Source organism: Cupressus sempervirens, chromosome 11 (genome assembly GCF_028749045.1).
Source record: "Cupressus sempervirens isolate cs-2001-9-10 chromosome 11, ASM2874904v1, whole genome shotgun sequence".
Taxonomy (NCBI): Eukaryota; Viridiplantae; Streptophyta; class Pinopsida; order Cupressales; family Cupressaceae; genus Cupressus; species Cupressus sempervirens.
In genome coordinates, this window is record NC_143128.1 from 430,897,536 (window position 1) to 431,041,714 (window position 144,179).

Below are 144,179 nucleotides of genomic sequence, written 5' to 3' on the forward strand. Positions count from 1 at the left end.
GTTAATGTGAAGTTGTGAGAAGTCATGAGATATTGTAATTGTGATGCAAACTATTATGCAAGCCTTATGTGATGTGAGATCTAATGGTTGATCAAAGCAAGTGCAAATTACAATAGTAAAGCAAGTATTGTATGTATACCAATCTTGTGAAGAACTTAATTGTATTATTGCATGTTAGGGGAGTGGACTTTTCTTGCATACATAGTATTTGTTCTACCAACTCCTAATAGGGTTAAGGCTTCTAATGAGGCCTAGTCTCCTAACAAGGACTCGAGACACTATATGTATTTCATAGACTCCTAACAATATCCTTAACAAGATCCTATTGTTTAGTGAATCATCTAGTGGGTATCATCCCCATCGGGGTTTTTCCTTGGCCAGGGTTTCCCTAGTTAACAAATAATGGTGTTATGAGTTATCTTTATGCATGGTTATATTTACTATTCAGCATTGTTGGTTTACTTTCATATATGAGTTATAAAGTAATTAACAATATATAGTTGTGGGAAAATGTTTGTAGAATACTGATTCACACGCCCCACCCCCCCTCCCAACCCCTCCTCAGTATTATCTATTTCTAACAACAATAGGGATTACATGTAGCAAAATTTTCATTTTTTTAAGTGAAAAGGAAATTAATGCATTAATACTCTAGTTTGTGACATGAGATTTGTACTACAACTACTAAAAATTTTGGCTTTGTTTTCAATTTTGACCATTATTGGTGGCTTATATGAATTCAATAATAATAATAATAATAATAATAGTACTCTAGTGGAAGAGAATATGGAAAGGGCTTGTAATGTCATCAAGTAAAAAATCATAAGGTCGCCCTTGCTCACACTTTGATTTCCAACCTAGTAGGTCAACTTCATTTTCAACAAATTAAAATGTAAAGAAATAAAAGATAGAAAAATATTTTTTAAAATAAATAACTCATTATCACTCAAGTGGTACGGGTAACTCTATTAGGGCTATGGAAACTTAACCAGTAGTAGAGTTAAGATCAACAAAAAAACAAAGAGATATCCTTGTCGAGGCTATTAATGCATATTTTGCAGAAAGGCTCTATCTAGGTTAGCTACAAGGTATGAACCCAACCACATTGCCTAATGAAAATGTGAGTTGTACTCTATTTATCCTAGGAAAAATTGGAGAATGAGTCATAGTGCCACTAGAATGATTAGAATTTGTGTCTTCTAATCCATGAGGTCTAGCTCATACGGGTTCCTAGTAAAAGGAAATGTTTATCATTGAGAGGATTTTATGAAATCTCTTCTCATAAGTCTACGTAATGGATGTGTAAGTTCCCCCTTCCCTTCTCAAGTAGCAATTTGTTGTTATTTATCCTTAAAAGGCCTCATGTAAGTCATGCTAAAATATGGATCTTGTTTTCTTCTTTATTAGTCTATCAAGACCTCAAAATAGCTCATAGTCCACACCGTATTTTTGCAATTGTCTAAGCTCATTCACTCTTGAAAAGGGTGTGTAGTTATGATAAGAGAATATCTTGCACCTAAACAAGTCATTTTAAGACACAACCCCTTCAACCTTTAAGTTGTATCTCTATTTATATCATTCATTGCTTGTGCCCACATTCTAAAGGAAACAATAGATCACGCATTAGAACCACAAGTCATGTCCTAGAAACTTTCTATTTACCTAGATCCTCTCAATGTATTAAGGTTGTGTTAATACTAATCTTTTTCTAATTGCAAAAAAATATGTCAGACCCATTGAATGTTATCCTACGACAAAATGATAGTTTTTTTGGATAGTCAAAAAAATTATCTATAAGTAGAGGTTGTGTGTAGATTGCCATGTTTTCAATATGGATTTCTAATTTGCAAACTATAAATTTTAGGTTCTCTCTCTGCAAGAAGAGGTCCCCATAAAGCTTCCAAAGTTGTAGTTTTGATCTACTGCACAAAGCATTAAGGATAAATAACTATTAATTTTAAAGCTTCACTATACTTCCAAGCCATTTTTTTCTTTTGAGGCCTTGTGCCTTAGGCCAACAAGCATTTCTCATGATTCATTGTAGTAGATGTAAGGCTTAATGCAAAGGACAACACATGTCACATTGGTGTAGTTTCTCTATCGTCTACAATTTGTTCCTTGACTGCATTGTGTGAGTACGGCAAGTGGTAATCTTTGAAATTGGCCAAGAAAATAATTGTGGGTCCAAGCCTTTTCCTCTGAAGGAATCTCGTATGTGTCAATCTAGTGTAATTTTAAGCCCATCTTGACAGAAAATATCCATCATATCGCATCGACCCTCCACATGTCAATTATCTCTCAAATAATAAGTAGGTTCTTCCTAGAATTTACAAGGGAGAAAAAATTGTAGATATCACTGCATGGCTCCTCCGCGAATGTCAAAATTATAATCTAGTTCAAAAAAACTACGGTGATGTACATTGGCCTCTTTTCCAAAATAAAGATGATCACATGTGTTACGTGCCCTTTTCTAAGGCTCTAATGTCATAGACAACTACAATTTTATGCTCAAGCAATGAGTGGATGACACAAGTTTGTGAACATGGTAAAGTAATGAAGATACAAAGAGCAACATATGGTAGGTGATTGTACCATAACATCATGATGGTAGGTGATTACAAGACACCATATGTTATGCCTTTTCTCTCATTCTAAGTTGCGTATTTTATAAAAGAAAAGTTATGGCTCTATCTTAAGGGTGGCACTCTTCCACTAGCAAAATAGGTTTAGTAATACTTCATCTAAAAATATGTAAATAACTATTAGTGGAAACAACTCCATTGAAATATCTTTGCATTTACCTTAATAGAAATCAATATATCAAATTGTGGTCTTCGAGGCTTTATTATGTGTTGGTTTTTATGATTCTATGTCAATTTACTTTGTATCAGTGGGTGAACTTATTAGCTTTTTTGATGATTGGTATAAATAAATAGGTAACCTAATCACGTTGTATATTTTTTTCATCCTTTTTATGTTACAAATTTTGAGTAATACTTTACATTTTGGCACATTGCCTCAGTGTAAGTTCATTTTGTATTTATTCTCTTTTCTCTTTCCATCCCTTCAATCTTTCAAGAGTTGACTTGTAAAATCCCAAAGTTAGTTTCACATACTGCAATCAAGTCACACATTTGTGAAAGTTGTACACTTCCCTCTCTAAGCACAAGCTTTGGTGGTCAACACATATTAGCGATTCAATGTCCAATCATGTAAATCAACTTGATAATCTACCATTAAACACTTCTTCCTCACCAAATGTGTAATCTTTGTGATTTGATTCATATCAACAATACAATTATCATTTGCCAAACTCTCCAAGGTTTTAGGAGAGAGTGCTCAATTCAACTTCCTATTGCTTGAATTGATTCTACCATGAGAACAAGAGTAGTTGGATTTTGGCCATTAACCAAGGGTGCAGTGAAATGTATTTTTTTTAAACCATGTTATCAATTTTGTGGTGAGGTGGAAATAGAATATCACAGCTACATAGAAACTAAAGAAAACTTGTTCATTTGGAATTTGATAAATGAAAATGATTATCTTTATTATTTCTAATTGAATATTAGATGCATGAATATGATATTTGAGAATGTGATAATCTTACTTATTCTTATGTATATCTACCTTATCTCTCATCTTCCTCAAAAAAAATTAACTAATCAAATACCATGTTATTTGTTAGATTAACATAAACAAAATAATGAGAAATGAAATTAGATATCCTTTACATTTTCTTTCTCATTCACTTGTTTTGTACTCTTTTCAAAAGTTTATAACCTTATGTTGTTGTTATGTTGATAAAACAAAAGAAAAAAAGATGACTTAGGGAAAGAGACTAAGTAATCGACAACCATGATAGCTTTGTCATAGATAGCTCCCAATTATCGCTCATAAAAGAGTCCCAAAATATAAAAACATGTGTGCTAAGAGTCAATTACACATGTACTTATAATCAATCATTTTTTACCTTTTTTTAGCTTATTTTTGTTGGTGATTGACCAATTTGTGTACCATTTTTGGGACATTTCTTAACCACAAGTATTGGTGTTTTTTGAGTGAGGACTATAGGTGCATTAACATAGTGAGTATTAGGCGAGCATTTTGAAATGGCACTTTTTGACCACTTTGCACTCCATGATCCCTACAAAGAGATCCATGAATACCCAAAACTTGAAACCTTAGCTTTTAGCTCTTCACTTACCTACATAAATACACCTAAAAATCAGCAACATCCAACTTACAATTTAGAAGTTCTAAGTGCGATAAGTTAGCCTCAACAACTACTAGATCTTTTCTCATACTAGAAAAAGAATGCAAATGTTCCCTCTCTACAATCACATGTTCAAGAAGAAACTTTGTAATTAGAGACTACAATTGTATTCTCTCTTGTGCCCTTTGCATTCTTCTTAAATATTAATTTAAGAAAATGAGCATATGTTATTTATTGAGTTTAGTTAGCTTTAAAAGGAACATAGATTTCAATTGCACTAAATTTGATGATTCCTCTTTTTTTTTAGATCAAAATTTTTGGTAGCACGATATCTTCTCCCTTACATTTAGTACCCTTGCTTGACTATGAGGAAACTACCAACCCTTTTAGGACCATTTTTGTTGGCATCTTCTCTTGTCTTGGATTTTCCTTTCCCAATATTTGTTACTCATGTGTCTATTTTTTTATCTCTTACTATTCTTGTAGCCAACCTAATATATATCTTTTTCATGTTGTCAATATCACGTGGATTTGTACATGGAAAAATCTGCTATGTGCATGTTGCATTAGCATCTGTGTAGTGCTCTAATTCAAAAAAAAATGTTTATACATGACTTCATGTTCTAAATATTCCTTATTAATTTATAAACATTATACTTGAATTAATACATGTTAGCAATTACTCTATCTCCCTTATACTACTATTAAACATGTTTGCATGTTGTCAGTATTATTTAGTACTTTTTGGAATTATACTACTATTAAACATGGTTGCAACATTGAAAACTTATGCAGATTATCTGAGTATTATCTTCTAATGTACATATACTACGTACCCTAGGGATGCATCCTCAGCAAAAAAACCCAAATTTTCAAAAATGGGGATGTCCCCAAGATGGGGGGCGTGTATGGGACATCCCCCCAACATCCCCAAAATTGTAAAAATGATAGGAGATGTTTTAGGTACTCAGGGATGCCTAGTTAAAAAAAGCGAGATGGCTTGTCGTCCTCAGTATGGAAAGGGGATGTTAAAACATCCCTCGACCATACCAGGGACGATCGGTCGTTCCCTATTTTTTCCATGCAAAAAAGAAAGTAACCAAAAAAAATAAAAACTTTGCTTCCTTCTTGGTTGCCCAAATGGAACCCACCCCTCCAAATCCCTATAAGGTTAAAAGAGACCATAATATGGTTATTTTGTCATTTGTTTGGATTTGGTAGTGAAGTTGGAGTGTGTTGCAATTGGCTGGGGTTTTCATTTTGCAAGAAGAGGAGGTGATTTTTTTTGCTTCCAACAGCTTAAGTAGGGGTTTGAGCTTCCATTTTATGCACCAAGTACGAAACTATTTATGCTTCTATTTACCATATTTTAAATAGATTTGCATCTTGAAAAGTCTGATTCTTTTATTAAAAAATTCATTGTTTCAGCTCATATTTTCATTGTGCATTTAAATCTCAAAACAAAGAACAATGAGCAATAGTGGAAGTACTAGTAGTAGTAATGATGAGAAAGAAAATGTGGTTAGGGTTGATGTTGCTATTAGCAGAACTAGGAAAATAGTTTATCCTAAATCTGATTTGTTTAAATGTCCTTCCACTATCATGAAGGATTTTGCAAATGGTCATCTCAATAGGAAAAATCCTCTTCTCCAATATGTCACACCTAGGCCAAAAGATAAAAAGAATTCAGGAGCAACTAGGGTGTGGGATTGTCATGTTTTTCTTGGTGATTTTAGGGGCATCTATACAAGGGTGAAGTCACACTTTTTATGTGTTGCATGTCATGGAGTCAAAGCTTGTCCTAACTTAACTGATGAATGGAGATTAAAATGTCAAAGCTTGTCTTTGGAGGCTGAAATGGAGGGGAAATTTTTGATAATGACATCACCATCTATTCAGCCACAGTCATCTAGGCATATGTCATTTTCCATTAGTACTAGTAGCAACCCTACTGAGTCTAGAGGGAAGAGAAAGATGAGTAGTGGTGAGAAGGGCTCAGTAGAAAGTACATTTAATATAGAGGCAAAGGATAAGTGTGAGGCATCCATTGGTAGATTCTTTTTTGGTAATGGTATACCATATCATATATCCTATTCCACTTATTTTAATCAAGTGGTGAAAGACATTTTGAATATGAATCCCTCATTTGTATGCCATGGTGAGCATTAGTTACAAACCACCATCCTAGATGAAGAGTACTCAAGGGTTGCTTTGTTGTTTGAGGATATGAAACATTAGGATAGGTTGCATTATTGTGATGGATGGGTGGACTGATGTGAGACATCGGTCACTCATCGATATCATTGTCACGTCCCTTACTGGCTCTTTTTTTTAAAAGTCATAGATTGCTCGGGAGAGAAGAAGGATGGTTCACCATTTTGAGAAATGCTATATAGGAGGTTGGGTCAGCTAGTGTAGTACAGGTTATCACATATTCTACACCTATGTGCAAATCAGTCAGTTTGATGATAGAGAGTGCTTATAAGCACATCTTTTGGACCCTTTGTTGTGTTCATGCCTTGAACAATGCATTAAAGGACATAGGGAAGATTGAATGTATCAAATAGGTGGTGTTAGAAGCAAGAGAAGTACAAATGTGTATATGCACCAACCACACTTCACTTGCTCTATTAAGGTCCTTCTCTAAGGAGTTCCTCAATCCAGTTGAGACAAGGTATGTCAATTTTAATTATAGTTTACTTTTAGTTTGTTTTAAGTTTAGTTTTATTTATAATTGTTACAAATTTACATCTGATGTTTTTAATCATTAATGTTTAACTTTATTTTAATCTATAATTGTCTCTATAGGTATTGTACATACTTCATCTTGATGGAGAGGGTGATTGAGGTGTATGATGCCCTTCAATTGATGGTGGTGAATCTAGACTAGGGACAATGGTCCAATTCTAAGTCCTCTGAAGGAAAAGCAATGAAACAAAAGGTCATTGATGAGAGTTGATGGTCCACAATGAGGTAAGTTGTTGATTTTTAAACTTAATGTTAATCCTTTGCTCGCTGATTTTCAAACTAACAGTCTTAAAAAATTTAAATTTCTAATTCTAATTTTAATTTTTGTTTGTATCTTGTAGATATATTTGTTTTGTCATAGCACCCATTGTAGATGTCATTAGATATGTTGATATTAACGCTCCTAGTTTGGGAGAGAGATATGAGACTATTAACAGCATGTTGGGGAAGATGAAGAGAATTGTTGCGGCAAAGGATCCTACATTGGGGTTTTATGAGGAGCATATTAGGCCTATTGTGACGCAGAGATGGAACATGATAAATACCTCGCTTCATATGGCAGTCTTTGCTCTGAATCCTAAATGGTATGCACAGTTGGGCGGAAGGGACCTCCCATGTGATGATCCTGAGGTATTGGATGGCTTCACAAGAGCCATTGATAAGATGTATTTAGCTCAAGAGGCCTCTACTCTTCGTGCAAAGTTCCTTGACTTCACCAACCTTCATGGCCCAAACTTGGGTAAGCCACAAGCGAGGTTGGATAGAGTGGTTTTGGCACAAAGAAATCCTATTGGATGGTAGACCTGGCATGGGAGAGATATACCTTAGTTAAAAGCAATTGCCACTCACCTTCTTGCACAAGTTGCTAGTTCCTCAGCTACAGACAGAAATTGGTCTACATATTCATTTATCCATTTCATCAAGAAGAACAGACTTACCTCTAAAAGAGCGGAGAAGCTAGTGACAGTGCATCATGCCCTGTGACTTGCGGATCGTCAAACTCCAGAGTATAGGTAAACACCAACTTTGCAATAGGATGTTGAGCCTAAGGATGTGGACCAGATAGATGAGGATGACACAACACTTGGATTGGTTGGGGTTCCATTATATGAGACTATGTGTCCTGTAGAGGATGATAGTGAGGACTCTTATTTTGATGTCATGGTGGCAGAGGTAGAATAGGAGCAGCAATTTGCTTCATTTTTCTATATTTTGTTTCTATGTTGAACTTGAACATGCATTGATATTTTATGATAGCCCTCTAGCCTTTGGGCATATTTAGATTTTCAGATTTTTGTGATATTGTTCACTACTAAACTTATATTTAAATATTTTTTTTCACATATTGATATGCATATTGACAATTGAGTACTCAAATCGATTATTATTTCCTAGATTGCATTCAAATGTTATATGTGAGTAAGTGCACAAAGTTGTGGACCAAAAAGATGCCACCTTTTTCTTCTAATCCGAATCAAGTGCGATCGAGCAATAGTGTGATCGTGATATTGCATGATCGCACTATGGTTTGGATAGTGCAAACCATAAGCTTGAGGAATTTTCAAAATATCGCAAGCGCACTTTGTAAATTTCCAACATAATATATTTCTATGTAAAAAAAATATTCTAAGTTTTCAAGTAATGTGTGTTATAAGGGATCTAAGGACCCTTAGCACACATATAATGGTTTGAATGGGCCAAAAGGGGTTATAGATTATCATATGATCCCTTTTGACCCGTTTGATTGCATAATGTGTCTTAAAGGGTCCTCAGATCCCTTAGCACACATATAATGGATCCAATGGGTAAAAAGTGAAATAGAGTACACTATAACCCCTTTTGACCCATCTGATCTCATAATGTGTGTTTTAAGGGGTGTAAGGAGCCCTTTGAACATATGTATAATGGTTTAAATCGGTCAAAATGGGTTATATGTTATTGTATGACCCATTTGATTGCAAATGTGTGCCTTAGGGGACCCCTAGCACACATAATATGATAAAATGGCTTAAAAGGGGTCATAGAGTACCCTATGAACCCTTTTAACACATTTGATCACATAATGTGTGCCTTAAGGGGTCTATGAACCCACTAGCACACATATAAAGGTTTGAATGGGTTAAAAGGGGACATAGGGTACCCTATAACCGATTTTTACACATCTATTCACGCAATGTATGTCATAAGGGGTCCTCAAGCCCCTTCAGACACATATAATGGATCCAATTGGTCAAAATAGGTCAAACGAAACCCTATGACCCCTTTTGACCCACTTTATTGAATAATATTGTCTAAAGGGGTATGTTGACCCCTTAGCACACATACAATGGTTTGATTGGATCATAGGGTACCAGACGACCCATTTTGACCCATTCAATCACATAGTATGTTTTAAGTAGTCTGAGGACTCTTTAGCACACATACAATGGTTTGAATTGGTCAAAAGGCGACATAGGACATCATAGGATCCCTTTTGACCCATTGGATCACATAATGTGTGTTGTAAAGGGTTTGAGGATCCCTTAGCACACATAATGTAATTGAATGGGTCACATAATGTAATTGAATGGGTCAAATGGTGTCGTGGGGTACCCTATCACAACTTTTGACCCATTTGATCATATAATGTGTGTCTTAAGGAGTTCTCAAACCTCTTAACACACATATAATGGATCTAATGGGTCAAAAGAGATCATACGGTGCCTTATGACCTATTTTGACACACTTGATAGTATAATGTGTTCCTTAAAGTGTCTAAGAATCACACATATAATGGTTTGAATGGGTAAAAATGAATCATAGGGTACCTTATGACCCTTTTTTACCCATTAGATCATATAATGTGTCTCTTAAGTGATCTAAGGACCCCATAGCACATATAATATGATTGAATAGGTCAAAAGGGGTCATAGTGTTTTCTATAGCCTCTTTTGACCCATTCAATCACTTAATGTGTGTCATAAGGGGTCTAAGGACCCCTTAACACACATAATACAATCAAAATATTTAAAAGGGGTCATAAGGTACCCTATGACCCATTTGATCGAATGATTTCTATCTTAAGGGGTCCAAGGTTCCCTTAGCATACATATAATGGTTTGAACAGGTCAAATGGTGTCTTTAGGTACCTAATTACCCCTTTTGACCCATTTGATCATATAATATGTACCTTAAGGAGTTTAAGGAGCCCTTAGCACACATATAATGGTTAAAGTTGGTCAAAAGGTCTCATAGGATACCTATTGACCCCTTTTGGCTTATTTGATCACATAATGTGCATCTTAAGGGATTTAAGGACCCCTTTTGACCCATTTGACTGCATAATGTGTGTGTTAAGGGCCTAAGGACCCCTAAGTACATATATAATGGTTCAAATAGGACAAAATGAATTATAGGGTACCCTATGATCCTTTTTGACACATTTGATTGTATAGTGTGTTTTTTAAGGGGTATAAGGACCCCCTTATAACACATATAATGGCTTGAATAGGTTAAAAGGAGTTATACGGTACCCTTTGACCCATATTGATCCATTTGATTGCATAATATGTGTCTTAAGGGGTCATCGAAGCCCTAAATAATCATTTAGTATTTCAAATCAGTCAAAAGGGGTCATAGGGTACCCTATGACCCATTGGATCACATAATGTGTGTCTAAAAGGGGTTTGAGGACTCATTAGCACATATATTATGATCGAATGGGTTAAAAGGGGGTATAAGGACCCATTAGCACACATATAATGGTTTGAATGGGTCAAAAGGGGTCCTAAGGTACTCTATCACCCCTTTGATCCATGTGATCATATAAAGTTTGCCTTAAGGGGTCTAAGAACCCTTATTACATATATAATTGTTCAAACATGTCAAAAGGCATCATAGGGTACCCTATGACCCTTTTTGACCCATTTGATCACATATTGTAAGCTTGGAAGGGTCTAAGGACCCCGTAACACATATCTTAATGTTACAATGGGTCAAAAATGGTCATACAAAACTCTATAACCTATTTTGGCCTATTCAATTGCATAACGTGTGTCTTGAGAGGCCAAGGGACCCCTTAAGAAACATACAATGGGTCAAATGGGTTAAAAGTGGTCATAGGTTACCCTATGTCCCCTTTTGACCCATTTAATTGAATAATATTTGTTTTAAGGGGTACAAGGACCCCTTAGCACATATATAATGCTCTAATGGGTCCAAAGGGGTCACAAGATATCTTATGATCCCTCTTGACCCATTTGGTCATATAATATGTCTACAGGAGAGAGAGAGAGAGAGAGAGAGAGAGAGAGAGAGAGAGAGAGAGAGAGAGAGAGAGAGAGAGCTCAAATTGGCATGAGTGTGCCCTAAATTTTATATTTTATGTATACTTAAATGTTATATTTTATTTATAAGATCCTACTGCTCAAATTGACATGAGTGCACCCTATTTGAAAGGGTTTTCTAGTCTTTATTTATTGCTACGAGAGTACGCACTATAGTGTATGCCCACTATATGTTATATTTTATTTATATGATCCTAGTGCTCAAACTGACATGAGTTTACCCTATTTGAAAGGGTTTTCTAGTCTTTATTTATCGCTACGAAAGTACACACTATAGTGTATGCCCACTATAGTGTGTGTGTGCTATTTAAACTACTATATTTTAATGGTGTGCTCGTGGTATGTCATGCTAGTACTATTTGAAAACCACTATATTTTCATAGCACCCCCACACAATTGCACACTACCGCTATTGTGCGAGCACGCTTTTTAATAATTCACCAAACCCAAGGCTTGGATTTGCCTTGGAGATCCAACTCAAAGGCTTGGTGGCTTCAAAACATGTCTGAGATGTGTTTTCCAGCAAGCATATCAAAAAATTGATAAATTTTCTCGTGTGCTCTCCATCAAGTTTATTTGTGATTAAATATCGATAAAATCAAGTTACATGACATTGTAGATCTCTATTAGCGATATAACCATATAATTTATTTTGCATTTAGACTATTTTAAGCCTTTCAACTATAATTTCTTTTGAATGTATGCCAACTTTTTTCTCAAAAACCAATGTGTTATATTTGAGAGTTGGATTTTGGCCCGTTCATTGGATTTTGCAACAAGTTAATTTTTTAGAAACTAGACCCCATTCTACACACTTCTTCTTTTTTAAGTTCTTACTTTTTATTAGTTTTCAATGATAAGAGCACACAAATAGTTCATGTTTTTGAAATGTGCTCACTTACAAAATTTGTATATATATATATATATATATATATATACAATAAAAAAATTACCCGAAAAATATGAGATAAGCTACACAATGTTAGCTAACTTCTTATTAGAGCGATTAAAGAATTTTATTTTTTTTTAAAAGGGTTTTAGGGGAACTACACTTCACATTGTGTTATGTTTTTACTTAAAAAGCAATACCACTTTCTGTGGCCACTTTTTTTAGGGTCTTAAACTCCGTTTTTTTTTTTTTTTAATTAGTAATTTAGAAACTAGACTCAAAGTACTACAACTTTTGTTTGAGTCATATTTTAAAATTTTTAGTGTAACTATCTTCAACTTCTAGTCGAAGTTCACAAATCGCTAATTTCAGAAGAAACGAAAAAAAAAGTGACATCTTACACTCCTTTCTGGTACCATAGCTTTTTGCACTTACCCATGTTTAGATTCTATAATGTGTAAATGACATACTTTGTGCTTAGTTTCGTATGAATGACATGTATATTTGCTGATTTCAATATATATATATATATATATATATATATATATATATATAGTTTAGACACTAGATTTGAAGGACTACAACTTTTGTTTTAGTTATATTTTGAAATTTTTAGTGTAACTATCTTCAAATTCTGGTCAAAGTTCACAAATCACTAATTTCAGAGAAAACGAAAAAAAAGTGACATCTTACACTCCTTTCTAGTACCACAACTTTTTGCACTTACCCATGTTTAGATTCTATAATGTTTAAATGACATGCTTTGTACTTAGTTTCGTATGAATGACATGTATATTTGCTGATTTCAATATATATATATATATATATATATATATATATATATATATATATGCCATCCCCCTTCCCCGTTCCCACAATCGTCAAAAAAATTGCATCCCAAAAACCCATCATGTCATCCCGTCCCCGTAACCCACGAGAACATAGTACATATACAACATAAATAATGACTGTTTATATTCTAGTGGATATATCTCGTTGGGTAGACTTCCACAACTAAATTGAACTCTAATTATGTTGTATTACTTCATTTTATGGTAGTATTCAGTTATAAAAGAGATACCAAAATCTAAGCGTTCTCTTGATGGAAGCTGGCATGTTTGATTCTCTGCCTCTTCTTTGATAAAAATGAAAGGATGAAGAACGTGAGATAACTATTGTGATGAAAAGCCGGGAATGGGAAATCTTAATGGTAGTTTGCAATTTCATCCCCGTGTTTGTTCGTGCCTATTCTATTTTCTTAATTAACTAATGCAATGCATAGTCTGCTTTTCAATTTAACTAACACGGTGCATATTCTGCTTCCTACATTAATTAATAATATGTTAAAGATGATCACGAGGACATAACCCCCACACCAAGGTTAAGTAGCACTGTTCTAACCCTCAATATATGCACGGCTGAAACGTGATAAATATGATAAAACAGGAATAGAGAAGTCCAGCTAACCAATAGAATGCAAACAATGTAGATGTCGGCCCATTGGAACCGGTACATGCCTCAGTAAGGTTGAGCTGCTCGCTAATATTATAATACATATTGAAAATAGCCTGTAGAATATTTATTCATCACGTAGATCCTGCATGACACCAAGAAAGGCCAAAATACAAGTTTAAATTGCTCCAACATATGGATTTTAACTGCTTACTGAGAAGTCTGAGTATATATTTTCTCACTTACAATTTTATACAAAGATGCAGTAATTCAAGAATCGTCAATTTGATTAGGCAACAAATAATGTTCTACTCCATCTTCGGCACTGGAATTGACTTGCAGGGAATTGGCTAGTACACAGTCAATCAAATAGAGCGGTTGAAGATATATAATCATACAACAAAACAAATTATAAAGGTTATGTCAGGACTACAAACACTGACGCCGTGTTGTCTCCATTTTTATCAGTAATTCTTTGATGTCTGATTCCATCCTTATTTTCATGGTATAATAGTTGCGATGAGCAATTTCTAGGTTGTGCAGCTCTTGAAGCTTTACTCTCCTCCTCTCCTCAGTTTCAGTCAGACATAGTTTTGCAATTTTGCCTGAATATTCTTCCTCTATCTTATTGCTTTTCACAAGTGCAATTCGTTGAAGTCCTTGTGCTTCTCTGCGGGCATCATCTGCACGACTTTGAAACATCTGTGCCTCAGCTTGTTTGATTCGAACAATGCTATCCAGATCATCTATTTCGGCTTTATTCCTCACCATGTCAAAGTGTGATCCTCCACTGTCAAGCTTCTTTCCTATATGATCTCGATCACTTGTTTCACAAGCTTCTAGAATCTTACTGGTTGCCTTTTCACTTGATCTAGGGTTTACGTTATATATGGCTTCTCGAACTGCAATAGTAAATTGATTGTGTGGACCACCTCTTTCACTTGGTAGAACAGGCTCCTTTGAAGTAACAAAAGCCGTTTCAGAGAACTTGGAATCACATTCTGCATGAATGAAAAGAAATTCAATATAAGATCTGCATTATGAATATGTGTGTGCTGTACACTCAGCATCAACAAAACTAAAGCTAATCAAGCTGAAAAATAAATGTAAGAACATTTACTTAATATAACATTGTATAATTCCAATTAATTTTGTTCCTCAAACTTTTTTGTTATTACACTTATCATGCGCTGAATTTTATGTTAGAAGATCACTTGACCCCTAGTTATATTTGTTGTCTTAGTAAGTCTTCAAACAGTCCGTTAACATGTGAAGAGTTGACTAGAATGCCATTGCATGAGTGTGCCAAGGAGTGCAATGATGATAATGGAAGGAGGATTGAAGTTGATCAAGATGAAAAATAAATGTATGAATATTTACTTAATATAATATGGTATTTTTCCAATTAATATAATGCCTACTGCTTTGTTCGTGCTAGACTTATGCACTGTATTTTATGTTACAAGATCACTTGATTCCTAGTCATATTTGTTGTCTTTGTAAGTCTTTAAACATTGAAAACATCTGAAGAGTTGGCTAGAATGGCATTGCATGAGAGTGTCAAGGAGGACAACGACGATAATGGAAGGAGTATTGAAGTTTCAATATTCTTGGACCACTGATGCACAAGCATCTATGTTAAGACAATTTGATTTTGCCTGCTGGAAATCATTCTTGTATTCTTGTGCAAACAACAGCAGATGGGAACCCATTTTACAGAATCGTAAGAAAAGAGAATGTTTTTGAGATATTTTTATGATGGCCATGTTAAAAGGATCACTTAATGGCTTTGCAGCTGTGATACATGAAAAAGCTACAACTCATGGAGGCAGTAAAACTGTCATTAGCGTTCAGATTTACAAGGAATATTTGTTATTTCATATCATTTTCAAGATGAATCCACAGGGTCTTTTAAATTCTTGCCAAAACATCAGGTTGAAAAGGAATGTGTACCCTTGCGCCATGAGATTACCTCACTAAGACTAAACTTAGACGTGCGAACTCTGACACATCATTTTTCACATGAAGAGTATCCAAGGATGCAATCTGATCTATATGATTGTGATGACACTCTGGCCAAATGCTGTTGAAGTCCACCTTGTGGACTAGAAAAGAAATACCAATGCAGAATCAGACTAAGATTCAGCCAGGAAGACTTCACATCATCAGCAACACTGTCTGGAGTTAATGCTAGGCAGAACATCAATAAAAAATGCAATGTTTAATGCCTAGCAGATCATTAATCAACACAAGTCATAGTAGTGATCATGTTATGTGTCATAGTAGCAGTCAGCTATGTCTCATCCATCACCAACCCTGCATATGGGCCAATTTGTGGAAATTTTGGACAAGTCAATTCCAGAGACGACCATGTGTTGCATTGTGCTTGGACACACTTAAATTTTTCAAATTCAACACGTAGCTTAGTTCATCTATCTGCAGTTCAATAGCTTGGTTTCAGCTCAAAACATGAGATATTGTTTTCAATGCATCTTCACACTAGAAGGCAAACCCACAAAGAGAAGTATTTATCTAAGAGATAGTGTATTTGACAGCCGTAGGAACTGGGATTCTCAGTAAAGGGCCTTTTTTGAGGCTTTACCTACTGAAATTGAAGGAGCAAAGTTGGTTAAAATAGGGGAACTTGTCAGAGAGTTAATGTGTACAGATTGCAAGAATGGACCAAAGTGTCCAATGGTCAAGCTAGATGTAGTGCAGTTGCATGTTGTAATTGGAATTTTAAACTAGGAAGTGGAAAATTTTACAGTTGACATCTTTCTACAAAAGATATTTAGATGTATTTTCTATTAAATGACCAAAATCGATTGCTGTTCTTTGCACTTGTTATTTAAATTTGAAATGTTTTGTTGTGCCCTTAAATGAGTTTAAACGAGTCAGTTGTACAGTCCAACCCAATCCAACTAATCATGCAGCTACCAGAATCCGTGCATAATTTAAACTTTCTCCCAGTTTTCCAGCTCAAGCTTTAAGAGAATTACAACACAATTACAACAGTTATCAGACTAGGATCAAAGCAGCAGCAATGACACTCTCTTGTCCTTGTGGATCAACACCATTGGTGACTCCTCCAGCCATTGCAAGGGGAAAAAATATAAACTCTGAAATAGCCTCTTGGTAGGGGAAGCAATTAAAAATCCCACTAGAAGAAATGAAAGAAATTACAGTAAAAGACAAGACTGCATTCCCTGCCAGAGCCCCATGCTTTCGAGACGGGGACATTTCCAAAACCATGTCAGAAATTTTATTCTTTCCCATACAAACACAAAATGATTCCCTTTATGAGAAAGCCATCAGCACGGCTCAGAAAATAATTCCTCTAGGATGCCAATACAAGTAAGCCAATAATACAGATGTGTTTCTTTCTTTAATTCACCATGATGCCAACTTGCAACCAACCAGGTCAAGTTATATATAGTTTGTATAAACCGCAACCTTACCCCTTTACTTCTGCATCGGTCATACTAACAGGATTAATCGCCTTTCACTAGATATAAAGTCGCATGTCAGAAGAAGAGCATTGTGTTCCATTTAATTTCAACCTAGCGTTCATAGTAATGTCTATTTGATTGTTCTTAGGGGAAAAATCATTAAGACTTTAGACGAGATGATTCTTCCTTAAACATGGATATCACCTGCATGGCAGGGCATGACAGTCTGCCGTTACTAAGTTTTCTTTTCCTTGACCGATAAGCTCATTTATAATCCATCTTGCACTGTGTTACTCCGATATCATCATAAATTGTAGATTTGATTTAGACCTATATGTTTCCACTTATAATTTGAATGTGAGTTATAACTAGTGTTTTTTCTTACTTCCCACAGACAAGGGTCAGGGCCACCTTGCAATAATGCCAATCGCATTTGCAGGAACTGTTCATGGACATATCCTTGTGTTATTTTAGCATACATTAAGATCAGATTTATCAATTATCAGCATGACAGAGATCTGAGGTCTTTAGTACCATTTTATTTTCTACAATGAATTTGAATCTTTTTGGTCCATCTTTGTTATTCTTTATTAGTTACACATCATTCATAGAATAACTTTGATGATATGAAATAGAGATATGCTCCATGAACCATAAGTGTTTGTGGGATAATTATGTGCAAGTCAATAAGAGATTTTATGATAATTGATGAGATGACTAAATCATTTAGAGAACATAAGAGATGTTTGGTCTAATTTCATGTCAATATTCTAGATGTAACTAAATTTGGAGACTGAGATGCCTAGCAATGAAGAAGAGTTCCACATTGAATTAGGAATCTTGTGATATGAGCACGGAAGTGCCCCATAACGTCTCGGTATGCATGATGCTCTATATAGCACAAATTTCAAACTATGTATTTGAAAGTCTTGCGCTGGAAATTTATCATGATATGTTACTGTTCCTCACATGACTTTATGGTTGTTGACCTATGGCTTTAGTGTCTTGCCATTGTATGACCAAAATTTATTGTATATGGTTCAATATGTTTACATTCCATTTTATAGGCAATGTTTATACTCATCGAGTTCATACTTCATCACTCTGTACAAATAATTCCTATCATACATCATCAGTGTGTTCGACAATCTTTATGTCACTTTTACTAATGTCTTTTCAATCATATTTCAGGATAGAATTGAATGATAGTCTAAAATATGCATCCTCCCCCTTTGAATGCAAGAATATAACTCTTCAAACACTTATAAGTACTCCAGTGAAATACAGGGATGTGTTTTCCCTAGCCTCGAGCCCTGCAATTCCAAGATGAAGACCACTCCAAGACTTGGCGATGAGGATGGGCCATCCACCTGCTGTCCCAGCACTGGGACATCCGGAGACAACAGAAATGACCAAAAGTCTCTAGGATGTCTCAGGGATGCCCAGGAGTCCCTCCGTGTCTTGAGGACTTCAAGAAGTCTCTTCTCCAAATGTGTGTTTTTTTATATTTGCAAGTAAATCATACATACATGGCTGATTGGAGAACAATTTCAAATCATTTGCAAACCTAATATGGGCAATTTATGAGGGTACATAGCTGCTATTGCATAGATTATGGCTGATTATGCTAGCCACCCTAAATAAGAATCAGAACTGAGGTTTCTATGTTGGTGTTTCCATGTTTGCAATTAATGTGGTGCTACTGTTATATTTATCCAGCAATTCATTATCCAATTCTATTTTCATAAATGGTTAGTTTCAATGTCTAAGGGTTTCATATAATCAGTAACAAATGGCAGTATCACAGTCCATAACATCAGTCATACTCAGCAGTAATATTTGACATATTTGCGCATACAATTCATATCCCAGTATTTAGTCTTTGCAATTTTGCTATTTTACTAGTTTTACGAAGTTTCATTTGAAATGTAACTCTTGTACATCTTTACATAACTAGTTTTTCTAGTACTATACGTATTTCAGCACCCCCTCTCCTCCACACCTTGCCATCCCTAAACTTGAGACCTTTGTCCCCCCATCCAGTCAATCCCCCGTCCCTAAGGGCCAATGGAACACTAAAGTACTCCTAAAGGCTAAAACACTCATGGAATAAAGTTGTTTAGAGACGTGCATCAAGCATGAAGCATATACATTAGGAAGCTGCACACACTTATGAAGTAACCATGTTGGAAACATATTAGACATGAATCAAATGCATAAAGCACAATATATTCACCAGAATATACATAAGGCATGAATCATACACAAAAATACACACAAAGCATGAAGTAAGCACGTGAATGCACATAAGGCATGAATCATGCACGCAAATGCATGTAAGGTTGGGATCGTACACTTGAGCATGAATCACACATCTGAATACATGTAAGGCGTGAATCGTACATATGAATCATAGACATGATACATATGAAGTGTACACACAAATACACTTGAGGCATGAACACACACATGGGTCCAAGCAGCGCATTAAACATCTATTGAGTCAGGAAATATACATCTAAATACACATAGCACATAAAGCGTGAAGCATACACATAAATTTCCTTAAGTTGTGGAGCACACATGTGAAAATATGCAGTGATGAGGCAAAGTGTTGCTTATTTTTTTAGAAGTTGCTAGCAAATTAGCCAGGTTTAGTCATATCTTAGGTCTCTAGTCAAGTATTCCATATTTTTGCACAACCTGTGATATTCATCTAAATGTCCATAAGACCGAGAAAATCAAGGAGGAAGTGGTCGCTTTATTTCTAGATCATGCTGATTGAGTCATTTATGCTTTGTAACAAGGGCTGCGTGCAGCACTAGTCCCTGCCTTTGGCGGGCTCGGTGAGAGGTTTGCTAGTCGGACAGTGTGAATGGGTGAAAGGAACATAGAGTATTACAAGTGGGCAAGACTAATAGCAGGTGTAACTGGTTCAATTACTGGATGTAGTGGATGTCAATGCAAGTGCAGTTTGTGAGCATAACCCATGCATATACAGTAGTGCAATTAATTCTATGCACCATATCTTAATGAATAAGATTGCTTCAGGCCAGACATCTAATAATTGCACAAAAGCATTGTAACTCTGCAGTCATATGCTTGGAACTATAAAACTTGATTGCTAAAGCCAAAATCAAATAAGCTGATCAAAAGTTAAACAGGCCACCTTCCCTTACGCATATAACAATCCTCACGAAGATTTACAAAAATCAAATCACAAATATAGACTAAAATCAAACAAAATTATAAGTCAGATGTTAAGATGTAATTCTAGAAAACAAGAATCAGTGCATTCTGGCTTGAAATTGCATATAAAGTACAAGAGTTTGATAGCTGTGGCTTCTTTCTAAAATCATCTTTGTATTAGGTTGAGCAATCCAGTTGGATAAAGTTATAATTTCTTTTTACAGAACTCCATCAGAAAATTCCTACTAGTCGTTCATGTTCTGCGATTCCAAACTTTGAACATGTTGAAGTTGCACCCACAAACAAAAGTTGTAGAGCCACCTCATGACAATTCATTAACGTCCTATTCCAGAAAGAACGAATGCATATCTAAGCATATTCCTGATCAAAACATGATTACTGCAATGTAAACCCTCCATGTTTATCAAATGTTGCTATTCCAATCTTTCTGCTCAGAGATGTAAAAATTACTGTCTAAGAAAGTAATCTCCCGTGCTTTTTTCATTCTTAGCCCATCCTCTGCGTCCAGAAGATACAACATCATAACAAAATCTGCCATCTCCAAGCCCCAGCCGTGGAATACCAGAGAAATCTGATTTGTCTGTGAGCTGTACATCTAATTCAGAGAAATCTGATTTGTCTGTGAGCTATACATCTAATTCGGAGAAATCTGATTTGTCTGTGAGCTATACATCTAATTCAGGGTTTATATGTCTGCATTTTGTTATGCTTCTTTTTATATCTATGGGATTCAGACTGTTTTGTTTCAGTGTTTCTGAAAATTTAAGCTATCAGAAACAGTTTCCAACTCTTATAGTATGAGCACCAGAATAAATTCTAATATGTTGTTTGGTTAATTTCAATTTATTTGTCAAATATCTTTAATATTTTTCGAGTAGGATTTTTCAAATCGATTCATTATGTTTTTTCTTCAACCATTATTAATTTTGCATTGTTTACATCAATTAATTTGAAGTGGATTTTTGGGGCAAGATTACACAAGCACCTTGACTGACCTGTAAAATTTTATGCTCTTCCATGGAAGATCATTGTTAAATGTTTCTCCTTTCAGCCAATCAGAATTCTTTTTTGGTTGTGCATATGTTTTATTATGGTTTCTTAAGACAAATTATGATTTTTGGTAAAGAACAGGTAATTTTTAGTGCCATGACTATTTGACACCATTGAAACCTTTAAGAAACCTAGAAGCCGAAATCTTTGCAAGCTCATTTTGTAGATCCAGACCTAAAATCCTTCTAGGCAATATTACAACACCATGTACAAGTACCGATCGATTTCTCAATGGGTATCAGATATGCATCTATATGGAGATCAGAAGAGAGAATGAAAATAACAAGGAGCAATGAAATAATTTAAACAAATGCCTACTCTGGAAAACATTCTGTTAGTGTTATGAGGTGAAATGGGCACAGATAGTTCGTTAGAAATGCATACCTGATGACTAGCCACTTGTAGGCGAAGAAATTTTGTGCAGGGTTAAAGTCAAGCCAACAATGATAAAGAAACCTCACTATGAAAATGTAATCCAAGAAAACAAGGAGAAGCCACGGTAGAAAGGTTGCCCGGGAATGTCAGTGACCCATGCAAGAGACACATGTACGCTGCAGAAGAACAGATGTAATGCATGCAGCTTTTATGTTGATTTCTAAGTCAAGAAAATTAAAAAACTACGGGGAAAATCGTCCCCAGCCAATAGAAATGGAGGGAAATTCAATGGAAGAATAATGAAAAATGGAAATGCACCTACACAGATGATTTTAATAGGATTGTTTTAAGATTTTCTACGACTCCTGAGGCAGCCATTAATTGAAAAGTGCAGTGAAAACATTAGTCCCCGCCTATAGGCGGCAGGGACTAATAACTATGCCCCTACCTCTTGGTGTATGTCCCCTATTGGGACCTCCATTAATTTATTTAGATTTCCCCAATGCAGATTAGTTCCCTGTATTTTCTTTCCTATTTTTCCATATTTCTGAATGAGACTTTCTCAACAATAATATTCTATATATATAGTTTTCTTCTATAAAGTCATGTATTTTCATAATTAATAATTATATTAATAATATATATTATATTATAACGTATATTAGTTTAATAATATATCAATCATATCAAATATATTTCTTATTATTAATAATATTATATATAAGGCATAATATATCCACTTATATATTATGATTATTAATTTAATTATTATGTTTTATCATTCAATATAATAATATTTAATTCTCAATATTTTGACATATTAACCATTATTAATATTATATTATTATTATTTTATTTACTTATTTATACTCTATTTTGACAGGGATAGCACAGTCCTCCCCTCAAATTTTGCTTGTCCTCAAGCAAGATCCTAAATTCTCTCATAGTGCCAATATACAAAGCATATAACCGAATGCATGAAAACACGAAGCATACACAAGGTAAACATGTACAGTATGAAAACACGAAGTAGACATATGAATGTATGAAGATACGATGTAGACACATAATACATGCATTCTTGATTAATGTCTTAATATTTACTTGAGTCATGATTTACAAAATTTCCTTCTTCGCCAAAATCCTGCAACCTCAAGTGATCATTAGCATATACATTTATGTAAAAGTTTTAAAGAAAATGTGAGTCATGATAAATTACTCCAAGCCAAAATCCCATACCAAGTCCAAGAGCAAAACTTTGGCCCCCTCGGCTTCGCTGGCAGTGTTTGCACATCCACACAAGGTAGCCTACTTATTGGAATGTTTGTTTGGTTTGGTTCTTGTTATCATTCTTAGTCAAGAAGAATATTTATGATGTCAACAGATTGCTTAGGCACCAAACTCAATGGTCTCTACAAGGTTTATATGGATCCAAACCCTTAATCCCATCTTGGACGTGTTCTCACGGCATCTTTGGAACATTGATCCTTACCCATCTTGAAACAACCGATTGGTTGGATTTACACTAACCTCTCCTGAATACACCTTTGTTCTCTCTCTCTTGAGGCTATCCTTATAAGTTAGTAATAAACTATATATGAGTTGAAAAATTCCATGCTATTTTGGTTATCTCTGGTCTAGAAGGAACGTTAAGATGCAATAAGTCACTTTGACACCAGACTCAATGGTCTCCCTCAAAATTTCTGTGGATCCAAACCCTTAATCCCATATTGGACATGTCCTCAAGGCATCTATAAGACGTTGATCTTTACCCATCTAGGAATAATCCGTTGGCTGGATTTATACAAGCCTTTCCCATACCCTTATTTATTTCTTCTAGTTCGAATTTTAATGATCTGAACATGGTGTTATTGAATTAAATTGATACGGTAGATACTTACCTCAGGGATATGTATAAGTCTATTCTATTTACAGAATATCTACTGTACTGGCGGGTTACCACTTGATGATGTTCTGTGTGATTTTGTGTGTTATGTCCCTAGACTCGATAGTGTGATATATCAAGATAATGCTCTTAATGTTGAATTGTAACCAGATAAATTGGCACTCAATGATTATCTAATTGAAATTGTAATGTCAGCATATGTATTCTTTTAGGGATTGAAAGAAATTTTCATGCTTGAGAGATTTCTTCCTTTCCACCCTTTATTTGATACTAATGTATATATTTAATGTGACTTGGAATATGTATAGTAACAAGTCTTGGTGTGATGAATATTAATGCAAATGTTGGGTAGTTATGCAAAAATAGTATTGTCAATAGTTCTAGTTTGATTCTTAAGTATATCTCTAGTGCAGCAAAGATCGATCTGAATATTCATATAGGGAGCTCAAATGTTTGCTACCAATCCGAATATGACAGTGGTTGATGGTACAACTATTGATTTTCTCTTATAATGATTGTACTGATATAGGGCCCCAGCCCAGATATAGGAGGTTGTATAGATATATGATAGCAGCCTATCTCTACTCTAGACAATCTTAAGGTTGGGTGACATAACTATAATATATTGATCCAAAATAGGATTTATATTATCTTTAAAATATATAAGAATCATTATTTCTCACATCTCTCCTTTATGTAACGATGTATTTGTTGTTGGCAGGTCTGGAAGACATTGAAGTATTTTATACTAACTTATTTGATAAGTACCTTGTTAAGTGTCAATGATCTCATGATAACTTGATACTGTAAGGTATATGGAGTAATATGATAAAAATGAGTTATTGATTTCCCTAAATCTGAAGGACTTATTGAGCAATGGTATAAATGTCGATATGATAATTTTCGATTGCGTATTGATTGACGACAATATACTACTTGCAGGACATATATCAAATGTGATTTGATGATTGTCCTTGTAAATTTTACTCGTTGGGGGCTTTGAGTCATTGATGTTAGAGTCTCTAGATGCCAAAATTGAAATAAAAGTTCCCTCCATGAGTGATACAGGTTTCCTCCATGTGTAATCATCTCAAAGAAACTACTATTGCAGCACCAGATTTATGATAGATGTTTCTGTGCTTTTTGCTATCGTGCTTGATAGAATTAAGGAATTATTTTTCAGACTGTTAGTAATTCCTGGATATTCCTCGATATCTGAATGTTTCACTTTTAATGTCCACCTGGACCACACAATTGAATTTGATTTTTCTCCATGGGATCACTTCTCCTTATTACTTGTGCTTGGACTTCTTATTTCATTCACTAAGATTGATTGTCGAAGACCCTTGTTTTCTGATGTCTTATTGCCTTAGTTACCCAGTTGTGCCCCTGGCCCTTCAAACCAGTCCTCGGTTCTGGTCCTTGTTCTCATTTGGTTTCCATTTAAGTTTGAACATAGGTAGGCTGATTCCTTCAGACCAAACCTAGGTTGAGCCATAGTCAAACCAAGCCAAATCCAGGCAAACCAAATCCAAACCAGGTACAATTCCACTGAGAAACATTCTATAATTTAATAGTGCAGAAAATTATTATTACAGAATTTGAATAAACATCTTTAATATTACAAAACAAAATTTGCTGAAGTTCAGATATTTGCTACATCAATTTAAACTAGCACTCAAGATATCTTTCAATGAAATTTTTATATCCAATTGCTGATAATGACCTGTCTGCTTAATTGGAAGCTCTGTATTGTGATAAATCATATTTTAAACATTAAACATCTTCAATAGGTGAAGGGATTTGCAAGCTACTTATACAACATTTTTCAAGTAGGATGTTAATTACAAACTAACAAGCTCTCTGTACAATGAAAAAGTAATAAGCATTTGACAACATAGAAAGCAGGAATGTCATTAGTGCAATTGATCTCATTGACATTGGTACTGTTTGTGAATTGACTAATGTCTTTGATGATGAGAAGTAGAAGATGATTTAGATAATCCATTAGATGATTAAAAATTTAAAACTTAGTATAAAGTTCTAATTGTTGAAAAGCAAAATAATGATACTTTGACTCAATATTATTTAATATTTTGGTGTTGTTAATTGATATGATGTTTTTGATTAGATAAACAGGTTTTGCAGGGAACCTGAAACCCAATAGTTAATACAAAGAAAGGCTGATAATAAGCGTGAAAGCCCAGCCAAAAAAGTTTAAGTTCAAAAGCTGATAATAAGCATTAAGCCCAACCAAAGGAAAGAGTTCTGAGAAAAGACCAAGAAAAAAAGACAAGCAAAGCCACGGCCTAAAGCCAGAACAAAAAGCCAAAAGACAACGATAAACAAAAGAACAGGCAAGAGTTATTCCTCGTTCTTTCGCTCCAGTTCTTGCATAACCTGAGCAGCCTCAAAGGCTAGTTGATTCTCCTCCGCTTCCATCTGTTGCGCCCTTTGGTTCCCCTCGTCCTGATCAAGAATGGTGTTGTCCTTTACAGAGTCATCCTCCATTCTAGCCTCATCCCTGTCTTTTCCATCCTCTTCTTCGTGCATTTCTCTGTCTCTGATCTAGCCCATAAGAGAGATGATATTGTTGTTAATGGAGTTTAACAAGGAGAACATCTGATTCGCAAGGTTGTGATTGTAGTTTTCCAGGTTGTGTATCCTTTTTTCTGCCAGACTGAGCCTGTCAGCCAAATCCGTCCTACTGTTGGCATCCATCCCTTTCCTTGTTGCCTCAATATGTTTCCCCTGATCTTTGACCTCCTCGAGGTCGTGGAAAAGCCATTTGATTGATCTAAAATTATCAATCATACTATTACGAGCATTATTCAAGAGGTTCATCCCTGTCTCCTTGGCTTTGTCCGAAATAGCCACAATCGCCGGATCAATGAGTTCTTCCAGCCGCTGTTCTTCTTGATTATCCACGAGGATTTGGGGATTCATGGCCTCGCTAAAGATGCCCATCTTGGAAGTCTTGACATTGAAGTTGATCCACGCTTTCCTCCTATCATTAGTCTGCACTTCCCCTTCCGCATACCCAGCTTTCTCCTCTTTCTGCTCCTCAGGATAGAGATGGACAGGATAGAGGGGCAGCACAGACGCCTCCTCAAATTGAGAACGCACTTCCTCCAAACTCTCCCTCTTGCGTTTCTTCCTTCCACTTTCCTCCTGCGTCTCCTTAACCACCTCCTCAGACTCTGGCTCCTCCTCATCATCGTTGTCTCCCTCCTCAACCTTCTCCAAAGGCTTCTGCCCGAGATCCCTAGGGCTTTTTCTGCTAGGGGTTAAGGGGGAGGGTGATTTTTTAGCAAGGTAATTCGCTGCTTTCCCCGAAGAAGAGATCCCTCCTTTCTCAAAGCTGAGGCTCTGAATTTCATCAAAGTTAGAGTAACTAGAACTACCAGACTCCACATTCTTTGACTGAGGGGGGGCGATGCTTATAGTCTGAGCTTTCAGGTGCTCGTGGATAAGCAGCAGCAACCCCTCTTGCAGAGCCGGGTTTGCGATGGGCTTCTTTTTGAAGCTCTCCACCGCCTTGCTCATTGAGGTTAACAGATAATAAGGAAAGGAAATTTTGGCATTATTTCGAAAATGATTCAAAATGACGAATTGGTGGGTTCAAGCTCTATCAAACCTAGGGTCCAAAGTAATGTACTCGATAACAGCTTTCAGAACATACCTCCACCGCTTCTTCATGGAGACGGGGACATAGTAAGTGTCAATCTTTTTCAACTCCTTCAATTCCTTCTCACTCTCCACAAAGTCCCTAACCGCATTGGCTGAGAACTTCTTATCCCTGAAGAATTTAAAACCCTCGATAGGGATTTCGATAACAGCCACAATCACCTCCTCCATTATCCGGAAGTAGATACCATTCACCTTCACCCTACCATCCTTCCAGGACCCCACCATGCTTTTGGTCACCTCCTGATCGAATCCATGCAGCTTCATGATATAATTAGTAACCCCACCCTCTTCAAGCTTTTCCCACACTTTCGGCCTACTTCTCCATTTCTCAAAATCCCCCACCGGCTCCTTTCTACATCTCTCGCCAACCATTTCCGCACACTGCACACCCACTTTACTCATGTGCTCTTTACTCTGTGACTGAAATGGACCTCCGAAAGTAAGCAAAGAATAGAGAAAAATAACCCTGCTGTTGCCCCAGTAGCGATTGCAATAAACAACCCACAAAGCTTGTCGATTAATCAATAAAGGATTATTGCATTTACGATTTCCCATGCTTCTATTATGAAAAGTACCCTTATTTCTTAACCCGTTCATATTCATAATTAAAGCTTGATTTTCTCCGTACTTCCTTGGATTTTATCCAAGTCGGTCAGATTTTTGACGTCTGCCAGCAAACAAGTTCCAAGAAGCCAAGTCATTTTTTGGTCTGTGCCGACCCCAATATTCGCAAACTTGTCAACAACCGGGTTTGCTTACCGAAAAGTATGGGTGACATGGATTCTATTAAATTTGGCAAGGGTCTCTCTAGTCTCATCAATAAGATTTGCAATCGTCCAAGATGGATACGAATTGCCATTGATGCACTTTATAATATTATTCGAGTCCCCTTCAAGCCATAAATTGGTGACCCCAATTTCAAAAGCCAGTTTTACAACATTGCACACTGCGTTGGCTTATGCAAAATGATTTGTTTGAAAACCCAAAGGGAGAGCAAAAGCCGCAATACTGTCTCCATTTTCATTCCTTATCAAACCTCTGCTACCCGAGGATCCAGGGTTGCCCTTGGAGGCTCCGTCGAAGTTGGCTTTGTGCCAGCCTTCAAGGGGGAGGAGTCACTTGGCTTCCTGTCTTTTTCTCACTCTGTCTTTTACCTTCTCCTTTTTCCTGCCTCCTATCTCAAAAACTCCCCCCTTCCTCACAGAAAAGTTATCCTTTATGTTACCGAAGATCTTCCTTCCAACAACTAAAGCCGACTCCTCCCTATCTCTGAAAATCCGATTGTTTCTCTCCTTCCATATGCTCCAACAAAAATGGGGCAAGAGCCAAGAGCTAATTTCTTGCAAGGCAGACCCATTGAACATGCCATGCCATTGACAGAAAAAGTCCAAAAGGTTGGAAGGAAAGCACCAGCTGTGGCCAAGGTCCTGGTTGAGGAAGCCCCAAACTATCTTGGAGTAAGAGCAGTGAACTAACAAATGATTACCCGTCTCCAACTCTTCTTTGCACAAAACACATCTGCTAGGCATGATATGACCTCTTTTGATGAGATTTTCCTAGGTGAGAGTTTTGTCCTGAAGAGCCAACCAAAAAAACATGTTGACTTTTGGCATGAGGCCCGGGAGCCAAGCCCTCGACCAAGGGGGAGACTCTTTGAAGCTCCATAAAGCAGAGTACCCAGAGGCTACCGAATAGAGCCCATTGGCAGTATCCCTCCAAACCAGTTCATCCTTATTACTACTAAGGGATAAGGAATTAACCATGATCATGATTGGTTTGAGGTCCTCTGAGATAATGGAAAGGTCCTTCCATCCCTGTTCGGCCCTATAATTGCTGACTTTGTGCCCAAAAAGGTTGATGCAATCATTAGCCCATGATCCATAGCTGGGGTTAATCATAAGGGGGTCCTAAGAAAGCCAACAGTCAGACTAGAACAGAATATTCTCCCCATTACCCAGCTTCCAGGAGACTTTAGAGTTTGCTAAGTCCCTGGCTTTTAAGAAACCATTCCAAACAACTGAGCCTCTTGGGATATCCTCACTGAATAGAGTGAACTGAATAGAGGACCTTTTTATATTATTATTTACCACAGTGTCTCTCCATTCCCTCATGCTACTAAAGATGCGCTAGATTTGCTTTGCCAAGAGGGCCTTATTGAGGTGAGTGAGCTTCCTGATTCCCAAACCTCCTTTCTTCTTAGGGAGGCAAACTTTATCCCAAGCGACAAGGGGGTACCTTTTATTCCTTTCAGTTCCCGTCCATAAAAAATCCCTTTGGATTTTCTCCATCCTCTCGGCATATTTCACCAGTATAGTAAAAAGGCTCAGAGCATATATCGGCAAGTTTTGGAGGATGGATTTAACTAGTTGACATTTTCCAGCTTGGCTAAGAATGGCTCCTTTCCAACCAGCCAGCTTCTTACTGAACCTTTCCATGATTCCATTCCAGAAGGATTCAGATGGGGTCATTCCCAAGGGGAGACCAAGGTAGGTAGAAGGAAGCTTCCCCACCTGACATCCCAAGATTTTGGAGATTCTCTTCTATCTTTCCTCCGAAGTATTGGTAAAGAAAACAGAGCTTTTGTCCCAATTGATGAGCTGCCCCGACCCTCTGGAATAGGTGTCCAAAGTGTCTTTCATAGCCTTGGCCTCCTTGACCGAGGCCTCTCCACCCATAATAGTATCATCAACAAATTGTTGATGCGAAAAGGGGGTGCATTTGGAAGAAGGTTTAAAACCTTTGATCCTCCCTTCTTTCGTTTTCTTCTCCATGAGTCTGCCAATACATTCCGCCAAGATAATAAAGAGTATAGGTGATAAAGGATCCCCCTGACGTAGGCCTCTAGTAGGTTTGAAGAAATCAGAGGGGGATCCATTCACTAGAATAGCTAGAGAGGGGGTGGTGACCAACTGGGAGATTAGCTTGCACAATTTGACATCAAAGCGAAAAGCCTTCAACACCAAATCCAAAAAAGAACAATCCACCTGATCGTAAGCTTTGGACATGTCTAGTTTGAGTAACATCCCTTCTCTCTTTCCAGCTTCCATAGAGTAAATCACTTCATGCACCATGATAATCGAATCTAAAATCTGTCTGCCCGGGACAAAACCAGATTGTTGCTGAGAAATAATCAGGGGGAGAATCTTAAGCAGCCTCGAAGTGAGCACCTTCGAGATGATCTTATAAAACGAGTTGCATAAGCTGATGGGTCTGAACTTATCAAGAGTGTCAGCTCCTGGCACTTTGGGAATAAGAACTAAGAATGTGGAGTTAATTTCCTTCAGAATACTTCTGGCTCCAAAGAACTCCTGAACCACCTTAACGACATCCTTCATAATGACAGGCCAGTACATTTGGAAAAAGAATGTGGGAAAACAATCAAGTCCGAGCGATTTATCCGCCGAAAGAGAAAAAAGAGCTTCTCTTACTTCAGAATCAGAAGGAATGGCCCGGATCAGATTATTATGGTGCGGTTGGAGGATCTGAGGGATACAAGAGATAATGTCGTCCTGGTCCACTTTAGAGAGTAAAGGATCCCAAGAAAGAAGGGAGGAGAAAAAAGAAACAGCTTCAAATGAAATTTCTTCTTCCTTAGTCAGCACACCCTGATCTTTCTTCAGGCCAGAAATCTTGTTATTAGCTCTATGCTTAAGAGTGGATAAATGAAAGAACTTTGTGTTCTGGTCTCCTTCCTTGAGCCAATTGATTCTAGATCTTTGCCTCCAGAACTTTTCCTTTTGCTAATAATGTCTGTAAATCAGACAGGATGGACAGCTCTTCTTCCCTATTTGAGGCATCATACCCATTTTCTTGAATGAAGGCTTGGATAGAAGAGAGATTAGCAGAGAGATCCTCTTTAAGAGAGAATAAATGACCGAAATCCGACTTATTCCAAGCTTTTACCATCCTTTTAACATTACTAAGTTTTCTAGCTACCCTGAACATTGCAGTGCCTTCCACATCTATGCTCCACCAGCCCTTAATTCTTTCTAAAAGGTCAGGGTGGGAGGTCCACATTTTCTCAAAACGGAAGGGAGGAGGTCTACAAGGATCAAAAAGAACAATCGAGAGGGAGATGGGGGAGTGGTCGGACCCAATTCTAAGCAAAAGAGCTAACTTGCAAGAGGAGGACTGTAGCCAATCGGGAGAAATGAGGGCTCTATCAAGTCTAACCTAAATACACTCCTTGCCTAAGCGTTTATTGGACCAAGTGAAGTCACCTCCCATTAGGTCCAAATCCAGAAAAGCCAATCCATTGATGAAGTTAGAAAGGTCATGCTTGCTATCCCATTCCTGAGGCAGACCACCCTTCTTCTCCTTGTCCAAAAGAGGGGTGTTGAAGTCTCCCATAATGATTCCTTTTTTTATGTTACTATTCTGAACCAGCCCTTTTGCTCTAGACCAATAGAACTTTCTATTTCTCTTATTATTGGGAGCATAAATATTGAGCAAGAACCAAAATTCATTGGAATGGATATGGAACACTTTACAAAAAAGAATATTACCTACATTGAATGTTGTTTCCACCCTGAAAAGTTTAGTCCTGTATAAAGTCAGCAGACCCCTAGAGGCTCCATTAGAGTCCGAAGCCTCCCCGCTCATCAGGTTACTGAACTTTATATTTCTCAAAGAATCCTTTTTCATTTTTGTTTCTTGGATGATCAAAATGTCTGGTCTCTGGTCTCTAATCAGATTCCTAATAATTTCCTGTTTATGGGCGCCATTTAGGCCCTTTATATTCCATGAGATGATCTTCATTTTTTACTCTTAGAAAAATCCTTCAAAGTGCTTTGGCACCCATTCGCCAAGCATCTTCTGGTCTCCTCTTCTCTGGACTCCCTCTCTGATTTTCTGCCTGCTTTGGTTGTAGAGCCCACATCTGGTTTGCAACTGCTCCTAGTCGCCGCAGGAGAAGCCTTGGACGGATCTCTGATTTGATTCTTCCTAGGTATCTCTCCTTTCTTTTCAAACTTCAAGGATCTAGAAGCCTTATTACCATTCCCTGGGGTGCTGAGAAGATCTACCCTTTGGTCCAAATCTTTCAACAAGTCCTCCTTTTTTCCTATTTTGGTCACTGCTTCTCTGGTGGAAACCAAGTTTTCCTCTAGGTCCTAAAAGACAATAATTTCTTTATTTTCTCTTTCCTTTGCCTCTTCTGTAGAACCCAGAACCGGCTCTTCCTCGCTAGGGAAAAGGTCCAAACCAGACTCTTGAAAACCTTTCTGCAAGACAACCTTATCTTCCCCTTTTCCAAGCATGAGGGTCCTTTCCTTGACCTGGTCATCCTCAATCTGTTAGGAAGCGTTTAAAGGTAGAGAGGAACTCGATCCTGACTTGAGTGACTCTCCTTCTTTGCTTGTCCTACCCTAAGGCTCTTGGTTTGTCATCTTAGGAGCATCTGCTGCATTCTGGGTCTCCGTAGAAAGGCTCTTCTAGCCTTGTTCAGTGGTCTTCTTTTTCCAAACTTTCTTCATCCTCGATTGAGGAGGAGGATTCTTCTTCTTAGCAGTTTCAGCTTTCGGGCACTGAAAAGCCTTGTGACCTGTTTTTAGACAGTGAAAGCACCCAAAAGGGACACTCTCAAAGTCCAACTGTTGGATATGAGTGCCAAGTTTGGACTGAAAACATACCACTTCAGGCATATGATCCCCTTCCCTCACACCTACGCAAATCCTCGCATAAGTCAGCCTACTGTTAGAAGCTGTCATAGGGTCGATGGAGAGAAGCTCTCCGAAAGAGCTGGCCACTCCCTTAAAGACATCCTCATTCCAGAACTCCAATGGCAGCTCAAGGAGTCTGACCCATACTGGAGCTTGCTAAAGGAATGATTCGTTTAAGTCCAGTTGAGACGACCATTTTTGAAGCATCAAGGTGGCCCTCCCAAAGCTCCAGGGGCTATCACACAGAATGTCAGCCATGTCCTCTTGACAGGTGAACTCAAAAGAGAGAAAACCCTTAGCCATTGTTGTGACACTGACCTGACCTTTCAAGCTCCATTTTTTCAAAGTGTAGGCCCAAACCACATCAATATTTGGTCTCGGGCCGATAAATTTCCTAACGAGCGTTGAGGCCATAGAGGCAATGCTGTGGTCAACGATCTCGTCTGGAATAGCAATCGTGCAAGATCCCTTTTCCAGTCCTGACACAACCTTAACCGAAGGAAAAGAGGACTTACTAGATGGCTTGACACCAAAGAGTGAGGCCCGTCTCTTTGGGAGATTCCCTGGAATGTCCTCACATGGGTCCCCATCTCCTGACTCCTCTCCGCTGCCTATCTGGATCTCCTCTTGCATGCCTGGTGATCAAGGTCCGCCTCCCTATGACTTCCCGCCCGTCTCTAGATTTGAATTTTGAACATGCGCTCCCATCCCGCCTTCAATGATTCTGTTAATTGATATGATGTTATGATTACAAGTTTATAGTGTTTTTGTTTTTTTTATGATACTATTGACATTCTAATCTTAATTCATTCTTCTTGACTGCATACATATGTATATGTATATGTATATGTATATGTATATGTATATGTATGTATATACATATTTTTGTACTAACAAACCTAAACTCCATTTCAAAATTTTATCATACCAACAAACTGGTTCCTAGAACCCGAACTCGAACCGGTAACATAGCTTATTACCATTTGTCAACTCATATAATTCTCGACATCATTGTCAGCAGATTGGTTGTTATTAGCTGGAATTGCTACGTCAAATATTTGAATCATATTATTGTTGATAAATCATTTATGCGGCTACCAGTCAAACCATTTTCATTGAATATATCGTGATATAATTCTCCAAAATGTCTTGTTCAATGATTTCTACATTACTATGTCTCACTGCAATATTGACACTAGTAGATATCTGTCATCTATCGAGATCCTTTCTTATAGTTCTTTCTCCTAACTCACTGATGTTAATGCTCGTACGCTCACTGTCAGAGGTTATTATCACAGTTGAGCCTTCTTTCATTGACAGTGCCTACTGTAACACTTCCTTGCACCTCCTGGGTTCTATTACTCCATCTGCAAAATAGATGCACTTCCAGCTCATGATTATAATTCTATTATTAAACTTTAGGATAGCCCCTAATCAGTTCTGCGATTTTCTCGGTCAATAGTAATATCAGTCGAGTAAAATATCGACAATCATATCACTAATCATGGAAGATTCACACTTATTCAACTGAGTTAGGTTCTCTGTTCTAGAATCTGAAATGATACTCTGATCGTTTAAACTTCTTTAACTTTGGAGATAGAAATACATATTGAACCCACTATGTCAAATATTTTCGAACCTATTTCCCCTTCATACCAAGGAAGTCATACTCCAATTCCCTTCACTTAGTTCTATTTGTAGCTTAGGAAATCCCAAAGAATATTTCTGAACATATAAAACAGAAGAGTTACGATTGTTCAATATTCATCCAGGTCATTTTAAAATACCGGATGATATAGAATATTCCCCTTTCTTTAGTTCTAAAATATATTAAGCTCATTCAATATTCATCCAGGTCATTTTAAAATACCAGATGATATAAAATGTTTCCCTTTCTTTAGTTCTAAAATATATTAAGCTCACGTTAAATATTTAAAGAGCCATCACATTCATAATACTAATCAAATTCCTTTTTGGCAAAGGCCGTAATTACAGAGCAATGACAAGGATATATTAAAGGCAAAAATTAATGTTGCTCCTTAGTGAGGCAAGACCTCTATCACAAATCTATATCCAATACACCACATTGTTGGAATTAAATAATCTTCATTTCGGACAATTATCAATATTTATATCTTTTTTGATAAATCTTTTACAAATTTATTTCTTATAAAATTTCGGAGGCTGACAGGAAAACCAGCTCTGATACCAACTGTAATGTCTTCTATTGGGACCTCCCTTTAATTATTTAGATTTTTCCATTACAGATTAGCTCCATGTATTTACTTTCCTATTTTTCTATATTTTTAAATGATACTTTCTCAATGTTAATATTCTATATATATAGTTTTCTTCTATAAAGTCATGTCTTTTCATAATTAATAATTGTATTAATAATATGATTATATTATTTATATATATTATATTAATAACATATATTATTTTAATAATATTATTTTTAATATAATATGATTATATATAAGACAATATATTCACTTATATATTTTGATTTTTAATTTAATTATTATGTTTTAACATTATATATAATATTATTTAATTCTCAATATTTTGATGTATTAACCATTATTAATATCATATTATTATATTATTATTTTAATTATTTATTTATACTCTATTTTGACGAGGATATCACACTTGGAAAGCAATAATGTCTTCCACCTTTCTTCATGGTGAAGGAAGTTAGATGGTTAAGTTTTCTCTTTTAAAAAAGGCACTCCTCTCCTTAGTGAGAAGGATGGTGAAATAGAGATTAAAATCAGTTACTATCTGTTGAGTTGTTTTGTGTATCATTGCAATGTATCTATCTATTTTTTAAATAGATAAAGCAACGTTTTGAGCATACGTTGTGTGTAACTGATTCCTGGATGCCTATCCAAGGGGGCCCACTTGGTGAGTAGTCCCTACTAGCTTGGTTTCCATTCTACAATAGACTAGTTTTTATTCCTCCAGTAATTTGCATTTTCAGCAGTAGTAGTCGCAGGTTCCTGCAGCCAAAGAAGGTTGAATAGTCTCAGTCCAATTTCAGCAAGGATCTCTTTTAGATTAATGATAGTTTCAGTATCTAGCTTTGCATTCAAATCAAGTTGTTTCCTTCTTGTAGCCATAGGATAGACTTTACTTTCAATGCATAAGTTTTCTGTAGTATGGCTAATGCTAGTTCTTAGTGCACATACAGTGCAGTCCCACTTCAAGTAAACGTCCCTGGATTTGACAGTTAATGAATTTTCATAAGGGAAAGAGGGCTAATCTGATAGGATATTGTATCTCTGAGTTGAACATTATGCTTAGTTATTGATTCAATAATGAGGGCACGCAGTACATAAAGCATAAAGCATCTTAGCATAAACATAAATTCACTTAAGTAATGGAGCATGTACATGAATACATGTAGCACGTAAAGCATAGAGCATACAAATGAATTCACTCAAGTCATGAAGCGTGCACATGAATACACATAGCACATTAAGCATAGAGCGTACACATGAATTCACTTAACTCATGGAGTGTATACTTGAAAACGTGTATTACATAAAGCATGAAGTATATATGTATGAACTATGAATCATATACGTAAGGCATAATTCATACATATGAATGCCTGCAAGCCCAAAGCATGAATCATACAAGAATACCTGAGTACATTTGTAAGGAATGAATCATCCATAAGACATGAAACCGTATAAATGCACTGAAGGCAAGAAGTATTCATGTCAAGATAGAGATACAAATACCCATCAGATACGTAAAGCACAAAGTAATACACTTAAATATATATTATACACCAAACATGTAAGGCATGAAGCAATACACAAGCATATATGCGGAATGTTCTCATAGAGTAAACATCTACGAAATTTAGCAGCCATAAAGCAAACACAAATATACGTGCATGTAAGATACGCGTAGAGTAAAAATGCTTATATTCAAAATGAGGTAATTCAAGGCACATACATATAGAACACCTTATGGGCCAATTTCATTATACTCTTCACCTACTTAGGAATAAGGGCTAAATAGTTAATCCTTATTAGATGGCAATTAAAGCAGATTTGTCCCCCTGGCAGGATTATGCTTAGATACCAATTGTAATATCCTTGTCCTAAGTTGCCCTAGAAAGTGCCCTAAATCACTATTACAATAAATTAGATTTACCAAATAAATGGTATGTGATGCATAGCTAGAATCCTATATTCACCAGAGATGCCATCATATATATATATATATATATATATATATATATATGCATAATTCATAAATAAATCAAGAGCTAGAGTAAAGAGAATATATCTTCACCACAGCACTTTAATTGAATGTGAATTACAATTATAGACTATGTTACCCCAAGTTTCCAGGACGAGGGGACGGAGGGACAAGGAAACGGGTTTCTGTGACCCTTTTTTTTTTTGCCGGAACAAGGGATGTGTGTGTGTGTGTGTGTGTGTGTGTGTGTGTGGTGTCTGAATTTTCAAATATATTCATCAATTCTACATTCATCACAGCAACATAGTTTAAAATTATCAACTCCATTCATCAAATAATGATTCAGCAATGATCATAGAGCATAGCAATCAGGATCTAATTGAGAAAATTCTAAATAGCATCATTTTCAATCATCATCTAAGTACTTAAAATACCATTAGTACATAATGAAATGAATCAAATAAGAGAATGAAAAACATCAACTCTCAATAAAATAGAAACATTAAAAAGATCAAGACTCAAACTTTAAATTTTTAAACTTTTAAAGTATCAACTATAGTCTATCAATGATCATATTGATATATCATCATTCCATCAATGTATCAACTATCAATGATCAGTGTCAAGACAAAACATTCCAAAGTCAAAATGAAAACAAAGATACCATGGCAGCTATCCCTAATCATCCATATCAAAGTCACTATCACTATTATCCTGAGCTTCAAAATGAAAACAAAGATACTATGACAGCTGCCCCTAATCATTCATTTTATAATATATTTTATAAAAAAATGACTTCCACAAGTCCAAGCCCGTAGATGACCAGAAAATCATTTTTTGTAATGGTTTTTTTAAGTTTAATAATTTTTTAATAGGAAACTTTTTATGCAGTCCTCAGGACATTAGGAAACAGAAATACAGTCCCCAAAACGGTCAACATGGTTCAGAAACTCGTTGACTGTTTCTGAAGTTTTGGGGACGCGTTTCCTATTTTCTTCTCTAGTTGGGGACGTCTGGGAAATGTCCCCTGCCATCCCCCCATCCCCGAAACCGTTCCCATTTCCGAAACTTTGGGTTGAGGGGTGGAAATGCGTCCCCAGGTAACATAGATTATAGAATATGTGGAGTAAAGAGGCATAGTAGAGTGCCCTAAGACATCAATTCTTCCTCATATGGTCCTCCCCCCTTCCTCTATGGTCGGAGTTATGTATGATTCACCGATAGTGTTACATCCCAAATTTTGCCCTAAGTTTTAAATTGATCGTAACCGTTGGTTTAACGAATTATTTCTTTCTTGATCATGTGAAACAAGTTAGTTAATTATAGACGTTGTATCAATTTATTTCTTTCTTGATCATGTGAAACAAATTAGTTAATTATAGACATTGTATCAATTTATTTCCTTCTTGATCATGGGAAACAAGTTAGTTAATTATAGACGTTGTATCAATTTATTCTTTCTTGATAATGTGAAGAGAGTCAGTTAAATATAAACGTCGTACCAACTAATAATGAGTTATTTCATTCACGATCATGTGAAATGAGTTAGTTATTATAGACATTGATGAAATCTATAATGTCATTAGTTGATCGATAATTGTTTGATTGGAATTTATGATTAATATATCTTTGAATTGGTGTTTTGGCGAGAATGTTTTGTTTGGGTGATTGCAGGAAGAAGACTGAAGAGAGGGGAAGCATTGCTAAACGAGATCATCGGAAGGAGATGGTCAATTGGTCCAATCATCAGGATCGACAAGTTTGACCTAAGACTATCTTGGAAAGGATACTGAGACTTGACAACATGTTGCATTATGGGACCGCATGAGCTATTAGAAAAACAATATAATAAAACTTAAATAACCTAAATTAAAAATATGAAATTCGTACCTTTGAAGATTTATTATTTGAATTTATTATTTAATCATTATTATACATCCTCAAATACGAACACATGTATATAAAAATGAGGTGACACCAATAAATTATAAGTTTTTAATCTAATGATGTCACTTCATCAATACATACACATGAACGTTTATAAAAATGCATAATAATAATAAAATAATAAATTAAAACTCTTCAACTTCTTATTCTTTCCCTCTTTATTTCTTTCTTTTAAAATTCAATTAGAGAGGCATTTGAATGGCTTTCTTTATAACTAAAAGTAGCCGAAGAGCCAAGCAATCCTTTTAATAGAGACTCCTTGATCGTATTTGATACAACATTTTTCCTCTACATTTTTTCCGTGACTCTATTCTCATCTGTATTTACGTTAAGGCAAGAGAAGAGAATCTGAGATTTTTATCGGCCTCAATAACTTGCCCTCCCGTTTCCTTTATATTCTCATCATTACCTATCCGCAAGGACAGAGCTAGGGAGTGCAGAGTCCAATTCTTTCCAGCCGCAGGAGTAGGAGCAGACTAGTATAAGTCACCCGAGGGAGTTGGAGTAGACTGTTAAAAGTCACATAAGGTATGTTGTGTTTAATTGAAAACGTCTTGAATCCATTACTTTCATTTAATCTTTTTGCCATGATAAGCAGAGTCCTGCTATAATCCTCTTTCTATGCTTAAGTAAATTCTAATGCCGAATTGTTACATCCCAAATTTTGACCTAGCTTGAAATATAGACGTTGAGGTTCACATGAAGTCAGTTGACAGTATAATTTGATGTAATCTTGCAAAATGGGAAACTGCCAGTGGAGTGGAAACATTGTCGGAAAAGAATTAGGCAAGAGCATCACCAACACTGGACAGATGGGTAGAAGACCTAGTGACTTAAAACAAAAAATACCTGTGGAACCGCATGAGTTATTTTAATAAATAGTTTAATTAAAATAATTGAGTTACTTGGTAAATAATTAAATTATTTATAAAATGTATTTATAAGGATTTTAATTGTAAATATTTAAATTTGTACATTTAAATATTAAAAATGAATTGGCATCATTTATTAGAATGATTATCAAATTATAAGAATTGATTATTATAATTTTACAATTCTCTTTTCAACTTCTTACTTTCTTACTTTATTCTTTTTCCTCGTCAAATTCAATTTGTTTTGGCTTTCCAATGGTTCTTGTAACGGTTGGAAGCTATAGAGTCTTACTTATTCTATATTAGGGAATTCTTTAACGTCTTTTGGCATTCAACTTTCTCAACCATTCTTTCACCACTCTTTTTCGGCTTCTCTAAACCCTTAGCCATGGAATTGCCTGTGAACCATTGCATAAGTGGCTAAGCCTTCTTTAGATCATTCCGGATTTAAATTCGAACCCTTATCATCTACCGTGGATTGCAGAGCAGGGTCGGGGGGGTTATTAAAATGCAGGCTCATCTCAGTTTTAGATGACAGAGAGCCACTCGTATGGCGTGCTATTTGTCATGATGCCCAGTGGATGGAATGATGTTCCCTGCCAATTCCGGGTAGGGAGGGCCTTTCTCGTTAGAGATCGTGTGGGGATATATTGAGGTCCGAGGTTGGGTGGTAAAGCCCCTAACAATGTTTCACCCTCTCAAGATGTCGATTGTGCGTCAAATAGAGATAAAGCCAAGTATTCAAATGCTTATCGGAAAAATAGGTAATATCATTTTTATTTATGAGGTAAGATTAAATTTAAGTATTTCATTGTTATCATCATTTTACTTTATTGAATATAAGTATTTATCTATATTTTGAGAAACTGTCACAGATAAGAAATCGGAAGGAAAAGAAATATGAAGCCCTAATTGATTGTGTGACAAGTGGAACCTTAATTGATATGGTGGTATTGGAAGCCCTAACTAAATCCGTGGTATCGAAAACCTTAGTTGAATCCGTGGTTGCAGAAGCCCTAAATTGAATCCGTCGTCGCGGAAACCCTAGATAAAATCTGTAGTCGCAGAAGCCCTAAATTGAATTCGTGGTTGTAGAAGCCCTAAGTGGTAAAGCAATACCAGAAGCCCTAAATAAACCGATGGTAATTGATGCCCTAATTGGTAAGATGATATGTGATGCCCTAATTTAAGTTATATTGGTATTTAGTGATATTCATCAAATGATTTTTGAGATAGCAGTCGATTTGAGAAATTGTTATAGTATATTTGTGGACTAACCTGGGTGGTTGCAGAAGCATACTTAGATGATTTTTTAGTCTCAGATTTTCCGAGGTATGTGATTTCAAATTTTGAAGTAATTTCATTAAAAGGTATTTCAAGTATTTAGTTAAGAAATCTTTTGTTTAACTTACTTTAACGGTAAATCTTCTTCACATGAGCATGAATGATGTAACTGTCTTCCTATGAAACGAAGTAATAACTGTATTCTATGCATATGTTAGATGTTAATTTAGACCTGAAAAATTTCGATGTTACATATGGTATCAGAGAGTTGGGTTCAACCCTGAAACCTTGGGTCCAGCACTGCTTCTAAGAATTGAAAACGTAAATGTTGAAAAAGATTTAGTTGCATATTCGGATATTGCAATCAAAAAATGGAAAAATACACTGGAAAATCATTCAGAATAGCCAAGAAGGCTGAAATGATATGAAATGGACAAATGTATAAACTATGATATCATAGAATTGAAACCTAATTAAAAAAATAAAAAGGATTGGCAAGCTAAGTGGTGGAGATCGGGTCCGACAACCCAAATTTTGAAATCCTTGGCCAGGGTGTAATTAGGCAGATTTTCCAAAACAATTGATCTTGTTGATTGTCCTGATGCTTCAATTATTTTGTCGAATAATTGTTGGGACTTCAACCCACCTGATTACTCAGTGGCAAGACCAGAATGTACATATGTATTATCCCTGGTGGGAGGGCCATTCTTTGTCGAGAATAAGAAGATTAAAAGGGTCCCGATGCCTAGACTTGCGCAATCCAAACACAGTTTAAAATCTTGATAAAATGATATCTAAATCCATCATGAGCGGGTTTGTCGACCCAAATTAACGAAAGAATTAAATTGTTACCAATTTGAACCTGAACTAAATGAAAAACAAAATTGCATGTGCTCTAGTAAGGAGTTGGAACTATCAATGTTTGTGAACTTTTGATGAAATGGGCATGGAAGCCTAAAATCATAGAAATGGGAAAGATGAATTTCCAAGTATTTAGAGAAGAATGATGAGAATACTCATGAGAATCTTATGAATTGTTTCTGATACTTGTGATCTTGATTTGATGATCTTGCTTAGTATATCATGTTTTTTTTATCCTTTGACACATTATTATGCATGTATAATACACATGCGATGTTGACTTTACTCATTGAGTCGTGATATATTGTTTTGGAGATATCCTACCATGAAATGATTATTCTAATGAAATATTGGGCTTGAAGGCCAAGATGGAAAAACATGGATTCACTAACCTATTACAGGTAATCTATTAGTTGCAAGGATGATCTATCCATTAATGAGGACTTTGTGTTAGATGGTATGTATGAGTGATTTAAATTATGATCAAGTTATGATCTAGATTTGCTGGTTGAAGAATTTCAATTTTGAATGCTTATCCTACTTTCAGTCATTGAACCCTGAAAAATTTTCTTAAATAAAGATATCAAAATGAAATTGAACTAATGATATGGTGAGTGCCTACATAAGTATGACAGGAATATGAAATAGAATCAACTCAACCGATGCTGAGATGACCATCATTACGGTAAAGAGAACTCAGGTGAGTGCGTGTTCAATTTTATGTTACCATACAAATATCTTTCTAGAAACTGTAAAGTAAAAATGGATCTTGAGTTTCGAGTATGATTTTCATTCTGACCCAAATGATATCACAATGTTATATATATATCTTGTATGTGGAATATTCTTTTAGTGTCTAAACTGCAGAGGTCATCGAGGACGATAAATCACAAGGGGAATGGTACATTACATGTCAATTTTAAAATTAAAAAATTCCTTTATAGTGTTCGTTGCAACTTCCAGTTCATCGAGGACGATGAACCTCAAGGGGAATGGTATGTTACATCCCAAATTTTGACCTAGCTTGAAATATAGACGTTGAGGTTCACATGAAGTCAATCGACAGTATAATTTGATGTAATCTTGCAAAATGGGAAACTGTCAGTGGGGTGGAAACATTGTCAGAAAAGAATTAGGCAGGAGCATCACCAACACTGGACAGATGGGTAGAAGACCTAGGTGACTTGGAACAGAAAATACCTGTGAACCGCATGAGTTATTTTAATAAATAGTTTAATTAAAATAATTGAGTTACTTGGTAAATAATTAAATTATTTATAAAACGTATTTAAAAGGATTTTAATTGTAAATATTTAAATTTGTACATTTAAATATTAAAAATGAATTGGCATCATTTATTAGAATAATTATCAAATTATAAGAATTGATTATTACAATTTTACAATTCTCTTTTCAACTTCTTATTTTCTTCCTTTATTCTTTTTCCTCATCAAATTCGATTTGTTTTGGCTTTCCAATGGTTCTTGTAACGGTTGGAAGCTATAGAGTCTTACTTATTCTATATTAGGGAATTCTTTAACGTCTTTTGGCATTCAACTTTCTCAAACATTCTTTCACCACTCTTTTTCGGCTTCTCTAAACCCTTAGCCATGGAGTTGCTTGTGACCGAACCTTCTTTAGATCGTTCCGGATTTAAATTCGAACCCTTATCATCTACCGTGGATTGCAGAGTAGGGTCGGGGGGGGTGTTATTAAAATGCAGGCTCATCTCAGTTTTAGATGACAGAGAGCCACTCCTATGGCGTGTTATTTGTCATGATGCCCAGTGGATGGAATGATGTTCCTTGCCAATTCCGAGTAGGGAGGGCCTTTCTCATTAGAGATCGTGTGGGGATACATTGAGGTCCGAGGTTGGGTGGTAAAGCCCCTGACGATGTTTCACCCTCTCAAGATGTCGATTGTGCGTTAGATAGAGATAAGCCAAGTATTCAAATGCTTATCGGAAAAATAGGTAATATCATTTTTTATATATGAGGAGGTAAAGATTAAATTTAAGTATTTCATTGTTATCATCATTTTACTTTATTGAATATAAGTATTTATCTAAATTTTGAGAAACTGTCACAGATAAGAAATCGGAAGGAAAAGAAATCTGAAGCCCAAATTGATTGTGTGACAGTTGGAACCTTAATTGATATGGTGGTATTGGAAGCCCTAACTAAATCCGTGGTATCGAAAATCCTAGTTGAATCCATGGTTGCGGAAACCCTAAATTGAATCCGTCGTCGCGGAAACCCTAGATAAAATTCGTAGTCGTGGAAGCCCTAAATTGAATCCGTGGTCGCAAAAGCCCTAAGTGGTAAAGCAGTACCAGAAGCCCTAAATAAACCGATGGTAATTGATGCCCTAATTGGTAAGATGATATGTGATGCCCTAATTTAAATTATATTGGTATTTAGTGTTATTCATCAAATGATTTTTGAGATAGCAGTCGATTTGAGAAATTGTTATAGTATATTTGTGGACTAACCCGGGTGGTTGCAGAAGCATACTTAAATGATTTTTTAGTCTCAGATTTTTCGAGGTATGTAATTTCAAATTCTGAAGTAATTTCATTAAAAGGTATTTCAAGTATTTAGTTAAGAAATTTTTTGTTTAACTTACTTTAACGGTAAATCTTCTTCACATGAGCATGAATGATGTAACTGTCTTCCTATGAAACGAAGTAATAACTGTATTCTATGCATATGTTAGATGTTAATTTAGACCTGGAAAATCTGGATGTTACACGAATCATATACAGTCTATATGGTGAATGCATGTATACATAATCATAGCTTCCTAGACGGAATTCATTGGGTCATATATCATGTCATATGCTGTTCATTTTAGATTGTCTCAGACATAGATATGAAAGAAAATTATAATGATAACCATGAACTAATGAACACGTTCTTTTAATCAAATAATGAACTTAGGATAGCATAGTCAAACTATAGGTTATAATCAAATAAATTGATTATTAGCAATTTGGCTTAGGTAAGTGATTAAATTAATTTAGCCAAAATGTTGAAAAGGGGGCTAATAGTCTAGATGACCATTTTTAGGTGATTACACTTTTTAATCTTAAGATTCTAATTTCTAATTTCTTGTTGGTAAATATTCAAAACTCTAATTTCTAGTTTATTGTTAGTAAAACTGCAAATTTTAGTAGGTTGCTAGTTCATTACCATCTGAGAGGAATTGGAGCACATACTTCTTCATCCACTCAATAAAACGCAACCGACTAAACTCCTAGAAAGCAGATAACTTAATGTTTGTATATTCACACTTGAGGCTCACAACTCACAAAGAGAATACATACAAAAAGGGGGAGGCAAAACAATAAGATGTCGAACCAGAGGCCACCGAGTTGGAAGTCCACTTTGTTGCACTTGCAATCGAAGATGGTGATCTTGAGATACATAGTACTGATGGAGCTGATCTTGAGGCTATAGCTGAGACTAAGGTTGAGACTGTTGATGCTAGTGGCACTAATTGTGCTTCTAATCAGCAACTGCCTAATGATGATGAATTCTTTGAAGATTTTTGATGATACATTGAAATTTGATCACATATGAGTCTGACTGATTACTGATTAGTAATCTTGACATTTTAAAGTTTTTGAGTTGAAACATTGATATGGTGGTATATTTTGACATTTTGTCATGCCATTCGAACAAAATCATTAATATATATGTAGTGGTTGAATTTGCTAAATTGCTTCAAATTAGCATAGTGGTGTATGAACTAGTTTGCTGCAGCACATATATATATATATATATATATATATGTATATACATATATATATATATATATGTATATACATATATATACATATGTATATATATATATATACATATGTATATATATATATATATACATATATATGTATATATATACATATATATTATTTTTATTTTTATTTTTTTGGTTTAATCTTGTACGGACAAAACCAAAACAATCCCGAACCCGGCCCAAAAAAAATTTGACCGAATTCCGAACCCGAATGTTGAACCTGCATCCGAACCAAAATCCAAACCGGCAACTTAGCTTATAAATAAAGACGGTCACTAATTGATTTCCATATATTGATCCCAAAACTACATTAAATATCACTTATATGCATTAGCCATATCCAATGTAATGATAAAATAATATGAAAATAGAAGGGAAATAATTTGGGAATGAGTAGGAAGGTGCATGAAATAGGCCAGAATATGGCAAGAAATGGAACATATTTTGCTCTTATCACTAGGCTCAAAGTAGCAGAGATCGAAACCATTTTGCTTCATGGAACAACATCAACAACAAGCAGCTACTCCAGCCATCATGAGGATGAAAAATTGACTTGTGATATAATCTTCACAGAAAAGGATGCAATTAAAATCCAACCAGAAGAGATAAAAAAAACTAAGTTACTAGTACAGGTTTGGGTTCAGGTTCTGCTATGGTGGATGTACTCCAATGCAATTAAAATCCAACCAGAAGAGATAAAAAAAACTAAGTTACTAGTACAGGTTTGGGTTCAGGTTCTGCTATGGGGGATGTACTCCAATGCAACGAAAAAATGAAATGAGGTTGGTTTGTCCATACATGTCAACGAACACTTAAAAATCATAAACTATAACATATATACCTATTGCAGCCCTGAAACAGGAATTAAGTTCAGAAAAGCACAAAACAAGAATATAATAGATTAGTAGGAGTTGCCACATAATTTATTTAATCATATAAGATCATATTTATATATTTAGCTCAAATAAATATATCATAAAGATAAACCCCTTGTGTTGCTGCAAGGCAGCTCCTCAAAAATTTGGTGCAGCATAAAGTCACAAAAAATTTCAATGAGATTTTGGATATTATGCAGTTGAGACCTTGGTCTGACTTGAGCATTGACTCTGGCTTGCCACAGTCACACTGGAGGACACACTCAGTGGTCAGGGAAGCCTGTAGATGATACATTTTCCAGTAATATGCTCAATTCTGCCAAATGGTGTGATGGCACAGCACAGTGTCGAACAAAGTTACCTGCAAAATGATTTATCGCTCTTTGGCTAAGAATTACCAACTACCTCAATTATTGTCCAAAACTGAGCCTCACTCCTGCCCGGAGGTAGTGCAGAGCAATCTATTTGATAACCTTTTATATGCAGTCAATGACTACTTGAAACTAAATATCTATGCATTTATTAATATTAACTTCATATAGTTCAACATGTTGAAGGAAGGGAAGGAGTGCATGGAGAGGAAACAGCAGAAGATCCCTCACTAAGTATACCACCTCATGAAGATGGTCAAGGACTGTATGAGAACAAAGATGACAATGCCCTGCTCTTGGGCCTAGGGTTGAGGGTCATTTTAGGGGAGCCCCATTGCAATCTCCCCTACCAACCCCATATTGATCAATTGCTGACGAGGACTAGATGGGATCCTCAATCATTGCAGGAAAAGTGGATGGCGTGATAAGGAAAATGGCAGCCTCATTAGGATGTTTAAGGACCACATAAGACCAAGGGGGGACAAATCCACCCATGAGCCTAGGGTAGAGGATAATTGGGGTACCTCATCATGTCATCCATCTCAACCCTTGTTATGGTTGAACTACCGCATATCCATCTAGATTTGTCATGTAAATTTTATATATTTCTTAAACCTTGAATTGGATGTATCTCATGAGTTTTATCTATATTATTATCGAACTTGGTAGAAGGTTTCCTAAACAGACTTACCTCATCTTATTCTTGAGTAAGGATTATATCTCTAACTATATTATGCTCTTCATTTTGTTTAACTCTGTCGATTTATGGCAAAGAACAAGGTGATCCAAGAAATAGACACTACATCCAACCATGCTTATGAACCACACTCCAACTCTAGCAAGCCATTTGCAGCAATTAATTCTTGCACTTAACTCCAACTAATTGCACAAAATTTGTGAAAATTTTAAGGACCTTGACATGCAGTAGCTTTTCAAAACAAAGTCGCTCTCAATTGATTTTTGAACAATCACATGCCCAATAACTAACCTATCGACACCTAGATAGTAAATCCCTGTGAAGTCATCTCCTCTACAGCCCCCTCTTCCTCTACAACATAAAATAATCTCACCTTCTAAACTATGTTCAAAACTTGTTTACAAACTTCTTTCTACTTCTTCAGGTACGATGGTCATCGATGCACTGCATTCTATCTCTAGGAGGTCTTCCGTCTTTGGGATATTACTCTTCGAGAGCTATCCCCCTTTGGATTTGCTTCCCTTCACCAGCTTATCACTTACTTTTTCACTCCAGTTATCTCTCTCAAAGGAACCAAGCAAGTTCGGGTCCCGTCAATTGTTACTCACACCAGATCTGTGAGGTCACACAGAGATCTTATGCACGTACACCATCAAAGTCAGTTCTCCCCCTCTCTCCGGCAACGGGCTCGGATTTCTCCGCACACAAATAGCTATCCTTCACTTATGGGTTACTTTCTGACGACTACAAACTACTAGTTCTTCGCGGTCTCGTTGTCTCTTTTTTCAGTGTTGTTTTTCTGTAATAACCCCAACCAGTTTTAACTTCAACAAACACCAAATTCTTTTATAATTCAGTTGTTTGACATTTCATCAAACACTTTGCAAGCAAGCTCTAATATCACTGTAATGAGCCCTACTAGCTCTCAAACAATTTGTGATAAGGAATTGATTTATTGTTTTTGATGTTTTGCAATTTTTGATACAACAATATAGCAGCAAAATAGAAGATATTGTAATAATAATTTGAACTCAAATATTTGGAATTACATAGGGAACATACAACTGAAAATTCCAAATTTTAATATCAATTTAGATACTAAATATTTTCACAAAATATCATCAACCTAGTTGATAAAATATCCCATATTATCTAAATCAACAATATCCAGAAAAATTAGAAGTTACAATCCATGAACTTACATGTAGATATGCCTTGTAAACCCTCAAAAATGAAGACTAACAGCAACAAAAGAATTCTCCAACAAATAAATGCAAATGCAGATATGTTGCTCCCAAAGTGCATATAGAAAATAATGCCCAACAATAGATATAAATGCACTCCACCAACTCCAAATTAACCAGCAAACAATTTGATATAACAATTCCAACAAATCCCTTCACAGATTCGAGACCAACCTCCAGCAACAAGGAAAATTAAACTTCTCCTTAGCAATAGTTAATACAAAAGGAGAAATGACAAATTGTATACCTCAGCACAATTTGCTAAGAAATCTTGAAATAATTCTCAAAATTGAATTTGCAATACTTTAGTTGTAGATCCCAAACCCTTATACTTCAGCAAGGGCACAGAAAAATTAGAACTTCAGAAACGTCACAAAGACGACAAAGCAAAATAAGATTATCACATAATTGGATGCTTTTCTCATAAATGTCCTCATATTTATAATCTCCAAATGGCACCAATTTCCCAAAAGAACTCCACTTAAGAAGCTTCCTCTACACAACATTAAAATATAATAGTGTCATTAATTAATTTATTAATTGCTTTTGGCTTCAAAAAATGAACTTTTCCACCATAACTTAATATTTTGACATGCAAAGCCATTGTTTCTTGTTCCCACGATTTAAGACTTAATTCCCAGTTCCAACGAGCTATGATACTGAGGTGACTAACCAACAATAACAACAAAAATAGCAACCTTAACATATTTAGATGAATAATAATAATTCACCCGTCTTGCGAAAACAACTAAAGAAGCATCAAAATCAAAATCTGACAACACCAAAGTGATCCTGATAATAAAAGACGATGAATGAACCTAACGAGGTGACTTACTATAAATAGACACTCCCTCCAAGATTCTTGGAGCCCAAACTGGTAGCCCGAAACAAAAACTAAAAGCATCACACAACTTCTAACTCAATTGTGCTCATTGGAACCAACAATTTGACTTACTATAAATAGTAAGTCCATCAAATGGAGCCAAAACACACCATATAGGTTGTTGAAAAGCCTATAACCCCACAACTGAGACCCTCAAATCCCACTGTCAGCTCACAAGGCGCAATGGTGAACTAACCAAGCCAACTACCAACTGCCAACTGCAAGAACCTGCTAAAAATGGGAACATTACATTCTCCTTGTTTGCTTCTTGCTCTATTTGTTTCGTTTTTCTCGGACACCGTTTGGTGGCCCTACTGCCTTCTGGCCTCTTGTATCTTCAGTCCCTTAGGCCCGTTTGTAATCTCTTGTTAGACATTAATAGATTATCTTATCTACACGTAGATGTGTATTCCAATTTATTCCTTTGCCCTTTTTACATGTGTTATGGTGTCTACAAGATTTCTCTACTCTAAACACCACTCAAGAGGCCTATTCTACAATATATATGTTAAGGAAACATATTTTATCTTAGATTGAGATGTGCAACTAATTGATATCTTGAGATTTCTCGTTTTCATTTAACAAAAATGCTTATTTGCTACGTCAATAAAAATCCTCTCTATATTCTTTTATGATGGTTCATGGCATAAATTTGTTTAACCTTCTTGAAAGGGTCCATTGTACAGTGTCACAACAAGAACTTCCCCTTGGCTTTCCTAACCATTCAAATTTATTCTAAAAATCATTTATTGTATTTCTTAAATGGGTTCGGTTTGCACAAAGTCCCACCATAATGCAATACATCCTTCCAACCTTGTGCTCAATACTTAATGCTTAGTGGGCTCTCGATGCCAACCATAGAAACAAGACTTGAACTCGGTGCAAACTTGACAAGGCTAAGCCAACTTGCGACTCAGAAAAAATAGCAAAGACTTGCTGGACTTGGCAAAAAATCAACAATATACCAATTCCTAGTGGATTTCATCTAGAGAGAGTTCCTAGAGAATCTTGGGTAGCTCGGACTTGGCTAGGATCATGCGGCTAAGGACTCTCCAAGCCTTGAAACTATGATTCAAACTCATAATATTTCTCCAACTTAGTTATCCAATCTATAATCTTCTAGATTAGGCTACCTCAAAAAGTTGGGAGATCAAACCTTGGCTTGTATCCAATCTTCATGATGGCTCTAACCAGCCTATCTCTTGTACTGACTTCCTCTTCAAAGTAGGTATATTTGTTTTGTGCTAACAAATTTTTTCTCTAGTCCTCATTAACATCCTCTGTCACACCCAATCCTTCACTCTTCATAGTCTTCATGACATTAAGCCTTGCCTAAAGATATCTCAACATGTTGGAAAGGTCTACAAGGTGCAAAGCTATTCCCACTCTACTATTTCCTACTCCTCTTCTCTTATGGATCAATATCCCTTCTAGATCACATGCAATGCGAAAAATACATACATGCACTATGTTATGGAGCCAACACAACTCTCATTCACAAGAATCAACTCTTGCTCTGGTACCATTTGACACAGGCTGCAAACACATCAACTAAAAAAATTGGCTAATAGTTGCTCAAATTTACATGGTAAAAGCACAAGAACAATGAAGAATTAGGAAAACCTTTGGTTATTTGCAAAAGATTTATAAATCTTATGGGCCACTCCCAAAAGTAATGAACCTAGCCAATCTACGCTCTCAACGAATATTTGACCTTCTTGCAATAATTTTCTATGAGGCAATCTAACCCCTTCTACAAAGCTAACCATGTCTATGAACCACCTCATTCTCACTCCAAGCTCACTACAACCATACATTTGCAAAACTTCAGCTTCTTGCACTTGACTTCAAGTAAGACTTAGCCCAAATTTGGCACCTCTAGTAAAGGAAATTTCACTTTTATGATAACACAATACAAAAAATGAGATTTAAAATGTCATTTAGATTAAGGGTGCTCCCCTTGATACCTTAAACACATAACAGAAACAAAGAAATAACAGCAATTTGCAAAAACAAAATATGGGGTCTTATTATCGCCACAAATGTGGAATTACAGAATTCAAAATTCAAAATTACAATATGCTAACCCACATGGGCGCCTTCATTATAGTAATCTAGAAGACAAAGCTACAAACTATCACTTAGAGCTGTCCTAGGCAATCTATGGGCATTTCTTAAATAGGCAATTTTATGCCACTCGGGAAGGTCCTAGACACTCAAATTTAATACCTAGGGCCGACAAACCCTAACAATACATATAGAGTTGGCCAAATACGCCTTTGACATTTATTTTGGAAGTTTTGGTCAGCCCAACTTCGGAAGGACATAACTTTTAAACCATTGCTCCGATTTTCTATTATAACCCCTTTTTGGAATCCTCCGCTTCTGATCTACAGGCTCAAAATCTGCGCAAGCACTCATCCACCGAGTTTTTGGGCCTCATCTGGGCTAGGCCTTCAAAACTGATCCCAAAGTTTTTGTACCAAAAAAATATACCAAAAATCCACAATAACTTCATCGATACTTATGATATAGCATTGAGCCTCAACTAGAAGCCTAATATGACTAAGATGGACCTCCACATCTGAAATTAGGACATTTTGAATCTCCCTTGCTAGCCATGATGAATCTTCTACTAGCCTCCCTTTCCATTTGACCAGGTACTCTTCATAAGTTTTGTTCCTTGTACTTTTGCCAACACGACTGTTCAGTATCTCCTCAATCTCCTTTATAGCCGAAATAGCTATTGGAATACTCCATTGTGCTTCTGCAACTTCATCTCCATCACCTCCTTGATACTTTGTCAAATCTGAGAGGTTAAATACTGGTGAAATATTCAGTTCAGCAAGCAACTCCACTTCATTAGCATTTCCAGAATCATGCCTTTTCACTATCTTGCACGGTCCAAACCTCTTTATTTTCACCTTATTATATGTAACCACTGGAAAATGCTCCTTCATCAAATGAACCATGAATTCATCTCCAATCTGAAATTCCTTATACCTCCTTTTGACATCTACCTTGGCCTTGTATTGTGTATTCATCTTTGTAATGTGCTTCCTCACCTCCTCATGGATATTCTTCAAATGTAAAGAAAATTCTTCTACTTCAGCCCTACTTATCTCTCCTTCATCCAATTGCATCAATTCAGAAGCATTTCGGGAACTACTCCCATATACAATATGGAATGGTGATTTACCAGTACTCTTGTTGACAAAATCATTATATGCAAATTTTGTCTATGGTAAAATCAAATCTCACCCTTTTGGTTTATCTCCAACCAAACATCTCAACAAGTTCCCCAAACTTGCGATTCACAACTTCTATCTATCCATCAGTCTGTGAATGATGTGATGAATTGAACTTCGAATCTGTCTTCAATTTCTCGCATAATGTTCGCCAAAAATACCCAGCAAACTTGGTATCTCGATTTGAAACTATACTCTTTGGCAGAACATGTAGTCTCACCACTTCTCTAAAAAACAACTCTACTACATGAACAACATCACTGGTCTTCTTGCAGGAAATGAAATGTGTCATCTTTGAAAACCTGTCAACCACCACAAAAATAGAATCATGCCCTCGCTGAGTCCTTGGTAATCTAAGAACAAAATTGGTGCAGGTGCCCTAGGTCCTAAATAAGGTGGTCAAACACCAAGGAGAAGAGTATTGGATGTCAATAAGTGTCCAAAATGACAAAAGATAGTTTAGGCATTCTTATCATGCATTTAGGCAAGTTGTCTTCATGTTGTAATAGGGTTATAAGCAAAGTCAAAGGGTGGTCAACGATTGGTCAAACATTGGGAGTTGACCAAAAATCATCATTTTCAGGTTTCATAATCTTTTTACATGTTTTGGTGTAGCTTGGTAGATGTTTTGAAGTTTGTATGCACAGATTGTGTAAAAGTTGTAAAACTACAAAAATTGCAATAAAAGTTGTCATGCAACTTTTTGCAATCTTTCTTGTGAACTGGAAGTCTAACAATCAGATCTTTGTATTGGATCGTGCATGGATAACTGAAGTTGTAAGGTCAAGAGTTGAGACCTATAAGTTGTTTATCTTCAACCTAATTTGGTTGGAATGTCATGGTATGGATTTGGAATGAAAATATACATCTTTTGGAGGGAAAATTGTACACAATCAGCAAGCATCTTTCTAATTTCGGTTGCAAGGTGACAGTAAGTGATTGGTTATAAGTTTAGAAAGTAATTTAGTTTATAAGTGAAGGAAATATTTAGGTTGAGCGAATAAGAGAAAGCATTTGTTTGATTTGGATTTTCGTTGGTCTATTGTTTACCCTAGCCTGCAATAAGGGTTTGAATGAAAATAATGTATTTCTCTTAATTTCCACAGTAAAAAATTTTGGTGCTTGGTGAGTAGAAAGGTTTAAGGATGGAGAAGACATCTTTGGTTTGGATTTTTACTATTTCCACCTATCTATGTTGCTCCTTTAACATCTGAGTCTCAACAGTCAAACTGTTGGACATGTTGATAGATTGAGATTGCATCACAGAGAGCAGATAAGAAGTCTTGGAGGTTGGAGCTTCGGTGGATAGTAAGGGGGAAGGATGCCAATGTTGATGGAAGGAGAAAATCCATCATGGAATTCAATGTTGGGAACCTAAAAAGACTAAACAGTGGTTTCAAGCCTTAAAGCCTAGAAACTAGGGCTCAAGGGTAAAGGGGTTAGAATTTGAGACCCAAAACCCATCTTGGGGATTTAGATATGGTTTTTAATGACATAATTGATTCTACAATTTATTTGGAAGGTTGTTTGTAAGTTTGCGAAGTTTAGTGCTATTTTGGGTGAAACAGGGCTACTAGGATTGAGCCCCTATTAGGCCTCCTAGTGTAACTTGTGTTTTTGGCTTAGGAAGAAGCCCAAAACCTATCTGTTGGCCATGAATCTTGGTGGATTAGTGAAGAAGGATGTATTTGGGTGTATGGAAGCTTGAGATCCTAGAGGGTGCAAGGGAGTGAGGTGTGTGTGAGAGTTTGTTGCCTTGTGGAAGGGTTTTAGACTACTTGGAAGATAGGGAAAGTTTGAGAGGGTGAAGTTGGTGTGTGGAAAAGACCAAATCACCTCTACCCTAGTCTTGAGTAGGTTCCAGGAAGGGATAGTAGGATATCCTTTGGGTATTACACCTCTTACTTGCATCAAAAATCCCTGCTAACATCCTCGCATGGCTTCTCTGGTACAGGTAATGGCTGATACAACCCAATAGTCTGCATCACTCCTTTCGCCATCTAACATACTCTGCAACTCTATACAAACTTTTTGACATCTTGCTGCAACTGTGGCCAATAATAGTTCTCAACAACCAAAGCAATGGTTTTATGCCTACCAATTTGTCCAACCAATCCTCCACTATGCTTTTCCTTGATGAGATTCTCTCATTGAACTTCTTGGAATGCACAACTGGCTTCCTTTGAACAACATACCATCTTGGATTATGAAATCCAACCACTTCGTCCTGTCAAGAGTAATAGATTTTGTACAAACCTTCCAAGCTTCACCAGAATTAGGATCCTCCAGATACAAATTCTTGAGTTCCTTGAACCCAACCACCTCAATCTACATCTCTGTCAACAAAAGTTCTATTCTACTAAGAGCATCTGCAACTCTGTTAGACTTCTCACTCCTATCTTTCAAAACAAATGTATAACTCTGCAAAAATTCAACCCACCACTACAGATTCTTTTGGTCCAATTTTCCTTGATCATTCAAAAATTTGCAAAACTTGATGATCAGTATACAAAACAAACTCCTTAGGAAGAAGATAGTGTCTCCACTTCTTCAATGTTTGAACTATAGCATAAAATTCCTGATCATAAACAGAATATTTTATTTTGGCATCAATCAACTTCTCACTGAACTAAGCAACAGGACTACCTTCTTGGCTCAAAACAACTCATATTGAAAATATCACTAGCATCACAATCTACTTGAAACACCTTGTTAAAATATGTAAGTGTTAAAACACGTTGCTCTGTAACTTTTTGTTTCAACAAATTAAAACTCTTATCTACTCCTACAGTCCACTTAAATTCTTTCTTATCCCCTCTCATTATTTTAGTCAAGTGTCTGTTGGGAAACATGGATCATTTAATGCAAATGTACTAACATTGCCATTCTAATTGATATTTTCCAAATGCATATTTGAATCTTATATAAATATGAGAGGAGACATGTCTCTATGGTTTAATCATCATTTAATTAATAATAATATATTAACAAAAATAATAATATGTATAAAAATATATATATTATATACTATAATATATATAATTTAACATGTATAATAAGCATATCATAGTTATGGGACTCTGCGAGTCCGAGCCTGAGTCCACATTTCCAAGGCAAATGGCCTCTGGACTTCAACTCGGTAGAATCAGCATGGACTTGCTGAGTTCAAGGGCTCTCCTAACTCGCTGAGTCCAAGGGCTCTCCTAACTCGCAGAGTCCCGAGCTCTAGACTCTCTCTAGCAACATGACTCATAAAGTGCAAAAAATAATAAAATAAACGGTTAAGTGAATTGTTTGTGCTTTGTATAACATCTGTTTTACTTAAAAAGGTCATTCCATCCTTTGTTAATCCTGTGATAGAGAGAAAAGAGTTAGAGAAGAGTATAGGGGTTTTGAGAGAGAAATTAGCAAACTGGTTAACTCTGTCATTTCGATTACTAATTGTTTGTGCAACTTTGTAACTTGCACTTAAGTATTGAAAGGCGCTAAAGGAAGCATTAGAAGAGGCTTCTACAAACTTACTTGCATTTCCATTGTTTGTGCAAAAATTGAATGATCTTGTCTTTGTAGTTTGTTCACTACAACCTTCGCCTTCTCCATAGACAAATTCAAGGCACCGATATATCACCGATTGTATTAGAGATTGCTGAGCCACATGCAGAATGGAACACAAATATTGTTGATCATGTCTTCAGTGATGAAGATGTGGAGTGGGTTGATTAGGTGGATAGGGAGGCAGAGGCAATAGTGATGGCACTCGAGGAGGCTACAACGCAAGGAGACCAAATGCAGGACCCCAAGGCTAGGAGTGATGGATCCGAGTTTGATGATAAAGATTATGTGGGTGTGGATGAGGATGAGGACGCCCCTGAGGTTCAGCCTCGAACACAGGGAGAGAGGATGGCTCTATAGTCTTCCATGACTTATCTTAGGCGTATTAGTTGGAGGGCATAGGCTACTATGAGCCTTGGTCTTCTACACTCTAGCTGATATTTTGATATATGTTTTCAACTTTTGATTCCATGGATTTCATATATTACAGACATTTGACAATGACACTATGTTTATCTTATATTATGTTATTTAGTTGTTTTCCTTCAAAAATTTGCTTTTGTACATATGTGATCTATGTAAAATTGTGTATGAGTGTTAAGTAGCTTCTATTTATCTTAATTATTGTGTATTTGATGTTAATTGACTAAATGATGCATAAAAAAATCTTTGAATTTCATGGCTTTTTCGATTTTCTTAGTCCTGGCCAAGTCCAATCACCAAGTCCGAGTCCAAGCCCAATTTTGACTTTCTGAGTGTCTCATAACATTGAAGTATATATAGGAAATAATGATTTACCAATAACAATAATGTATCTCAGTTCAAATCAATCCAACTGAAGCTACAACCTTAACACTCCCTCGTAGCTAGGGAGGATTTGCAGAATACATTATGCTCTCAAGTATATGAAGAAATATCATCCCAGTATGATATTCCTGGAATGGCATATTTAAGGATATTAACATAAATCCATCAACTTAGATGTTATCTTTCAATATAATCGGAAGTTTGATTCAATGAGAAATATCGATCATATGATATTCATCATACATATATTCTTTTGGTATGTGCACTAGCATCAAATCATTGACATCTACCAAAATAACATGTTATATCCTAGAAGGATATGAGTTATCTGATTTCCGGCACTCTAAGACAACAACTTAACAAGAAATCACAATGTCATGATCTCTATCATGACAAGTATCATGATCTCCGACACTATTCTGTTTATATATGTCAATGAAAGACCGTCACCTTTCATTACATATCATATGCAAAATAGCAACCACCATGAACCAAGTTAGAGGGTGGTACAAGGGCTTTCACCTCAATTCTCTCTCATAGAGAAGAATGCATTACAAAGAATTTCACTTCGAACTTTTCCCTTATAGAGAAGATATCATTCACAAGTGATTGCACTTCAAAATTCTCCCTCTAAACAATGATCCTAGGAAGTCAAGTCTTGTAGTTACTCCCTTAGAGGCTCTCCTCGCTCAAGTATGCCTGTTGAACTCACTCTAATATCTAATATCGATCTTTTGACTTTCTAGTGATAAGTCGTTACTTCCTCATGATGTACACAAGAGTAGGCCCATCAATATCATGCAGTCACATAGATGTATTTTTAGACTCCCTCTGAGTATTAAACTTATAAGCTCCTGTGATTCTTTGAAGAAGTGTTAGACTTCCTCTTAATATAGAAAAATACTCATCTCACATAGTCCCAATCATCAAAGATATTTTTCCTCCACAAACTCATAGCTCGTGTCCTACACTAATTCCTTGGCAGCATACCTAATGCACCATTATTCTCTTCTTGCAAGAGCATCCCTGGAGACCAAAGAATGGAACAAGAGTACATCAAGGCACATGGCTCTTATTATTCATTTATGTAATAAGCAAGAGACTATAATAAACAAATAAGTGTAATACTCAAAGATAATAAATACTTATTTGTACATCAACATTCTTGATATACATGCTCCAATGAAGGTCCATATGCGTCAAATCAGAAAATGCCTCGGGGAATGAAACATTGGTTTAAGGTAATTATTCACCCCCCTCAATGTGAAATTCCCACTCCTATATCGTTGAACAATTTTGCATCACATCAAATATGGAAAACTTCAAGAGGTAATGACCAATAATACTTATACAATACTTATCTCAAGATGCTGATTAACATCCATCCTAATGGATCACTAGTGAGGCTGTCAAATTATGCACTGTAACCAATTTTGAGTTGAATGCATTCCTAGCAAGCTCTATGTCCCAGCGATTTAAGTACTTCTTGTTCGAAGTACCACTTGATATTTCTACCCTTTGTAGAATGTGTCACCTTGCTTCAAAATCTTGAGGATAGATCTCACTATTATGCTTGTTTTAGAATAAAGACTCTCTCATCATGAGCAAAGTCCATTTAATGCCCAATTTTGAGTATCTTGTGCCAAGAAGTTACCCTTTTGACACCGAAGTCATTCATGAAACTCAACCTCTGATTCTCAATTTGTTGATGGTTGCTTCCAGAAGTAACAAAGGAAGTTTATCTTCAGCTTACAACTCTATCATTGAATATTGAACAATTTCTGCAATTTCTCATGTTTACAGCTCTATTTATTCAAAGATATTTTTTGTGATAAAGATATTGTTGTCTATGCATCAAATATAGCTTTTGACATACATGAGCATATTTAAGACATGATCATACCAGCTAGTTATCAATACGGTAATGGATAGTCAACGTATCTTACTATGGATTAATACCCCCCTGCATGTATTCAATGATTCTTCCTCATATATATGGTTGTCGGTGACTGATTATTTATCCAGTAATATCTGTGTCAGTTACATAAGGTATGATATCCCTAATCGCAGAAGATGATATATATCTCAGAAGGAAATAATTGAGAATCCAAGTCACATTGACTATTGAGGATGCTTAGCCACAGTGTTGGTTCTAGATTGGAAACTTCCTCACAATGATGCAGCAATATTATAATCTTAAGTTTCAGATGAAAAATGGGTAAATAGCATCAGGAGCATTGACTTGCCTATGTCTTAATCTTCTTTCATCATTTTACTACATAGTGAGCTTATGTATTCTTGAGACTCATTGGCATCTGTACCACGTCAGCTCATGGTATTGTCTAATTTTCTGCGATTTGAAACTGTCTATGGTCTCCATTCATCGTTCCTTGCACGTAAAGGGCTAAATTATTGATAAAATATTTATACATATTCAATGCTTTATATTCTGTGATACTTATCAAGATGTGCAATTTCTAAATGATTCGAGTTCCGTCAATAATTGTTGAAGCTGAAATTGTTGCTGTATTTTTTTAATTGCCGATTACCTTATTCTATATAAACCAACATTCTTTCGCAGTGTTTTGACGTGAATATATGCAGATGTTCACAAACATCCAATTATATTTTCCACACTGCAATCAATTAGTGTTATACATTGTTCCTAGATGTGTGGTATATCTGCAGGATGGGCAATTCCCTTCTGTGCTATTACTGCTTATAAAATGCAAAACTTAATCTCTGATGGTGTATCCCATGTAGCGAAGTTACACACTAATTTTATTGTCGATACTGCTCAATATAGTTTCATAATGGCCTGCAAGTATAATCTGCAATGATCATATTTTCTATCCTCCCTTTTCCATTAGAATACTTGATAATATATATCGCACTTCTTCCTTCCCTTAATGGTGATGTGGCTCCAATATCAATGATGTCATAAAAGTGTTATCTTTGGTTCTAAAGAACAGATGACCCTCTGTCATACTTCCCACATGGGCGCCTTCATCATAGTAATCTGCAAGACAAAGCTGCGAACTATCACGTAGAGTTGTCCTAGATAATCTACGGGCATTTCTTAAATAGGCAACTTTATGCTGCCCTGGAAGGTTCTAGAAACTAAAACTCAATACCTCAGGCCGACAGCCGACAGACCCTAACAATACATAGAGTCAGCCAAATATACCTTTGACATTAATTTTACAAGTTTTGGTCGACTTCGGAAGGACATAACTTTTAAACCGTTGCTCTGATTTTCTATTAGAACCCCTTTTTGGAATCCTCAGCTTCTGATCTATATGCTCGAATTTGCACAAGTGCCCATACATCGAGTTTTCAGCCCTCATCCAGGCACATTTAGGCCTCCTTCAAAACTAAGCCCAAAGTTTTTGTACCAAAAATTTATACCAAAAATCCACAATAACTTCACCAATACTTATGATATGGCATTGAGCCTCAACTAGCAGCCCGATATGACTGAGATGATCCTCCACCTCTGAAATTAGGATATTTTGAGCTTGTATGACTGACTTACTGAGTAGCAAGCCTCCACAGAAGAAACTCTGCATTAAGACAACCCTTATTCAAACAATTGAAATGAAATATTTTTGAAATGAAATATTTTTGGTTGATACAAGATTGCTCTTACACTGAAGATGCTCCTACATCACATTTACACACAAAACATATGTAACCAAAGCTTCAAGAAACTTGAAATTTTGCATCCATCTTGTTATTCTGCGGATTCCCTCATGTTTTTGTATGCCTTCAAAATGCCACTCAAACACTGAGACCCATTATAAAGAGTCTAACTAAGCCAGAAAAAAGGACTAGTCATTTTATTTCTATCAGCCAATGGATAGCTTCTCAATATATGAAACCTCTAATCGTAGACTAGATCTAGAGGGCTTCCCTAAGCTACTAAATGAACATGCAACACCTTGGCGGCACATTCTGCTCTGTGTGGTTCCATGAGAGTTCACTATATATTTACAAAGGCAAGAGCCTTTTCAGTCTACACACCAATGTTGCAACCAATGACCTTCACAGTAATCTTGTTGATTGCTCAAGCTTCTAAACACGCATAACCAATGCAGATCAAAACTCGCAATGCACATTTTAAACCAAAAGACTGCAATTAATCCACTCTGTAGACTAACCAAAGCAGTGCAGAATCTTCTTGGACTATGCAATATTGTTCAACCCCCAAAATGTTGTTACATTTCTGTAAACTAGAAATAGAACTAACTTTTTGTATGGTAGTCAACTACGATAAAAGAAAATTCATGGTTTACTCAGTATATCTAAGAGATTGCTACAAACTTTTCAAATCAACATATGGCTATCATATTAGAATTTAGAACTAACTTAAAGGCTTTAAACTGTAATTACTTGTCTAAGATTGAGGCTGCGTGTGCTGTTATTCTGAGATTGCATTCTGCGTGCCTGCAGTGAGTCCCTCTTTGTTATGTGTGTCTCTTGTTTTTAAATATTTTAACTTTAAGCATTCTTTCATGTGAATAATTGTCTTTGTGACACTTTTTATATAAATGCTTTGCTTTGATGTCACTGGCAAGATGAATGTGAAATTATAATTTTCAGAGTAAATTATTGAGTTATGCACGATGAATGAGAATATCTTGGGGGAATGTATATAGTTCTGCAGGTGCAATTTTGAATCTATGATATTGAATCTTTGAACTATTGTTTTTGAGATATAATATCATATTAGGTGTTGATTATTTCCTATCATTCGCTAAATTTTATATAACCTGAGAAAATTAATATAAATATCGAGCCATAACATTCTTCCCTATTATATAACAGTAAGTATAAAATACAATTAAGTATTGCACTGATACAACAAACACATTGGCATGGGTTGTAAACAATAGACAGGTGTCAATTGTTAATACCAAAAGGGTTTCAATCTCTTATACAAGTCACAAATAAAATAAAACTGCTTACAAAGAAATTAATAACACAACAAAATAGTGAATACTATCGATGTGTGGAATGCATTCATCAAATTTAGTGTTTATAAAGGCTTGGATTGCGATAGTTGTCTCCTATATTGGTAACATATAGCAAGCTGATCCAGCTTAAAATGCATCTAGTGTCTATATTAATATGTTTCTCCTCATGTATATGTTTAAGGACAAAATTTTATGGTTTTTCCCTTAGGTTAAATAAAAAATTCATCTAAACCTCAGTCATTTAGATCCCTAAACTATGAAGTTAATGTTTCTCCAACTCTCAAGGACAAGGAAGTAAGCAGATTTTGTTTTGGCAATGGCAAAAAAAATCTGGATGGGACAGCAAGGGCGAACAAAGGCCAAAAGCTATTAAAATTTATATTTTAATTTATAAATTACAATACAAAATTTAAAAAATAATAATGAAATCAAACACAATTATCAAACACCTACTTGTCAGGTGCTTTAACTGCCAATTTCTGAAACTTGAAAATACCCTTCCTTAAAATAGTGATTTAGTCCCAACTCAGAGAAATGCTATATACAGACACTTAAACAAGGAGCACAATCAAAAAAGAAAAATATAGCGTGAATGCAAGAGCAAGAGAGCTAAATCTCCATTTGTTGCATTTTGTATGAACAAAATGCACATAAAATTTAGCAATCCTGCTACAAAGCAAAACTTGCTAAAGGCTTTTGTCTTCAAATGACATCGGTTTGCCTAATGTCCCCTTCGACATCCCATTTTCTTCCTTTCTGGAGGACCATGCAGAAATGTTTCAAACCCCATCTCTGACCACCCACAACGTTGTCATGGCTATCTGCAACCTCTATGAAATATCCTCCAATATATGGGTTAACTTATTGCATAATGGCAATTAGAGACTAGGTCAATCTCAAAACTCTTTATCATTACATTATGTCTGTTTGGACTTGAAGATTATTCTTATGTGTGCCAATTTTTGTTCAAAAGCAATATCTTGTCATTTTAGAGACCTTTAAGGTAAAATAGACTTTACCATTTGTTTGTATCAGATAGAGCCAACATGCAAGTCAGAGAAATAACAAAGAATCTTGCTGTAGACATCATAATAAAAGAGTTATAAATCATCTTCTTATAGAAGTTTTTAAGTTATTTTATTATTTGATATAGTTACAAAAAGTAATGAGGGAGTTATAAAACATCTCAGGTATCATACAGAGAGAGTTACAAATATTAATAAAATTATAAAACAATGCAATACGTTCATCATCAGGAGTTTCAGAGGATCTTGCAATAATAAGGGAATTTGAAGCATATATTATCCTCGATGCAAAGTAAACAACTTATTGAAAAAGGCATTATCTAAGGGAAGGGGTTGAATTAGAGATCCTGGAATGGTTGGACATGAATAGTTGTTAAGTGAATAGTACTTGGCCAAGCACAGTGCACTTGCCACCTTTATAGATTCATTTGTATGAGCTTGACATTCATGTCGCTTGTAGGTATACTTCTTTATTATCATATGTACCGTCCAGAAATAGTAAATACTATTCAAATTACAATGAAGTGTCATTCAGCTCCCCATTTTGGAATATGGAGTTGTTCCTCTACTATACATCCTTTTGCAGAAATTTCAGACCTCAGTCGTAAAAAGAAAAATAAAAAAAAGTATCAAGGATTTCAGATTTTGTTTCAGAATTTCACATCAGAAATAAAAAATTAGAATTTTAGGTGCAGAATTTTTCCAGCAACTGAAATGATTCAAGAGCATAATGTAGTTCTCATCAAATAAACCAAAAGAGAAAATAAACTTTTACTTTAATCCTCATTTTTTCCTACTGCTTCTAGCTGCCTTGAAATAAAATCAAAGCAGAAATTCAAAAGCTCAGGAGCGGGCTTAAGAAGCATACCAGTGAAAAATGACAACAGGATATTACAGACCTCTGAAGAACCAAAATTTTTACTTTCAAGTTTAACCAGCATCTCCTCAGCCTTCCTTCTCAATTGTTTTCCTCTTGGGTCCTCACTTTCTTGGAATATCCTCATTACAAAATCAAGTTCTTTTACAAGAGTCTCACCTACCCATTCCTTGGCAAACCTCTTAAAAACATCCTTCACAAACCCAAACATCTCAGAATAATGACCACAAGCAATGCAGTGAAACTGCATCTCAGTGGTCCCAGGTGCTCCTTTTATGCTGGGACTAGGTTTGATGTATGATTTATGAATACCACAATCAGTATGACACCAGTGTAAACACATATCACAGCCAACCCAGCTACATGTATTGAAAGCACAATCAAACTTCGAGCAAATAAGACACATGCATGAGCTGCAAAACCCACTCCTCTGAGAACAGACTTTACATTCACAGTCATCCACTGGCAATTGACTCTTACAGGCCAAGTTTCTGCACCTGAAATCTAAGAAGATATCGACTAGCTCAGAGATTGGAATACGATTACACCTTAAAAATGTTTTAATTCCTGTTTTCAGGGTAGCTAAGATCTCCAACTGAAACCTGTGAGATTTTATTAGAGTGTCTGAAGTTAAGTCACTTCTTCTCTGAAGGATTTTCTGAAAGTCGGCAAAATGATCTCTCTTAGCCTTTTCAGTATTCTCAATTAGATCTTGTAAATACTCCCTCGCATCATCAAGGATGTTGTCTGGCAGTTCTTGAAGCTTTTGAGCCATAATATTAATTGGTTCTAAAACAATCTCACGAATAATCCTATCAGCTGTTAAAATGTCTCTTATCGCAGGTTGTTCTCGATCTGTTACTTGTTTGTTCGTTGGATATAAAATATCTCTGTTTGCTTCTGGTTTTGACGTGCCCTTCTCAATCCAATTTTGCTGTGTAGACCTTGTATCTTGGGTACTCACACTCCGTGATGGTGAAGACCAAGCATCTCGTCTAGATTGTTCAGGTATTTCTCTAGGGAAACTAAACTGCCTTTCATTGCCATCGTTTTCGCCCTGAACCTCATCTAAGGTCCTTGTTTGCTGTTGTATTGCCTTTTGATAACTGCCTTGAGAATGAGAATCAGCCCCAATCCTTTCATTTCCCACAAAGTTCATATCCCTGTTATTCCCACCAAAAGAACCTTGAGAGGCTTGCTGGCCTTGCATGTTTCCATTCTGCAAAACTTTCTGATACAATGAAATGTCCCTCCCAGATTTTGACCTCTCTTGTGCCTGGCCCATTGATCCATGGTTCCTCTGAGAAACTTGCTCACTTACATTTGGGGTTTGCCAATTTCCATAAGATATCTGATCGTTCCCTTGAGATACCGGCTGGCTACCAACAGAATATTCATAATTATCCAAAGAGTTTTGTGTGAGGGAGCAGCTGGGATTATGGACAAAAGTATGTGACTGTGAATATTCAAGAGACGTAGTAAACCCATCTGAGCTTGTCCTTGTATGGTTTGTATGACCCAATGAACTTGTCCTAGTGTGGTTTGTCTGACCCAGTGAACTTGTCCTCGTGTAGTTTGTATGACCCAGTGATTGGATACTTCTTGTCTGAGTAGGTAAAGAAGGAGGCACATCTAGGTCAGGTGATGCTAAATTCATTGAGACGTCTGGCAAGCCCAAAGAAAGTTGAAAGCAGTCGGTTTTAGGCTTCTTTTGTCTTTGTTCTTCTGCACAAGATTCTAGTTGGGGAGCCTCCTCTCCTCTAGAAAGATTCCTGCTGCTTAACCCTTTTTCTATTCTACAAGAACTCTGATCTTCCCAACTTGACCTCAAATGTAAAAAGTCCCTTTCAGGCCACCTGCCACTGTATTCTGCAGGCTCTGTACCGTTTGGCATAGAAAGAACTGAATGTTTGCCCTTATCTTTGCACTGCTCCCCGCCTTCCTCGGACTCAACAAAACTACCTCTGAGCGCAGCTAGTGAATTTACCTTGAATGGGAGCTTTGACTTATCGCACATATAACTCAATGTCAACTCTTGACTCCCCATCTGCTTTGCAATTTCTGGACAATCGTCATCTGCCACTTCTAGATCGATTTCCTTCATCTCTGCACTTGGCCCACGTGTCAAACCATCTCTTTTCATCATTTCCATTTCTTCAAACAGATTAACAGGATGACCCGATTCCAACTTGTTAGACCTTTTGAGAACGAATTCCAGATTCTCTCCCACGTTCCTACACTCCAATTCTCTGCTAGTTTTTAATTGGGAACCCAAGTCATATTTGTTTGAGTCGTCCCTAAATGCCTCGGAGTTGTTCCTCTTCTTCATTGAGAAAACGCCCACCTCCATTTGGCCATTATTCCACTCCTTGGGAAAACCCCCATTCCTTTCTTCTCTCACATGTTCCCCGTTCCTGCTAATGGAAAAATCCTCCTTTACCCCATTAAAACAAAGCACTTGGCCACAGGACTTACCCGGATCGTCTCGAACAGGTGAGAAATAAGTACATCCTTCTTTTGTCTGTGGCTCTCCCGTCTCATTGCAATTGTCATCGACATTAATGTTGATATCGATATTGAAACGATGTCCATCTCCATCTCCATCTCCATATGCAGGAAGATGCCAGCTTGACATGCTGCTAGAGCTACTGGGGCTCTCGCCCTCGCCCTCGCCCTCGGCCTCCCGAAACTGCATCTTTCTACGTATTACTACGGATCGAAAGACGCAAATCGAAGAATTCAAACAATAGAATGCTATTGGGATTTGGAGCAGAGGAGAGGGAAATGAGATGACATCGAAACCGAAATGAAATGAAATCCAAATTAATGTTAAATGTCAAATGTCAAATGGAACGTGAGGGAAAAGTCCGCAGAATTATAATCGCGATTCGCGGGTATGTCGGGTCAACGACCGCGTTTTTATCATGAAAAATGAGGAGAATACAACAAGAAAAGGCAAGTGTGGAAGCATCGACTAGTCGTTATTTCTATAAGTTTTGAATTTCTATGCTCATATACTTATCATATATATTATACTATTAATAAATAATATACTAAGATTATAATTTGCTAAAAAAGATCATCCCGTGTGAGTTCATATGGTCAAAGTTGGAATCAACAATTATTCATCAAAAAAAAATTATAAAAAGTAACTTCCGAGCAACTAAAGCAGTGCTAGCTAAGGGGGTGGTTTATCCCATCATAAAATTTTCAGTCATCTCTAGGAGGCAGGTTGGGAACAGTCCAGCCATCAACAGCATCATCAAGGGCCTAGTCAGCATCTTTTGTATTAGGCCGCAGAGGTGAGATGGCCAACTCCAGGCGAAAGGGCCACTTTCTAGAAACCACCCGCTGAGGACCAAGAGGAGGAGTCGAGGACTAGCCAATGCCACCAGGGGGGAATCGAGCAATGCCACCAAGCACCATTGCCATTGCCGGGAGAGCAGTGGTGGGAAGTCTGCGAACACAACATGTGTGAGCGACGACTTGAAGAACTGCGCCCCCAACGATAGCCTTTGGGCGACGTGGTATCAACTGAGGCATCTAGAGGAACTGTGGCAACAATACAAGGGGCATTGCTCAAGTGATTTGAGGAGCTCTTGAAGGTAGGCCACCTCTAGGGCCACCTTGTTTGCTTGCACTTGAATCTGCATCATCACATTATTACAAATGCATGTCTTAGTGTACATAGCAATATTTATATCAAGAAAACTGTGAGTGAAAAGAACAACATTTCTATCTTTCCACAGAGTGAACAAAATCTCCATCCTAAAGATATGTCAAATATGGGTAAATTTTATAGAGATCCTAGGGGAATCACCAAAAACAACCATATGCCAAGAAAATGATTCAGGCTGATACGGCTTTAAAAAATCATGAATCCGTTGCCAATAATTTTGAGCATGTCTATATAAGTAGAAAATATGTAGGAAAGACTTTGGTTGGCCACAAAATGGACACGTAGGATCCGAAACCCCAATATGCTTAAGCGAGGCCCAAGGGAAGACCTTGAAAAGCTAGGCACCAAACAAAATGAGCAATCTTGAGTTTTGTAATGGCACTCCAAATAGTGTCAAAGCGCTTTCTCCGTTGAGAAAGGGAAGAGTGCAAATGCCATCTCTGGTTGAGCGTATCCACCATGGGCAGATGGGGAGAAAGCCATCTATAACCCAGACTTGGCTTGTAGCTGGTGAAAGGAGTGGCAAGATATCACTTCCAATCAGTCCACCAAGGTCTAACAAACTGGATACCCACTTTATAAATTAAGTGACCTAGAATTGCAGAAAGCAATAAGTCAAAAGTTTGTCGATCTGAACAGGCAAGACGGTACTGGACTTGCATATCTTCCTAAGATCTGAGACTCATGGAGACCCTAGAGAATAGATCTTTAGGAGTCTTGGTGTCCCGTTTCAAAAAAAGTAGAGCAATAGCACCTCGAGTCTTGGCTAGGGGAATACCGTGGATGGCAAACAAGGGAACCACCAAATGTTTTGTTGGTTCAAAGAGAGTCCATCACAAAACTCATCACTAGACCAGCGAAGCCAAGGCTTAATAGCTTCCCAAGCTTTTCATATGCTCTTGATAATAAAAGAGCCCTATATATGCACGGGTTTTCGCATGATGAGAAGGGTTTCAAAGCCAATCCCCTTCCATGCAGGTCTATTAACAGGAAACCCAAAGGAAATGCAATGCCAAACTAGAATCTTCCAAGCTTCATCTCTAGTGATGGCATGAATAATCCATTTGACACACAGAGCAAGGTCTTGATTCTATGTGGAGAGAAGGCCAAGGCCTCCAGACTCTTTAGGGAGACAATAAAAATCCCAAGCAACTCTATGAAAGCCATGATGGTCGGAACCAGAAGCCCAAAGAAAATCACGGAAAAATTGCTCTAATTTCTGATAGGAGGCTTTTGAAGGAGTCCAACAAGAAGAATAGTAGACATGCATAGCTGTAAGAACTTTAGAGCAAATTTGGAATTTGCTCACAAGAGAGCGGTTTCGTAAGCCAATAATCCAAATTTCTTGGCAAGCATAGCATTCCGCAGATCCACTAGTGACACTTGAAAGGCAAAAGGAATGCCTAAAAAGCAAAAAATCTCCCCATGAGTGACCCATTTCCATTCAAACTAGTTAAGCCAAGGTGGAGCTGGCAAAAAAGGCTGGCGATAACAGAGCATTTTATGACATTGAATAGTAGAGTCAAAGGCTTGACAAAAAGTGTCAAGGCAATTCAAGGCATCTTGATGTTTTCTTCATCCTCCAAAAGAGTGAGAAAGGAATCATCAACAAAATAACCATTGATCAACTGGGAAGAGGATTCTAGTAAAGAGATGCCATGAACCAAACCTGAAGACACAGAGTGGGCTAGCAAGTAGCCAAACCCTTCAACAGTAAGACCATAAAGCACCGGAGCCAGACGGCAACCCTGCCTGATGGAACAAAAAAATCCAAAGACGTCAGATTGGGAGTTATTGATGGTAATGCAAGCATTAGCATCGTCAAAGATCATCTCCATGGACTACAAAAAATTGGGACCAAAACTAAGAACCTGGAGCATAGCCAAAATGAATGGCCATTCAATCTCGTCATAGGCTTTAGCGAAATCTATTTTCAAAAAAATAGTCGTTAGATTGGACTTGCGAGCCCACTCCATACCTTCCCAGACAACAATGATGTTGTCAAGAATATATCTGGATTTGATAAAGCTAGATTGCTCAGGCCGCACAATTAAAGGAGATGGCGAATTTTAAGAGAAATTGCCATAGCAATAATCTTATATGACACATTGAGAAGGGTAATGGGTCGCCAATTGCAAATATCCTCAAGATCTCTAGCTTTAGGTATGAATTTAATGTTTCCTTTGTTGATAATAGCTCCTAGGTCTTTAGAATGATAGGCTTCAAGATAAACTTTGTGCAGATCAGGACCAATATATTATCAGAGGTGTTTGTAAAATTCACAAGGAAACCCATCACACCCGAGGGACTCATCTGTGATAGAGAAAATTGCCTCTTAAAGGTCTCGAAGGGTAAGAAGTTGCTCACTGAAAGCACGTTGCTCAACTACTAGGTAGTTTGGAGTAACAGAAATACACTTTCTGAGAGCTTCCTCTTGAGCAATCGAATTTTCTTACAAAGAAAACACGTTTTCATAGTGATGAACAAATGCTTGCAGGATGTCAAGGAGACTAGAGAGAACAGAAGTGTCTTGTTTGATTTTTTTAATCCCAAAATTGGTATGAAGGGCTCAAGGACCTTGAAAGAACTCCTTCAAAGCTTTATCACCAACCTCCAACCGATGGAGGTGAGCTTTGATTTGGGCCCCTCGAGCAACATAATTATCTGCAACCTATTTGTCATGGCACAGTTTGGCAAGTTGAATTTGCAAATCAACATCAAAAGGGTTAAGGGTGAGAGCCTCAGAAACTTTTTTGAGAGTAGTGGTAGTGGATTCATAAGACCGTCTTCTGAAAATTGCCAACTATCGCCCATAAATGCATAGAAAGCGAGCAGTTCTAGTAATGGCATCATTCCACCACTGAACCCTCCTTGTTTGGGAATGCTGACGTGGCTCTAAATTCCAAACACATAAGATATGAGCAGTAGTGGAAGCATGCATCAACACTAACATGTTGAGAAAAAATTGAGACTTGACAACTCTTTGGACAACTGTGTGCCACAAAATAGCAAAATAAATGGGATAGTGGCAAGGGAATGTTAGGTAAATCTCGATCCTCATAAAAGGAGAAAAAAGATTGTGCAGTAATCATGGCACGATGAGACATTTTAAAATGTGGTCACAGCCAACTCCAAAGTTGGACCAAGTGTGCCAGACCCCACTATGTTGGTGGTGGTTAGTATTGGGATAAAAAAGGCCCAATTAATTGTGCATGTAGTACTAGGTTTTCTTTCCCCAACTATCCAGCGAAAAAAAAAAATGTCATCTTTGTTAGAGGTCAATTCAACCATATTGAAGTCACCACACATAGCCCAAGTAGCTAGAGGCAAGTTGTCAACCAACCAGTCTCATAATTGAGATCTTTCCATAGCATCAATGGGAGCATAAACATTAACAACTCCAAAAGAATAATTGTTAATGGAAAGCAAAAGCCAAATGATTATGTGCATGGGGTCAGAACCATGTGAAATAATAGCAGAATGAAGATGAGGTGACAAGAGAGTAACTACGCCACCTTTGCCAAAATTGTGTTGAGAGGAAAACATAATGCCATCCAACCAAATGATGCTATATGTAGAAGAAAGCATGAAACCAGAGATCTTAACTTCTTGCATACAGAGAAAATCTAAATTACCAAGTCTATGATGGGTATCCCTAACATAGTATTTTCTAGAGAGGTTTATAAGAGCTCGCGCATTCCATGATTAAAAAATTCATGAAAATTCATCCATATATTTCTTGTCCTCGAGAGAGGAGTAGCTATTCTACATGAAAGTTGAAACAAGGTTAAAGCCAAAAGGAAAATCATCCGGACTGATGGCCCAACATTTCTCCTTTGGTTTCTTAGCACATCTGGGAGGACTGCGAGAATGCCACACATTTTGAGTCACTATGGAAGAAGCAGCAAGAGGGGTGCAAATCACAACCAAGGTGTTAGCCCTGGCGGCCACCTTAATCCCCTATGAACCAAGGTTTGAAACCTATGGAACACCAGGGTTTGGTTTCCAAAAACCTGCTTGTGTCCCTACACTTGTTGGGGTTTGCACTCCTGTTGAGATAGGAGGAACCAAAATGACAATGACATATGACTGTTTAGGAGCCAAGGGAGCCTTGCCCTTGCACCCAACAGTAGTCCATTCTTCTTTTTTCCCTTTTGCTAGTTTGGCAAGAACTTCTTTAGGCAGGGGTTTAACCCTAGGCACAACCAAAGGGCAATCCCTAATCTTGTGTTTCACTGACTGGCACCTATAACAAATGTTAGGCAGGTTCAAATAAAGCACCTTCTAAAAGAAGGTTTAGGAATCAATATGTATTTCCACAAAATCCTTAATATCTTTTAAAAGATCAACCTCAATGCAAACACATTTCTAAGGACGAGCATTGAAAAAAATTTCATGTTCCTTTGAAATAACTTTGCCAAGAGTGTTGGCAATGGACTCAATAAAAGGCCAACATGGCAAGGGTAAACCTGAGAACTCTACCTACACAAGAACCCTAAGCTTTTTGTCATTAGAGATGGTGAAATCTCTCGACCATTGTTGAAAAACAAGTAGGGAAGAATGTACATACCAAGGACCATTGCTAAAAATCGCATCTACCTGCGACGAGTTGACAAAGCGAAATAAAAAACCTTTGGTGAGGTTTTGCACAGCGTCAAGGCGGACTCCACGAGGAGTCCAGCTCTTGTTAACCCATTCTTGGAGCATAGCTTCAGGAGTCTTACCCACAAAATACCTTATTAAGGTATGTTGTTCTAACCAATCACAAGCAACATCAAATTCTTGCAAGGGAAGAATAATATCAGGATTACCTCATGAAAAATCTTCGGGATGAACTTGCAAGGATGTTGTTCAATGGAGGCGCCATGGCTTTTTGAAGTAGTAGTGTGAACACCAATATCAACAACTTGATCACCATTTATCGAGGCCATTATAAACTAGCCTAAAAACTCTCGTAGTAAATGCGATTTGATAGGTAGAAAACACAGAAGGAAAGCTCAAATAGAGAGTTGTACATAAAAAAGCTCAAAGATTGCATGAAACCCTAGTAGAGCGAAAACCCTTCCATCGTGTCTTGGCATCGAATTGGTTCTTGAGTTATTTATTTTATATTGTTTCGTAATTTTAACTTTTTTATTCCATTGTATTTGTAAGTTGTATCACATATGCATAAAAACTTGTTTATGCTTTTTAAATCTTTGATATCACTAGTTGGTGTCTCATGTGACATGTTTTATATTATTAGTCTCGCCTATAAATAGGCAGAGATTAGAGTTTTCACGTGTATCTTCAATATTAATCTGCATCTTGATAATCATGTATAGATCCATATTTTTTTGTTTAATCCATGTTTAAGCTATAGTCCCTTGAAAATCTCTCATTAAACAAGATAACTCCATTTGATTTCCAAATTTTTATTGGTTGTATTGATTTTTCCAATAGTCTATTTTAATTTTGGGTAAGAAAAAATGAAATGTTTTTCCTTACACACCTTGGAGGCTTGTTAATTTCCTCCCACGAGTTGGCATTAGGTGCATGTCATAGATGGGTGACATTGTTTCCTACAAACAGATGTCTAAAAAAATGGCTATTATTTTATGCCACAATCACTTTCATCATCAGATGTCTTCTTAGGGATAAGCCATGTTAAGTTCATCAAAATGTATGTTAAGTTGTCCTATATTTGCATTGCAGTTGATCTTTTAAACTTAATCTCTAGTTTTTGGATTGCAGCCTTATTACATAATTAGATGCAAAATAGTTGAAAAGAATTTAGAGTTGTAGATCTTATGAAAAAAGTACAATACAAATTTTGTCATTTTAGTTGTATTTTCTTACAAGTCTAGAAAGGTTGAAAACTATTTTCTATGATAAATATGTCATATCTTAATTCAGTATGAGAAGTTGATAACTACAATTCAAGTGCTTTTCGATAAGATATGGAAAATACCTATGAATTTGTTCCTGAATTGTTGTCATCACCAACAGCGGGTATCCATGACTCACTGTTAATGTAATTTGAATTCGATTCAAAAATTTTCCTGATTTCAATGTTGAATTTATACTCTATGATAAAACTCACTTAGTTGACTGGTTCCATTTTTTTGCATTATATGCAGATAATTTCCCTATGTTTATTTAGTTATTGGATGAGCTAGTGACAATTTTGTTTGATTGTTTCCTCTCTAGGTTGAATAAGTTGTATCATAAATCTTTCTTTGAATTGTGAGAGTGGTATTTGAGTCTAATGAAGTTTTTCTTAAATGTGTTGTTTTTAGTTATTTAATTATTGAGTATATAAGTGTTGATGATATATTGTTTTCATGCCTACAATTGTCTATTATTGGGTATGTAGGTATTTCCCATAAATTATTTTGCTTCTTGTAATTGTCCTTTATCGAGTGTGTAAGTATTCATAGTAAATTGTTTCATGTATGTAATTGTCTCAACATGCCACATTCGGTCTCTTAAAGGAGAACTATTTTTTTAATGAAATGAAAAATAAGAAAGGTCTAAATGGTATCAAGATGGAATCGCCACACTATAAATATAGAAACGCTTCTCGCCTCTTTACAACCATACACATAGCACCTTCAATTTGTTAGGAAGGAGGGTTGGTGATAGCGTTGGAGAGTATAATAAATTCAGAGTTTATTCTTTTCAGTGAAATGTTTTATATTATATTTAAGTGGAAACTTATGTGTTCTCACTATGTTTTCCTAGGCATGCTCATGTTCATGTTCATGTTCATGCTCATGCAGAAGTCTGAGTCCGAAAATGCTCATGGCAATCAATAGTGTGAGAAAGTTTTATACGATCACAAGCAATCAAATTAGCATGAATATGGATGTGGATTCCTTGGGGGATCCAATAATATGGTTGTTTTACTTGCGCAAAACTCTGATGATAATGCTAGGTTAATGTTTCTCTATTCAGCCTTCTAATTAGAATTCTAATTGAAGGTAAATATTTTAGACTCATGTGCTAATATCTTGATTGAAATGGACAATAATAACAAAATGCGGCGATGATGGTGAGGATTTACGGTGTTTCACAAATGCTAAGAATGATGGTTACATGTAAATGGATAACAAATTTTGAGTGAGACTTTAGTTTTGAATTTGATGTGGGGTATTTATATTTTTAACTATAAATAAAGAAAGGTCTAAACAAATAATGGCATGATATTTATTTGTTTCAAGCCTGCGTGGTGTTGCCCTTGATTAGACTCCATGAATGACCCATTTCAAGTTCGAAGAAATGGATTCTTTTTTGATATGTTTCAATGTTATTTTATGGTTGATTGTTATGTGTTGATTAAGACAGAGAAGTATGAGAGTACAAATCTAATTTACCAACATAATAAGGAAGAAGATCCCCATTTTAATTTTCAATCTTTCCCATATCTTATGTTGATAGGATTGTATTAGTGCCATTTGCAGGAAAAAGAAACTCGTGGGATGAAAAAATAGTATTTGAATATTAGCAGGGTTTTGTGACTATTGTAAGTGATTTCTTGCCATTTTGTGAACCTTATTTATGAATTTCAAAGAAGGTCAATGTGCTTAGTACCATGGCTTATGCACAGTATAAGTGGCACTCAATAAAAAAAAATCTATTTTTATTGTTAGTGTTAGAATTCTTGAACCCATCCATATTAATGTAACTTTATAGAAACTACTTGTTGGAAATACAATAGGGAAAGTAAACTCTGAGAGGAGGGGTGAATTAGTCCTTCAAAACTTTAACCATAAAATCATTCACCACACATCCATCTCACAATTTGCATGTAAACTGAAATAGCTAGCTAAACATATTCATCCATAGCATGAAAGCAAATAACATTCAACACATATATGACACAAGATATTTGGTTACCCAGAAACCCTCCAATGAGAAGGTAAAATTGGGGTCGAGATGACACCCACGAATCTTCACTACTACAGTAATAAAGTGTAGATTAACAATCTCCCCCTTTGACATGAGTGGCAAAATACTTGGTCATGCATGAATAACCTTAGCCCTTGAGCATAACTCAGATAATCTCCATTTCAGTACTTGGCTTACACACAAAATTTCAAAATTTCAAAATTTTGCAAAACACTTATGACTCAATAGTCATACCTCAAAAATTCTATCACTCCCCCTAAGTTGATTGTTCTGTTCTAATTCTAAAACTGAATATTCCTACTGAGTAGATCACTATGTTTCTAGTTCTTTACTATAGTCTCCATCTATGTTTGGTCTCCCCTAAAACTTATGCTCTTCTTTGGTTCATTCTCCCCCTTACTTCATTCTCTCCCCCTTTCTTCATTCTCCAATCTCATTCTCCTCTCCCCCTTTTGACACTTATGTCATGGGTGGTACAAGAATTGTGTGTCTATCCAAGAATGGTTTATGGACCTCCATTATAATTTTCAATGCTACATTCTAGTTGGCACACGCTACCTCCAAAGATTTGACTTGAATGTCTAACTCGATAGCAACATGTTAGTGTAGTTTTTTATTTTTCCTATTTTGCTAGATGTTTCCTACACTTTTAATAATCTCGCTTAGGTTAATAAAGCATGTCTTATTAGGTGAATGGTTGTGAGGTGCCACCTTCCTACATGTGAGCATCCATTAGCTATCTTGGGAAGATACTTTACTATCTTTAGTCCGATAGATGCTTGCTCCTCATTGGTTGGTGTTGCCACCTCCTCCCTCTTCCTAGCCTATATAAGCATGCTATCTGGCTTGTATTTGCATCTCTTATTTTTTGCATCCTCTTAATGTTATTTTGCTTCTAGCATTTGCATTACTCTCTTGGAGACTAACTCTATGATGCTATTTTGATTTTGTATCATTTGCATTCATAGTTTAGATATTTATTCTTTGCACTAGTTTTCTGGGTTATTAATCTTATCAGATTCTAACATGGTATCAGAGCTTTTCTATGTGCAAGAGTAGATTTTAGTTTCCTTATTTGAGAGATTCGGGAGGGGGCGCTAATAAACTTTATTGTAGTTTTTTGAAAAATGAAGTATGCTCTTCTCTTGCATCTTTGGATGATTCTGAGAATCAGAAAATTTTTGACAAATACGATTTTTCTTTGGGGTTTCAATATCAAATCTGACAACCAACTTGCATATTTGGAGTTTTCAATCAGTATTGCAGGTTTCAGAATGCCATTGATGGACTTAGGAAGCTGATCCAGCATTTGCATGTCATATTTTGGTTGCTGGGGTCGGTTTTTGATTTTTGGAGCCGTTTTTTACTGTTAAAGGCGTTTGATTTACACTATAGCAACATCTTCTGTACATCAACAAGGAAAATGCTTTCTGGGTTTTGTTTGCAGCATCGAAAAATCATCTGGGTATCTTTTAGATTTTGCATTAAATCTATATATTTTGCAAGATCTAGTGCAGAAAGCTACAACAATACCCCTCTCCGTTGGCAGTCACAAATTTGAACGCAGTTTTCAAATGTCTCGTTCTTGCTCATACAGACTCCAATTTTGATGATTCTTATTATCAACTTGGCTATTTTTTTGTGCTCTATCCACTAGTGGAGTTGTTTTTTGATTTTCATGCATGAATTCTTCAGAAATTACAGATTCTCAGTCGTGACTGTGCACAGTTCTCGTTTTGGAAACTTTGAAGGATCATAACTTTCTCATACGACCTCGTATCGAGGCGATTCTTTTTTTGAAAGTGCATAATTTTTCGAGTAGATCGCAGTGGTGCTATTTTTTTCCTTGATTATTGTGCCCACGTTTCACTTTTAGCATATGCTCTTCATGAGGGTATGTAATGCATTGAAATCAAGACCACTAAGTATTTCTTTCTAGTGGTAGTTGTAAATGCACTAAAATAAAGTGTCAATCATATTTCTTTGGGGGGGGGGGGGGGGGGGGGGGTGTTCTTTGATTGAGTAAAGAGGGGGGGCATTGTTGTGGCTGAGTTCTCTTCTTTCTAGCATTTCTTCTCTGCATTTATTCCTCATGGATCAAACAAATATGCCCATCCTAACTCCATACAATTACTTTGAGTGAAAATCACGCATGACAATTCACTTAAGGAAAGCTGGATTAAATAGGATAACTATGGGACTTGAAACTGAACTTGCTAAAGATGAAGATAAGCCTAAGTGGTTTAACAAATGTGATGAGGCATTTGGAACATTGTGTTTGTCTGTTTCTCCTGACTTGCTATTTCACATTAAGTCTTTGGATACACCAAATGAAGTATGGACAAAGCTAGAAACACTATTTGGCACACAAGATTCAATGAGGGGTCATATGTTGGAAAATGAATTAATTAGTTTGAGTCCAGGCAATTTCAACACAATCCAAGATTTCTTCACCAAATTGAAATCACTAAGGCTGCAGTTAAAACAATGTGGAATTGAAAAGAAAGATGAACAACTGATTCTTAGTATTCTCTTTAAGCTAAGTTCATAATATTTTGTGTTTGTCTCTACCTTCTATGCTACTAAGGGTGCACTTGGTACTCAATTCACCATATCAATCTCACTCGAGAACAGGACAAGCTAATCCAGATGGGCATTCTTAAGTCCTCTAAGTCACATGCCTTGGCTGCCAAACAAGGCACAAAAGAACAACAAGGACAAAGTAGTAACAACAATAGTAAGGACAAGAAACAAAAGAATAACGAGGAGAAGAAGGATCAGATATTGATTTCTTCAAAAGCAACTATTGATACACCATCTTCCAAGGGTAATAAGCCTAAGAAAGAAAAGGTCAAATGTGCCTGTTGTGAAAGACCTAGTCATGATGAACATAAATGTTTGCAGAGACAAGTTGATCACTTGACATACATTCTTGAGAAGAATAATATCAGTGTTCCTAAGTCTATCAAACAAAGTTCTAATGAAGGGTCTAACAACGAAAAAGAAAACAGCAAGGGGAAAGGAAAGGGCAAGGCCCTTTTTGCAGTTGCTTCCTCACCATCCACTTGGGTTGTTGATTTGGGTGCTTCACACCACATGGCTTCATCTAAGGAAGAACTTGCATCCTTGGAGCCGTGTACTATGCCTTCTATTTTGATGGGTGATAACACTCTTGTTGAGGTGTGTGGGAGAGGGTCTGTTGATGTGGGGGATGGCACATTCTATGATGTTCTTTGTGTACCCTCATTGTCAACTAATCTCCTATCGGTACACCAGATCACTCACACAAGTTTAGGCAAGCAGGTTGAGTTCACTCCTAATTCAATGGAGATACATGAGTTGCACAATGATTCTATAGTTGCAGTTGGGGGAGCAGATGATCAGTCACGACTCTATATGTTTTCTCACTTTGTTCTTGATCCTCCTTTGACTGTTTCACTCACTCACTCTAATGATGTGAGCAGATTATGGCATGAGCGGTTTGGCCATCTTAACTTCCACTACTTGCATAAGCTTAACCAGTAGAGCATGGTCATAGGGTTGCCTTCTACTTTGACATTGGAGTCACTTGGAATACATGATAGATCTTCTAATGGGTCAAATTCACTTGAGCAGTCTTCTACCTCCACTTCTGATGCAGAGAGTGATTCAGAGGACTCACCTCCTTCCTCTCCTAGTCATCATTTACAGGTTGATGATTCTCCTCTAGATTCTCCATCTTTTTGTCCACTTTGGGCTAGATAGACCTTGCAGTTTGTAGGTGATTGGGTTGGGGATCCATCAGACACCAAGCAGACTCGTTCACAATTCCAGGAAGCTCTATATATCTTCATTGCTACTACCTCAGATCCACAGTCCTTTCATGAGGCTTCTAGTATTTTTGAGTGGGATACAACTATGCAGGAAGAGTATAGTTCCTTGATGAGGAACCACACTTGGGATCTTGTCCCTTTTTCTAAGGAAGAAAAATTGTTCGATGTAAGTGGATCTATTGGACAAAATTTGCAAGCTTTGCTGGGGTTATGGGATGCTTCATCTTTTGGGGGGGCCGCTTCCTCTCACTTGGAGTCCTAATTTTCTTTGGGGAGTCTCTTTTCTCTCTTTTGGGGGAATTTTATGTACATGGGTACCTCATCAGGCTTGACTTGCCGGGACCCATTTCTACATCCACCTAAGCTTTGCTTATGGGGGGGGTGTTAGTGTAGTTTTTTATTTTTCCTATTTTGCTAGGTTTTTCCTACACTTTTAATAATCTCGCTTAGGTTAATAAAGCATGTCTTATTAGGTGAATGGTTGTGAGGTGCCACCTTCCTACATGTGAGCATCCATTAGCTATCTTGGGAAGATACTTTGCTATCTTTAGTCCGATAGATGGTTGCTCCTCATTGGTTGGTGTTGCCACCTCCTCCCTCTTCCTAGCCTATATAAGCATGCTACCTGGCTTGTATTTGCATCTCTTTTTTTTGCATCCTCTTAATGTTATTTTTCTTCCAACATTTGCATTACTCTCTTGGAGACTAACTCTATGATGCTATTTTGATTTTGTATCATTTGCATTCATAGTTTAGATATTTATTCTTTGCACTAGTTTTCTGGGTTATTAATCTTATCAGATTCTAACACAACAGTGATTAGGCCTTCATGAGTAGAAAGATGGGAATCTTTCTTCATCAATGTCTCTGCATAGGCTAGTTCTTTGTGTAACACTTCCATGTGAGGGGTTAACATGGACTGGATGTTGATCAGTGGAGCCCTAATATTTGCATCTTGAGCTTGTAAAGCTGCTAATTGGCCTTGTGCTGATAACAAGTTTCTAAAATGAGACTGACCTTGACTAGGAGATTGTTGTAGAATGTTACTTGTTTTATACAAATCTCCCTCTAGATGGTCAATATGTCTTTGCACTTCTTGTGTGAATAGGGGAACATCACACAACTTGGTATAAAGAGAGAAAATGTTCTCCAACATCTTCTTTACACCATCAATTTTGGTTGCTAACTCAACCTAGTGGAGTGCAATAACACTTGATATTTGTTCATTCACCTTTGTTTGAAATTTCTTCTCAGACCACTCTAGTAATTTAGCATTAGTATCTAGGTCTTCATCATTGATCTTTTCCACAATATTTGCCAATTGCCAATGATTGGCTTGGCTTCATTAGGTGCAAGGAGGCTAAATGCATCAATAAATATATCCTTAATGTTATGAAGTGCTTGTTTCTACCTATGCTCCCTTCTGAGCAGTTCTTGGTGTTTCTTCCTTGCTAGAACATCCTGCAATATGTTCCTTTGATCTATTGTGATTGATGTAAGATTGAACTTTGGTAACTCAATCACCTCACCTAAGTTGATATCACCATATAGTGTCACCTCATCAACCTTAGATGTGTTGGGATTGGGTCTCGATACTTGCAATGGGGTAGCTTTTGTACTTGGCCTATGAAGTGCTTGACTATGAGTAGGAATTGCAGTATTTGGTAAGGTAACCAGTGTGTGAATAGCTATTACTTCCTCTAGTTTCATAGTCAAGAGTGAATCTTCAGTCCTATCCTTCTCCTTTACTTTAGTTTCTATTCAACCTTGTGCTTATGGTGTAGGTGCAGGACTGGTTTCCTGACCTATTTGGATTGGTGTCCCTTCTTTCTCAATTATTGTAATTGTTGGTATTGAAACCTTTTGTACCTTCATGCTAATATGTGAGGACATTGTATCCTTCCTTTGGTATACTACAATAGATATTATAGGTTGCACCTCTATAGATTGGGGGGGGGGGGGGGGGAGCGGTGGGGCGGGCAAGGGATAATGCTTGGGTTTTCTCCCCTGTAGATGTTGATTTTGCCTTCTCAATCTCATCCACACTCACCAAAATAGGATGGTTGCATAATTGTGCTTTGGTGGTGGAATCAATCAATATTTTTTGCATATCCTCCTTTGTTAGGAGATTGATGTATTGAACATTGTTGTTAGAGACATCCTTAATCTTTACTGTATCTTCTTGTGGACTGGCACTCGACATTTGTACTCTTTGTACACTTTGGTCTTGTTGTTGCTCTTCCTTAGTTTTTGCTTCTGTAGTGACTTCCCCATGCACTTCCTTTATAGATTCATCATTAGTTACTTGAATTACCTCTCGTTGTGCTTTGTCTTCGCTTCCTTCCATAGGTGGCTACTCAATAGCCTTTTGTGTTGTCAGCCCATAGATCACCTTTCATATTTGTGTGCTTTGATGAACATCTTCAATTTTGTTTTGTAAAATATTAAAGGCTCATTAATTTGGAGAAAATCTTCCCTTATACTTGTTAATAGCCTTTATCATCTCATATTTCTCCATGTCCGGCATCAGTTTTGCAAGTGTAGTCTCTCTAATGTTTCTCTCTATTGTGAAACTATATTTCCACCTTTGCTCAACTCTATCATATAGGCCCTTTGGTAAAGAGTTGGAAATCTCAATTGGAGTCATCTTAAAAGTTACCATCATGGCATGTATAGACTCTTCTACTTTATCCATATCTAACTTCCCAAGTTTATCAAACTTGACATGTGTAAATCCACTTAAATCAGCATTATTCTTGATATTTTTACACAAGTTGTCCAAATCAAAAGAGGGACTATAACTTACCACTTTGAATTGGATGTTATCATTTGACTCGATCCTCTCCTCATCTGATTCAGCTGGGGCAATATATTTCCTTCTTTTCTTTTTCTCAGGTTCATCTTCTTTTGTAGTTGTGCTTGCTCTTTTGTCTTTAGGCTTCTGAACTTCCTGAGTCTTCTTGGCAGTAGCTCTTGTGCTAGCCCTAGTAATAGGAACTGTAGGCTTTTGTTGTGTAGGATTCACAACCTTTTTTAGGTTTTCTTGTTGTTGGCTTCCTTGCTTTCATTTTCTTCTCTTCTATGGCAATAGTTGCTTCATTGGCTTCTTCTACCTCGACACCTTCATCAATTTTTGCTTCTTCTTCTCCTTGGTCCTCACCTTGACCCCGAATAAGAGCTAGTGGTGCTTGGGTAGGTGTGTCTTCATCATCTTCATTTTCCTCTTCTTCTTCATCTCCTTTTGCTTCTTCACCAAATTGTTCTTTGAGTTTCTTCACAATCTTATTCTTCTTCCTCAACATAGATGTTGTCTTCAAATCCATTATTATCTTTGAGTTAGCTACATCATAATTTCCAAAATCAGTAGCATCATTATCTACTTCCTCTACTAGTAAAGTAGTGATGGTTGTAGATGCCTCATCAACATTAATCTCACAAGGAAATGGTCTGAGCCACCTCACCCTTGGAACAACAGCTTGTACATATGTGAAATCAACATTAACTACAAAACAAACATCATTAAAATGTTTCTCTACTAGTGATATTGGAATCCTCTATCTTTGTTTCATTGACTTCTTAAAGTCTTCAAAGTAGCTATTCATCATAGAGTCAAAATTATCTTCAAGTTGCTCTATAAATTCACCAATATGTAGTACAATTGACCTGTTAGTCTTCCAAGCTATTTTCCCAAATATGGGAAAAGTGTTCTCCACATAGAAAAATATACAAACAAGTATTGAACCAAATTCGCATTGTGCACTTTTTGTCTTTCTTATGGCTCCCAAGTTTTTAGATAATTGCTAGAGTTGTAACTCGGTAAGGTCATAAGAATGGTCTTTCTTTACTATCTTGTAACCTAAGTCCACAGCCATAAGGTACATTGTTCAACCAGCTAGATTGAAAGAATTTACGTACAATCACTCTCACTGCAAATTCAATCAGGGGATTAGTAATTGTATCTATGATCATCCCTCTCTTGTTTCACAATGCCCCTGTATTCTTCTCAATTGCCTCCTTTGCATCACTCCTCATAGTCTTTGGTCTGTCTAGGGTTGGATACCCTGTCACTCTGTGAATAATCCTCTTTGTAATTTTGATAGGGACATCCTCCAATCATATAGAATTGTCATGTATTCTACTAAACACAATCTTAATCCACTCTATCTTGAATATGTTCAAAAAATCTAGGGCACAAGTTAACCCTTTTCTCTCTGCAACCTTGTATTCCTCCTTCAATACTTCATTCTCACACAATTTTCCATATAATTCTCTTATTTCCATGTCTCCAATGCTTCTAACCTTACAAGTGTAGCAAAACCTTACATCTTGTATTATTAAAACTTGTGGTGGTATCATAGATAATGCACTAGACAGTCTCCTTTATATGAAAATGTCAGGAATCTCCCAGAAATATGGTTTTTTGATCTCATTACTTATCAATTGAACATTCAAAACTTCCTTTCCTTCCTTAACCATAGCAATAGAAGAGCTAGATGCCATAATGACTAAGTAGGGTTTGCATAAATTCAAATAGTGTAGCTTGACACACGATAAATACCTTGAAAATTTTGATGTCTGGTGTCGAGTACTAGTTGAATTTAGTTTGCAAACACTTGAATCGACTTCTCCAATTCACCTTTAGCTCTTCATTCTCTCTTCAATCTTGAATAATAGAAAATGAGTCAAAAATTGACCATATAGCCCTTGAAACTTCATAATAAATGTTCAGTGCCTACATAGTTGTAAACTCGGCTCCAATAGCAATTTTGACTCACTTGACTTCCATGTAATTCCTACTATGCTTGATAACCATAGTGAGCTCAACCAACACTATCACCTTCGATAGCTCGGCAACCATTAAATTTCCACTCAACAACAACAATGAAACTTTTCATGGATGATAGTAACATGAAAACTTATAGATTTCTTCTAAGTTCCAACCAATACTTTGCATCTTACTTCATGTTTATATGATCTTTTCAGAACTCGATCCTTGGAACTGATGTATAATTAAACTTTGCAATTCAGTCCCACACATACCTCTTTATTGCCTAATTCAGGGTGGTGTGATCACTTGATCCATTGGATGAAGTGATCCCATCTAAACTTGATGTACTACAATCTTCATTTTTCTTCCATGTCTTGTTTATCTACACTCTTACTTCTTCAACATCAGCCTTTCCTTTTCCTTTATTGAATTCACTGCTAGGTTCTCTCGACCTTGTTGGACAACTTCTGTTAATGTGACCAGTCTTCAAACAACTAAAACATGTAGTTTGACTCAACCATCTACTATACTCACTTCTAAAATGTGTTCTAATACAATTTTTAGCAACATTTCCATACTCTTGACAATAGTGACAACTATACCTTGTATTGTAATCCCAATTGTAGGATTTATTAGTATGGTTTACCTTGACTTGCTTGTTTGATGACCAGTTAGGCTTTGATCTGCACTCATATGCTCTATGTCCATACTTCTTACATTTGTAGCAATAACCTTCAAATCTTTGTGTTCTTGATGTCTTGCTCTTGCATTCATGTTCTTGATGTCCTTGATTTTTGCACTTGTGATAGTTACCCATGAATTTCTTCTTAGGGTTCTGATTTGCATTGTTGCTCTTGTAGACATTTGTTGTATGACCTATCTTTCCACAATTATGACAAGTGGGTTTTTAGTTCTTACCTTTGTTTCTTCTTTGTTCACCACTTTTAGATGATTCTCCTTCTTTGGTGCTGGTGTAACCCAATCTAGTAGTATCACTGTTAGATCTAGGAGATCTCATCACTTGCTCAAAATACTTGATGGCTTCACTAGGTTTGTTGAAACTTTCAACAAATTCTTTTTCTCTTTTCAGATCATACTTCATTCCTTAGTTGTTTATTCTGCAACTTCAGTGTTGTGATCTCAATATCCTTTCCATTCAATTCATGATTGGCAATCATCATTTGATTCAATGTTTCCAGTTGCATGTGAGCAATCCTATTCACCTTTGATGTCTTCTCTTCTAGATCCTTTTGTTATCTTCAATCATGACTTTATCCTCTTCAACTTTCTTTTTCTGCTCAGTCACCTCACATAGCAATACTAATTGGACTTCTTGTTATATCTTAAGATTTTTGACCTCTTTAGTTAGGGCACAATTCTTTTCCATTAGATCTACAACTGTTACATCAAATTCACTTGATTTTCCATTTGCAAACAATTCAATAGTGTCAATCTCTTGGTAATGTGTGTCATTCTCTTCAATAGCTACCTCTTTCCTTCTCTTCAATGATCGCTTCAACTCATCTCTTGCTTTATTCAATTGATGTAGTGTAAGCTAGATTTCAATCACCTGATTATCAATAACCTTTCCCAACTTGTAGACTTCCATCTTCAAGATCTTTCCTCAAAGCTACAAAGTTTTCCTTTCTAGAGAACTAGTGCTCTGATACCAATTGTTGGAAATACAATAGGGAAATTAAACTCTAAGTGGGTGGGGGGTGAATCAATCCTTCAAAAATTTAACCCTAAAATCATTCACCACACATCCATCCCACAATTTGCATGTAAACTGAAATAGCTAGCTAAACATATTCATCCATAGCATGAAAGCAAATAACATTCAACACATATATGACACAAGATATTTGGTTACCCATAAACCCTCAAATGAGAAGGTAAAACTGGGGTAGGGATGACACCCACAAATCTTCACTACTACAATAATAAAGTGTATCCAATGAAGGCTACACTATTTGATCATAAACTATGATCTACCCTGTGAAAGGTCTGCCCTGTTAAAGGCTTACAAGATTGTTAGATCTTACCCTATTAAAGGATTTCAACATCCTATTAGAAGTCTTCCTAATTAAAGGACTTCAAACTTACAATGAAATAAGAACCTTGTTAAAAGATTTACAATAGCTTGTTAGGACTACTCTATTAAGAGATTTAACTGATTCACCTGCTAGAACATCTCAACAATGATCCTTTGGTTAGCACTCTGTTGCTTGATAACATATCACATCTTTACTGATGTGTACTTGATCCTCTCTAATTAGATGTATCACTTCTATCCTCGAACTCTTTTCCTTTATTCTCCTCTAATTGATTCTGCAATGTATTTCAATTTACAACTCCTTATCCACCATGAATGCTCTATTTGTGCATGTAAACCTCTTTCTTCTTGCATTCCACTCATGCATCTTTTAAGTTTTGTCCTCCTTATGAAGACTTAGGTGACTTAGGGTTAGGTATGAATTAACAATTGTGATTCACCCATTTTATTGCTCAAAACATCCCTTCAATTAACTAGTTGCATGTATTGCATAGGGTTCTACAATATAGCTTCATCCTTATCAACTTTGAATTGCAAAACAATCCTTAAGTTGGCTAAAAAATAGTTTACATAGAAGTTTGTGCCATTACAAACAACTATGTCCAAAACTGTTTACTCGATGCTTGAAGTGTCTGATGCTTGGCATCCATTGTATCTTCAATGTTGTAACTCGGCCTTTGAATGACTCAGCAAATCACTTAGCATCTAAATAACTCAACATATACTATTTGCTCAGCACTTGAGTGACTCAACACTTACTAGTTACTCGACACATACTATATATATGAAAACTTACACTCGACATACACTACTTGTTTGACATGAACTAAGAAAATGACTTAAGTGTGTTGTCACTCATATGTCAAACAAATCTGAGATTAACACTACTTTCAATAAATAGGCCACACAATTTTTTATTTATTTTTACATGTTTGAAGTAGGGAAATCTTATATTTTTTTACTCTAGTTATTCATTTATAAATCCATAAATCTTCCATTTCTTAACTAGAGACCATCCCAATTCAATTTGCTATGGATTTCTCTATTCATTTCATTTCTTTTCAAGTTCAAAATCTATCCACTAAAGTTAAATCATGTCCTAGGTCTTTTAGATATTCACAAACAAACTCTTCCTCTTCACTGGCTAAGAGTCTTCCAGGGATTTTCATAGCCTTATCCATTCTCTGAAATTTGGTAGTATGAACAGTTCTCACTCTTTCTTTATAAAGTACTTCTAATCATCGTTGACCTTACTTGAAATCTCCATTCCCATAGGAAGGTTCTAATAGACTCTTACTTAATGTATTCGGCATGACAATTAAGTTATTTTCTACATATGTAGTTGGACTCATTTTTTCACCTTTCTCTCCTTACGAACATCAACTATATTTTAAACCTATATGTTAGCTATCTACACTTTAAACATATTCCTTGTCTCTCTTATTAGACAATGTGATTCAAGCATGCCTTCTCTTAATAATTTTTATGATCTTCTCACAAACATGCCAGCCAAGGTATTAAATCCTTTCTTATGAAGGTTCTTAGACAATACATTTTTCTTATGTCTTACTCATTTAAATTGCCAATGTTGATATATGATTGAAAAGATCATTTGAATGGAAAGATTGTTGTAAGAAGATTGTGTGTTTTCAATCATAGTTTTGTCACTAATGTCAAACCTACTATATGCTAGAAAGATAATTGTTTATATGTTTCAAGCACTATCATTTAGCTGAGTGATGAAAAGGATTTGATCAACAAGATGTAACAAAAGTACCTAGAGGAAAGGTTGAGTTATGATTATGTATTGAAGTGCAAGAATTAGTTAAGATAGTGATAACATAATGTATTGATGATCTACTTGAGGTTACAAAATGATTGGCTACACTTAGAAAGTTCAGAAGGAAAAGGTTGGACAAAGTTCATTTGATAAGTAGGACATGATTTTCATAGCTAGTCAAATTGTGATGTGAATATCAGGATTTAACTGTGTGATTTTGAGTCAAACTCGATGACCCATGTTTCATGAGTAGTGATTCAACATGAATCCATCTCTCATTAGAATAAATGGAACACTTAGCACTCATTGGATCTAGGTGATGCTCACAGGGGTGAAGCACCGGGACTTCCCGGGAGGTCACCCATCCCAGTACTACTCCAGCCTGAGCGCGCTTAACTACAGAGTTTCCTCCACAGTTAAACCCAAAGCTTGCAACCCCATTTGCAAAACCTTCACCAAGTGTTGTGCCTTATGAACCATTCATTAGAAAGCCCCTTAAGCTCATCAATTGATAAGTAGGACATGATTTCCACAGCTAGTCAAATTGTGATGTGAATATCAGGATTTAACTGTGTGATTTTGAGTCAAACTCGATGACCCATGTTTCATGAGTAGTGATTCAACATGAATCCATCTCTCATGAGAATAAATGGAACACTTAGCACTCATTGGATCTAGGTGATGCTCACAGGGGTGAAGCACCAGGACTTCCCGGGAGGTCACCCATCCCAGTACTACTCTAGCCTAAGCGCGCTTAACTACAAAGTTTCCTCCACAGTTAAACCCAAAGCTTGCAACCCCATTTGCAAAACCTTCACCAAGTGTTGTGCCTTATGAACCATTCATTAGAAAGCCCCTTAAGCTCATCAATTGATAAGTAGGACATGATTTCCATAGCTAGTCAAATTGTGATGTGAATATCAGGATTTAACTGTGTGATTTTGAGTCAAACTCGATGACCCACATTTCATGAGTAGTGATTCAACATGAATCCATCTCTCATGAGAATAAATAGAACACTTAGCACTCATTGGATCTAGGTGATGCTCACAGGGGTGAAGCACCGAGACTTCCCGGGAGATCACCCATCCTAGTACTACTCCAGCCTGAGCGCGCTTAACTACAGAGTTTCCTCCATAGTTAAACCCAAAGCTTGCAACCCCATTTGCAAAACCTTCACCAAGTGTTGTGCCTTATGAACCATTCATTAGAAAGCCCCTTAAGCTCATCCAATGAGTGCTAAGTGTTCCATTTATTCTCATGAGAGATGGATTCATGTTGAATCACTACTCATGAAACATGGGTCATCGAGTTTGACTCAAAATCACACAGTTAAATCCTGATATTCACATCACAAAGTTCATTTGCTAAGCTTGACCAAGTTGATAGAAGGTGTCAGGCAAAGTTAGTGTAAGCCGAGCAAAAAGCCAGTTGGAACCGAGTGAAAGTAATTTCTAATGGATGTTGAGCAAGTTAATTGATGTTGAGCAAGGTAGTTGAAGCCAAGTGATTTTTAGTTGATGTCGAGCACCAGTAAAATTTAGTTGAAGCCGAGTGATTTTACAACAGATGTCGAGTAACACAGTATGTGCCAAGCATCAATAAATTGATAATGTTGAGCTGCTGCATTATGAAAAAGATCAAAGATTCACCAAATAAAATCCGACAAGTTTGTTTTCTTGGAACTTATAAATTAGGAGGAAGATAAGATTGATGAGTTGGAGGCACAATATCTTATGTAAACTATTTTGGAGGCGAATTCAAATGGATTCTAGAAGTTTCTAAAAAAGACAAGATATGGGGTAGATACATTGTATCCTACGTAATTCATCAAAAACCCTAATCTTTTCCTATTTATAGGTATGCCTGGTCATGAAGCAATGTTGGATGGAGGTTAGAGAGTTTTGGATGCAAAATATTTGACAAGGAGAAGGAAGAGGGTTTGTTTCATCAAGTGACACAAGAGAAGAAGTCTGCAATGGCAAACTAAGCAAGAAGGTTTAAAGAGGATGAATGCTTGAAGGGTCAACAAGCTGTCAGAGCTGCAAAGATTGGAAGCCAAGTAGAGTTGAGGACTAAATAGTGATCTGTAATCTACAAGTAAGGTTGTAAGTTGTATTAGATCAAAGCTCTACTGTTACTTTCTAACAATTGTATCAAATTAGAGTAAATCTTTTGAAGAAAGGTTGACTTAACAGTCATTGGAAAATCCTTTAATAGGGTGGCATTCTAAGTGAATGGCCTAAAGTCCTCTAACAAGGCTCACTTTTAACAAGGTGATTGAAATCCCTTAACCAGGTCACATTTAACAGTGTGTGTTGTAACCTTTAACAAGGTTGGCCTTTAATAGGGCATCACTTCAGAAGAGTGAAAAAGGAGCACCATGTTACTAGTGGTTTTTTCCAAATTAGGTTTCCACGTTAAATCATTGTGTCAAGTGTACTGATGGATATGTTGTGTTTTATGCTTTATTCTTCTGCATGTTAATGTTATAGTAACATATCAGTTTTGGTTAACACACAATGAATGCATGCATGGTTAAGAATTTTATATGAGTTCACTGAATTGTGAAAAGTTTTATTTGTACATCTAGACCTTGAATAACTAATTCAACCCCCAGTTATTCTAAAAGAATTCCAACAATTGGTATCAGAGTGCAATTGCTTAAGAGGATTAGTTTTAAGGTACTAAAAGCATAAAGATCAAGATGTCAAAAAGAGAGGTACCCAAGCTAAACAAAGATAACTTTTCTACATGGAAAAGTTTGATGAAGCTACACCTTGGAGGACTTGGAGATTATGCACAATTTTGCATTTCAATAGCACATGTCGATCTAGTAGGAGCCCTAAATACTAAAGATTTGAAGAAAAAGAAGGAGCACAATTAGGCTATGTTGGAGATTTCCTTTGCCCTAAGCTATGTTGAGTTTGATGATATTAAAGACCTTAAATGTGCAAAGTAGATGTAGGATGCTCTAGAAACCATCTATGGAGGAGACAAAAATGTTCAAAGAGCCAAGTTAGAGAGCATCAAAGGTAAGTTTGATGACATGAGAATGGAAGAAGGTGAAAACATTGCTCAATATGTTTGTAGAATAAAAGAAGTTGTCAGTGCAATAAAAGGTACCACTGGCAAAATAGATGATGATAATGTGCTAAGTAAAGTCTTAAGAACATTGTTGTCTATGTATGCCATTAGAGTGTCTATAATCCAAGAGTTAAGATGTATGCCAACAAATGATCTAACCCTTGAAGGACTGGTAGGAAGACTCACTACTTTTGAGTTATCCAATTTTGACAACTACAGACCAGAGAGTATTGAATAAGCTTTCAAAGCCAAATTCTTACTAAAGGATTTTGAGGAGGTTAAGCCAAAGAAGAAGAAAAGAAAGATAAAATATGAATCCAGTAACAACAGTATAGAAGAGGAAGACATTGAAAAATTGGAAGCATTGTTGGCTAGAAGATTTCATAGAGGAAAAGGCAAATTCAACAGTAAGCTACCTATCATTTGTTTTAATTGCAATGAAGTTGGTCATATTGTAGCAAGATGTACACAAAAGAAGAACTTCAGAGAAGGGAACAAGTACAAAAACATAAGAGAAGATGATGAAAGAGATTATAGAGATAAAGGTAAGAAGTCATGCTACATCGCTAATGAACATGACTTTGATGAGAATGATGATGAAGTGGTATATGTTGCAATGAAGGATGAATCAGATGAGGATGAGGCTACTACACTTATGACTTGTGTGAAAAAGAATGACAAATGGATCATTGATAGTGGATGCTCACATCACATGACTAGAGACAAAAGTAAGTTCATTGCCTTAACATGTTATGATGGAAATAGTGTAAGATGTGGTATTGATGCACCATGTTTGATAAAAGGGAAAGGGTCCATCAAACTCATAGACAAGATTTTATGTGATAATGCTTATTATGTTGAAGGATTGATTTATAATATGTTAAGTGTGTCACAATTGAATAATTTGGAGTGCAAAGTTGAGTTTGAAAAGAAATTAGCCAAGATATATGATACAAATAGAAACTTGATTGGAAAAGGTGATCAAACTAGGAGTAATATGTTTTATTTGGATATAGAAGATGCTACTTGTCTTATTACAAAATTTGGTGATGTATGGCTTTGTCACAAGAGATTATGTCATGTTAACTTTGATAATCTGATTATTATCAGCAACATGAAAAGAGTTAGAGGTTTGCCTTAGTTGAAGAAACTAGAAAATATAATGTGCAAATAATGTTAGCTAGGCAAGATGACAAAGTCAAGCTCTAAAAGTAAAGCTTATACCTCTAAGGAAATACTTGAAATTATTCATACTAACTTGTGTGGACCTATTGAAGTACAAAGCTACAAAGTGATAAGTATATAATGCTACTTGTTGATGATTACTCTAGAATGATGATAGTCATGTTTCTAAAACAAAAATCAGATGCTTTTCAAATGTTTAAATGGTATGTGGCAAGAGTTGAAAAAGAAACAGGTAAAAGCTTGAAATGTTTGAGATCAAACATAGGAGGTGAATTCACTTCACATGAGTTTGAGATGTTTTGCAAGGACAGACGAATTAAGAGACAAACATCAGCACCTAGGACCCCCCCACAAAATGGAATTGCTGAAAGAAGAAACAGGTCTGTAATGGATTGTGCTAGAACACTCCTGATGGAGAAAAATGTTGCTCTAAAATATTGAAGAGAAGTTGTAAGTACTATAGTATACACCTTAAACTATGTACAAGTAAAGAAAGGTACTCATTCAACACCTTTTGAACTATGGTATGGTCATCCACCCAATGTGAAATATTTTTAGGTATTTGGAAGCAAATGCTAGATTCTTAAAGATGTTAGGAGTGGAAAGTTTGATGCAAAGAGTGAGGAAGGTATATTCCTTGGTTACTATACAAGAAGTAAAGCTTATCAGTGTTTAATTACTAACACTAACAAAATTGTAAAAAGTGTAAATGTGAATTTTGATGAGTTTACAGAAGCACATGAGGCTGAAACTAAAAAAGAATTAGAAGATTACAAGACATTTGTATATTATTGTGAAGGAATGCCTACTGAAGAAGATGCTACAAATCATGTAGCAAGCCAACAACAAGTGTCAACAACTACCGAGTCACATCTTGTGAATGCCAAATTGCATTCAGATGTCGAGTTGCAAAATGAGGAGAATGCACAATCTAACTTTGAGATTAGCACACATGAAAGAGATGTTGAAACACCTGACAAAGATGCACATAGTGATACTGAAGCTGAGAGATAGAATGCAGCCATAAGAATTGAGCCAAGACTGTCCAAATATGTTAAAAGACACCATCCTGTAGATCAAATCATTGGAGACAAAGATGCAAGGCCAATAACAAGAAATAGGTTGAGAAGTGAATCATGTTTGCTAAGCATGAATGAACCTAAGATAGTGAGAGATGCATTAGAAGATGATGATTGGTACAAGGCTATGGAAGAAGAAATTCAACAGATAGAAAAGAACAAGACTTGGAGCCTAGTTCCTAGACCAGAAGACAAGAATGTGATTGACACAAAATGGGTATTCAAGAAAAAGCTAGATGAGAATTGTGAAGTGACAAGAAACAAAGCAAGACTAGTCTGCAAAGGATATGCACAAGAAGAAGGAATTTACTATGGTGAAATAGTTGCCCCTATTTCAAGAATGGAAGGAGTAAGAATTTTGCTTGCTTATGCTGCATACAAAGATTCTAAAGTTTATTAGATGAATGTTAAGTTTGCATTTCTGAGTGGCATATTAGAAGAAGAGGTCTATATAGAACAACCAAAAGAATTTGTGGATGAAAACAATAAAAACATGGTATTTAAGCTACACAAAGCCCTATATGGATTGAAACAAGCACCAAGAGCATGGTATGAGAGACTTCATACCTATCTTGTTAAGATTGGATTTGAAAGAATTGATGATAACAAAAATTTATACATCAAGATAGATAAAGAAAAAGCTATACTGTTATCTAAACTATTTGTTGATGACATCATATTTGGATGTCAAGATGCTTTGTGTAAAGACTTTGCAAATCTAATAAAGTAGGAGTTTGAAATGTCAATGTTTGATGATATCAAATTCTTTGTGGGATTACAAGTCTATCAAATGAAGTATGGTGTATATATCACTCGGTCAAAATATGTCAAGGAGATATTGAAGACATTTGGACTTGAGGATTCAAAACTAGTAAGTACACCCATGGTAACAACACTCAAGCTTTCAAAGAATGATGATTCAACTAAGGTCAATCAAACATTATACAAATCCATGATTGGAAAATTGAAATATGTAGTACATAGTAGACCTGATATTGCATTAGCTATGGGGATAGTTGCTAGATTCTCTACTAACCCTAAAGAGAATCATTTGATGGCTATGAAAAGAATAATGGGATAATTGAAAGGAATAGAAGAGTATGGTTTATACTATAAGAAGAATGAAAAGTTTGAACTGAAAACCTACACTGATGCTGATTGGGTTGGAAATATTGATGATAGAAAAAGCACCATTGGAGGAGCATTTTTCTTAGGTAGAAGACTTGTTACATGGATAAGCAAGAAGTAGAGTTGTACTTCCCAATCTATTGCTAAAGCAAAGTATGTTGCTGTTGCTATTAATTGCACAAACATTGTATGGATCAAACAACTACTTAAGGGAATGAAGGAAGAGATCACTTAACTAGTAACACTTTATTGTGATAATACAAGTGCTATAAATATATCAAAGAGTCCTATAATGCATACAAAGACAAAGCACATTGCAATAAAGTATCATTATGTAAGGGAGTTGGTTTAAGATGAAGAAGTGAAGATGAAATATATCAACACAAAGGAGCAAATTGTTGATATCTTCACCAAAGCATTACATAAGGATTCTTATGAGTATCTGATAGGTACATTAGGGGTGATACCCCTATCAAAGGCTATGTAAAAGACAAAGGGAGTATCCTGCATCAAACAAAGCTAACACTCATTTTATACAAATTGATGCAGTGGATTTTACTTTAGGAAATTGCCTAAAGTAATCATAGAGCTAGAATTTCAAATTAGGCACAAGCAAGATGACAAAGGGATAAAATTGAAGAGCCTACAAAAGCTTATATCTGCATATATCAAGATGCCAAGCATTGAATATTTGTCTTTGGCATTGTTGTCAAAGAGGGAGAATGTACAATAAACTGATCAAGTGCATATTGATCAGGAGGGAGATGATCAAAGTAGAAAATCAAGGGAGAAAGTACATAGAAAGTACAATGCACTAGAGGAGCAATGAAAGAAGAGTACATCATTAGAAGATTAGAAGAGTGAAAGAAATAAAGAGGAAGGATCAGAATAAAAGAGGGAGATATTTAGATATTCTACTGATCCATATATTATATTTTGTAACCTAAGAGGGAGTTGCTGATAAAGGGAGATATTTAGATATTCTACTTATCCATATGTTATATTTTGTAACCTAAGAGGGAGTTGCTAATAGAGGGAGAAGTTTTATTCACAAGATTTCTTTTTGGTATTGCCTTATTGTTTTAACATAGTTAGCTTGATAGAACAAGGCATTCATCATTTGTTTGACTAGTTGATCAGTTTGGTTTGCCATCAATGCCAAAGAGGGAGATTGTTGATATATGATTGAAAAGATCATTTGAATGGAAAGATTGTTGTAAGAAGATTGTGTGTTTTCAATCATTGTTTTGTCACTGATGTCAAACCTGCTATATGTTTGAAAGACAATTGCTTATATGTTTCAAGCACTGTCACTTAGTTGATTGATGAAGAGGATTTTATCAACAAGATGTAACAAAAGTACCTAGAGGAAAGGTTGAGTTATGATTATGCATTGAAGTGCAAGAATCAGTTAAGACAATGATAACATAATGTATCGATGATCTACTTGAGGTTACAAAATGATTGGCTACACTTAGAAAGTTCAGAAGGAAAAGGTTGGACAAAGTTCATCTGCTAAGCTTGACCAAGTTGATAGAAGGTGCCAAGCAAAGTTACTGCAAGCTGAGCAAAAAGCCAGTTGGAGCTGAGTGAAAGCAATTTCTAGTGGATGCCAAGCAAGTTAATTGATGTTGAGCAAGGTAGTTGAAGCTGAGTGATTTTTAGTTGATGCTGAGCACCAGTAAAATCCAATTGAAGCCGAGTGATTCTACAATAGATTCCAAGTAACACAATATGTGCTGAGCATTAGTAAATTGATAGTGTTGAGTTACTGCATTATGAAAAAGATCAAAGATTCACAAAATAAAAGCTAACAAGTTTGTTTTCTTGGAACTTGTAAATTAGGAGGAAGATAATATTGATGAGCTGGAGGCACAAAATCTTATGTAAACCATTTTGGAGGCGAATTCAAATGGATTATAGAAGAAGTTTCTAGAAAAGACAAAATATGGGGTAGATACAGTGTATCCCACCTAATCCATTGAAAACCCTAATTTTTTAGATGGATAATAAGTGGGAAAAAGAGTTCTAATTTTCTATTTGTAGGGATGTCTAGTCATGAAGCAATGTTGGATGGAGGTTAGAGATTTTTGGATTTGAAATATCTCACAAGGAGAAGTAAGAGGGTTTGCTTCATCAAGTGACCCAAGAGAAGAAGTTTGCAATGGCGAACTAAGTAAGAAGGCTTAAAGAGGATGAATTCTTCAAGGGTAAACAAGTTGTCAGAGTTGCAAAGATTGGAAGCCAAGCAGAGTTAAGGACTAAATAGTGATCTGTAATCTGCAAGTAAGGTTGTAAGTTGTATCAGATCAAAGCTCTACTATTACTTTCTAACAATTGTATCAAATTAGGGTAAATCCTTTGAAAAAAGGTTGACTTAACAGTGATTGGAAAATCCTTTAACAGGGTGATTGAAATCCCTTATCTAGGTCATATTTAACAGTGTGTGTTGTAACCTTTAACAAGGTTGGCATCACTTCAACAAAGTGAAAAAGGAGTAGCATGTTACTGGCAGTTTTTCCCAAATTGGGTTTCCATGTTAAATCATTGTGTCAAGTGTATTGATGGATATATTGTGTTTTATGCTTTATACTTCTGCATGTTAATGTTACAGTAACATATCAATTTTGGTTAACACACAATGAATGCATGCATGGTTAAGAATATTATATGAGTTCACTGAATTGTGAAAAGTTTTATTTGTACATTTGGACCTTGAATAACGGATTCACCCCGCCCCCCCCACCCTCAGTTATTCTAAAAGAATTGCAACAGCCAGATATGTGCAAATTGAAAATTTAAAAATACATGTAAAACTAGGTTCTTTTCAAATTATCCTCACAGCCTTGTACATATGCATGCTTTACGGTATCTATTACATTGAAAATAACCTATATGAATAAGAAGTATAATTTCTTATACTACTACTAGATGGTATCTATTACATTGAAAATAACCTATATAAATAAGAAGTATAATTTCTTATACTACTACTAGAAATGATCAAGCTACTTGAAAATAAGAAGTATAATTTATAATTTATTTTAATTTAATTTTCATATTTTTGGATTGCCTAGTAAAATTTCATTTAATGTTTTATTTTTCAAATAATAGATTTTTAAAATATTTTATTAAATATAATATTGCTCCTTTTGTTACTTTTGGTAAGCTCTCTACTGAGTATGTTTCATATGTAACTATGGCTTTATTTAACTTTGAAGCTGCCACAATTTCATTATGTAGGTTTCTTTTAGTTGAATGGAGGTATATTCAATTTTAGGTTTCTTTTGGTTGAATGGAGGTATATTCAATTTTAGGTTTCTTTCAATGTATTTATTTTCTTATTTAATCATGTTCTTGTCTTCAAAATTAATTTCAATCTATTCTAACTCTTATTAGAAAAATATTATCATGTTTGTTATTTTCCCTTGAATTCCATGTACTCTTTTTGGGTTGTTTGTTTATAATGTTTTTTTGAAAATGTAACTTTTTTGTGAAGTTTAAGTATTGATTTATAATTTGATTCAATATATTGTAACTTACTTTTTCACTACACATTTTAGTTAAAAACATTGCTTTAATCCAAAAGCAAATGTTTCACAAGATTCAAATTACTTCTAGAATATTGTTTTGAATCTTGTGTCACTATAATTAGACCAGTTGTAGAGGCAAACATAATATAACCATGGATTCTTTTTAACATTAAAATTTGTTTCTCTAAATTCAATAAGAGCTATTTTTTAAATTTCAAATTATTTTTGAACTATGAATTTTTATATTACATTTTTACTCTTTAAATGTAATCTAAATAATTTATTTACTTTTGTAAATTATTAGTTATAGAAATAGTTTGAAAATGTGCATGAAATTAAAGGGTGGAAAGAATTGGATGTTAGGTTGCTAATAAGAATTCAATGTTGTTTAATTATGTTTTTATTTTAAGTAAATTATTAGACTAGCTTTTTGTAACAGTTTTAATGCGATTCAAAAAATCCCTAACATGATACTAAGATAAATTAGGTTGCTTGTTCCTAACTTTTACCAAATATACTAACTTTGTAAATATTTTGAAACATTAAAATCATGAATTTTGGTTTTCTTTTCTTCAAATAATTTCTACAATTCTCCATGTTTCTCCTTTCTTTCTCGAGGCGAGATTGTAACTTTACAACGTTGTTGTTATTGAATGTGAAAATGCAGTCCTAACTCAAGAAAATACCATGACTCGTACTGTATGATATAGAGCTAATAGATATAGAGAGACTTGAGGATATCTAAGTTTTGCCTACACTTGAGGGTGCATGTGTTTCAAGAGATTATAGAGAGTTGGAGCTATATTCCTAGTAGACTACCCCACTAGAGATTTGGGTCCCTTTTACTAGGTACAACATGGAGAAAAAATTGAGAATGGTGGTGATGATGATGATGAGGATCTTGTGGAGATAATGATGATGTGGCACCAACAATGATAGAGGTGATGGAGGATAAGAAGCCAAGAGGTAGATAGGAGGAGGCACATGTGATGTATGATGTGGTAGAGGAGGAGCTTGCATCGAGAAGAGACATTGTTCTAACATGGTCATGACCATCAAGGCTTCACATAGGGACATCGCCCCTAAGACCTACAAGACACTAGGAGCATGGAGAATCTATCCATTCCATTTCCTTAGCATCATCCTGAGGAAAGGAGCTTATGTCCTCTATAGCTATTGATCCTAAATACCACAAGGGAGATCCAAGTGTAATCACCCAAAAATGGTCATCTAGGCCATTAGCCCCCTTTTAAGCATTCTAGCTAAATTATTTAATTATTTGCCTAGACCAAATCTTTAAAAATTATTTTATTTGATTTTATCCTATGGTTTGACCACTATATCCTAAGCTCATATTTAATTAAAAGGAACATTTCCCCCTTTAATTAAATAAAAGACCTCTTTCACCCCTTTATCCTAAGTTGCACACATAAAGCATTTTACCCAATTTAAAAATAAAACAAAAGACTTTTTATCTCACACAGAGGTGCAAAATTCAACTCTTTCTCATTGGTGGAAATGATCTTGTATATGGATCATGATAAAAATCAATACCCACCCTTAATCATTCATCTCTTGATCTTGATCTCAATCGTTTGTACATCTTCAAAAGGGAGAACTCTCTCCTCATCTGAGGATCCCAAATTTGAATTATTGTTATGCTGCAAGCTTTCTTAGAGCATTTGTGGAGAACTTCTATCTTCTCTCTCTTTCATTCTTGCATCCTCATGCAAGTTTACCTTCACTTGCATTAGCTTAGTTTCCTTATGCAATAGAATAGCTCACATAGCTTAATTAGAATGGTTTTGTAACACTCTCATTTTGCTAGTATAGTTGCATTTTGCATTCCATTTAGCATAGCTACATTTTCATTACATTTCCATGGAAGCTCTTTGACACCAAGACTCTTGCTTTTTGTCTCAGAATCTCTAATTTTGTGGTTTATTTGCAAGGGGCTTCATTACTTAGGCTTAGCTGAGAGCCATGTCATTGTTCATTGTATCCCTTTGCACTCCATGACTAGGGATCTCTAGGCTGCCATCCAAGCTTTCTAACATATGTGATACCTTGGATAGAATGGTTTAGAAAAGTGCACAATTCTAGATCTATTATGAGCTATGTGAAAACAATTATATTCTTTATTGCAAGTTTCCTTACAGATGCTGTCAAAATTGAGTTTAAATTGTGTCTTAGTTGAATTTAGGACATTTTTTGCCTAGTCTTACCATAGTCTAGTTTAAAATCCTCATGTCTGGAATGATCTAAAGCTAAAAAGATGGTTTAGTCTCTCAGATGCAAACTTAATGTCACTCTCCTTCACTTATCAAAAATTTGGTTAGCTCATTTTCTTGGCTACTTTCTATTGAGCTTCTTTCTCTATTATCAGTTGGAATCACTAGTGCTATAAATTCTTGAGCGCTCTTGACAAGCCTCTTGCTCTACATTATCTTTTGACAAGTGACCATTGTGACTATATAAGTTTTCCCCTAAAAGGCTCTATTATTCTTTTAATGCGATCAGATTTCCACAATCCATCATAGTTATGTAAATCAGTTTCTGGATTAGATTGTGTGGAGATTTTTGTCATCAACATTTCGAATCACACTACGTGATCCATCATCAGGATGAGAGAGCAAGAGATGTCAAATAAAGTTGATGACAAAAATCATGTAGTGTGATTCGAAACGTTGATGACAAAAATCTCCACACAATCTAATCCAAAAACTGATTTACATATCTATTATTCTTGCTATGATAAAGACTAACCCTTACATGCTGGTTGCAATTAGGCTCCAAGTCTATCAAGGAAGTCATCCCTCATTAACTTTTAAACAATTGACAACTCCAACTAGACATCCTCATAGGCAAACCTATGAGGAAGAACTTGTCCCTTGTAACCAGGAAGAGGCTATCGCCACCACTCGGCACAATCCACTTTACATCTTTGATAACTTCTTTGATATTCCCTTCAACATCGCTAGGGCTCTAGACAATGTTTCACTCACCATGTATCCTAAAGAGAGGAATTGCCACCTAGGGGAAATTTTTGCACAAAAAGAGGAACAAGCTTGTATAGATAGAGAAATACTAGAAGAGGCTAGATGCATGGCCGCTAGAGAAATGTCTTATCAACATGTCGAGACTAGCACTTGTGTACATGACTTCAAGAATAGACATGCTCACGGTAGCTACAACAATCCTTTTATGAACAACCCCGTTGGTGGAAACAATGGAAACAACATGCCACCTAGGTAGTAGAGGATATACAGAAAGGCATGTCCCTCACCACCTAGACCCTTACAATCACATCATGAGAGTGAGGTAGTTAACAAAGTCACTAGTGAAGACCTTATGAGGTTCCAACATGACGAAATTCTTCAAAAAATCATCATGCTAAAGGTGTTAGAAAAAAAATGGGGACCAATATTTCCAATACTCTGACCTCTACGGGATGGAAACTCCCCCATGACTATGATGTTCAAAGGATCATACGAAAGAGAGAACCAACTAAGGCTCATATCTTGAGAAAAAGAATTGAAAGAGTTAAAAAGTCAACTTGCACAATTACAAATGGTGAAAGATCAACCTAAAATGTCCTTTATAAAATCTACATGTTCTCTCTAATTTGATAGGAGTCTCTACATGGTACCACTTCCTAGGGATATTGAGGTTCCTAAATATGATAAATATGATGGAAATGGTGATCCAGATGACCATGTACATCACTTCTATGCTCTTATCATGGACTTTATGCATGAAGATACATATCTCATGAGGTTGTTTCCTAGAAGCTTGAAGGGACAAGCCATGAAGTGGTTCACTAAATTGTCACCCTCCTCAAATCATTTGATGAACTTGCACAATGCTTTATTCAATAATACTCTTATAACATACAACATCACATCACTATGTTTGATTTGTGCAATATCAAACAAAAAAAAGGTGAACCCTTTGCTACATATCTATAACATTGGAGATCATTGCACTCAAGGTATCGTCAAAAAATACTAGAAATTGAGAAAATTGACATCTTTGTAAACAGGCTTGTGCCTGAGCTATACTATGATCTTAGAAAGCAATTGTTCACCTCATTCAATGACATGGTTGGGAGTGCTTATCGAATTGAGGATGCTTTCATCAAGAAGGGTGATATTATTCTTAATAAAAACAAAAATGACAATAAAAATGGGAAAGACAAAGGTACACCTTAGAATAAAAATAAATATTTAGTCTCTCCAATGTTATATACACTACAAAAAAACAAGAGACCTCAAAACCACAATCTTTTGACAAGCCTAAGAGGTCATCTAAATCAAGATGCACCTATATACATCGATGGTTCAATAATATGAGGTGGTCTTGAAACCTTTGCTTGCTAACAAGCTTATTACACTACTTGACAATTCTTGTCCCTATGACCCACCCATCAAACCTAATTGGTGGAGGGATGATCAATATTGTAACCATCAAATGATGGTCATAATACATAGAATTGCTTCAAAATTAAGGATACCATCCAAGATCTCATTGATCAAGGAAAAGTTGTCACAAATGGTTTAGTAAAAAACTTTGATCACAAATCTTTCAATTAACCCTTACTTGAATATGAGAAAGGAGAATCCTCTAAAGCAAACAAAAAGAGGAATTTCTCTAAGGTTAGCTATGCCTATACCAACACAGACAATGTGATTAACATGATTGAACCCCTAAGTGAACATATTTACATGATGGGCCCCAAGTTTGATGAGAAACCTAACTATGATACAAATGATGAAAATCATAAAGTAGTCTTGAGAAAACAAAACTCTCAACAAAACTATAGAGACACTAGGCCTAGGGTGATTCTTAAGGTGGCATAATCTTCCTCTTCACATGGTGAGACTTTAAATGTTGTCACTAGGAGGCAATCTAAAGTTATTCTCAAAGTAGCAAATGATCCCAAGAATGACTCTTCCTCCAAACTAGTGGCTCCATCCACCCGGTCTAGCTACAACCTTGTTAGTCAATTATAGTGAACCCCTACATAGATCTCTATTTTTGAGTTGCTTGAGTTGTCTCCTTTGCACAAGGCGATCCTAGAAAAAGCTTTATGCATAGCTAACATCCCCACAAATATTAATCTTGAATGGTTCCAAGCTATGGTTAACCATATCTCTTCACCTCATTATCTCACAATTTCTAAAGAAGATGACAAATCTCTTAGTCATCCCCATAATCTCACTCTTTATACTGAAGTCCAAATCTACCATACCCAAGTTTGAAGAGTCCTGATAGACAATGGTGTGAGGTTAAACATTGTTTCCTTTAGCATAATACAACAACTAGGGATGTCACAGTTCACAATTGACCCTCGAAAGAAGATCACTATCAAGGCATATGACAAGGTTGAAAGGTCTTCCAAAGGTTTAATCATCCTTCCTATTCATGTGGGTCCTATTGAGAAGGATGTGGTCTTTTAAGTACTAAATATCCCACTTTCATATAATCTTTTGTTGGGTCAACCTTGGATCCATGAAATGTAAGTTGTACCATCTACATATCACAAATGTATCAAATTCCCATTTAATGGTGCATAAATATTAATCCCAAGGGACAATTATATTTCTATCAACAGGCTTACAACTATATAATCACTACTAGCTCATAATCGACCCTCTAGTGACATTAAATAATCTCTTGCAGAATGTGAAAAGAATTTGAAATTGATGAGTATTGGGATGGGGGAGTACACTTTAGACTCCATTACAACACTATTGGTTTCTCCATGATCCTATGGGAAACCCTCTAAGAAAATGAAGTCTTCTGCTTCTGCTATAACCATCTTTGGGACTTTTGTGCCATCATTGATTCCTTTAGAAGCTGAAAGAGAAGTCAAGCTGTTAGAGATTGGATCTATAGAGAAGAGGAGGACAATAATGAGGTTATTTTGACTACACCCATTTCTCTTAAGATAAATGGAAAAGGCTACAAAATTTTGACAAAAATGGGTTATTGAGGTCAAGGATCTTTAAATAACAACAAAAATGCTCTTTTTGAACCCTAAGTCACACTGAAGGATGACAGAGTAAAGATACTACTGGCTTGGGGTACGATGTTGAAATTGACTTGCCATAGTTTGATAGGGACGTTCCTACTGATAGTGAGTTTGAATATGATACTCAACATGCATGATGTCACTTCTATTTTGACATATGAAGAGGACCTCACTCCTTCTACCTCCCTTCTTTGGGAAGAAGATATGTTATTTTATGATAATATTATTGAATAATCTATGTCTAGACAACCTAACTTTAATGAATCAAATATTGAAGATCCTAATATCAAGAGAATCTGAAGAAATATAGCTCAACTTGTGGCTCATGATCAAAGTACCAACTCTTATGAATATGAGCCAGAGTCCCTTTCTGATGCTTCTTGTGAACTAGGTGTGGATGTGATACATGCCTATGTTAGCCAACCAAATATAATTGATGAGTCTTGTATAGGGTCAAATGAGTTGGATTCACAACTTGCTTTAGTAGACCACACTAATGCCTCTAGGCCTCCTCCTGATTTGGACTCCTTTAGGGCTTCACTAGAGATGACTTCTATCATGTTAACAACCTTGAAGCTTCCACCTCACTTTCCCTCATGCACTTGGACCTCATAGATTGGTTTGTTCAAAATCAAAGACCAAAGCTACCATCATTCCAAAATGATTATGAGATTGCATGTTACCTCAACGCCATTGAACCCATGGTTTCTTCCACCAATGAACTAGCAGTCATATGATTGAAACAAACATCCAATACCTTAGTCACAAATTAAAGAGAGAAATGAAAAATAAGTGTTCATATGGTGAAAAAAACCTTATGGTGGTATCTAAACCTTAAAAAGGTAAAAATAAAGATGCATCTGAAGGTGAAAACCTCTTGGAGGTGCACGAGGATGAGGTATTGGGTAGTCTTCCAAGCTACTTCTAGGATATATCATCCATCTTTATAGAACTAAAACAACCAATCATTCTTGGTATTGTAGAATCTCCTAAAATCATACATGTGGCTTAGTCCTTATCAACAAAGGAAAAATAATAGTTCACTCTTTTTTCTAGGAAAAGAAAATCAAGTTTGCATGGACTTATGCTGACATACCTAGGCTTGATACAAACCATATTATGCACCATTTCTTTGTAGCTCTTGGTGTCAAGTCTATTAAACAAAAATTGAGAAACATGCATCCATATGTGGCCCTACTTATGAAAGTTGAGTTAGAAAAACTCCTAAGTGCCAAATCATTAGAGCTATTGATTATGTTGAATGGATCTCAAATAGTGTCCCCATTTCCAAGCATGAAAAATCCTTTTGTGTATGCACTAATTTTAGGGACTTAGATAAAGCATGCCTAAAAGATGAATTTCCACTACCAAACATAGATATGATAGTGGACATGTGGGTTATGAAATGTATTCAGGCTATAATCAAATCAAAATAACTCCCAAGAATTAAGAGAAAACAACTTTTACATGTGCATGGGGAACCTGCTGCTGCAACATCATGCCTTTTGGTCTTAAAAATGTAGGAGCTGCGTATCAAAGGGCTATAACCACGATCTTTCATGATATAATGCACAAAAACATGGAAGATTATGTTGATGATACCTTACCAAAATCTAAACAAAGGAGCACTCACTTGTTTGACCTAAGCCTGATACTGGAACATGTGGAACAATTTCAACTTAGGCTTAATCTAAAGAAATGTACTTTTGGTGTCACATATAGCAAATTATTGGGGTAAATCATCTCAACGAAGGGAATAGAGGTTGATCAAAAAAAGGTACAAGCAATTATGGAGATGTCACCTCCTAAAAAATTAGCCAATTAAGGAGTCTGCAAGGACACCTTCGATCTATTAGGAGGTTCATTTCTCAATTAGTTGATTGGTCACAACCTTTTAACACAAATCTACATGAAAGATCAACATCTATATGGAATGAAGAATGTGAGAAAAGCTTGACACAAATCAAAGAGTATTTATCAAAGTCACCCATTCTCATGCCTCCAGTTCAAGGAAAATGATTGATCTTATATATTTCAGCTATGGAAAAACCCCTAGGAGCTCTATTGGCATAGCATGATGAAAATGGAAAATAAAGAGTGATATACTATATCAATCATACCTTAGTGGTGTTGGATACAATTAAGTAATTGTGTATTGTCTTTGATGTTACACAAATGTCATATCAGTTATCAGACAGAGTCTACCGAGTTCTATCAACCAAGAAAACAGTTTACAGAGTCTACCGAGCTCAGTTGGTCAGTAAAAGCCTTTTGCAGTGTATACCGAGCATTCCGGTATGTCACACGGTGAGTTAGTGTTAACCGAGTTCACTCGGTAAGCTAAGGAAAGTTTAGTTCTTACCGAGATCACTCGGGTATCAAAGGATTTTGTAACGAACGGTTAGTGTTAACCGAGTTCGCACGGTAAGCTAAGGAAAGCTGAGTTTTCACCGAGCTCACTTGGTAGTCGAAGACAGCTTTTACCGAGTCCAGTCGGTTTCCAAAGGAAGTGGCGGGATTACCGAATTTCTCGATAATTGTAGTTCTTACCGAGTTTTGCCGGTTAACACAGGAAGGAAGTTTTTGTTCTGTATTGACCGAGCAGTGTCGGCCAGTGAAGAATTTTTTTTTTAGTTCAAGCCGACTTTAGAATATGTTTAGTCAAGTTGGTTGGGCAAGCCGACTTTGGAATTGTTTTAACAAGTTGGTTGGGCCGACCTGGTATTATGAATAATATATAAAGAGGTGCTCACGATAAAAAAAAGAAGAGGAGAGAATGTATATACGGAAAGTGCAAGGAAGTGCAAGGAAGAGACTTGCGTGTGCCTAAGCAGAATTGAGCAGAGGGAAATCTTGGAGCTGCAGAGATATATTTGATCAGTAAGGATCTCGTGGAGCTAAACTGAGATCTGTATTCAGCAAGATAAGTTGCATGTATTTTCAGATCATTCATTGTTGCTTTCTAACCATTGTAACAGTGATTCCAAAATCTCCTAACAGAGTTGGTTTAACAGCCATTTCATAAATCCTTTAACAGGGTGGCAATTCAGTTGAATTGTTCAAAAGACCTCTTACAAGGCCACTCCTAACAGGGTGATTAAATCCTCTAACAGGGTCACACCTAACAGTGTGTTTTATAACCTTTAACAGGGTTGGCTCCTAATAGGGCTCACTTCAGAAGAGTGAAAATTGGTGACTAGTTGCTGGTGGTTTTTCCCATATTGGGTTTCCACGTAAATCTGGTGTCTACTGTGTTAATGATTACTTTCTTTTGCATAGTCGCTTATTTCAGTAAATGCTTCATAAATTAACTAAACACCTATCAAGTTTTAAGCAGTGATTTTGTTAGCAGCAGCAACTAAGTTTAAGGCATCTTTGGGACTTTTGAAAATGTTTTTGTGGTAACTGATTTACCCCTCCCCTCTCAGTTACACCATCTTCATTTTCCAACAATTGGTATCAGAGCTTTTGGTGCTTGCAGGAGAAGATTTCAAAGATCTAAGCCAAAGATCAAGATGTATTATAAGAGGGAAATCCCAAGGCTTAACCGAAACAACTTCTCAGCATGGCAGGGATTAATGAGACTTCATCTAGCTTCCATTGGTGACACTAGTCTGAAATATCTTGATGAGAAATATGTAGAACCATCAGGTACATTATCAGTCAATGACATTGCTATAAAGAAGACTCATAACATTATGATGATTGATATTGCATCTGCCTTGAGTTATGAAGAGTTTGATGATGTCAAGGACTGCACTACTGCCTATGAAATGTGGGAAAGACTGAAAGAGATCTATGGTGGAGATGACAATGTCAGAAGAGCCAAAGCTGAAAGTCTGAGAGGACAGTTCGATCAGATGAAAATGAAAGAAGATGAAAATATTGCCAAATATGTTGAAAGAATTAAAGCATGTGTCAGTGCTATCAAAGCTTCTGGAGGAAGTATCAGTGAAGAGATAGTCATAAGTAAAGTTCTTAGAACTCTACTTCCAGTTTATGCCATCAGGGTATCAGCCATTCAAGAAAGAAGGTGTGAGGCCAATCACAAGATAAACCTAGAGGCCATAGTTGGAAGATTGACATCATTTGAATTAGATAATTTTGATAATTATGTTCCAGCTGCAAAGAACATTGAGTCTGCATTTGAAGCCAAGCTTTCACTCAAGGACAAAGGCAAAAAGAAGAAGGAATCTCAGTCAGAAAGTGAAGATCAATCAGATCAGAGCTCTGACAGCGACCTTGAAGTAATTGAAGCCCTACTTGCAAAGAAATATTCAAGAGGAAGAGGTAAATACAGAGGTAAAGTACCCCTAATTTGCTTTTCATGTGAAGAAGTCGGTCATATTGCTGCAAGGTGTCCAAACAAGAAAGATAAAGATGAAAAGAAAGATAATAAATGGAATAGTAAGAAAGATTTCAAATCATTTAAGGATAAAAGTAAGAAATCATGTTTTATGGCTAAAGATTCTAATGATTCTAATGATGAAGAAGAGGATGAGATTGTTTACATTGCTGTAAAAGATGAATCTGACAATGAAGAAATGGCACTCATCTCTCACATAAGTAAGAATGATACATGGATCATTGATAGTGGCTGCTCACATCATATGACTGGAGATAAAACAAAGTTTGATCAATTTGAAGAGTATGATGGTGGCAGTGTAAGATTTGGAAACAATGAACCTTGTTGCATCAAAGGAAAAGGAAGAATCACTCTAACCTAGGAACTTGTATGTGATAATGCTTATTGGGTAGAAGGACTAAAGCACAATTTATTGAGTGTGGCACAGTTACTCAACAATGGACTCAAAGTAGAATTCATCCAAGGCAAAGCAAGACTGCTGAACGGTAAAGGAAAGCTGATTAGATCTGGTATTCAAACTAAAGGTAACTTGTTCTATCTTGAACTTGATGAACATTCATGTTTTATTGTTCAAATAGAAGAGAGTTGGTTATGGCATAAAAGATTATGTCATGTGAATTTTGAAAATCTGGTAAAGATAAGCAAATTCAAGAAAGTGAGAGGCATTCCTGATTTAAAGAAACTAGAGGTCGGTTTATGCAAGAATTGTCAAATTGGAAAGATGGGTAAGTCTAGTTTCAAAAGCAAAAATTATCAGTCTGAAGATTTATTAGAAATTGTGCATACTGACTTATGTGGACCTATTGAAACTGAAAGCTATACTGGTGAAAAATATTTCATTCTTTTTGTTGATGATTATTCAAGAATGATGACCATCATGTACCTAAGGAACAAATCAGAAGCATTTGAAAAGTTCAAATGGTATTTGGCAAGAGTAGAAAAAGAAACAGGGAAAAGATTGAAATGCCTAAGGTCAGACAGAGGTGGTGAATTTATTTCACATGAATTTAATAACTTTTGTATTGAAAGAGGAATCAAAAGACAGGTTTCAGCACCAGGTACACCTGAACAAAATGGCATAGCTGAAAGAAGGAACAGATCCATCATAAATTGTGCAAGAACCTTGATGATAGAAAAGAATGTTGCTATCAAATACTGGAAGGAGGCTATCAGTACAGCAGTTCATACCTTAAACCGAGTACAGTTAAAAAAGGACTCATTCAAAACTCCCTACGAAATATGGTATGGCTATAAACCCAATGTAAGTTATCTGAAAGTATTTGGAAGCAAATGTTATATCTTGAAAGAATCTAGAAAAGGAAAATTTGATGTAAAAGGTGATGAAGGTATATTTCTTGGATACTCATGTAAGAGTAAAGCATATAGATGCTTAAACTTATCTACTCACAAAGTCATAGAAAGTATACATGTGAAAGTTGATGAATTTGCAGAAAAGACTGAAGAAGAAAGCAAAAAAGAACCAGAAGATTACAAAAGATTCGTCTTCAGTGATTTGGATATAATATCAACTGCATCTGAGAATCAGAAATCTTCTTCTACCGAGTCATCACTAACCGAGTTGCAGGAAACATCTACCGAGCCAACATCTACCAAGCCAACGTCTACCGAGTCAGAAAATATCGAGTTAGAGATTACCGAGCCTGAGGTAACCGAGCAGGTACATACCATGCCAGTTGATACCGAGCCAGACCAAACTGAGCAAAGAGGAGAAATGCAAGAAGATAATGACAAAAATCATCCAAAAGAAAAAGAACCTGTTCTAGCCAAATATGTCAGGAGACATCATTCAACAGATCAGATCATTGGAAATAAATCTGATGGAACCATCACAAAAAGTAAGTTGAAGGGTACTTGTTTACTTGCTGATTTTGAACCTAGAACTGTCAAAGATGCATTAGAAAATGATAATTGGATTGAAGCAATGAATGAAGAAATAGAGCAGATAGAGAAAAACAAAACATGGACTCTTATACCCAGGCCTAAAGACAAAAATGTAATCGGTACAAAGTGGGTTTTCAGAAATAAGTTGGATGAAAATGGTAAAGTATCAAGAAACAAAGCTAGATTAGTGTGCAAAGGATATTCTCAAGAAGAAGGCATAGATTATGGAGAAACTTTCGCTCCCGTTGCTAGATTGGAAGGTGTTAGAACCTTATTAGCATATCCTGCCTACAAAGGATTTAAAGTTTATCAGATGGATGTCAAGTCAGCATTTCTAAATGGTATACTGGATGAAGAGGTCTACATTGAACAACATGAAAGTTTTACTGATCCAGATAAAAAGAACATGGTTTGCAAATTGCACAAGGCATTGTATGGTCTGAAACAAGCCCCTAGAGCATGGTATGAAAGATTGCATAGCTATCTTATTCAAATTGGATTTCAAAGAAATAATGATAACAGTAGTTTGTATATCAAGGAAGGACCAGAAAATAAGATTTTCATGGCAGAAATATTTGTAGATGATACTATTTTTACAGGGAATGATGATCTTTGCAAAGAATTTTCAGAACAAATGAGCAAGGAATTTGAAATGTCAATGTTCAGTGAAATCAAATTCTTTGTGGGACTTCAAATTTAGCAGAACAAGAATGGCATCTACATCACTCAAGCAAAATATATCAAAGAGATATTGAAAAAGTTTGGTATGGAAGACTGTAAACCAGTTGGAACTCCCATGTGTACTGGACTAAAACTTACCAAAGAAGATGATTCAAAGGAAATAGATCAGACATTGTACAGATCTATAATTGGAAAGTTGCAATATGTAGTTCATACTAGGCCAGATATTGCTCTTGCAGTTGGAATTGTGGCAAGATTTTCAGCCAAACCAAGAGAAAATCACATGATGGCAATCAAGAGAATAATGAGATATCTGAAAGGAACTGAAGATTATGGATTATGGTATAAACTTGGAGGAAACCTAGACTTAAAAGTGTTTACTGATGCTGATTGGGCAAGAAACCTTGACGACAGAAAAAGCACAAGTGGAGGTGCATTCTTTCTTGGAAAGAGGTTGGTTTCTTGGATAAGCAAAAAGCAAAACTGTACATCTCAATCAACAGCAGAGGCAGAGTATGTTGCTGCAGCAGTAAACTGTTCTAATATTGTTTGGTTCAAGCAATTGCTACAAGGCATGAAGATGGAAATCAAGGAACCAGTCGTCATGTTTTGTGATAACACAAGTGTAATCAATATATCTAAAAATCCTGTAATGCATTCTAAGACTAAGCACATTGCAATCAAGTATCACTTTGTCAGAGATTTGGTGCAGGACAAGGAAATCAGATTGGAATATGTACATACAAAGGAACAGATTGCTGACATATTCACAAAGCCTTTACCTAAGGATGCATTTTTGTATCTCAGAGGTAAGTTAGGGGTTATTCCCCTATCTGAAGTTCACTAAAATAAGTTTTAGTGATGCATCAGCTCTTACAAAATTGAACAATCATCAGTTGATGCAGCAAATCAAGGAAATATTGCATATGAATCAGTACTAAAGGTACAATGAAATTCATTTGAAATTAGATGGTCTTTGGCATGTGTTGTCAAAGAGGGAGAGTTTTACTGTCATATCTTTTCCGAAATCCAAAATTTGATTAAGTAATTTCTTCACAGAGGGAGATTATTGTAAGAGGGAGAGTTCTCTATCTTAGAGGGAGAATTGTTAATTGTGTTGTGTTGCTGTAGACTTGCTTTCAAATTTCATTTCTGCTATGACATGTTGTGTTGCCATCAATGCCAAAGAGGGAGATTGTTGGATACAATTAAGTAATTGTGTATTGTCTTTGATGTTACACAAATGTCATATCAGTTATTAGACAGAGTCTACCGAGTTCTATCAACCAGGAAAACAGTTTACAGAGTCTATCGAGCTCAGTTGGTCAGTAAAAGCCTTTTGCAGTGTATACCGAGCATTCCGGTATGTCACACGGTGAGTTAGTGTTAACCGAGTTCACTCGGTAAGCTAAGGAAAGTTTAGTTCTTACCGAGATCACTCGGGTATCAAAGGATTTTGTAACGAACAGTTAGTGTTAACCGAGTTCGCACGGTAAGCTAAGGAAAGCTGAGTTTTCACCGAGCTCACTCGGTAGTCGAAGACAACTTTTACCGAGTCCAGTCGGTTTCCAAAGGAAGTGGCAGGATTATCGAATTTCCTGGTAATTGTAGTTCTTACCGAGTTCTGCCGGTTAACACAGGAAGGAAGTTTTTGTTCTGTATTGACCGAGCAACGTCGGCCAGTGAAGAATTTTTTTTTAAGTTCAAGCCGACTTTAGAATATGTTTAGTCAAGTTGGTTGGGCAAGCCGACTTTGGAATTGTTTTAACAAGTTGGTTGGGCCGACTTGGTATTATGAATAATATATAAAGAGGTGCTCAAGATAAAAAAAAGAAGAGGAGAGAATGTATATACGGAAAGTGCAAGGAAGTGCAAGGAAGAGACTTGCGTGTGCCTAAGTAGAATTGAGCAGAGGGAAATCTTGGAGCTGCAGAGATATATTTGATCAGTAAGGATCTCGTGGAGCTAAACTGAGATCTGTATTCAGCAAGATAAGTTGCATGTATTTTCAGATCATTCATTGTTGCTTTCTAACCATTGTAACAGTGATTCCAAAATCTCCTAACAGAGTTGGTTTAACAGCCATTTCATAAATCCTTTAACAGGGTGGCAATTCAGTTGAATTGTTCAAAAGACCTCTTACAAGGCCACTCCTAACAGGGTGATTAAATCCTCTAACAGGGTCACACCTAACAATGTGTTTTGTAACCTTTAACAGGGTTGGCTCCTAACAGGGCTCACTTCAGAAGAGTGAAAATTGGTGACTAGTTGCTGGTGGTTTTTCCCATATTGGGTTTCCACGTAAATCTGGTGTCTACTGTGTTAATGATTACTTTCTTTTGCATAGTCGCTTATTTCAGTAAATGCTTCATAAATTAACTAAACACCTATCAAGTTTTAAGCAGTGATTTTTGTAGCAGCAACAACTAAGTTTAAGGCATCTTTGGGACTTTTGAAAATGTTTTTGTGGTAACTGATTCACTCCTCCCCTCTTAGTTACACCATCTTCATTTTCCAACAAGTGGCTTATGAACTCAACTATAACAATATTCAGAAAGCTTGTCTTGTTGTAGAGTTTTTGTCTCAAAAGATTAGACACTATATGCTCTCTCTCATACCATACAACTAGTTGCCAAAATTGGTCCTCTCAACTATTTCCTAAGTAAGGTTGCACTTATAGGTCAAGTGGAAAAATGGATGATGATTCTCTTTGAATATGAAATTCAATATGTTGAGTGTAAGGCCATTAAAGGACAAGCTATTGATGATCACCTGTTTGAATTTCCCATCACAGATAATGGTCCTATGCAAATTGACTTCCCAGATACTTCCATCATGTACATTATAGATAGAACTTGGAAGATGTTCTTCGATGGGTTACATAATCAAAATGGTGTTGGTGTTGGGATTCTCTTTGTTATACCTTGTGGTTATACTATCCCAAAATCTTATAAACCATTATTTCCATGCATAGACAATATAGTTGAATACTAAGCTCTGCTTAATGGGATCAAGTTATCTCTAGAATGGAGGATAACAAAATTGCATAGCTATGAAGATGCTCAACTTGTCAACAACCAAGTGAACAATGAGTACCAAACTAAAGATGACAAGTTAGTACCTTACAAGAAACTAATTGATGCCTTGAGGAATTACTTCACATTTTTCACATTCTAGCAAATTCTTAGGACTAGAAATAAAGTTTTTGATGCTATGGCTACTTTGGAGTCTATCCTATAACTGCAAGAACATGAGTCTTTCTTTGAGTTCTCGGTAGAAGAACTATGTCACTCGCCTATGACTCCCCTAATGATTGAGTAATATGCATTGTTGTTGGTCATTATTCCTTTTTCTATTCTACCATTCTCTCCCACTTTCATGATCAAGTCATTCTTAAAAACCTTACATGCAATGAAAAATGCCAACTTATCTGTAACACCTCTCACTACACCCTTGTCTCTGGTGACTTATATAGGAAGGGCTTAGATAGAACACTCCTTAGGTATTTATAGATAGATGAGTCTTTAAAGGCATTAACTAAAGTCTACAATGACATTTTTGGATGACACTCTAATGACCTTGCACTTGCTTAGAAACTACTTAGGGCAGGTTACTATTGGCCAACTATGCAAGTCGATGTTGTCAAATATGCTCTGTCGTGTAAAAAGTGTCAGTTACATGGAAACTTGATTCATGCTTATAGGAATGAACTTGTTTCTTCTATCACACATTGGGCTTTCTAGCAATGGGACTTTGACTTGGTCAATAAGATTCATCCAAGTTCCTCTAGCGGACATAAGTTTATAATCATAACAATTGAGTATTTTAGAAAATGGCTTGAAGTTGTTCCGCTATCCACTACAACAAGAAAACATGTTGCCCTATTCATACTGAATCACATCATTTTCCACTATGGTATCCCTTCTTCCATAGTTACTGACAATAGGGGGTAGTTTAAAAATAAGAACCTAAGGCAACTTTGTAAAAGGTTTAAAATTAAACAACATTGGTCTTCAATATACTATCCCCAAGGAAATGACCAAGTTGAGGCCTCCAACAAAACACTATTGAAAATCTTACATAGAATAGTCCACAAGTTAGGTAGGGACTAGCACTTACAAATCAATCTGACATTATAGGCCTATGGAATAACCCTATGAAGTCCCACTGGGCTATGCCTTTTTCACTAGTCTATGGTTTTGAAGTTGTCCTCCCTCTAGAATAGATTCCATATCTACGAGTCTCTTTGCATGGATTAATCACTGATGATGTCCATAGAGCTATGAGAATTAATGAGCTTGAAGCTCTAAATGAGTGTCAAAAGGCCACTTTTGACCACATGTGAGCTCATCATAAGAGAATGTCTACCAGCTATAATAAGAAGGTCCATCCATGCAAATTCTAGGTGGGTGAGATTGTTATTCGAGAGAACCCCAAGAACCAACAGAAGAAATAAAAAAAGGGTAAGTTCAAGCTGAACTAGTTAGGTCCCTACGTTGTTACGGTTGCATTTAGATCTAGTGCTTATCAACTTTCTACACCTAAGGGAGAACAACTCTTTGAGCCTATCAATGTTCTCCATTTAAAGAAGTTCTATGCCTAAGACTCTTTTGGCTTAGTTGTTTGTACATACTATATGATCCTAAAAAAATCCTAAAAATCATATATGATGCTGAAAAACTCTAAAAATAGAAAATGTCCTAAAAAAATGACCATCTTGGTGAAAACCTAGCAATAGACGCTTTGATGCATCACCAAAAAAATTCAAAAAAATTCAAAAAATTCAATTTTCATTGTTATTATAAAAAGTCATAAAAAATTTGTCAAGTGGTGAAAACCTGGAAACACATGCTACTTAAGACCCTTACACCTATGTCTATCAGTCTTGCTTTGCACTCACTCACTTCACTTTTCCTTACCTACCTTGGAATTGACTTTTGTTTAGGTCTAGGGGGCACAAATGTTTAGCTTAATAGGGTCTCTTTGTGCATCGGTACTTCTTTGGCAAACATGTCTAACAATGTTTCTCAACACTTCCCCTTGACATCAAGTGTTTCTCAACACTTTTTAGATATCTTAGTCTCAACCTAGGATGCTACAATATTTCTCAATATTGGATACAAATCCTAAAGAAGTGGTCATGTGACTCAAACACATGAACTTGAACATTTAACTTGCTAAGACTTGATTGACTTTACTTTCTTTGTGTGTTGTCTATGAAAATTTCTTTGTTGAGTTTTCCCTCCCTAATAGTCTCTTGAGGATGTCATGGACTAGAAGACCAAGGGCATGGGGCATGTTTTGATTTTTTTCTTCTTGTGAGTATACTTTGTTAAACTAAAGTGTCATGATCATTCATGCTTGTCATTCTTGACATTTTGGGTAGACAATGTATTAGCCTTGATATGGTTGTCAACTTGCTATATCAAACTTAGGGAACCTTACTACATTATTCATCTTGACTTATATGTCTTTTATACTTAGTTTAAGATTCCCACATCCTATCCAACATATATCATATTCATATCTTCATAGTTATACTAGTGACAATTGTATAATCTTTCAATGTTACAAAATAATGCTCGATGATGAAATTAGAGTCTCAAAGTTATGTGTCCCTTGCGATTAAACCTTTTGCATACTAGTTTTAATTTTAAGAATCATTCTAGCTTAGTGTTTAATCTTGCATATGGAGAGAGCTTTCTCTATCTTTCATGGATATGTCAGCTAATTGCGTTCATCTTTTTTGACTCCCTCTTGATCATGTATTTCTCTCCTTGTCAATCATGTCTACTCAATGCATCTTCTATTATAGCCATAAAAAAGGGTTAATCTTATCATCACATCTATCTACCTTTTTGTGATCCCTTATATAACATTTTGATTTCCATTTTGACCCATTTTTTTGAACTCCTCAAAATTCCACAAAAAATTGCACCCTTGGCTAATTTCAATGTCTTGGATCCATTTTTGTGTTGAAATAAAAATTTGAGTTCATCTTGATGGTCAAAACCACATTTTAAATTTTTACCTTTTGAGGTCTAATCTTCAAATCTTCATTGGTGCATCTCTATTTCTTCATATCTTTGTCATCTCCATCTTCTCAAAGCATTATATGCCATTTATTTTTCATCTTTCTTCTCACTTTGACCTAATCCATTAACTTATCTTTTTTGGTCAAACTTAGTCAAACTAGGGCATTTTATCACTTCTTAGTGGTCACTCTTAGGTTTTTATCATATATTTGTCATCATTAACCTTGCTTTATCTCGATTTGATCAATTCTTGCTCATTTATGCATCCCTTATACCTCATTTCAATTTTGATCCTGAGGGGGTAGGAATATTATATATCATTGCTTGCTTGTTATGGCTATCTATTTCTGAGGAGCCTATGCTTGACCTTTCCATTTTCTCTCAATCTATTTGCTTTGCTTGATATTAGTACTCTTCTTGAGTCCTAATAAAGTCTCTTTCTCCTAGTGTTTAGTATTGTCGCTACTAGGCTGTGCATTTAGGACTTTCTATCTTTCTCTACATTTCATTCTTCAAAATCATCTCTCTCTCTCTCTCTCTCTCTCTCTCTCTCTCTCTCTCTCTCTCTATTGTTGCCGACTTGGCTTCTTCATTCTTTGACATAATGTGTTCCCAGATTGATCACAGATTAGTAAAATAGGGGCAAATGTAATCACCCAAAAAATGGTCATCTAGACCATTAGCCCCCTTTTCAACATTCTGGCTAAATTATTTAATTATTTGTCTAGACTAAATCTTCAAAAATCATCTTATTTGATTTTATCGTATAGTTTGACCACTATATCCTAAGTTCATATTTAATTAAAAGGAACATATCCCACTTTAATTAAATAAAAGACCCCTTTCACCCCTTTATCCTAAGTTGCACACATAAAGCATTTTCCCCAATTTAAGAATAAAAGAAAAGACTTTTTATCTCACATGGAGATGCAAAAGTCAACTCTTTCTCATTGGTGGAAATGATCTTGCACATGGATCATGTTAAAAGTCAACCCCCACCCTTGATTATTCATCTCTTGATCTTGATCTCAAACATTCATACATCTTTAAAAGGGAGAGCTCTCTCCTCATCTAAGGATCCCGAATTTGAATTATTGTTATGTTGCAGGTTTTCTTACAGGTTTTCTTAGAGCATTTGTGGAGAACTTATATCTTATCTCTCTTTCATTCTTGCATCCTCATGCTAGTTTAGCTTCACTTGCATTAGCTTCATTTCCTTATGCAATATAATAGCTCACATAGCTTAATTAGAATGGTTTTGTAACACTCTCATGTTGCTAGTATAGTTGCATATTGAATTCCATTTAGCATAGATGTATTTGTGTTGCATTTCGATGGAATCTCTTTGACACTAGCTCTCTTTCTTTTTGTCTAAGAACCTCCCATTTCATGGATTATTTGTAAGGAGCTACATTACTTAGGCTTAGCTAAGAGTCATACCATTGTTCATTGTATCCCTTTGCACTCCATGACTAGGGAGCTCTAGGCCACCATCCAAGGTTTCCAATCTATGAGATACCTTGGATAGAATGGTTTAGAGAAGTGGACAATTCTAGTGTACACCAAGTTTAAATGAAAATTGAAATAGAAAATTTTAGGATGATTTGAATGTCTATGTAAATGATATATGACCATGCATGATGTAGTTTACATTGTGGGACGAATATTATTTGTGAGAGATGTCCTTAAGAATATTACTATATAATTGAGGATAACATAGACGCTGTACCATAGATGCAAGGGAAAACAAGATCCTGTTAGAGGGGATATCATCTCTTTTGTTTCCCTAGAATTTGAGCTAATGAGAGAGAATAAGGAGAAACTCAGGAGATGATTGGAAAAAGTAGAGCATGAGTTATAGAGGATACGAGGTAGACTAGAAAGACAATCACAATGGATCTCATGAAGCACCCATTTACATTCTATGACAACACACATACCATCTAGCTCTCATCATGGACCAAAGAGATTAGGAAGGTGCTGCCCCATGGAGGAGTATTGAGTTGATACATATTTTGATAATACATGGCACATTTTGTAAAATACTTCTTAATTACCAAAAACCTTATTATTATTTTTTTTAAGAGGGGTAAACGCTTTGACCTGGAGCTATGAACCAGTGAGGCCACAAACGGGGGACCTCATCCCCATGAGATTTGAACCTTGATGGCAAGGAAAACAACACAAAAACGTAACCATCACAGCATGCCACTATTGGCTACCAAAAACCTTATAATATATATGATGATGTTCCATTTTTATTACATATGTAATATCTCTATGCTTGTTTCAAAGATTACAATGATAAACATGAATAAATGTATCCAAAGATTATAAATAACATGCACAAGTATCTCATAGGTAATATCATAATAATAACAATTAAAAATATTACACCCAATATCCAAAATGTAAAGAATTCTTGTCAATAATGATATGCGAGAATACACAATGCTCAAACATAAAAGAAAACACAAGCATTGTTTTTATGTGGAGCCTAATCAGACTTAGAGGGCTTTTTTTTCCCCATTTCCTTCAGCATGATTTCCCCTTAGATTTCTCCTACTTTAGTTTGGGGGAAACTCCCCCATGATGATTTTGTAGCTTCTTGTAGAGGTGTTGCATTACAAGAGATTGCATATTGTAATCAGGCTGAAAAAATGGATAATAATATTGGACTTGTTGTTTGGTGGATGTAACCAAGGATTTGACAAACCATTTTAAATCTTTGTGTCTTCTATTCTCTTATGTATGCTTTATTCCTTTGAGATGTTGACAATAATATTGATGCAAGTGTATAACTTTTATAGGATCCTTAAATGAGACACCATCTATATCAGCCATTTCATAAGCACATGAGCCATATACTTCTTTGGTAATGTAAGGACCAAGCTAGTTAGGACTGCATTTTCCCTTTTCCATGCCTAGAGCATTTACATTGCATTGATTCTCATAAAGAACCATGTCTCCAACCAAGAAGGAAAATTCAATCACTTTATTATTGTACTTATTTTGAAGAGTTTTATCATATTCTTTAATGTATTCAAGAGTGTTTATTTGTTATTCATCTAACATCTCAATGTGTTGTAAATATTGTTCTCTAAAAGTGTCACTTACAATACTTATAATAATTTTCTCAATAACAAGATATTGAATGAGATTCTTGTAAAGCAATAGGAATCTCATTTTTACATAGGCCCCTAAGAAAAAGGCCATTGTAAGATAATTTTTAGATAATGCCAACAAGAATGATGTATCTAGTATCAAGATTTTAAATGTAATTTTGAGTATTCCTTGTTGTAGATTTGGGAAAGGTGTTGTTTATTGGTGAAATGGAATCCCTTGATAGGATATGTAAATATAAGACTTCTACTTCACACAACATTCAAAATACAAGAGAAAGAGGGGATTCTAAACATAACTCCTAATACAACTCAAGTTAGATTAGAAAAACCTAAACAACATGAAGGGATGAAAATACTAAACCCAAATTATACTAAGGGAGTACACAAGGAAGTTCTCTCTCATGCAATATTCATTAATGTTACATATGTAATGTGAGAATAATTTGAACCAATTAATTAAATGACAAATATGAAATAGATCCAAGATAAATATGTAAGAAATTAGTCTAATTAAAATAGGAAACATATATATGATTTGAGATGAAAAGGAGAGAGAAAACTAACCTCAAAATGTGCAAGGGAAATTATTTTTATGCCCCAAACATCATAGATATACAAGTACTATAGAAAATATGACTGTATATATGTGGTCAAAATAGAAAACCTTAGAAATCTCTGATCTCCAGGTACAGGTCATTTTGGGTGACATCTATCGATAGGTTATACATGATGAAAAACATGTTCCTAGAGCACACAAACCAAGTCAACCAAGGTTTTTCTAAAAGGTTAAAACTGATAGTTTCTACATACAAATTGATAAATTTGATACCCTACTCTTGCACACAAGAAAACAATTTTATTATTGGGGGGAGGGGCTTACCTTAGTCAAGCCCCATTTAGGAATTAACCTTGAAAGAGAAAACTATATAAAAGAGTACAAGAAAGTAAGACAAATGTAAATATTCACCTTACTCAATGAAACCTTTTTCAATAAGGATTTTGGAAATTCTTGAATGTTGTTGATGTTGGAACTTCAATGAAGGATGTAGGAAATCTCCACAAATGCAATGGATCTAATACCAAATCATGGAGACATGGATGTAGATGTGTGCACCAAGGAAGAAGAAGATGAATGCCACACTGTAGATCTCCTCCTTTGATGGCTAATAAAATGTTAGATCTTGAGGATGGAATGCTTACTAAGGATCCTTGAATCTTAAAAACACCTTGAATGGTTGATGAATGCTTAGATGCCTTAATAACCCTACTAGCTTGAGTGTATATAAGTGTGTTGTATTTTCTTTTTGATGTTTGGTGGATATGAAAATAAGATATCCAACTTTTCTTTCTATACTAGTTTTTGGGCTAAAAAATAAAGCAAGTTGACGGGGTCCCCTGATTTTCAAATTTGAATCCCCAAGAAAAAAGTAGCCCTAGGATCAAAACCACTCGAGGTACAAGTAGACATATACTAGGGTTATCCCAATAATGGGTAACCTTGAGGTCTCAAAAACTACATAGATGGAACTCAAAAAGAGGGATCTGACAAGGAGAAAAAAAAAATTAAGCACAATAGAAGTGAACATGTATTCACTAGAAATGTTTTCGCTATGAAATGCCCTCAAGAGAGAACACTTCAAGGAAATAAAAACATGACAAAATAAGAGATCACAAGAGGGATCTACCAACTTTGGGGATAGTATGATGATAAAATACAATATTACATTAAATATAAAATAATCAATGCTACCATGTTCCAAGCATCCAAGTGAAATATATAAGGTTACCTGTATAAATAATAACATGTATACAACACAACATGCAATTACATATAGAAGAAGAGATAAAAAAAAAAAGAATGTATACAAAAAGTTCAATTATTTTATCAACTTGCACCACTAGAGCAACAAGGCTTGTCTAAAGTAATATAGATGAAGCTTATAATAGGAAAAATGACATTGGGGAAACACAACAGAAAACACAAAAATACAATCATACTAGAGAATTACACTTCAAGCATGTTGTCTCCTCTCCCCCACCATATTAGTTTGTATCATCAAAGAAAGGTGGAAAAAGAGGAACAACATCTAACATAGTATGAACAATAGAAAGATCCAAGCAAGAGCTCTAGTGGGAGTCACTATGCTCTATACTAGGAGTAAGTGTTAACAATTTAGAATCATGTTAAGAAAATCATGATCCATATCAATAGTTTCATATTCATCATAATTTACATGTGTATTATCATTAGAATGAACAACATCATCATTAAGAGTATCTTCCTAATCAAGATTAATCACAATAGAATCTAAGATACAAATAGAATTGTCATGTTTATCTATTTGTGTTTTATTATTACGATCAACTTTCTCCAATGGCTCAAGCATAGGTTGATATAAGGAAGTTAAAGTGATGTGCAAAATCATTATATTGTCAATTTGCATCATTTAGTTTTTCATTCAAATTTTGACCAAGGCATGTACAAAGTTGTTTTCTATAAGGGTCATTCGATGAGACTTAAATGATTGGGGGGTTTTTCAACTATAAATATTGATTAACTTGTACTGTTGACTTAACTTGGAGAAATTTGGAACTCTCCTAATAAAACTTCTAATGTTCTTACTTAATCCTATTTTAAAACTCAAAATGGATTTCTAACATGTTTCTTTCCTATCTTAGCAAATTTTAAAATAACAATAGAGGTTCTATTTAATCTATTCAAAATATTACTTTGCCAAAAAGAAATGATATTAACTAATGAGGAAAATGCTTTAATGAAACAACTGCAAAAAAAATCTAATTTTAAACAATCTTTATTAACTTTCACCAAGTCTTTATCTACTGAAAATTGTCCACTTAAATCATATTCCTATTTTAACATATTTTGTACTAGTAATGAATAAAACAATTTCTATAAAAAGGAATAACAAACTTTCTAAAATACTGTGATAGAATCTACCTTACCATTATGATCCATTTCCCATGCATTCAAAACATAAATAAGGTCCAAATGATTTCTTCCATTTCCCAAGCTTCTATGTGTACGCTCAATTTATGCACTTCTCTAATCCCTTCTATCCAAAGTATCCCATAGATTGGAACCCTTGAATGGTGGCTTAGAGCCCCCTATCCATGGAGCACAAAGGTGTGTGTTTGTGCATATGAGGAGCTCTCAATTGAGCCTTAGAGACACAACCTTGCTATTAAACCATGCAATGGGAGATTTCTTAGACAAGAGAAAGAGTACAATGTCAAAGGGATTCTCAAGCATGCAATGCATGAAATAAGTTAAGCTAGGATGAAATGTACAATGCAACTAAACTAAGCAAGATGAGCATATTACAACCATTTTAATTAAACTAGGTGATCTAAGCTATTGCAAAAGAAACAAGATTACTTGCAAATGGATCTAAGATAGTAAGAGGATGATAATGAGAGAATGAGACAAGAAGCAAGAAGTTCACCACAAAGCTCTAAGAAAACCTATCAAGAAACCTGCAACATAACATTAGCTCAAAATTAGGATCCTTGGAGAGGGAGAGAGATCTCTCTTTTAAAGGCATACAAATGATTGAGATGAAGTTCAAGAAATGGATGATCAAGGGTGGAGGTTGGCTTTTGGCATGATCCATGTGTAAGAGCAAGTCAACCAATGAAAAGGAGTTGAGTTTTCATGTGAGACAAAAGCCTTTTCTTTTAATTTGTAAATAGGAAAAAGACTTTATGTGTGCATATTGAGTGGGTTAGAATAATGGGGTCTCTTTTTCAATTAAAAGGGGACATGTTCTCTTAATCAAATATGGACTTAGGATATTATAGTCAAACTATAGGTTGAAATCAAATAAATTGATTTTTTTTTTCACACTTTGGCCTAGGGAAATAATAAATTAATTTAACCAAAATGATGAGAAGGGGCTAATATAGTCTAGATGACCATTTTTGGCTGATTACATTTTCCCCTCTTTGACTAATGTGTGATTGATTTTGGAACACATTACAAAAAATAATACAAAATCCAAGTAGACAACAATAGATAGAGAGATATGATTTCGAAGAACAAAATGCAGAAGGAGATAGAAAGTCCTTAATTTACAACCTGATAGTGATAGGTTTGAACACTAGGAGAGAGAATATATTAGGACTCAAGAAGAGTACTAAAACCTAAGAAAAGTAGATAAATTGAGAGCAAAATGAAGAGATCAAGCATATGCTCTTGAGAAATATATAGTTGTAGCAAGCAATGATAGAGTATTTCTACTCCCTGAGGATCAAAATTGAAATAAGGTAAAGGGAATGCAAAAATGAGAAAGATATGATTAAACCAAGATATAAAAAATTCCATGATGACAAATAAGTGATTAGAACCCAAGAGTGACTACAAAGAAGTCATAGAATGCCCTAGTTTGACTAGAGTTGACCAAGAAGGATATAATATGGAAATTAGGTCAAATAAAGTAGAAAGATGATTTATAAGAGAAAGATGTGAATTGAAGTTGGTATAGAGTGTAGAAATGATGAAGACGTGGATAAATAAAGATGCCCCAATGAATATTTAGAGATTAGACCTCAAAAGGTTAGCTAACTGCATAGAAGGAGACATAATTTTAAAAAGCTATTTTGACTATCAAGATGAAGTTAGATTTTGATTTCAAAAATGGATCTAGGACACCAAAATTAGCCAGGGGCGCAATTTTCACAAAATTCTGAGGAGTTTGAAAAATGAGTCAAAATTAGGTCAAAAAGTATATAAGGGGTCCAAGGGTCATTTTCAATTCATTTTTCTTTTGTGATTCTTGAGAGCTCTTGAGTGAGTTTGAGAGAGAATAATGGCTCTTTCTAGCATTCCAACCCACAAACACTATTTCAAGCGTAGCTAGTCGAACAATCGATCACCTGAGTATGAGGCCCCAGCGAGTCTTCAAAAATTTTGCACTTTTTGAGTCATTTTGAGGTATTTTAACACATTTTTTAATGTTTTTATGAGTTTTTGACAAAGTATCATGCGATACTTTAAAAGTATTGAACAACTATTTTGAGAAGTATTGTGCGATACTTCTGCTACCCAAATTGTATCACACACATTGAAAAGTTCCATCATATTGGCCATACCCAAATATCATCCAACATGGTGTGAACTATCACACAAAAGGAAAGTATTGCCTTGTTGTTGCAAGAAGTATCGCATGATACTTAGCAAATTGTATCACCTGCATGTTAGGAAATGTATCACCTGGTTATTTATTGAGCATTTTTTGCATGTATAGAAGCAAATTTTAAGTGTGAGATTTTTGTTTTCTACCATTTTGATTTTTTCATAATGTTACTTGGTCTATTATAGTCAATACTGACATTTCAATGTTTTCTTGACTTGGTTATGTAGATTGTCTTTCTAATATTGTTTACTAGAGCCCTAAAGGTGGTGGGGTTGGGATTCCTCTTTCATCTAGAGGATGATGAGAAGGCCACTGCAAATAGCATGGGATTCAAGTGGTTGGTACACATGCCCCATATACAGGTGAACCACAGATTGCTAACTGCATTAGCTGACTAGTGGTACAATGAGCATAACACCTTTCATTTGCACACTATTCAGGTCACCATTAGTCTCGAGGATGTATATCATATCCTTTATGTGCCATGCCATGGAGATCCTATGAGTATGATCATTGTGTTTTGATTATTTGTTCATTTTAAGTTTTTGATTTCCATATTCGGTGTGCTGATGTGGATTTTGGTCATGTCACAGGTTTACTATAATCAAACCTTGATAGAGGGGAGATTAGTGGTCCAACAACTATTTGAGGATGTGACCATCCTAGACTGACACCTTAGTTGGGAGAGGTTGGTAGATGAGTATAGGAATAAATATCCCTTGCCTTGCCTGATTTTCTCACTAGTTGCCCAAGCTGTGGTCGTTGATAAGGGCTAGAAGGGCTTCCCTCTAGGTTGGGAAAGATTGGTTGTAGACCTGATTGGGTGGCCTAAGAGGATGACATGGGAACCTACCATACTTGTGGATATGTATCATGAGTTACACAAGGTTGTGTATCAAGATGGCAGGACCTGGGTGTGTGGTTTAATTCTAACACAAATATGGTCCTAGGAGTACATAGCAATTATACAACCACAAGTGCAGCCATAGGAGTGTTTCCACCCATTCATTATAGATAAATAGGATTCATCCCTCAATCACACAATGGGGATGTGATGTACTACCAGTGACTATTTGATGAGCTCACATCCTTTGTCTGATGACCATATCATTAGTGTGCTAAATGGTCAAGCACATGAGAGCTTGAGTATATGTGGTATAGTAGGCTATTGGTTAGGAGACATTCTGAGATTATGGAGAGGTTTGCTATTAGTTGGGTCTAGAGATAGTTTGGTCAGAGATAGGTGATTTCAATGGAGACCACCACAGACACCCTCTTTCACGGAGAGGAGGACCAGGGATGGATGCTCATGATGGACTACCATATAGCCTTGAGGGACACAATGATATTGATGTAGGAGCCTTGGGACTACTATCCAGACTTGGAAGATGTAGGGGTCAATTTAGTATATCTTTAAGAGATGTAGAGGCATCCATTTCTCCATTTTACTAGACTAGATGCACCACCTATGGTGGAGGGACAAGGTGAAGATGGTTGTAGAGTTGGGAGATAGATGGAGGTCAAGAGTAGTTCCTAAGCTATTGGGGTGAGATGGACATAGGCCTGAGCCATGAGAGAGGAGGAGAGTGAGGAGGAGGAGGAGGGGGAGAAGGGTCCATTGAGACACATGATGGTGGAGAGGGCAGAGCCATGACAAGAGTGACCTACAAGAGGGGGTGGAGAGGAGGAGCAAGATGCACATATTCAGGCCATGGAGGTGGAGATATAGGCATCACATGTGACTATTGCTCTATGAGATCAACAACTCATTGATGAGTGGATGTAGAGTGAGGAGCTCTGGAGAGAGTGGGAAGCAAGGCATAACATCATGGTGCATGTGCAACCTACTACTATAGGTGTGGTACCACCCAAATAGGGGATCCCAGATTATCATAGCAGAGGGTGTGGTATAGATACTAGACAAGAGATAGGCTCCCTCGCCATGAGCACCACCAACCTAGGAGGGTGGGAGTCAGCCTTAGGTCTACGAGTGGATCTAGGTTGATGTCCTTGTGACATGTTTGTTGTATCATAGGTACTTTTGAGATAGTTATCTAGATTTTGGATCCCATATTTTATTTGATTTATCATGATATATATATGAGATACTAAATTTGATCAATCTTCCTTGTGTACTTTTCTCATTTTCTATGCTTATGTGATGTTTGTTTCAACACTTGTGTTTATGTTTCCATATGATGTTTCAACTTCTGATCATGTTTATGTATGCTCAATTTTATGTTTATATTTATATGCTCATGGATAGTTTTAGCCCTCATGTTTGTGATGTAGACTCATGTTTTGAAAATCTAGTACTTGGATAGATTAGATGTGATGGTTAGATTAACCCCTTGTGATGATAGATATAGAAGAAGCAAGAAAGTGGATATGATTGACAAGAAGCAAAAGACATGATTGACATTAAGAAGTGATGAATGTGGTTAGCTTGACATGTTCATGAAGGATGAAGAGAGAGCTCTCTCCATATGCAAAATGAAAGACTAAACTAGAATGAGCCTATAATGCAAACTAATAAAAAAAATAGTTTGCCTGTAAGGGACACAAAATATTTAGACTCTTATTTCATCATTGAGCATTATTAGGGATATTGGAAGATCATACAATCATCACAAGTGTAACTATGAGGATATGAATATGATCTATGTTAGATAGAATTGTGGGAATCCAACCTAAGCATCAAAGACATGTAAGTCAAGATGACTATTGAAACTAGATTTCCTAAGTTTAGTATAGCAAGATTACACCTATATCAAGGCATAAGTGCTAAGATAACCCCCAAGTGCAGTCTTGCAAAAACAAACAAGGATGATACATTGTAGGTCTAAAGTGTCAAGTAGGACAAGCACAAGGGATCTCAACACCTTAGATTAACAAAGTATACCCACATGTAGAAAGTAAGTAAAATATGCCCCATGCCTTTAGTCTTCTATTCCATGACATCCTCGAAAGAATATTAGGGAGGGAACACTTAGCAAAGAAATTATCTAGACACTACACAAGAAAATAAAGCTCAACACATCTCAAAAAATTTAATGTTTAAGTGCATATGTGTATGTCACATGGCCATTTCTTCAAGACTTGTATCTGATAGTAATAAAAATCATAGCATCCTAGACTACAGGAAAGGTATTCAGAAGTGTTAAGAAATGCTCGATGCCAAGGGGGGTTAGTGTTGAAAAACACTACTTTGAATGAGTTGCCAAAGAAACCCTAACATACATGAAGTCCTTGATAACTTAAGAAGTTGTACCCCCTAGATGAAGATAACAATCAATTCCAAGCTAGGAAATGTATCATGACATGAATGGGCATGAAGTGAGATAGATGGAAATAGGTGTGAGGGTCTCAATTAGTGTGTATTTCAAGGTTTTCACCACTTGGTAGATTTTTTTAGTACTTTTTTCAAGTTTTAAGATTTTTTCAGGATAATAAGATATGTATAGATAGCTGAGCCAAATGAGCCTTACACATTGAATTTCTTCAAATGTAAAATGTCGATAGGCTTGACAAGTTATTCCCCTTTAGAAGTAGAGAGATGATACACACTAAATCTAAATAGTGCTATGATGATGTAAGGGCCCAACCAGTTAGGCTAAAATTTCCCCTTCTATTCCTTATTTTGCTAATTCTTAGGGTTCTCTTGAAGAATAAGCTCACCCACTTGGAACTCACAAGGATAGACTTTTTTTTTAGGTAGTAGACATCATTTTCTAATAAGCTTTCATGTGACCATAAGTGGCCTTTCAATGCTCATCAAGGATTTCTAGCTCATGTATCCTTATATCTCTATGGTCTTCATCAGTTATTGACCTAGGTAGGGAGACTTATAGTGAGGAAATCTCAACTTATAAGGGTAGAAAAACCTCATAACCCTAGACTAGTGAAAAATATGTAGCTCCTGTAGGAGTGTGTATAGTGGTCTTGTAAGCCCATACTGCTAGATTGATTTGTAGGTACCAATCTCTACCTGATGTGTGGAGAGTTTGATGAAGGATTTTGAGCAATGTCTTATTAGAGGCCTTGGCTTGGAAATTCCCTTGAGGGTAGTATATTGAGGACCAATATTGTTTTATCTTGAATTTCTTACAAGGTTGCGTAAGGTCCTTATTTTTGAATTTTCTCCATTATCAGTAATAATGGAGGATGGGATACCATATCTACCAATAATGTGGTTTTGAATAAATAAGGCAACATGCTTTCCTATAGCAACAAATAAGGGCACAACTTCAACCCATTTTGTGAAGTATTTAGTCATCATAATAATTAATTTTTGTCCATTGAATGATCTTGGATGAATATTTCCTACCAAATCAAAGGCCCATTGCTAAAAAGGCCAATATGTGATAAAAAGTATGAGCTCACGTCTAGGAGCATGAATCAAGTTACCATATAGCTGACACTTGTTATAAGATTTAGCATATCTGACAATGTTAGCCTGCATAGTTGACCAATAGTAGCCCACCCTAAGTGGTTTTTGTGCAAGTGTAAGGCCATTAGAGCGTGCCCCGCAAATGCCATCGTGGACTTTGAGCAATGTCTTTTCAGACTCTTCTAGTTCTAGACACCTAAGAAGCATTTTGCCTAGACCCTTCCTATACAAATTACCAAAGACAAGGGTATAGTGTGAGCCATTGTGAAGGAGTTAGCATTTCCGGTTGTGCATGATATTTTTAGGAATGATATGATCACACAGGTAAAAGAAAATAGTGGAGTAGTGAGAATGTTGGTGTAAATACATATTTACTATTTACACTTTACTTAAGTTTACTTAGGTTAATGCATTATTTTATTATATTGCATTATTTTATAATTTATTTTGTGAGACACTTAGGAGTTTGTGTACCTTTATGTGTTGTCATGTTGACAACACAAAAATTACACAACTCTAATTCAACACATGGTGTCTACAACACTGGAGTTTGCATTATTCACCAAGTTGTCATGTAGACAACACAATTATTCACACTCCTTTTTTAGCACATGTTGTCTACAACATTAATTTGTGTGATACACCTTTGTAGGCTTATCCTCTCATCATCACACTTACTTCCATTCTTAAAGGAGGATAACCCATATCTGGTGGACATGTACCTAGTTGTATGACTTATCATGATGTTGATTCCTAGGCATTCTAGATGCATCTCAGAGGCCTTTATATACAGGTATTCCTAGTGTACTTTTATTCATATTGAATTGAATACATTGTTTTTCTAATCATACTCTTTCTGGTCTACAATTGTGCTTGTGTTTGAGTTCTTGGTTCTTGGGTGAATTTTTCCCTAAGGCAAATTCTTATAGAGAGGAATCATGACTGACAATAGTGCAGATCACATGATTATCGGGGGAGTCATATGCGAGATGACATAATTCTTCCACCAGGAACTCAAAGCATGATTCATGTTCTTGTAACTGAAGAATAGATGCTAAGGTAGCCATTGCATCTATAGCCTTATTTTTTGCCCTAGGAATTTGTTGAAATGTCACAAATGTGAAGTTATTTTGTAGAGCATCAATCAATTTCTTGTAGGGTTCAATCTTGTCATCTTTAGTTTGAGAATCATTATTAACTTGGTTAATAACAACCTAAGAGTCTCCATAGATGTGTAGTTTTGTAATCCTCCATTCTAGAGCCACTTTAACCTCATTAGTTAAGGCCTCATATTCTGCTATGTTATTAGTGCATGGAAACAAGATTGTGTAGGACTTTGGGATAGTGCAGTCATGAGGTGTGTTGAATAGGATTCTTGCACCTACTCCATTCTAGGTTTGAGAGACATGAAAGAACATTTTATATGTTCTTCAATGACATACATGAATAAGCATTAGGAAATTCAATCTAGACATGAGTGGTATCTTCTAATGGAAAATTAACAAGTTGATCAGCAATGGTTTGTCCCTTAATAGCTTTGTGTTTGATGTACTGAATGTCAAATTCAAAGAGAATCATCATGCATTTAGCAAGATGTCTAGTTTGCAAAAATTTACTTAGTAGATATTTGAGGGGATCAATCTTTGCAATGAGATGCTCTATTCCAAATACATGTGGAGCCTTTGTGCAAGTTTATAGTGAAGGATTGAGCTCTATTAACTAGATGAGATATAAACCTCCTAATAGATTGAAGATGTCCTTAAAGACTTCTTAATTGGCTAGTATTCTTAGGAGGAGGAATTTTCATAATGGCTTGCAACTTTTCTGGATCAACTTCTATGCCTTTTGCAGATATGATATAGACTAGTAATTATTAGTATGAATGTTGATGGCATTCCTTTGTTGGAGTATCCTAAGAATTGGAGAGCATGTGGCAATATTGGCATGTTTCATTCATGACTATGTTTGCCATTGATGTTAACATAGTAGTAATTTTGTAAAGATTGGCAGAATAACAGACAAATATCATGGTCATATGGATAGAGGTTTGATGGTTAGGTAATGTGAAGTAAAGGACATGTTCCACACTATGTCCTAATGATGAGGTTAAGTTCCTGTAACTTAAATTAAAGAGATACATAAGATATATGTAATTTACAGAGAACAATGTAAAAATAGAGTACTTAAGAAATAATTTATGATGATTGTATTATATCTTCTAACAAAGATATAATCTCAAGATGTAAAGTTAGAGAGTGATAAAGGATAGTCTAATGATGATGTCAGAGAGTGTGCAAGTCCTGAAGTCACACGTGTGAGAAGTTGTATAGACTATGTAATGTCCCTTTACTGATTTTTTAATGATATTCCCAACCTCTAATCCAATTTTCAAGATCAAACAACTAATATCACAAAGATCCACCAAATTTCTCAAGAAACCCCAAATCGGGTATGCCAGAAATTGTGCCAAAAGCTTCATAGCTTCACCTATTATTAATAAATCTGAAAGTGGAAATTTTTACAGAAATTTCAGCAGCATAAAATCCTACAAAATGAAATTTCCAGATCCGTATATCCTTTACACAACAGTTCTCAAATGTAGAGCAAAACTATGCTCAATCGGGCTCCCGAAATTAACACAAAAATGCCCGAAAACACCAAAAAAAACTCATAAATTATCTCAGAAGTTTAATCATGACCCAATACATATATTCAGCTCTATTTTAACATCATAAAGTCTAAAATACAACAGAAAACCAAAATGATATGAAACACTCAATTGAAAACCCAAATTCAAACCAAAAACAACCCAAAAAACACCCAAATCGGCACTATTCAGCACAAGAGCAAACTCTGTATGAGCATGCACATGGAATGGCTTCAAACTCCCATCCTTAGCCTTCCTAGAAACCTGAAAACTCCCATTCTTGGGTCTCCTTCTCCACAGGTTTGGCAGCCTCTGAAGAACAACAAGAAAATTAGCAAGAATCAAGATGTAGAATGAGCCCAAAATGCCTCCAAACCCCTTTTAAAGAGGGCATAACCCTAACTCACGTCCAAGAGGGGTTAATAAAATATAATTTAATAATAATTTTTATTTATTAGTCCATTGGTTTCCAAAGATTAACCCCTTTTTCCGAAATTTCACCTTTTTGGAGCCTGCCTGCCTTAACAAAGTTTTTTTTTTTTTAATTATTTGAATAGGGGACATGACAAGTCCTCCCCTCCCAAATATTTCTTGTCCTCAAGCAATGAAGGTTGGAATTCTCAAGAATATTTTCTCCTTCCCAAGTTGCATCCTCTAGTGGTAATCCTTTCCATTTGACCAAATACTCTATGATGCTCCTATTTCTCAACCTTTTCTCTCTTGTATCCAAAATCTCTTCTGGTATCGAAACTAATTTCCCTTCATCATCAAGAGGTGGTAATTCTGTAGATACTATGGTTTGCTGGCCTAGAACCTTCTTTAAGCAAGATACATGAAAAATATTATGTATTTTTCTGTTTGGTGGGAGCTCCAATTCATAAGCTACCTCTCCTACCTTCTTGATGATTTTATAAGGCCCATAGAACCTTGGCTTGAGTTTCTCTGCCCCACTTCTCTTCAAGGTGCTTTGCTTATATGGCTGCAACCTAACAAATACCAAATCTCCCACCTCAAAATATCTTTCAATCCTTTTCCTGTCAGCATATATCTTTTGTTGGTTTTGTGCATGTTGTAGATTATCCTTGAGGGACCTTATTATGTCTTGGCTTTGCTTGATGAAATCACTTGCTGCGGGTACTCTGCTATCGGAAAGTATTAGATCAAAAAAGGAAAGGGCATTGTAACCATAAAGAGCACGAAAAGGAGGCATACCAATAGACATGTGATGAGATGTATTGTAACAATACTCCCCTAGGTGTAACCATTTCACCCAAGCATGTTGTTGATTTGAAACATAGTTCCTCAAATATCCTTCTATCCATTTATTAACTATCTCTGTTTGTCCATCTGTTTGAGGGTGATAGCTAGTACTAGGAGTGAGTTCAGTTCCTGCCAAATGAAAGAGCTCCTTCCAAAAAGAGCTGAGGAATCTACTGTCCCGGTCACTAACAATGTTTCTAAGCAAACCATGTAATCTAAAAATTTCCTTGAAGAACAATTCGGCCACTTGTGATGCCTTGAAATCAGATGTGATAGGAAAGAAATGTGCATACTTAGTTAGTCTATCTACCACCACATATATGCAATCCTTACCTTGAACCTTGGGCAACCCAGTGATGAAATCCATGGAAATACTTTCCCATTTTTGTTCAGGAATAGGAAGTGGCTGCAACAACCCTGCAGGAAAATTTTGCTCACTCTTGCTTTGTTGGCATACCATACATTCCTTAATGTGTTTAAGGACATCCTCCTTCATACCCTTCCATGAAAACCGCTCTCGAATTTTCCTGTATGTCTTGAAGTATCCCTGGTGACCAGCCAAAGGTGTGTCATGAAAGGCCCTCAATATCCTCTCCTTAGTTTTTGACCCTGGTACTAAGAAGATCCTGTTCTTGTAATAAATCAATTCATCAACAACCTTGTACCTATTATCATCCACTAACTTATCCAAAATCTTGGTGGCAAATGAATCTTTAGCATACTCTAAAATTATGGAGACTTTCCAATCAGCAGAGATAGATAAGGAACACAAAGTGGGCTTTCTTGAGAGAGCATCAGCAACCACATTATTCTTTCCTTTCATGTATTCAATATCAAAATCATAAGCTTGCAATTTGCTTACCCATTTTTGTTGACGATCATTCAAATCCCTTTGGTTCAAGAAGAACCTGAGGCTATTATGGTCTGTCTTTACAATGAATCTCCCACATACCAAATATTGTCTAAACTTATGAAGTGCATGCATGATTGCCAACATTTCCTTATCATAGATGGAGTACCCTTTCTCTGATTGATTTAATTTTTGACTCTCAAATGCTATTGGATGTCCCCTTTGAGTTAGGACAGCCCCTATACCTTCTCCCGAAGCATCACATTCAACAACAAAAGGTAAAGAGAAATCTGGAATTGCAAGCACAGGGCATGAACTCATTACCTCCTTAAGCTTATCAAATGTTTTTTGTGCCTCTTTTGTCCAAACAAAAGCTCCTTTCTTTGTCAAATCAGTCAAGGGGGCAGCAAGCTGAGAAAATCCCTTGACAAATCTCCTATAGTAGCTACACAACCCGAAGAAACCTCTCAACTGTGTAAGATTAGTGGGTGGAGGCCAATCCAAAATTGCCTGAATTTTTTGTTGATCAACCTGTACTCCTGTAGAGCTTATAATATGTCCCAAATATAGGATCTCTGTCAAACCAAACTCACATTTAGATAGCTTAGCATAGAAGGATTGCTGCTCCAAGATTCCCAAAACAGTGTCTATGTGCTTTAGATGCTCTTCCCATGTTTTACTGTATATCAAGATATCATCAAAAAATACCAAAACAAATTTTCAAAGATGCTGACTGAATACCTTATTCATACAAGATTGGAATGTTGCTAGTGCATTAGTGAGTCCAAATGGCATAACAAGAAATTCAAAGTGCCCATAGTGACATCTGAAAGCAGTCTTTTCCACATCTTCACTCCTCATTCGGATTTGATGGTAGCCTGATCTTAAGTCAATTTTTGAGAAGTATACAACACCATGTAACTCATCAATGAGTTCATCTATGCGTGGTATGGGATACCTATTTTTTATGGTCTTCTTGTTTAGAGCCCTGTAGTCTATACACATTCTCATTGCACCATCCTTTTTCTTGACAAGTACCACAGATGATGCAAATGGACTAGAGCTAGGCCTTATGAATCCCATGTCCAGGAGTTCTTTAATAGTTTTTTCAATTTCTTCCTTATAACCTCTTGGATGGTGGTATGGGGTTGTTATAACTAGTTTGGCACCCTGTTCTAACTCTATAACATGCTCAAAACCTCTATCTGGTGGTAATCCTGGAGGCAAGTCATTGAAAACTATACTATGCTTATCAAGAATATTTTGAATTTCAAAATGGAAATTACCTTGATTCTTGGGAGAGCTTGTTGGTTGGATTATGACTCCTGCTGCCCATGTTACTTGTCCTCTTCGAAAAGTCCTCTCCATCCTCTTTGCAGAGACCGCCTTAGGTGCTCCATTTGATAACCCTCTCAATATGACTTCTTTCCCATTGGAATGAAATTTAAACTCCATAGTTTGATGGTTCATGTAATAGCCTCCGATAGAGTGCAACCATTGAATACCCAATACAAGATCTGTCTCCCCAATACCAACCACATAGAAGTCATCACATAACTCATAATCTCCTAAGGTCATCTTGAGTTGTTTCACCACCCGTGTGCAAGGCATAGTGAATCCATCAGCTACAGTAACATTGAATCCCTCAAAATCTTCTGCTTTAAGCCCTCTTTTCATGACAAATCCCTCATCAATAAAATTGTGAGTTGCCCCACTATCAAGAAGAACAGTCAACCTTTGCCCTGCTAGTACCCCTCGAATTCGGAAGGGATGGTATCTTGGGACTCCTGATAATGCTGCTAAAGTGCCATCCTTGCTGATTTCTTTTACTTTCTCTTCTTCTACCTCCTCCTTAGTATCATGAAATTCCTCATGCTCATCTGAATCAGATTCTGAAGCAACTTCAATATAGTGCACTTGACCTTTCCCCAAACATCTGTGTCCTGGAACCCATGGTTCTCTACAAGTAAAACAAAGCTTTTTCCTTCGTAATTCACTCCTAGTCTCTTCATCTACCTTCTTTTTTGCCACATTTGTCACATCTTTTGGTGGTAGTGTTGGGAAAGTCTTTTTTTGAAAATTTCCCTTATGTTGCCAAAGATTTGGGGGTTTTTGATTAGTGATTGATTTCATAGGCACGCAAGTTTCAAGTTGCAAGCTTCTTTTGATAGCTTCCTGTAAGGTTGAGGGTGAGAAAGCCTTAACCATACCCTTAACAGAATCTTCTAAACCATCAAGAAAAAGATAAACGATCTTCTTTTCACTCATATCAGGTACCATAACAGCCACTTTTTGAAATTCTTCTACATACTCATTAACTGATTTGGTTTGCTTCAACTTTGACAATTCTTTAAAGTACTCTTCATCATCCTTGAGGTCAAATCTATCTATCACCCTTTGACTGAAATCTTCAAATGTAGTTACCTGATCATGACCTTGAGTAGTCATTCCATGATACCACCAATCATAGGCTGCATCTTCCAAGTGTAGACTTGCAAATTGAATAGCATCACTCTCTTTCATGGGGTTAAGTGTGAAGAAAGTTTGTAATTTTTGTAGCCATGCTCTAGCTGAAATTTTATTTGTTCCATCAAAAGTAGGTGCTGTAAACTTGCTTATTTTATTTTTGAGCTCTCTTCCACTTGTGTCATGCTCCCTCCTATTCTCTTTCTTGGGCATCAAAGCGTTCATCATATCCACATATTCTCTAAAAGGAACTGAACTACGAAAGTCATCATCTAAGCCATTGTAAGTAGCTCTTAATGTAATCAAATTACCTATAACCTCTTCCACTGGATTAATGGCTGGATTTGGTATTGGTGGCTCATCTGCAGGCAAGAAAATAGATTTGGTTGATTTAGATGGTGTGGATCTCCCATTTCTCGGCTCCTCTGAAGTGCTCCCTTTCTCCTTAATAGATGCAATTCCTTGTAATTTTTCTGTCAATATTCGCAAAGCCTCTCTAGTTTCCGCCAAACCATCCACTGTTTGCTTCTGAGTATTTTGGATGTCTTGGAAGAATTTCTTTGCCATCTCATCTGGATCAGCCATACTTTTTTCTTCCTTGGATTTTGTACTTTTGCTTTCAACTGGGGGTTTGATCAAAATTTCTTTATTCTTTTCTCGCTGCAAATATCTTTTTTCTCTTTCACTTAGTTGCATGCAATCATAAAATATGACATGCAAGATCTGGGTGGTTATCAAAACTTGACATGCAAGATCTGGGTAGTTGTTAAAACTGACATGCAACTTCTATAAACCCTCAGGCTGGCAAGATCACGGCTTTGATACCACTGTAATGTCCCTTTACTAATTTTTTAATGATATTCCCAACCTCTAATCAGATTTTCAAGATCAAACAACTAATATCACAAAGATCCACCAAATTTCTCAAGAAACCCCAAATCGGGTATGCCAGAAATTGTGCCAAAGCTTCACAGCTTCACCTATTATTAATAAATCTGAAAGTGGAAATTTTTACAGAAATTTCAGCAGCATAAAATCCTACAAAATGAAATTTCCAGATCCGTATATCCTTTACACAACAGTTCTCAAATGTAGAGCAAAACTATGCTCAATCGGGCTCCCGAAATTAACACAAAAATGCTCGAAAACACCAAAAAACACTCATAAATTATCTTAGAAGTTTAATCACGACCCAATACATATATTCAGCTCTATTTTAATATCATAAAGTCTGAAATACAACAGCAAACCAGACTGATATGAAACACTCAACTGAAAACCCAAATTCAAACCAAAAACAACCCAGAAAACACCCAAATCGGCACTATTCAGCACAAGGGCAAACTCTGTATGAGCATGCACATGGAATGGCTTCAAACTCCCATCCTTAGCCTTCCTGGAAACCTGCAAACTCCCGTTCTTGGGTCTCCTTCTCCACAGGTTTGGCAGCCTCTGAAGAACAACAAGAAAATTAGCAAGAATCAAGATGTAGAATGAGCCCAAAATGCCTCCAAACCCCTTTTAAAGAGGGCATAACCCTAACTCACGTCCAAGAGGGGTTAATAAAATATAATTTAATAATAATTTTTATTTATTAGTCCATTGGTTTCCAAAGATTAACCCCTTTTTCCAAAATTTCACCTTTTTGGAGCCTGCCTGCCTTAACAAAGTTTTTTTTTTAAAATTATTTGAATAGGGGACATGACAGACTGTGAGCCGATATAACTATTGTGATTGTGAAATAATTAATTATCTTATTGTGGTCCTATTATAATTAATTGGAAAAGCCTCAAGGATGATTCAAGGAATTTTTTTGAGGACTTGGTATAAAGGAAAGTATTTTCCTTGTTTGTGAAGTGTGATAATGCAAAGTGTTCAAGGAAGTGCGAACAAAAGCAAAGTATTTGGTAAATGCGAGTAAGTAATCCAAGGGATTATTGGATGAGAATGAAGTGAAATTGATAAACATAGGTGTAAGGGTCTTAAGTAGTGCCTATTTCCAAATTTTCACCACTTGGTAGATTTTTTCAGGACTTTTTTTTTTTTCAATTTTTAGGATTTTTCAAGATCATAAGATACGTACAGATAGCTCAGCCAAAAGAGCCTTAAGAATAGAATTTATTTAGATGTAAAATGTTGATAGGCTCGGTAAGTTGTTCCCCTTTAGGAGTAGAGAGATGATACACACTGGATCCAAATGCTGTTGTAATGATGTAAGTGTTAGAATATATAGTCTACTGACATAACTGAGAGGGGGGGTGAATCAGTTATACAAATAATATCACCAATAATAACTTTGAACAATCTTAACCATATGAGTAATGTAAACTAAAACCACAACAAGATACTCATACACAATGACACTTGATATGTTAACTAGGGAAACTCTTGATTAGAGGGAAAAACCCTAGTGGGGATGGTACCCACAAGATGATGTACTAATATAAATATTCCTTGTTAGAGGATAAACCTTGTTAGGAGTCTGTTACAACATTTAGTACATATAAGTCCCTGTTAGGAGACTTTGAAACCATGTTAGGAGTTGTGCTAACCCTATTAAGAGTTGTGGAAGACAACTGGATCCACTATCCAAATAGCTTCGAGGGAAAGACCAATGAACCCACTATCCAAATGATCTATGTATTATCCCTTGTAGAATAATAGAAATAAATTATAATTCCTTCCTTTGTCTCTATCCTATCAACTAAATTTCTACTCCTTCAGATCTTGTAACTAGATCACAAACTGTGCATCCAATAATCCCTTAGATCACTTACACGCATTCAATCAATCCTCTGCTCCTTTTTGCAATTTACACTTCAATAATAATCTCAATAGTGTGAGGCCTCGCCCTGACCCATCGTAGCATAGTGATACATTACTACTATTTTTTGTTATCTGCGACTCGAGATGTCAGGACATTATCTGATGATTAGAACATATTTTTTTTTTTCATGTTGTGTGATGTTAGTTCCAGATATATTTGATGATTGTCATTTAATGATCTTGTATATTTATGTTGACGAAATCAGTAAAATTGAGATTTGATTCAAGATATTTCAATGGTTAAGAATTATGTAGGATGAAGAAACTCTTATTTGATGCATGTTTTAATTTATGAAAATTTTGATACATATACGTTTATATACATGTGACTTTTAGGACTACTGATGTGTGCAATGAGTGTGAGATATTTAGCCGAGGAACCTTACGGTGGAACAAATTTTTTTTTTAATCTCCATGTGCTAAAATTTGGAAACCCTATTGTTCGTAATTGTGTTCTTTCAGTGTCGCTTGACATTCGTAAAATGTTTATGTACTTAATTTGTTAGTTAGAGTTCTTAGATGGACCTATTTTATTTCTAGATTTTTTATTTTGACTCTAACCTCTTCCCTAAGGCTTTAAAACATGTTTTTTTTCTAACCTTAGGGTATGGGTATGGGTTAGGGGTCTTTTCCAACCCCTAAGCCCCTAGCTTTGACTTTTGAGGGCACTCAAAAAGTCCCTTTTTGCCTTTGTGCGAAAATTGCAAGTGGTTGTCATGAGTTGTCTTACCCCACCTCCTTTTTAGGGTTTAACCATGATGTAAGTTGTGTTAGGAGTTTCTAGAGTGGCTAAGTGGGTGGAGATAGTTATTGCTCTTTTTGGGTGGTTGAGTTGGAGGCTTATTAGAGGCCTTCCTTTGTTTAGTGGTGGGGGGTTACCCAATCTCTACTTTTAGAGAGAATTTCTTGAAGCTTGAAGGATGGAGGGATACTCTACTCAAATTGGTTCATTGCCATTACCTCTTTGTGAAGGTAGGAAACTCCCATTTTCCCTTATTCAGTGTTTATGATTGGTTTCATGTTCTTGTTACCTTGTTATTGTTTTACTGTTGTATGGTTGTGGGTATGTTGGGAAGTTTTGTAAACCTTGTTATTTTGGTTGTTTTCCTTTCTTGTTTATGTTTGAAATTTTGAGTTTCCTTGCATGGGTGTCTTGGTATTACTCACCCTAGGAGAGGGCAGAAGTGACCGATTTTGGGAGAGGTCTGTTTAGTTGGACTCCAACCTGTGTAGAGTCTCTTCTCAAGATGAGAAGAGGGATAAAAGGTAGGGTGTTATGGGCCCCTACCCGTCAGCACAAGCCTGGTATGAGTATGGCAAGTTTAAATGGAAGAACGGAAGTTCTTGGTTATTGGCCCCGATTGGGCATCTGAATTGGTGTTGTGCTTGACTTCTCCAGTTGGAAGAATCCACCTCTCCCTAGTCTTGATTCACTGTGAATCTTATTGTGTAAACCATGTATGATTATGCATGCTTGATGTTCTTTTGGGTTCTGCTTGGTTGTCACCCGATCAGTTATTGGTTTCTTCCATGGTTCTTGATATGAGATTTAGAAGACATTACAAACTCCTTGATTTGGATCATGAAGGAAATTTGATGAAATTATTGAAAATTGGGATTGAGATCCTATTGTAAATTGTATTTGTTTTTTAACCTTGTTATATATGGCAACGAAGCCGAGTTTTCTTCCTGATTCTTTCCCGGCTGAGCCTTGAATCAGGTTGATAATAAATAAGTGATTGAGAAAATTTTGCTTCTCTTAAAATTTTCGTATTCTATGTTGTCATATGAATGTGTATCAAAGATAAGATGAAACAATGATATCAAATTATGCAAGATTCAAATTGTAAATGTATGGTATTTCCTTGAGTTTGGTATGATTTAGTCTATGTAAGGTTGTGTGGAAAGTGAATTTGCAAGAACATGAAGGAAGGAATTATGTCAAGATATCCAACTTAAATCTGAAAACATGATAGAGAAATAAATTTGTGTATTTGGATACTCCTTTCAAAAGGAATGGAACATTATCATTTTGACCTCTCTTATTGTCTCAAATGCCTTAAGACTAGTTTAGTCATTATGTTGATCCATCAGCTTATTAGACAGTTAAATGAATACGTAGATGGCTATTTCATGTAATATGGTATTATTGAAATGCTTGGCCATTTGAGGTTCATGGAAATAATGAATTAGAAATTCATAGGAGAATGCATACACCTATTGTGGTAATATAATTGCAAAAGAAAAATATACATTGAGTTCCAAGAGAGAGTAGAGAAATTATCAAATAACCCACCTACAGGATTCTGGAATTTGTATGGCAAACACATATTTAGTTGATTCTATTACAGGCTAATAAAATAATAGATTCCTCAATGAAATAATAAATTTAAAAAATAAAAATATAATAATAACAATGCTTATAAATATATATATATATATATATATATATCTAAGCTACTAAAGTCTTTTCTCACCATATAATCTTTATGCATTAAGTCCTCCACCCGCTTGAAGCCAGCTCGTAGGAGGGTCATGATGACCCTTTTGTATTGGTGAGGACGTCAATCTCAGGTGACATCACCCTGTACTTGTGCAGGGGTCGACTTCCTTCTTGGAAAGCGCAGAGATTTTAAAACAACCATAGTATTTATGCTGAAGATATCCTTAGGGTCGATTGGTGGGAGTACCTATGTACTAGGCATTGTTGGAGTAGTGTCACCCTATGTAATGATGTCACCTGCCATGCTTCCCCTTTTTGGGTGCCAGTTTTGGGTTGCGTGAAGGTGTGTTAAAGATTAGACTATGTGTTTCATCCACCTTCCTCACCAATCACTTTCTTAGGGAGCTTTTGGTTGGTGGACTTGCTGTCCCATGTACTTGGGTCAGGTCCACTTGGGTTTGCGTGTTGCAGACCCTCGGGTTGCATGGGTATGCTTGGGATTCGCCCAAGCCCTTCTTGGGTGAGGAGTGTGTAGGGTGGAGAGTAGGGTTTAAGGAAAAAAAAGGGGTAGTATAGAAAGTTAGCAATAAGTGTTAGGGGTTAGTAGGTTAGGGTTAGCTTGTTAGGTGTAGGTTAGTAGGTTTTTATTTATTTATTTATTTTAGTTTGAGTTTTATTCAATATTGTAAACTTTTGTTAGAATGTAAGGGGTTAGGATAGTCCTAATTAAATTAGGTTAGGTTTGTGTTAGTTTATGAGATGTTAATCTAATTTGCTTAAAGTTGTAATTTTTAGATGTATATATTTCAGTTTAGCTTTTAATTTAGTTTAGTTAGTTGTTATATAATTAAATATAGATTAAATTGGATTTAGTTAATATTATCTAGTAGTTCTAGTCAGTAAGCAGTTATTTCCGATGAGTAAGGTTTCACTACCTAATTATAAGTAATCATGTTAGTTTAATCGAGACTTGGTTAGCAATTGTTTAAATTTGTTTTTTTTTTATTTAAAATATTTTAAATTAAGTAAAATGGATATTTATTTTGGAAAGTTTCCAATTTTGTAATGTAATTAGTAAACTTAATTTTCGGTTAGAAAGTTCTAAATAGTGGAAGATAGTGTCATTTTAAATAATTGTTTCTTATTATTAAAAGTTAATGTAATAACATAAGTTTATTGATATAAATCTGATAACTAAAGTTTCAAATCTTAAATTTTAATAACCATCCCTTTGTTTATAATCTTCAGACGTAATGTAGATAACCTGTACTAAAACTTCTACCTCAATCATATCAAACTTAGAGCATGTTTAATTATTAGTTTGTTATCAAAAAAATTTGTGTGTGTGTGTTTATGCCTTTAGGTTTTGGGCATGACAAATAGTTGAACACATATTACAATCAAAGAAACAATCTTTCCTTTATACTATATCTTCATTTTAATTCCTTGAGTCAACCTTAAGCCTTTCCCAATTAATTAGAATAAGATATATAATTAAT

The 144,179-nt window shown here is 36.0% G+C and overlaps 1 protein-coding gene across 2 annotated transcripts; it reads right to left on the reverse strand.

Annotated features, from left to right (window-relative positions):
• Nucleotides 1–13,720: 13,720 nt before the first annotated feature.
• Nucleotides 13,721–67,313, reverse strand: LOC149530272 (protein OBERON 3-like). Of its 2 annotated transcripts, XR_016358308.1 has the most exons (3): nt 64,497–67,313; nt 13,874–14,628; nt 13,721–13,772 (listed from the first exon to the last, which is right to left on the reverse strand). XR_016358308.1 is itself a non-coding variant. In XM_089807912.1 (2 exons), the coding sequence occupies exons 1-2, from the start codon at nt 67,198–67,200 to the stop codon at nt 14,057–14,059; spliced, it is 3,276 nt and encodes a 1,091-aa protein (XP_089664038.1). In that variant the 5' UTR covers nt 67,201–67,313; the 3' UTR covers nt 13,721–14,056. The 2 variants fall into 2 exon arrangements, 1 of the variants encoding a protein (XP_089664038.1); XM_089807912.1 differs by having other exon boundaries at nt 13,721–14,628.
• Between the last annotated feature and the right edge of the window lie 76,866 nt (nt 67,314–144,179).

What these genes read in the sequence shown, in the direction of transcription:
- LOC149530272 (XM_089807912.1), bottom strand. Translation starts at nt 67,200, where the DNA reads ATGCAGTTTCGGGAGGCCGAGGGCGAGGGCGAGGGCGAGAGCCCCAGT. An exon ending in CCTGTTGTCATTTTTCACTG is followed by an intron (nt 14,629 to 64,496) that starts GTATGCTTCTTA and finishes TCATTCATGCAG; the next exon opens with AATGTGATTCCAAGTTCTCT.